Source organism: Tursiops truncatus, chromosome 12, assembly GCF_011762595.2.
Source record: "Tursiops truncatus isolate mTurTru1 chromosome 12, mTurTru1.mat.Y, whole genome shotgun sequence".
NCBI classification, from domain to species: Eukaryota; Metazoa; Chordata; class Mammalia; order Artiodactyla; family Delphinidae; genus Tursiops; species Tursiops truncatus.
Window position 1 is genome coordinate 58,757,156 of NC_047045.1, and position 144,179 is coordinate 58,901,334.

The 144,179-nt window shown below is 38.5% G+C and overlaps 2 protein-coding genes across 3 annotated transcripts; one reads left to right on the forward strand and one right to left on the reverse strand.

Moving 5' to 3' along the window:
• The first annotated feature begins 3,436 nt into the window (after positions 1-3,436).
• On the forward strand, positions 3,437-70,147 carry ENPP1 (ectonucleotide pyrophosphatase/phosphodiesterase 1). Of its 2 annotated transcripts, XM_004313331.4 has the most exons (25): positions 3,437-3,699; positions 34,942-35,014; positions 37,242-37,358; positions 38,090-38,215; positions 39,120-39,180; positions 41,328-41,425; positions 43,303-43,382; positions 44,284-44,403; positions 45,936-46,045; positions 47,423-47,488; positions 47,796-47,868; positions 49,020-49,128; positions 50,108-50,239; positions 52,356-52,387; positions 53,145-53,272; positions 54,527-54,596; positions 55,465-55,552; positions 57,023-57,192; positions 58,032-58,083; positions 59,452-59,606; positions 61,150-61,279; positions 62,365-62,445; positions 63,284-63,416; positions 65,013-65,175; positions 66,764-70,147. In XM_004313331.4, exons 1-25 carry the CDS (start codon positions 3,460-3,462, stop codon positions 66,932-66,934), a joined length of 2,778 nt encoding a protein of 925 aa, XP_004313379.1. In that variant the 5' UTR covers positions 3,437-3,459; the 3' UTR covers positions 66,935-70,147. The 2 variants fall into 2 exon arrangements, with proteins under 2 accessions (XP_004313379.1, XP_073645705.1); XM_073789604.1 differs by lacking the exon at positions 61,150-61,279 and having other exon boundaries at positions 59,452-59,610.
• A 41,566-nt stretch (positions 70,148-111,713) lies between these two features.
• Positions 111,714-114,926, reverse strand: CCN2 (cellular communication network factor 2). The gene is made up of 5 exons (XM_019951924.3): positions 114,643-114,926; positions 114,312-114,534; positions 113,802-114,053; positions 113,459-113,670; positions 111,714-113,061 (listed from the first exon to the last, which is right to left on the reverse strand). Exons 1-5 carry the CDS (start codon positions 114,706-114,708, stop codon positions 112,765-112,767), a joined length of 1,050 nt encoding a protein of 349 aa, XP_019807483.1. The 5' UTR covers positions 114,709-114,926; the 3' UTR covers positions 111,714-112,764.
• Positions 114,927-144,179: the final 29,253 nt, after the last annotated feature.

Here is a 144,179-nt window from a genome sequence, read left to right on the forward strand (position 1 = left end):
ATGCATATTATAACCTCTAGAGCAACTACTAAGAAAGTAACTCTTTAGAAAAGGTAAAATTCAACAGAGGAATTAACATGGTATAATAAAACATATTTGAAATACAATTTTAAAGAAGTGAAGGAGAAACAGAAGGACAAAAAAAACCCCATGAGGCATAGAGAAAACAAATAGTAAAATGGCAGGCATGAATTCAGATTACTTGGTAACCCCAGGTTTTGCTTGACATGAGGTATAAAAGAGACAATGTGGGGTGGCAGAGGCCGTGGACAACCAAAAAGTGAAGACTGGACAGCAGTTCCCTTTAGATGGGGTCTGCATTTGCCATTTTTCCACAGTTTCTATGACTCAATTGCATTCACTTTCTGCGCTCACTTCACTGACTTTGTTACTTGACAACGAGGTGTGTTTTCTCCATCACAGACGGGTCAGTATCCCTTCCTGATCCCATGGGCTCTCCCTTTGCAGATGCATATATCCAATGGGAGCTCTCAAACCTTCCCAGAAGTTATATTTAAATCATTTATAGTTATATTTAAATATTTAAATCATGCATAATTTATGTAAAAATTAAATCATTTTATTCTCTTTCTTAGGGGTAGGGATTGAGTGATTTAAATATGGAACGATCTATTTAAATTTTTATGTAAAGTTAGGAAAATTTTGTTGACATTTAGAGATACTAGTGTAATTTTATGTTATTATTTGTAACACCAGTTTATAAATGAGGCAACCAAGGCTCAGAGAGTTCTCGAACTCTGTACATGGTCAAATTGCAATCCAAGCTTCTTCCAGGGGAAGTATTTTTGCACTTACAAAAAAGAAAGAGAAATCAGGAAGTCAGGCAAAGTCTTAAAAATAAATTAATGCCATGGAAACAAAATTTTTTTTCTAGATCTCATAAAAATGAAAGAAACTTGTTTTTTCATTTTAGACTGGGCTAGATGTCTTCCATGTTCCACTGGAGAATTGGAGGGATTTCAGCTGGAGAAGCTCTGGAGCCGGTGCTAAAATAATTACTCTATAGTATATTTCATTTTTTAAAAGCTGAGAAGAGAGTTGTTTCTCAACTTCGAGAAGTCATAGTTCAAACATAGATAACAAGTTGGTTGTGTTTGCTGTTTTGGCCTTACTCATATCCAAAGTTTCAGGCACCGAGGGGCAAGTGTTTACATATTTTTGTACAGTACAACTTAAGGAATCATAAAATCTTCCACCCTTATCTTTTCTGCTGTACTAGATTACAGTTCTTAATCATTGAATGACACATTCATTGTTCACCTTTACACTAACCGGAGAAGTTTTGTTGCAGTTTCTGTCTCTTGACCTTATTGTGCTTTGGAGTGTGAAGCTGTCCCTCAGATCATTTTGAATATAAACAAGATGGAGACAAGACTTGTCTATAGCTCAGCGTGTGGCTAAACAACATGAGTGGCCCACTTGATCCACTTTTATTCTAATTTTAGGGTTTCAACTGGATTTTTATAGTTACCCATAAAAGTCCCGGTTGGGTGCTTCCCTGGTGGCGCAGCGGTTGAGAGTCCACCTGCCAATGCAGGGGACACGGGTTCGTGCCTCCGTCTGGGAAGATCCCACATTCCTTGGAGCGGCTGGGCCCGTGAGCCATGGCCGCTGAGCCTGCGCGTCCGGAGCCTGTGCTCCGCAACGGGAGAGGCCACAACAGTGAGAGGCCCGCGTACCGCAAAAAAATGATTTTTTGACTTGGGATGCAGACAATACACTTATTTCATTTGTTTTCTCAAGTTCAAAGCCACTTTGGAATGACTCTGTTGAGTTGCTTTTAGAAGTTTTTACACTCATTTGACCAGTCTCCGTAAATCTTTGTCCTTGACTCTGATTTTTGGAAACAGTCAAAGGAAAATTTAGAGCCACGTTTGGGGTAAAAAATTGTGTGACTATGTGGTAGTGAAAAACTGTTTCTCTTGGGTGGTTTGGTTTGAAAGCTGACTCAAAGGTAATTAAAAAAAAAAAAGAGCTCAATAGTGCTTTGAGGGATGGCCTTTATTTCTTCCAGATGTCAGTTACCCTTTCCACTAAGCTCTCATAATATACTATGTGTGATTCTATCATGCATATATAATTTGGGTTTTAGTTTTTTGTTTACTGCCTTCACCCTGTTTGATCAGCCTGAGAGCCACTTGGGAAAGATATACTTCTGTGCATCTTTGATATTGTTGGAGACCACTGACATTGTTGGAAGCCAAGAGATTGAACTGAAGGATTCATTATTAGAATGAATGAATCAATCAAGCAGTATAAATGGAAAGCATCCCAAGTTAACTATTTTAAAGGGGACAACACACACCTTATGTGTTAAGCATCCATTCTCATTAAAAAAAATATTTGTATATATTCCTGAAATCAAAATGAATTGAAAATTAATTGATATTGGATGGTATAACTTTCCTTGGTCACTAAAGTCAGTTCCGGGTATGGAAAGTCATTGTCTTCCGCTTGACAACCAAGACTCACGTCACTACACACTTGTGGTTTTTCTAATTGATGAGCAAGGAAATGTAAAATTTGTAGAATCAAAGGTGAAGCAAAACCCACCAAGAATTATAGCCTACTGTTCTTGTCCTAGTTCAAAAACAAAGTATCAAAGTATTCCAGACTGTTGAAATTTTTGACGGTGCTAACAAGTACTGGCGGCAATCTCAGGAGAGTGCAGCGCGGACACTTTGAAGCTTTCGATGTATAAGGTCTAAAAGAACCAATAAACAAATAAAGCAAGAGCAGCCCTCGCCCCCAGCACAGAAACCACAGAAAATTATCTCTCTTTTATGTGTGCATTTGTAAATTCAGGTATTTTAAAGTTGGATAATCCTGAGTAGGTAGGTAGTGGATAGCAGGGCTTTGAGCGAATTCTTGTCTGTTTCTACGTAGGAGACAAAGGTCGCTTCCCCCAACGCTTGACCCCATAGCGTCTCTGCTTGTCCATCCAGAAACACACAGGTCTGTCCTGACTGCACTCTCCCGCCTTTGAGAAGCTGCACTGGCCCGGAGGCCGGATCCTTCCTCTCCTACGCTCTATTTTGAGGCCCCATGATCTCATGCCCTCTGCAGACCACGCTCTGCAGTTCCAGTCCAGCCCGCGCCGCGAGACCATGCAGGGCGATTCCTCCAAGTGTTCGGCTGGTGGCCGGGGCGCGAGGCGGGTAAGGCTGGGGGGTGGGAGGTGGGGAGTTAAAGACGCGTCCACGTAAACGACCCAAAATAACCCACACGCAGAGCGACCGCCATCAGACAGGAAGCCAAATAATCCGGGGCGTTGAGCTGCTTTCCCCTCATTCGCAGCGCCGGGCTGCGGGGGCCGAGCCAAGGGTCTGGCGGCCAGGGGCGGGCGCGGCGGTCGGGGCGGGGCGGGGTGAGGCGGGGCTCGTGCGGAGCCTATTAAAGGCGCGGCGGGGCAGTGAGAGCCGAGTGCCCAGCGCTACGATGGAGCGTGACGGCTGCGTTGGGGTTGGGAACCGCGGCGGCGAGGGCGGGCGCGGCTCCCGGGAGGGCCCTGCGGGGAACGGCCGCCACCTGGGCCGTGGCTCTACAGCCGAGGCGCCCGGGGAGCCGCTGGCGGCCTCGTCCCTGCTGGCCCCCATGGACCTGGGGGAGGAGCCGCTGGAGAAGGCGGCGCGCGCCCGCACGGCCAAGGACCCCAACACCTATAAAGTGCTCTCGCTGGTAGGTCCCGGCCGGCCCGGCGCGCGGGAGGGCGGGGAGGGCGGCACCCGCTCCTGCGCTCCGAGCGGGCGCGGTCAGCACCCGGGGCCCGGAGAGAGACAGCTTTTGTGCCGCTCCTCTTCGCCTTCTCGCTCTCCTCTACCGGCTTTATCGGTGCTCATCACCGCCGAGCCTTCTCTTCCCCCCGGGGGAATAGTTCACTCTCACTTGTATTACTGATGCTCAGAAGGGCCTGTTTATGAAACCAGGCTGTTAAAAATCGAGATCTTTAGAAATCCCATCTCTCCCCCGCCCCAAGAGAGCACAAGGTTTTTCGTGGGGAAAACTGACCAGCCCGAAAATTGTTGGTCTTAGGAAGGACGGACAAGGTGTTTTTGTTTCGTTTTGTTTTTTTAATTTTATTTTTTAATTTAATTTTTTACCTCTTTTGGGGGAATCTGGGTGCAGTATTGATGACTTTCCTTGCATTAACCGATTCCACTTGAAAAGATTTAACAGAGCTCTTTAAGTTGTATCAGGAACTCTAGAAAATACTTTTTCTCTTGGCTCTGTGTAGGAATTTCCATGCAGCTGTTCAGAAATTCCGTCAATATTCATGTTATGTGAATGTGAAGAAAAGTTAATGATTCTTCGTCTACTCTTTCAATCATAGGTTACACGGTTTTCGTTGCTAAAAGAAGTACTCACTCTCCCTCTGCTATTTTGTCGTGACAGTTGCAGGATCCACAGTCAATTTTATGAAGTGTGGGGTGGCTTTTCATTCTACATGTATGGTAGGAAGTGCTGGGCTGAGAGTCAGAAGCCTGGGTTCTTGCTTTCATGGCCGCTATTAATTGCTGGGGCCTCCTATAACTCTCCCCAAACCTCAATTTCTTCTATGTTAAAATGAGGACAACATCACTTCTATGTGCATCAGATAAGATTATTGTGAGGGTCACTGTGCAACATTGCATGTGGAGGAGTAAATTCGAAAACTACAAGGAGATACAATCATTTTACTGTATTATATGCAAGTGACAGTTCTATGTATAGTGTACCTTAAAGCATATAATCACTTACATATTATGATTAAACAATGCAGTGTAGAGGATATCTTTTCTGATTTTTGAAATCTTTCCTTTCATAAGCATTTCCATTTTCACTACGTCTTGGGTATCGTGGAGATGATACAGTGCTCTGAGGAACCAACATTCCTAGACTAAAGAGATGGTGTCATAAAATTAGTACTTAAAAATAAGCCTAAGATTCAAAGGGTAAGTGTCCCAAAACACATACTGTTTGTATCTCAAGATACATTTCTGCATCATATATCACTGTTTAAGAACACCTGATATTGATGAGAACTTAGTTTTAGTCTTTTGAGTCACGTTTTTTGTTTTTGTCAATGGAAGACCTTAGCTTTTGCAACACTATCACTTAACTTAGTATCAGTACTTTTCAGTGTTTGGCAGGCATTCAATAATTGTACGTCGAATCTGTAACTCCCGTGTGAAATCACTTCAACGTGCCAATCTACAGTCTTGAAAGTTTGGTAAATTGCCAGTTGCTAAATTCCATTTTAAAATCTTTCCTATTCATTTACCCATAAATCCACAATAGGTATCAGCAGAGATCTGCCTTTGGAACATGCATTTCAGTCTTTGACACCTGCAGTCAGCTGGTCAAAAAGCATTTCTTTATGCTCTGATGATGCAACTCTGGGCTTTGACATGGAAGTGTCTTTAGTATTTTTACAAGTAGGACAATCATGAATATTTTTTATGCCATTAGGAGGGGGTCTCTTGCTGTAACACACGTTGAGTTGGACAGAATTCTTACTTCATGACTTTTGATGAAATACAGTGGGCCATTAATGTACACCAAAACTCATTGCTGTATTTTTGAAACTCTTAATTAATGGTTTCAGGTGAAAGTGAAACCTCTTACCCATTCTTCTTTCCCTTCCCTACTTCAATACCCTTCTTCCCTCTAGACTTTCCCAAATGATGCATTTCTAAAGGGAAACGTCTCCAAGAGGAGCCTGACAGTTGTCATCAAAGAGCTCTGGGACATGTCTTCTAGAGAGAAGCTGTAATTATGGGATTCCTTTTTCAGGTGAAACATCAGCACACTTTTCATAAACCTGAAGAAATGGGTTGACTAGTTGCATCTGGGATTGGGATTACAAGAGCCCAACCACTGAGGTGGTCCTCAGCCACACGGTTGTTATCTAGTAGGATAAACACAAGAGTTGCCTTCTGGAGAGATAGGCAGTAGTGACACGACTGTTGCATTTTTCTGAAAATGTTTCGGATAAACTTAAATGCCGGAGGTATGTGAGAGTAGATGCAGACGGGACGATCCCGCCCTACGCTGGCTTCTCCCCATTTGATCCCTAGGAAGACCACAGGCTCTGCTCTGGAGGCTTTGGCCCTGGGCTCTGGAAGTACTCATGCCTAGGCACTAAGCCAGACTGTGGAAAACCCCAGAAGGGCAAATAAGTACATGCTTCAGTAGATATGTTAGATCTGGATGCCTTTACTGGTTCCAAGTTAAGTTTTGAACTGAAATGTCAGCTTCCACTGAGGTTGGCCACGGACATTTATTTGAAATAACTTTCCTGTTCCCTGGCAGGTATTTTCAACCACGTTGCAGTACACTTCTCCACTGTACAGTAAGCTCTTCCACGGCATAATTTTGTGTTTGTGACCTTCTGCTGTCCTTATGAATACATATACCTGTGTGTGTGTTCACAAGGGGCCTTGTGTGTGGGTGGCTGTGAGTGAAGACAACTTTCACCTTTTGATGAAACAGTTCTTTGTAAGTGGCAGAAGTTGCCTTGTTTATTAGAAATTTGAGTGTGAAAGTTATTAATTCTGTTAGCTTTTCTCTCCCTCTTGCATCGTATCATCTTATTTCTAGAATACAGCATGGAGAATATTCAAGACAGTCCTCTGCTCTTAATCTGACTCAGAATTGACATTGCTTTTTGGTTTGTAAAATTTTATATCTGTCCAGCTATAGTTGAGCATTTTATTTCAAAAATGACCAGAACATCTTAGGGGCCAGAGACATCTCCTGTTTTTCCTTATGGTGTTTGTTGCACGTGTTCTAATAAAATGTACCCAAGGTTTTTAGGAACCCAGCAAGACTGTTGTGTTTACTTCTGGGCCTAAGATGGTACCTCACACTCAGTGTCAGCTTTTGGTCGAATGAATGAAGTGCACTTTTACTTAGACTGAGTAACACTTTGACTTGGAAAAGGACAAGATGGGAAGACTAAATACACAACCACATACCCATATGGCCAGTTGAAAGTCAGGAATCCAAATACAGATGCATTAATAGAGATGACATTGGGTATCAATTCAGGGATAAGATCAACCTGAAATATCATTTGTTTAGCACATAGGGAGACGGAAGAGGCAGTGAATGAATGATAAACAAAAGTTCCCAACGAAGGCCAGCATACTGAAGAGGCCAGCAGGGCCTCCACGATAACTTGGATTCAGAATCAAGATCTAGCTACTGGGCACGCCCTCAGAAAGAAACAAGGCAGGTGCAGCCGTTTGGCAGTACAAATAAGGCCATCCTTCAGGTACAAATGGGTCTCCCTTGCTTATACCAAGGCATCTTCTGTTTTGGTGACTTTGCTGTCACACCCCAAATGCAGTCCTTGTGGCTCTTGTAGGGAACTGTTTTCTTCAGCATTGCTTTCTGTGACTTCCTTTCTTCTGCTTTGAGTCATATTCCGGTGTTTCTCTCTCTCACCATTTATATTTCAGCGGTTTCTACTTCATGCAGCCTCTTAGGAATACACAGGCACCCTTTCAACCCCCTTTTTTTTTTCCATTCTATTCCACTTTTTCAGTTACCTCTGGGCACTCAGTTTTGCTGTCTCCTGCCCCATCATATCCTAATCATGACTGTGACTCATGACTTTCGCTAGAGCCATGTTGAGAGACCTTATGCATTTTGTATAATAAAGATCTTGGGACCATTAGCCTTTTTAGAATATTTATAGAAATTTTTTTATCAGCTTCTTATCTTCCTCCAGGCAACTCTTCTTCTCAGATATCAGCATTAAAGGCAAATGAAAATAGTTTTAAATTCAGTTTTGTTTTTGATCATTTCCATTGCAAAATATCTGTGTTACTCTTAAGACATAGCAAATGTATTTCATCTCTATTATGGACATTTTAGACAAGCCAAAGAACTTAATCATGATTCATAACTTTTTGGGAGGGTAGGTAGGGGGAAAGCCACTTCAAGTTTCAAACAACATAGGAACAAAAACCTTTTGGAATACAACTTGTAATTAGAGATCTGCCTCTGGTTAAAATAAACATGCCTCCATCAACCATGAAATATCCCCCAAACAACAAAAATAAACAAGAAACCTTTTAGCAGATGAGCCCAAGGCCGAACATAGGTTACTCTTCTAAGTTGTGTGCAACAAGAACTGATACTCAGAGTGCTGACCCAATATGAAAACCCTTTGGCATCAAACGAGAGCTAAGTTATGTATTTACCAAGGAAAGAAGGTATAATAATATATTTAAAAGGGCTTCTCAAAAGAATGACCCGAATGTTCAGCTAAATATTAACTGGAACATTCTGTTTCCTGAGTGTTTTAATTGTATGAGGTTTGATTACAAGAATTAAGATATTATCGCTATCGTTATAGAAATCAAATAATGTGACATTTGTCTAAACTATGAAGTATACTAGAAGAAGTAACTTAATAGTGAAAGAATACCACTATTAAAATCTAACATTTCTCTTTTTTTAAATTTCATCTCATAAGGTGAGATACTAATTTTACCTTGATCTTGAGCAAATTCAGAGACGAGAAAAATGTTATTATCAAGCTGCGCATCCGTAGGTAGGGGAGCGAGGGAAGATGGAAACATCTCATTATGAAGCAAGTATAAGATCAGTGACGTAGAAATCAGTTCTGAAAATCCTTTCTAGTTCCATGTAAGTCAGTCTGTCTTGTGCTGGGCCCCCTCCCACCTCCCTGAGAATCTTCATTAACAAATAAACAAACAAAAATATAGTATCGATAGTATTTTTCATTTTATCCTCCCACTTTTGGGTTTTAGAATAACGTTTGGTGGAAAAGTAGGCGGTAAAAGTTCAGATGATTATTACATAGCACTTTGCACTTTCAGAAGCATTTTCTCATATATTTTTAATTGATCCTTGGCATATCAGCAACTCTGAAATAGGAAAGTATGGTGACAGTCAATCCTAGTTTACAGATAAGGAAACTGAGGCTCGCAGAGGTGTTTCTTAAACATTAGGGTGCATAGGAACCAGCTGGGAACTGTTAAAAGACCATAGATTCCAGGGCTCCAATCCCAGAGACTGTGATTTAGAAGATCTGAAATTCTTATGGACTGAAGGGTTGTGTCCCTCCCAAATTCATATGTTGAAGTCCCAACCCACCAATGTGATGATATATGGCAGTGGGGCCTTTCAGAGGTAATTAGATTCAGATGAGATCATGAGGATGGAACTCTCGTGATGGGATTTGTGGCCTTGTAAAAAGGGGAAGAGAGAGAGGAGATCTGAGCACACACACCCACCCATAGAGGAAAGACCATGTGAAGACATAGTGAGAAGGCAGCCATCTGCCAGCCAGGGCAAGAGCCCTCACCAGGAAGCAAATTGGTCAATTCCTTCATCTTGGACTTCTGAGCCTCTAGAACTGTGAGAAATACATTTCTGTTATTTAAGCCACCCAGTCTATGGCGTTTTGTTATAGCAACTTGAGCAGACTAAGGTAGGAATGGATCTAAAGAATCTGTATTTTTTAAACAAGTACCTCAAGTTGTTCAGATGTAGTTGGTTCAGTTATTCCACTTCTAGAAACGGTGGGTTAAATTTATAGGCATAAGTCACATCATTTGTAAGTAGTGAACTGTGATAACTGAAAGGACTTTTAACTACAGACTTTTATTCTGGACTAATGGCTAACCCCCCCTCCCCCATTTATTTCCCTTTTATCAATGTGAAGTCAATAATCATGTTATCGTGAGCTTCCAAAGTATACAGATTTGGGGAAAAGTGACTTCCTTCTTAATCTGAGTTTCCTTCTTAATATATCTTTAGATGTACTACAACAGGAAAATAGAGTCATGATAGTCGTTTTGGAGTGAGTGAATTTTCGCAAGCATATCTCATTTGTGGGTCAGTCATTTTCTCACCATACCTTAGGACTTTACACAGATTTAGGTGGCAAATATCCTATCACTGATGTGGTTTGAGACCCTTAAAGATCACTCTATCTTGGTTTTCAGGGAATAGTCCTGAGAAAGTATTGGGCTGGCCAAAAAGTTTGTTCGGTTAATGAATATGTTGTTCAATAAAGTTCTTGGTGAAAATGAAAAATGTCTTTTATGTTTACTTAAAACCGAAGAAACTTTTTGGCCAACCCAATAGTTTATTCCTAGAGCTGACTTCTTTCCCTTGATAAGTTTTTTGGCATTAGCAAGCATCTGGAGCCTTTGGTCTCTCATGGAGAGAGAGAACTGAAAAACTCAACAGTTTTTTTATGATGCTATTATACAATAAAATAAATTTAGCTATTATTATGTGATTTTTTTTTTTTTCCAAATAGAGTTTCATATTACTCCAGAGTACCTGTAAGTGATTTTGGATAAATATGAACAAAGCTTCAGCCAGAGTATTTCAAGCAACAGTTCTCAAAGTGTGGTCTGTAAATCCCTGAGGGGTCCCTAAGAGCCTTCCAAGGGGACTGTGAAGTCTAAACCATTTGAACATTGATAGACATTATTCACCCTTCTCACTGTGCTGCCGTTTACACTGCCGGAGAACTGCTTGCCCCTCAGCAGGAATCAGGGCAGTGGCACCAGTTGTACAGGTCCTCATGCATCTGCAGTTAAAACCAAAAAAGCCAGTTTCACTTAATGAAGAAGTAAAAATGTCCTCAATGAAGCAGATTTTATTAAATTTGAACCTAAATTACCTTCCTTTTTAATATTCTGTGCGACGACATTGGAAGTCTGCCTTTAGCACGTCTGCTGCAGCCTGAAGTACTGTTGTTTTCTGGAGGGAAAGCAGTTGAGCTGCTGTTTGAGTTGTGAGCTGAACTAGCTGCCTTTTTCATGGAACACCATTTTTATTGGAAAGAGCAACTGACAAACCAGTGATTCAGACTTGGGTATTCGGCACATACTTTCGCAAAAATGAAAAGCATTAGCTTGTCACTTCCAGGAAAACAAAATGAGGTACCTGCTGCCTGTGATAAAATTCGATCTTTTAGGTAAAAATTGAAATTTTGGAGAACTTGTTTCTGTCACTGTAAGCTTGACAGCGTCCCAATCCTTAAAGATTTTTCGGACGAAATAGATGGAGATAGTAAGGAATGTGATTTTTTTCATCTGGTACAATGACATGTGTCAACATTTGAAAGAAATACGTAGCTCAGTGAACCAATATTTTCCAAAGGACCAATGGATGATTTACAAAATTATGCATGGGTGTAAGTTCCAATCAAACTGCAAGATAGACTAATGAATTTTAATATAATGGTATGAAAAGTTCATTAATATTGTTTCAAGTTTCATGTTGCATTTCACCTTTAAGAAATTATAACTAAGAATTTTAGTCTAGTTTTCAATAAGAATGTACACAATTATCTGAAAAGGCTTCTTAGGGTCCTCAGTAATTTTTAAGAGTATAAAGGGATTTTGAAACCAACAGTTTTGAGAATATCTGCTTTAAGGAAAGGTGTGTTCATTCAATACTATTTTTAGTACTAGGGAGAGAGGGAAAGGAAATTAAGACATATAAAAAGAATCAGCTATTTACAACAGTTGTATCTTTATTTAGGTAAGGTCCTTTATGGATTTCAAAATACTTTTACATCTACCACCTGGTTTGGTCCAAACCACAGTTCTGCCATTATCTCCATGTTAGAGATGAAAAAATCATGCTCAGAGAAATTAAGGGGGCTTTCCAAGATCACAAGACTAGTATAGTTATTCTCTTAATCTCATTGCCGTAGCTTATTGAGAAATGAAGTCAGACAGAATTGGATTTAAATCCTGGTACTGTTCTTTTTGAAGGTAGGCAAATAACTTAAATTTCCTGAATATCAGCTTCCACAACCATAAGATAGGCTTGATAAAACCCTGTTAGGTGTTGTTAGGAGAATTAAGTTAGATAAAGTATACAAAGTGGCCCATAGTGTGCCCCGAATAAGTGGTCATTTTTCTTGTTATTTTTGATAAGCTTCAGTGTTACTGAATTTTTAAATTTTTCCTTATTCAGAAGACACTTTACATCTTTGCTACCCAAAGTGTGGTCTGTAGACTAGCATATCAGCATCATCTCCTTGGAACTTTCACAGAATGCAGACTCTTGGGCCCCACCCCAGACCTACTGTACCAGAATCTATATTTTCACAATCCCCAGGGATGTGTCTGCACGTTGAATTTTGAGGAACAGCACACTCCATAGGGCTATGAGGAGGCACAGAAGGTGCCCCAACCTGGAATTCTTTAGCTGGGGGTTCCAATCAACCCTTATCCTGCCATTGACTTCATACATGTTGCTATGATTTAAAAAAGAAATTACTGAATGTTCCTTATTGACCTCAACTGTGTTAGCGTTGTGTGGAAGTGGTGCTGCGGCTGGTTGCATTTGCCCCTTTCCTACCTTGAACTTAAGAGGCACATTGATTAAAGTAGCCCCACTGCTTTTGTGTCTACAGGACATTTCATACACAGTCTGTTTCTTTAATTGCCTTTCCTTACCCTGCCTTGGCTTGTCCTTTAATTGCTCTTTATTGCTGTCCACTGTGCCAGTCTTCTGCCTTTGCTGTTATCTGATAACACTCCAATGTTCTTTCCAATTCAACCATCCATCTATCAGAATGTCAAGTAGATTTCACTTTACATTGCTCCATCAATAGAACTCTTCAATTCAAAGTTTCCACTTCAGTACATTCTCAACAATCTACAATATGCTTGACATAATACCAAAACAAAGGAGTCTTAGACCGGGGCTTTTTCAAGTGGTGTTGATGTATTGAGTCAGGTTTGATGTGTTTGGCACAGAGTTTACTCCATAATACTTCATCGTCCAAACACACTGGCTTCCTGTAAAGTGCCACCCCGCACCATTTAGATTAGAAACTTCCGAGACCAGGAGAAATAGGTGAATGCAGTATATCAGGTGGGAAGGGTGTAGGTTAGGAGCACTGTGAATAGACTGTTGATCTTATCTCCTTTTGGATTAACCAGAGAAGCAGTACAGAACAGCTCTGCTTGTACACTAATTAAATACCTTACTGATCAGCTCACAGGAAGTAAATGTGAAGAATGTTGACATAGGAAAGTATTTATGCCTTTGTCATTTCTTGGAAACTTTCAAAGGAAAAGAGAACATTGATTTTTCTGGGAAGCTTCAAAGATCTTGAGAGACGGGTCATGTGAAGGGTACTAAACCTGGAGTCACAAGAATTGTTTGCTGTGTGACCTTTGAGCAGTTGTTTCACTTTCTGTGACCATAATATGAGAGTTTTGGATTAGGTGGATTTCTTCTAGGTTTTAAATCTTTGTATAGAGAGCTTATAATATTTCTCCCTTATTATAAAGATACTACGTATTGCAGAAATTACAGAAAGTATAAAGGAGAAAATAAAGATTGTGTACTTGTTATTATCTGTTATTAATATTTTGGTTTTTTCTCTCAGGACTTTTCTATGTGCATGTATCACTTTTTTTTTTTTAACAAAAATGGGATCATGCTGCATATACTGTTCTATTTTCTTTTTTAACTTATATTTCCATTATGAGATTTTCCCATTGCTAGATGGCTTTTTTTTTTTTTTAATTTTTGGCTGTGTCGGATCTTAGTTGTGGCACGCAGGATCTTCGTTGATGCTCGTGGGATCTTTCATTGCAGCGTGTGTGCTCTTCCTTGCGGTGCGCAGGCTTCTCTAGTTGTGGCGTGCAGGTTTTCTCTTCTCTATTTGTGGCGCATGGCTCCAGAGTGCCTGAGCTCTGTAGTTTGTGGCACGCAGTTTCTCTAGTTGAGGCGCATGGGTTCAGTATTTGTGGCACTCGGGCTTAGTTGTCCTGCGGCATGGGGGATCTTAGTTCCCCGATCAGGGATTGAACCCGCGTCCCCTGCATTGGAAGGCGGATTCTTTACCACTGGACCACCAGGGAAGTCCTGCTAGACAGCTTTTTAATGCACCTTTCATGAATGGGATTTTGAGACTTTTATCAACTTTAGTTCATGGGGTAATCTTTGAAAGCATCTCTACTCATACCTCAGACATAATCATTCCCCAAGAATTTAAATATTTTTTAGGACACAGTTTTTGTTTTATTCATCCCTCAACTCCATCTCCATTGCCTATGTCTCTTCTTATGGTTCAATTATTAGTTTTCTGAAAATAATTACTTCCCTGCACTTTGTTTCCGCTCAGAATTTCTCAGAGACTGCCACAACACATGTGGGAAATTGTGTACTCCTAAATGCACTCTTCTTTTCAGCCTTATTTCTCATCACTCAGGTAACAGTGTTACCACTGAGGGCTTCACACTTACAGCTTCATCCATTCATAGCAATCCTGCAGGCCTGGGACGTATGTGTGTAGCCATTTATTAGTCCATATTTGTTAAGCACTCAGAGCAGACCCATCACATAGTAAGTGCTGTGTGTTTGTTGAATTCCCATATGCCTCTATTGAGTTTACTATATGTCAGACCCTATGTTAAGCCCTTCATCTGCTTAATTGGCACAGTTGTGTGAGGCAGAAGGGAGCAAACGTGTTGGCTGGTGAGTCTGGTTTGGAGCCCACACCTCAGGGGACTCTATGTCCCATATGTTATAGGGGACCCACACATGTTATATGCGTAACTTGGATTTAGAAGTTCAAAGGGTTCAGGTTATTTTTCAGCTTCTGCTCTGGTGGTACTTTCCAATTTAGAGGGTCAGAAAGTGTCTCAAGATGCCTATCTCACGAAAGTTCCAGCTGTGTTGAAACACACCTTCCATTACAGCTCAGATTTTTACTGTTCCCCAGATACACTTTACAGGGACCATTTCTTTTCTCTACCCCAGAAGTGGTCTTTCACCTCCTTTTTTCTCACCCAACACCAGGTACCCCCTGGAATCCAACTGAATTTATCCTCCCAAAGGAAACACTCCTTTACTGCTCTTTGGCTTGTATCCCCTGTCCCTGGATCACTTAACTGCAGGTGCCACTTAATCATATAAAGGCCGTAGAGCTTAGAGGTTAAGGGCCAGACTGCTGGAGTTGAATCCTGTCTCTGCCCATAACTGTTGTGTGTCCTTGGGCAAGTCCCTTAACTTCTCTATGCCTCAGTCTCCTCACCTATGAAATGGAGATAATAATAGTAGCTACCTCGCAGGTTTGTGGGTTTTTTTTGTGGTTTTTTTTGCGGTACGTGGGCCTCTCACTGTTGTGGCCTCTCCCATTGCGGAGCACAGGCTCCGGACGCGCAGGCTCAGCGGCCATGGCTCACGGGCCCAGCCGCTCCGCGGCATGTGGGATCTTCCCGGACCGGGGCACGAACCCGTGTCCCCTGCATCGGCAGGCGGACTCTCAACCACTGCGCCACCAGGGAAGCCCTCACAGGTTTGTTTTGAGGGTTATATGAATTAATCTATGTAAACTAATTAGAAAAGTGCCTGAAAGATAGTAGAGGCTAGATTAGGGGTTATTGTTATTATTATGGTTATGGTTAGTAACTTTTTCAACAAATATTTAGAGTTCCTATTGTGTGGGCAGTAATGGTTAAGAGGCTGGGGGCTAAATGGTGGTGAGGGGAGAGGAAAGACTTACTCCATGTTCTCATGGTCCATCCCCACAGGACTGGCTGTTTATGAAAAAATCCTGCAAGAGTGTCTCTCACTGCAGCTGTGATTGGTGTTGCCTAGAAATTATACGCAGGGCTGTGAGAGAGGGTAGTGAGGGGGAGTTGGCTTAGTCAGAGAGGTCTAAGAAGGTGTCCAGGAGGAAGTGACAGGCGAGCAGAAGAGGGTTCTGAAGGGAGGCAGCAGCACATACAAAGGGCCTGGGGTAGCAGTTAGCATGGTGTGACCCAGAATTGGGAGATGACCAGGTAGCTGGTAGGCAGAGAGATGTGTGATGGGTGATGAGGCAGGAAAGGTAGTCAGGGGCCAGGTCCAGGCGGGGCCTTGCAGACCATCTTAGGGCTTTTGGGTTTTGTTTTAAGAGCAATTGAAAATCACTGACATATTTTTCTGTTTGCTTGGTTTTGTTTCCACTTTTGTTCATAGTGACAAAGTCTCATTTACATTTTGGAAAGGTCATTTTAGCTTTAGCGGCAAGAACAAATTAAAGAGAGCATGTTGGGTGTAGAAAGAGCACCGTCTTATTTTTTAACCTGGCTATTTCATAACTACTTTCTCTTTTCTACTAGATTTTTAAGTTTCACATGTGACTATGCAAATTAAAATTTGCATGAATTAAAGTTCAAAAGCGTGAAAAGGAATTCAGTTCCTCCTCATGCTGGCCACTTTTCAAGTGCTCAGCAGTGATGTGCTGGTACCACCCTGTAGGGCAGCACAGACAGAGGGAACATCTTATCATCTTAAAAACTTGAATTGAATCATGCCAAAGATGGTGATATCATAGGGTTTTTTACTTTTATGTTTTTTTCCAGCAAGTAATAATGAAAATGTGCATAAAACAAATGTTGTTTGTTGAAGAAAAGAAGTTGCTTAAGAGAGCTAAGTTGTGAATGCTTTTACAAATATGATTTTAAGATTCCTTATCCAAATGAATGCATGTAATTTTGTTGACTTAAGCCTAAATGTACACATTAAATGGTGACACTTTTCTAAAATTATGGTTCCCTCCTAAATTATAAACCTCTGTATCCATTACCAGATTTTAAGTTCTGTCTTTAAGTTGTGACTGTAATTGTGATTGAGTGTAATTGTGATTGAGTACCTAACCACTGGATCTTTGAAGAAAGTAAATGGTCATTTTAATCTCCCTGTTAATCCCCTTCTGTCCTCAGGGAGAATACCAAAAATCCTCTGGAAGTTTTTTTTTTTTTTTTTAAAGTGAATCATGCTGTATGGACACAGCAGGGTTTTGTTTGTTTGTTTTTAAGAAGATGTTGGGGGTAGGAGTTTATTTATTTATTTATTTTTGCTGTGTTGGGTCTTCGTTTCTGTGTGAGGGCTTTCTCTAGTTGTGGCAAATGGGGACCACTCTTCATCACGGTGCGTGGGCCTCTCACCATCGCGGCCTCTCTTGCTGCGGAGCACACGCTCCAGACGCGCAGGTTCAGTAGTTGTGGCTCACGGACCCAGTTGCTCCGCGGCATGTGGGGTCCTCCCAGACCAGGGCTCGAACCCGTGTCCCCTGCATCGGCAGGCGGACTCTCAACCACTGCGCCACCAGGGAAGCCCCTGGAAGTTATCTTTTTGTTGTCTATTTCCACTGAGCTCATTTTTCAAGAATAAATGCAAGGTCATTATGTTCCAGAAATTGTTTCAGAAAAAACTAGAAATCAATCACATAAACTTAACTGAATATGATGTTCTTTCTCTTTTTGTGTTTCTTCGTCTCTGACGTACCACCTGCATAGGCAGGAAACCTGCCTAGGCAAGAAAAACAATGTCGTTTAGACAAAGCCCATAGCCCTTTACCTCTTAGTCCATCTGTTTCATCCTCCGCGTGAGGGTGGCAAGGGCTGTCCTGTACCATTAATAAAGTGGTTTCCTCTCTTTCCTGTCTTATGAGCTAAAACAAAACTTAAAACATTTTTTCCTAAAATGACTTAATACTCCTTTTATTTAGTGAGTCATGTCTTTCTTGATTGTAGCTTCTAATGAAACAAACTGTTTTCAGGATTATTTTGGCAGTGCTTTTGTTGTTTCCCCTTGAGATCCAACTGAAGCAAGATCTAATTAAAATATGTTTTGCATCTAGGAGACTGAGAATTAAAAACAAGTAAACTCTCAGAATGAAAAGTTCTTTGCCTATATTTAATTTAGCTTCGTTTATGCCTTGGGGTATGTGTATGTGTATATCTGATGTCTGATCATTTGCTGTACGGCCAATTAGAAAAAGAAAAGTCCATACCTGGTAATTTAATCAAGAGAATTTAATATAAGAAACCAGTTACAAAGGTGTTGGAAGAGCTGAAAGTCAAATATTGGAAGAGCCGAAAGCCAAACGGGATGGTATGGCAATGTGGCAACCCAGGGAATAGTACCAGAAAGAAGCTTGTACTACCTTGAGGGCAGGAAAGGCAAAGGGAAAAGCTGATGAAACCCAGAGCTGGCAGCCAGGACTTCCCTGTAGGAGCTGGGACTCTGGAGAGATGCAGCCCCTGCCAGGGGTCCTGTCTGAGGCTAGAACAGGGAAGATGTATTCTGACTTCTCCCACTTCCTCCCACCCTCCGATCTTCTGTCAGTGTTTCCCATTGGCTTATCCTGGTCTGATGCTGGAGCCAGGGAGCCTGGGCCATATACTGATATTTACTAAGAGGTCCTTTCTCTGAGATAGAAGCTCAGGAGAAAGACAGTGTCAGAGTTTGGGTTTCTCAGGAAACTGACTCTGAGATGGAGACTGGCATCCCAGGGGTTTTATCAGGCGTGCCCTTGAGATCAGCTCCTATGGAAGGAAAAGGACTGCGGGGAGGGTGAGGTGAGCTGTGAGGCAGTCTCTCAGTGGAGGCCTCCCCCCCGACTCTGTGAACTCTTCCTCCTAGCGTGACCATTTAGAGCTGTCCAGGAGGGAGCTGGCTTTCCTGGGAAGGGGTGTGGCATTGGGCAAGTGCTCTCTTCAGTTTGAGGCAGGCCCTGCCGGCTGGCACCCCCAGCAGCCAGGGGAGTAAGTCCTTCCTTCCCGAAGGCAAATCCAGGCAGCTTATCACAGTCTCCATCACTGATGGCAGCAGATGTGAAAGCAGCATCTGCACATTGTTTAGTTTTAAAAATCATAAAGGACTGAAATATATAAAGCGGAGGTTCAGCTTTTTCACTGAACAATACCATGTATTGTTTAAATGGGTCCATATCCCAACCTATGGCTCTACCTAAATTTAATAATATATATATATTTTAAAGAGTTTATTGATAAAATAAGAAATGCTTATGAAATAGTATTACATGCAAAAAAGAAACAAAATTATGTATAGAATAATTTCTTGATTAAAAAATGCATATAGAAAAACTTGTGTACATTTACGTGTATGCATTTTTTTAAAAATTAAAAGTAGCCAACGTTTTTAAATAGTGGACATTTTGTGGTGGAATAATATGGATTCATGCCTATTTCTTTTTTTCCTTCCCTTTTTAAATAAACTTTTTATTTATAGAATGGTTTTAGATTTACTGAAAAGTTGCAAATCTAGTAGAGAGAGTGTCGATATACCACACACCCAGTTTCCCTGTCACTAACATCTTATATTAGTATAGTACATTTGTCACAGCTAATGAACCAATGCTGGTACAGCCTTATTAACTAACGTCCAAACTTCATTCATATTGCCTTAATTTTTTCCTGAGTCCTTTCTGTTTGTTGTTCTGGTATCCAACCCAGGAATACCATGTTACATTTCAGTGTCACGTCTCGTTAGGTTCCTCTTGGCTGCCTTTCTCAGACATTCTCAGACTTTCCTTGTTTTTGGTGACCTGGACAGTTTTGAGGAGGCCTGGTCATGTATATTTGTGGAATGTCTGATGTTTTCCTCATGCTGAGACGGGTATCATGTGCTTTTGGGAGACAGACCACAGAGGTAAAGTGTCGTTCTCAACATACCATATCAAGAGTCTATGCTATTAAGGTGACTTAATCATCGATGATGTTAACTTTAATTACCTGGCTGAGGTAGTGTTTATCAGGATTCTCCACCTCAAAGATATTGTCTTTTGTGCCTTTCCATTCTGTACTCTTTGGCAGGAAGTCACTGTGTTCAGCCCACACTTAAAGAGGAGAGAGTTCTGTTTCACCTTGAGAGTGGGGTATCTACATAGATTGTTTGGAATTCTTCTGTACTGGAGAGTTGTCTACTCTTATTAATTTATTCAATCATTTATTTATATCAGTATTAACTCATTGATATTTATTTTACACTTTGGATTATAACCTAATAATATGTTGTTCATATTTTTGCTCAAAATTATTCCAGCTTTGGCCATTGGGAGTTGGCTCCTGTGTCCCTTTGACATACCCCCATCATTGTGTATATGTGTTTAGTACTCCCTTACTTTCTGGTGCTAGAAGATGAATCTGAAAGTCTAAAATGTCATCACACATGGTTACAGTTTTTTGTCTTGTGATGAAAAATTTTAAGTTCTACTCTCTTAGCAACTTTCAAATATACACTATAGTATTAGTAATTATAGTCACGATACTGTATATTACATCTCCAGCACTTTATCACTTATTTATTATATAACTGGGAGTTTATACCTTTTGACATACCCCATCATTGTGTGGGCCTGTGTGTGTGTCTGTGTGTGAGTGTATGTGTGCCTCCCCTTATTTTCTGGGATAGGATTTTTAGGCTCCTCTTGTCCTATTTTTTCTCCCCTAAATGTTTACTAACATTCTTGCTGCTATAAAGCTAGTGAGTGTAACCAAAAGTCCACTTCTCCACCTGAAAATTAGAAGTGGACTTATGTAAACATATACGCCTAAACTCTCTGTGCATTTACCAAAGGGAGAAAAGTACACATCACACCACTCACATCCCTTTATCACTCTGTGGAATAGTTTCCAGACATTTCCGTTCTCTGTGAAGTGATGAAGAACCAGGTGGTTACCTCTGAATGAAGCTGGCCAGCTGTGCACTTTCAGCAGAATCAGCTATTAGATTCCTTCATTTACCATTTTGCTGTGGAAATGGTTTAGGCATAAAGTCTGGGAGAAAGAAAAGCAAGCATGTTCTCTCATGTGGTCAGGAAGCCATGTTGGTTAGTACTACCAGCTTGATAAATTCATCTCTGTTCAGCATCTGGTCATCAGCTCTGTAGACTCAAAAGCCCCTAGTGGTTTTTGATGGGTCAGGGATTCAGGAAAGGCTTGGCGGGGCAGGTGTGGCTCAGGGTCTGTCCTGCAGTTGCAGTCAGATGGTGGCTGGAGCTGCAACAGGGAATGGAGCATCTAGATGCTGGCCAGGCATCTCTCTCCCACTTCATGTAGTTTCAGGACTTCCCCACTGGTCTCTGTGCCTGGGATAGTCTGGGCTTACTCACAACGTGATGGCCTCAGAGTAGACTGCCAGCAAGGGGGCTGAAGGCTTTAAGAGTAAGTATTTCAGTATGGATTTACATAATTTTAAAGTAATTGGATAGTATTTTATATTGTTTGCGTTTACCATAATGCATTATATTAACTCAGTTGTTTATTAACAGAAATTTAGGTTATTTGCGTGTCTTTGGTATTACAAATAATGCTGCAATAAATAAATATCTCTATGCATATCCTCATCTGCTTATGTGAACCTTTCTATCAGATAAGAGATTTGGAATTGCAAGAGTGGAGGATATGTACATTTTGAATTTAGATAGATTCATCTAAATGACCTTTGAGAAAGACACTTATGCTTCTATGAAGACAGTGTGAAGGTGCCTGTCTCTCCTTATATCCTTGCCAGCACTTGTAATTATCAATCTTTTTAACATTTGTCAATTTCATTGGGTAAAAAAGGGACTCTTTGATTTATACTTCTTTGATTTTTAATGAAGGCGTATGACATATTTTTATTAGCTGTTTTATTTCCTGAAATGTCTGGTTTATTACTTCTGGTATTTTAAAATTGTGAGTTATCTTTTTCTACTTAACTTTTATACACTCATAATCTATCATGGAAATTAACTTTTTGTCATATGTTGGAAAGTTTTACCTTAGTTTCTCCCACCCTGATTTTTCTTGTGTTAGGGGTTCTTTTTTTTTTGGAATTTTTACAGAAATTCCTAATTTTTATGAAATCAAATATATCAGCTTTTCCATTATAATTTTTGGATTTTGTGCCATGCTTGTAAAGGTATTTATCACCCTAAAAAAATAAAAATATTTGCCTATATTTTCTTCTAGTGATTTCATGTTATACCTTTAAATACTTATTTCAGATGTTATTTTGTTGTAAGGCAAGAGATAGAAATCCAGTTTACTATATACGTCCCTCAAGATCTCTTTTCTCAATAGATTGCTTTTCTTAAAAAGCTAAGGTAATTCTGAAGATTAGATAAAGAGAGGCCACAAAAATGTATTTTTCAATACTAACAGTCCTGTTGAAGACAGAAGACGGTTAAATAAGCCATCAGACTAAGAACAGTGTTGGTATTTAATAATTCTGTGATCCCTTGTGGGCATTACCCATTGGTGGATGTAAATAGAAATTCTAGGGGCAGGAGGCTATATCTGAGGAGTTACCCACCAGCTTTTTAAGAGGATCCTGCTTTGTGTCGAGGTGTTTGCTGTTACTGATCTTGTTGATTAGGTGCTTGCATCTCGGGATTCAGTGAGGGTGTGGGAGTCATGGAAGGAAGCTTGCCATCAGAGCTGAATCTCTGCAGAGACCATTACTTTAAACTACCAAATGGACTTTTATCGTTTGACCTTTAACTTCAGAGGGAAACAGAGGGAAAAGTCTGAAGGAAAGTCTTCAGAGGGAAATGTCTGTGAAAGCAGTCACTGCGATCTGGGAGAAGTGATTTGCTCACTCAAGCAGAAGTTATAAGTACTGGATGTTTTTTCCTTTGAAAACGTTTGGTACTTTTGGAAACAAAAATAAATGATCATGTTTTTCTTTTTATTGTACCTGTATGAGATGATGAATGTTAGCTGAGCCTGTTGTGGTAATCATTTCACTATATATTTAAATCAAACCATCATACTGTGCGCCTGAAACTTATACAGTGATATATGTTAATTATTTCTTAATAAAACTGGGGGGAAAAAATGAACACTATAGGAAAGGAGAATTACTGGCCTAGATAAAGCAGTTCTGTGGAGGCCTTGCAGGGTCCCCAGGAAAAGTTCTGATACGGAGGATATGGCTCAGGTAAGTTTCTGACCCCCTTTCTGCTTCACCTGGGAAAGTAAGGCTTGCAGGCTAGTGTTTCAGGTACTTCTCATGACAGGCCTAATAGTTTATTCCAATGGCCTGTGTTCAACAAGAAATCTTAATACATGTATATATTTGGGGTAATATTCCTTAAGAGAGGAATGTGGGGTTAGGGGTGATCCAAATAAAGGTAAGATCAAATGTCAGGGGAAAGTAGATTCATAGATATTTTAGATTTATTAGGGAGAAGAGAAAATACCCAGTCCAACCCAATAAAGGGGCTACAGATAACGTGCTTTTCTCAGTATCACAAAGCTCCAGAAGTAACTCACATCTTAATTTGGACATAAAGGCATGAGAGTTATTGGTCTCTTTGAGATTAGGGCTACAATTCTGCCAGACATATTTTTAATCAAAAATGGATAGAATTTAAATAATTTACTTACAGTTTATGGTAAAGTTCTAACATTGTTTCTGTTTTCTTAAGCTAGAGTTTTAATTTGATATTCCATTTTAACCTGTTCTCCTAAAAAAATATTTTCCAATTATCATTACTAGCACCCATGGGCCACTAATTTGAGCTTTCTTTGAGACTTTTCTTCAGATGCTTATTTTACCAGGATAATTCATTGAAAATTAGGGAAATGATGACATGACTATTTGCTTGAATATTAGAAGTGCCAAAACCCTTCTCTGGACTATTAAGAGTTTAGACAAGACCCTCATAGTTTTATCTGCCCGGGAGACTGGTTCAACCAAGTGTGTACAGCACTGTGCTTATTCAAGATAATTGTTTTGAACTGCACTTTCTATTATCAGCGACTCCTAACAGATTTATGTTTGATTGAGGGCATTATCTTCTCTATCTTTCATGTACATAGTGTCATATCTGAATGGTAAAAAATATGTCTGCCATTATCTTTCTTTCTCACTTAGGAAAGGGTTAAAAGCTCAGAGCTGCTCAGTGACAGATGGGGGGAGCCTTTAAGAGCCAGTGTTAAAAATAATAATAATATAAATATTACATTAAATATTTAAATATTAATTTAATGATATTTTGTACCTCATAAAACTGCTCTACTGCCTTCTAAGTTTATTTCTCCTGTGTTCTTTTTTAAAAGGATATGAGAAAAAAGAATACCAAGGAAGAGTGTGTAGTTTCTCGATGTGAATATATTTCTTTTTACTCATGACTAGAATTCACTTTGGTAAAGTCTATTAAACTCAGCCTGCTACTGATTTCCCCCATTCACTAAATATGAGAAGTAGTTTGTATCTTAAGAAATGTGCCAGATTTCATGGCAATATTTCTGACATAAATTGGAAGAAGTACTGTTGGAAATGATGGTATACATCCAGCAATTCTGTTAATCATTATTGTAAAAAATTGTGTCAATTTTTTGACACTATTTGACAATTATTTGACACTATTTGAAGAGATGACAATTTTCTAGAACTGATGAAAGACATCAGTCCTTAGATTCAAGTAGCTCATTGAATCGTAAGCAGAATAAATAAAAGAAATATATGTCAAAAAACAACAGAATAACATTGCAGAATACAAAGGTAAAAATAAAAATCATTGGAGGCATAGGAGAAAAATGACAAATTTTCTTCAAGTGTGATGGACTGACAGCTGAATTCTCATAGTATAATGAGATCTTCACTGTGCTGAAAGAAAACAATTGCCAGACTGGAATTGTATCCCCTGCAGAAATACCATTCAAGAACGAGAATAAAATAAAGACATGTATATACTAACACACACTGACAGAATCTGCCATGAGGAAAATTTTTAAAGATTTCTTTATGCAGAAGGAAGCTGATTCCAGATGTTTCCAGATGAAAAGTGTAAAGGAAAAAATGCATTAAAATGCATAAACTTGTAAATATTTGGGTAAACCTAAATGTACTTATAAAACAACAATGTCTTAGGGGTTTAAAAGTTAGAATAAAAGTAATATTAAAAGAGAATAAAGTCTAAAAAAGCTAAAACCTAAGCGTCCATATCAACAACTTAATAAAAGAAAACCCAGAAGATTAGACCTGGGATATGGAAGGAAAGAAAAAAATAAAGGTAAGACCAGAAATCAGTAAAATAAAAAAGAGACTGACAAAGTAAAAAGCAGATTCTTTGAAAAGGTATGATCCCCCATGGTGAGCCTGATTACCCCAAAAAAGAGAGAAGGCACAAATTACATCAGGAATGAAAAAAAGGAACACAAATTCAGTGCTACAGACACTGAAAAAATAACAAGTGATTATTGTAAATCACTTTATACCAATGTAGTTGAAAATGCAGGTGAAGTGAAAAATTCCAAGAAAAACTGAGTCAAGAAAAATGAGAGAATCTAAGTAATTCTATAATCAATGAAGAGATTGAACCAGAAGTCAATAAACTTCTTGCACAGACCTTTCTAGGCCCAGAGAGCTTCCACAGTTAGTTCTATCCTTCAAGGAAAAACTAACTCTGATCTTATACTTCTTTACTGCTTATTGTGAAGTGAAGTTGGCATAGCCTTTCACTTGAAGATCTTTTTATTGTTAGTGTTCTGGTATTTTATAGTGATGTGAATAAATATGAGCCTTTGATTTATTATTCTGGTTACTTGATATTCGTAGTATGAGCCTTTTGATTTCAAGATTTGTATGTAACTTCTTGAATCCTATTGAGAATACTATTTAGATGGGTTTGTTTTAAATGTTTATCTCTCTTCTCCTTCCTGTTTTTCCTTTGTGTTGATCTTAGGCCTTTTCTTTTTGTTGATCTCATATTGTAGGCTTACCTCAAATGACTGGTGAATCATGGTGATTCATTGATATTTAAGAATGAGGGATTAGGTAGGTTAAATGGAGGCAGAATTTGTTGATTAGAGTTTGCTTAGAGTAAGTGGGCAGGGAGGACTTCTTGTTATGCTGAAGATCACTAAAATGCCAGAATGAGGTAAACTTTACTCTGGGTCATTAGTATCCATGCTAGCCCCCTGGGTTCTCCAGTATACTGATTCTAAAAGTATATGGGTTCATTGTGGAAACTGGAAAATAAAGGTAAGTACCAAGAATCACTGTGAGCCCATCAGCCAGAGATAAGACTATTTGTAAACTATGTATTATGTGTAACATAAAATTAGCACCATATTGCCTATTCTGTTTTATAGTTTGCAGTTCATACTCAACGGTGTCTTTCCCCAGGTCATTAAATATTCTTCTAAATCATAACTGTTAATGGCTGTATAATACTCATATACATAGTCCATATTTTCTTTAGCCATTTTCCTATTATTAGACATTGTACATATGTCTATGTTTGTTATAAATAGTACTGCATGTATATATTTGTATCTAAATATTTGTACATAATTTTTTTGCCTTAGGATGAAGTGTAGGAAGTGTAGTTTTTGAGAAGTATGTATACTTTAAGGTGTTTGTTTCAGACTTTTTCTAGAGATTTTTATATGCACAGTGCTTGGATCAATCCACAGCTAATCTTTGTTAAGTGTGCAGATATGAATCTGTAGTAATCTCTAATACACAAATTGGTGTTTACACGGATCCCTTTTTCAGTGGCAGGGGTTGGAGAGCTGCTGTATAGGTACAACTGAAGTTACCAGTACAGCCATTCCCTGCAAAATAATAATTTGCTTTTCTTCTCTATTACACCTTTTTGACATATTTTCTTTACCAGTGCATGGTCTTCAACCACTGTTAAACAGATTACTGCAGAATTAACCACCCCCCCAAGAAAAAGGGAAATATTAGTATACTAGTTTATGGCATTTCTTTTAACAGCAAATAAGAAAGAATGCCCTGAAGTTCGGTTAAACATTGATAAGGTTATATCGTTCCTGTGGAAGAATCTGTAATGTCTCAGTGCTCTAAGTGAGTTGGATATTCTTAGTAGGAATTGTCATTTATGGAGTACCTCAGTGCCCCAGTCACCAATCTGGGTACTTTCTGTAAATTATGTCCAAGGCTTGTGCCAATTTTTTGAGGTGGGTATTATCACCACTTCATAGATAAAAAATAATGTTTAGCAAGGATATGAAACATTTCTAAGTCACATAGTTGGTGGTTGTCTATAAGTCACAAGAAGGTAAGCTCCATGAAAACACTGAAATGTTTCCATTTCCTGGTGTATACCCAGCACGAGACTCTTCTTTTTTTTTTTTTTTTGGTACGTGGGCCTCTCACTGCTGTGGCCTCTCCCGTCGCGGAGCACAGGCTCCGGACGCGCAGACCCAGCGGCCATGGCTCACGGGCCCAGCCGCTCCACGGCATGCGGGATCCTCCCGGACCGGGGCACGAACCCGTGACCCCTGCATCGGCAGGCGGACTCCCAACCACTGCGCCACCAGGGAAGCCCACGAGACTCTTCTTAACACGTGGTAGCCTCTCAGGAAATATTTGTTGAATGCTGAAAAAAAGGAATGAACAGAGGTGGGATTTGAACCCTCACCATTTTGAAACAGAACCCCTTTCTGTCAGGTAGATGTCAACTTCTTCAGCGTGTTCAGGTTTCACGGAGAGGTTGAGCGTGAGGTTTGCCTCTAAGTGATGTGCTTGTCCAGTGCGTAGTATCTCCTTCCCCCTTTTCATTTGACCAGTTATATAAATTGCTTCACATAAAATTTCACTGCCGTTTGGGAGAATCTTCAGTTAAGTCAAATGTAACTAAAACGATACTAAGTATATAAGAGGCCAAGCAAAAGTTAGAACCTTGTCTTTAAAAAACTTCTCAATACACTCAAGCAGTTGTTCTAACTTCTACACTGAACTTTGTAACACTTCAAAGTTCTTCAAAAACAAGACATTATCTTTGAGTGTGACATCCCTCTGAGCCGCCGGTGGGAGTTTCTTGGCACTGGGCTCGTTGCATTAGGATCTAATCCTTATCCTCTAGGAAAGGAAATCCCCCGAAGACCCCAGCAACGCATAGGTCTGAGTTCCCACAGAGTCGTTTCCAGAAAGCATGCTGCTTGAGTAAAAGGTCAGAGGACTGACTGATAGGCCATGTGGTCAGCTAATTCATCTTCAGATTGGAGAGGCATCTGTCACATTTGAATACCAAATCCAGCAGTTGTCCATTTCCTGAAAAAAATGCTTTTCCCCTATATTTATTATAGGCACCCTCTATATAAAGGCACTTAACAAACTGATTGACTTTGTCAACTCAGATGAAGAAAAGGGGGAGATTTATAGTTTTCCCCCAAGTTGTTTAATTAAATCAGTTTACTGATTTTTCAGGCCAACAGTTATTTTGAATGTCTATGCGCTAGGCGCTCTGCTAGACCTAGAAAATACAGAGATGAGTCAATAAATCCACACCTCCCTGGAGCTCACAGTCCAGTCAAAGACAGACAGATAAACAAATCTCCCAGAGCATGGTCAGGGCTGCAGTAATTGGAAAGACCCAGAGGAGGACAGAGCATCTCCTGAGAGAAGACAGGCAGGTGAGTGGCTTACGGCACAGCCCTTCACAGTGTCACCAAAGGATCTTTCTAGAATTTATAAATCCAGTCATGTCACTTTCATGTTTAAATCCGCAGCAGCTCCACACTGACTGCCCCGGAAGGCCACAGCCACCTTTCAGCCACTCCCGTGTCCACCCTCCTGCCCCACTCCCTTTACAATCTGACTGCTTAAGTCCTAATCTTGCCCATGTCGCTTATCAACTCTGTGATCCTTGGCAAGCTGCTAACCTCTCTGCGGCTAAGTTTCCTTAAACTGGGTAAATACAATAATCTGTGTCACAGTGTTATTGTGAGGATTAAATGATTTGATAGAAAACTCTTAGAAAAGTGCCTAGCACATAGGAAGTACTACAGAAGGGATGGTTGCTGTTGTTCTGTAGAAGTGATGGCTACTACTCTAATCACTGTTATTCTGTCTTTCCCAGACTGGTGTTATTTTCTGTACTTCCCTGGCTTTGCACAAAGCACCACTGCATAGATTTGTTACTGAATTAGACACCAGGCCCCTCTCTTGGGGCGCTAGCTGAACTGAGGCCCCCTGGCTGGATCAGGGAGTTCTTTCCCGCGCTCAGGTTCACGCTGCCAATAACGAAACTGAGTTTGGTGCAAGCAAGACAGGCTTTTATTCAATGGCCAGAGAATGGAGAAGGGGAGCTCATGCTCTAAAGGCACCATCTCCTCTAAGGGAGGGGAGTGAGGGAATCTTAAGGGTCAGGAGGCAGACAGGTCATCAGGGCACTAGGAAAGGGGTGGAGATTTCCAGGGGCAGCCCGGGCATGTGCGGTCTTCCACACTCCTTTGCACACGGCACCAGTTGTGCGAGCAGAGTACCAATCCCCCTATTGGGCAAAGATCTTAGCATGGTGATGAAGCAAAGGTAACTCTTGGACTCCTCCAGGTTTCATCTGCACAGATGCGGTCCTGTGGTCAAGTCAGGGCCGGGTTCTGAGCGGTTGACCACTGTGTATCTCTCAAAGCATGTATCTCTCCCAGTAGAGCTGCAAACCATCGGCCCAACACCAGGTACTTTTGAAACAAACACAGAGATAAATCAGGGCAAGTGTCCTTCAGCTCTCAGGTGTTGATATGGAAACAGAGATAAATCAACTCAAGGAAAATGGTGACCATTAGCATACTTTGTCTGCCATCTTGGATCTAGCTGGTTCAGTCTGGTTTTGCCGCAGGCCTTTGTGGCATCTTGTTGATAAAACACAGCTAGCCTGTACAGTTAAAAAATAGTTTCTGTACCTATGCATGGGTGCACGGGTAACACATTGTCACTATGTAGTTTAATTCTTAGGTTACTTCTCACTGTCTCATGTCTTTATCATCAACAAATTCTAGAGTTGTTGCCCTGAGTAGATTATCAACTCAGATTAGGGATTTCACCACAAATTCTTTTTGTTTTAATTTTGTGCTTCTCCACAGAGTCGAAGTCCAGTGCATATTGCAGGCACTCCAACATTTGTTTATTGATTGAAGGGGAAATTCCTTATTTCCCCCTTTCTCTTTGTGAAGCCTTTTGTAACCATTCTCTCCTTTTCTTCTCTCCACTGTGCTGGTAGCATGTTAACATTTTTTACATATTTCAACTGTAGCTCTTTTCCAGTTCCATTGTAATCATTCATTTTAATGTCCACACGCTTTCTCTGTCAGGGGAGGAATTGCTTTCATTTGCATCTCTGGCCTTTAGCAAAGGCCAGTAGACACATTTGTATGAATACTTGATAAAGAAAGAATAATATTATGTTAACGCCACTGTGTTTGACGGAATTTGTGAGAAGAAAAATTGAGTGATTTCTTTATATCTGTTTTGGTTCACTAAATGTCCAAGAAATGATTCAGGGACTCTAACGAAACAAGCAGGAAACTCCAAATAAATATTGTTCTAACATAGAGGCAAAACATTCCAACAACTTTACTTTTGCTTATATGTCTCCAAGCTTCATGTTTTCTAAGATAAAATATTTTGTCTATAGCTTCTAAGAAAATATCAAAACTTGAAAACTACCTAAATTGTTATAGAGATATGAAAGGATGGTGGATTTTGACATTGTTGGATTAAACTACTTTGAGAAGAAAATTCAAATTGAATTAGATTTCACAGCTCTGATAATCGTTGGAGAGAAATTTCCTACTAAAAACTATTCTGATTGGGTGTTGTGTAACAAAGTAGTAGGTAATTTAAATTTCATCTTTTTTTTTTTTTTTTTTTTTTTTTGCGGTACGTGGGCCTCTCACCGCTGTGGCCTCTCCTGCTGCGGAGCACAGGCTCCGGACGCGCAGGCTCAGCGGCCATGGCCCACGGGCCCAGCCGCTCCGTGGCATGTGGGATCCTCCCGGACCGGGGCACGAACCCGTGTCCCCTGCATCGGCAGGCGGACTCTCAACCACTGTGCCACCAGGGAAGCCCTAAATTTCATCTTTTACAGAGGTGAAATGATTGTTTCTATGGTCATACTTCAGTTTCAGTTTCATGCTATGCATTATCTAAAAGGTAAATCTAAATAATATATTTTAGTAACAAAGAGGTGATTAAAAAAATCAGCATGCCTCTTCTGTAGCTTAACAAGAGGGCAAAGATTTTCATATATCATGTATGCTTTAAACTCATGGTTGCAATTTAAATGCTTGCTTACCACTAAATCTTTTCATAGTTTTTTTCAAGATGAGACTTATTTGTAGCAGAACTGTTCACAAGTTTTGTTTTATATTTAGTTAGAACAGTAAGGTTATTGGTAATACATCTTCATGACTGAATTTCTTCAGCAGTGAGGGAATATGTATTGTAAGTCAATAAATTTGAGAATATAAATAACTTCTCTTATCATGATTTTCATTCATTGTCAAAAGGTTAACTCCGATTACTAGTAAAAGTAGTAGAACTTTTTCGTCTTCTTACTTCCACCGAGTACCTTACGCCAATTTCAGGTTTGTACTTTTGGGTTCACCTCCACTCCAAACCGTCCCACTTCTGAGAACTCAGACTCTGAAATTCTCTTCAGAGTCCATAACTTCTGTTCTTCTTCCTTCCTCACTCCCTCCCTCATTCCCACTCCTTCATTCGCTCGATCCTTCACTTCTCACGGTTCTCCAGGCAAATACCCATGTTCACATGGTCCTAACCCTCCCTGTTCAGCTGTTGCAGTCACACCTTGACTCTCTTGTTCCCTTTTCTGTTTCCCCTCCCTTCCTATCTCCCCATGCCATGTTATCTTTTTACCCCACTCCCCCACTCCCACTCCTGGAATTCCAGGCCTCTGGGTCTTATTACAAACAATTCATAATCTCAGTTAAGCTGGGCCCCCAGAGCTGGAGGGTCTGTTCACTCTTCCATTATTGACTCCATCTCTGTTGTCCCTACTGATTTGCTGCCATCCTTCACGTGGGGTCTCCTAAGCCCCCTTCATCACTTCAGAGCCCCACCTTGGCTTCCTCACTCTCCACAGATGCTTCTTACTTACAGAGAAGGATTGAAGGGCTGCTTCCAACTTCCTATGGCTACCCCTCAGCTTTTTTTGGTTTTTGTATCTTTAAGCCTTCTTTTCACCCACCTATCTCTGAGGCTAATCCCCTGAGAGTATTTTATTGTATGATTAACCTGACTGTTTAAACCAGTTTCTTATAATGAACCTAGGTTGTTTCTGGTTGTTTTTTTTTTTCAAATACAAACAGTTCTGAATTAAACATCCTTGGATATATATATTATTATGTTACATACTATATTACTGCCCACTTATGAGAGTACAGGCAGTGCTAGCTTTGCATGGTTCTCTGACATGTACAATTTCAGTTCCCACAGTTTAATTAAATAACACCAGTCTCCCAACAACATGGTTCAAATTTCAGCAACTAAGATTTATTGACCATGAGTAATTGCAAAGTACAATCTTTGCTACTAGCTTTTTCAGTCCACAAAACACTATGCAAATAGCAGATGCATATCATGGTCAGTGACCAATGTCACTTCTTTTAAAGTGTGTCAGTGATTGGTTACTATGCATCTGTTGGTCAGTTCAGCACAGACAGAAAAACAAGTACTTGTGTTGCTTTTTTATCTGCCAGTGGTAGACCTACATCACATTTTATAGAAATGAGTAATTGAAAGAGGGAATTGGCTGATAAAGTGCAGTTAAAAAAAGAAAAGTGATGGGCTTCCCTGGTGGCGCAGTGGTTGAGAGTCTGCCTGCCGATGCGGGGGACACAGGTTCGTGCCCCGGTCCAGGAAGATCCCACATGCCGCGGAGTGGCTGGGCCCGTGAGCCATGGCCGCTGAGCCTGCGCGTCCGGAGCCTGTGCTCCGCAACGGGAGAGGCCACAGCAGAGAGGCCCACACACCACAAAAAAAAAAAAAAAAGAAAAGAAAAGTGATAACGCTGGAAATGAAATTCAGATCAAATGTGGATGGGGTTACGGAAGAGATAGCTGACTGTGGGTAGGCTAACACTGCCGCTGTTCAACAGACTCTACATATGCAGCCAAAGGAACGTAGTGACAGCGAATTTATTGACATGAGAAGCATGGTTGTGATGGAAAGGATGAAGATGTCCCAGAGGAAGCGACAGTGATACAAAGGTTCATATTAATGGAATTTTTGGAGCTATTTCATGATATTAAAAGTACAAAGGTTAAAACGTTGGAAACTTACCTAAACTTAGAAAGGAATGTGACAATTTGCCAAGGCATATAAAAGATTCTCACTCTGTATTGTGAGAAGTGGATAAAACACTGTTCAAACTATTCTTGATAGGTTTATTACAAAGAAATAAAACTTTAATTTTCCATGGTTTAAATTACAGGATAGTAAATACAGATTAGTTTTACTATTTTTTCATTTCCCTATATATTTATAATTGACAGTAAGAGAGTTTTTATTGTTTTTGATAGATTCTTTAGAATTACTCTTCCATAAGTTTGTGTTAGTTTACACCACCATTAAAGGCTTAGGAGAATCCATTAGTACTCTTACGACATTGTTCTATTTGCCATTCTTTACTTATTTGTTCAAGCTCTTCTTCTGATGCCTCTTTATTTTAATGGACATAGATACATTTGGGTTTTTGATTTCCTAAAAAAAGAACCTGACCTAGACCCTGTTGTATTTTAGACCCACTGTACTTTCACTCCTTTTTCCTTTACCTTCGTTTTCGTTTGAAATGAGTTAGACCTGCTTCCTCAGTTTATTTGCCATTCACTTCCTCTTTAGTTCTGCAGTCCCTTGACAGTAGGCATGCTGAGGACAGAGGTCATGTCTCTTTTATTACTGAGTACCCAGTACCTAAACTACAGATCAGCATACAGTCAATACTCAGTATGTTTTATTGGAGGGAATGAGTTCAGAAAACATAAAAACGCCTCTACCCACCACCCACCCTGTCCCATTCACCCATCCCTCCTGTCTTTAGTATCTCTTCATCTTGGCTTTGGGGAAATGCCACGCCACCTTTCCGTACTGTGTCCATTCCCCTTTTTCATATTCTGGGTTCCAGCCAAAGTAGGCTGTTCATCATTCATCTGCCACCTCCCATATGCCTTCCTTCCTGCAAGCCTTTCCTTATACCGGCTTTTCTCTGCTCTGCCCTCTCTTCCCTTCCATCAGCTCTGCCTGGCAATATCATGCCATCATTTCCCCTCTTCAGAGTCCAGCCCAGAGGCTTCCTCTATGAAGTCTTTTCTGATCTCTTTCTCACCGGCCACCGCAGCCTTTCTTCTTTAAACAGCGATAGAACTCTGCAACTAGAGTCTACCAAATATGAACCATTTGTGCTGTTGCTTTTGCCTTTTCCCAAAAAGTAGAAGCTCCTTGGGGGGTCTCTTATTCTTTCCTTCAATGCATAATATAGTCTTTACACATAGTTGGTGCTCAATGAATATTTTATTGAATTGTCCTGAAATGTGACATTCCAGAGAGCCGCTCCATTCCACTGAAAAATATTGAGGACTATTTTGTAGATTATTCTGCCTTTTTTTTTTCAAACTCATAAATAAACTTCTGTCATTGTTCTTGGGAGTTGTATGGTGTAATCGCTTACACCATATTCACCAAATGATCTAGTTAAAGTCAAATGTCAAAGTCCAGAATAGTGGAGAATGAGGAAGTTGCAAAATGTTAGAGCTGGAAAGATTTTTAGGGATCCAAGGAGTCCAGCCCTTTAATTTTATAAGTGAGTAAATTGATGTCTGGAATGTTAAAGTGACCTGCTCCAAATCTCTACACACCCAGTTTGTGGTAACATTTGGGTCCGGGATGTAGTCGTCCAACCCTGTCTGTTGCTCATTCCCACAAGCTGTCACAGTGAATATGAGAATAGTGTTTAGGTTTGTGTAATTAAACTGTTAAAAGAGGCATCTGATATTCTCATATTGCCTTTTATGGATTAACAAGTAGAGAATTGTTAGGTTTTCTTTTCTCCCTACCTTAATTATTATAAGTTTTTGGACTGGATTCATTTACATCAACTGGGAAATTTCTGGCAACATTAACCTAGGAAGGCATAGATTTGTTTGCTAATATTTAAGTAAACTTTGTTGAAGTATGACGTACATACAGAAAAGTACCTGAAGCAAAAATGTGGTTTGAATTTTTCCAAGGTGCACACATCACGTGACCAGCACCAGATCAGGAAACAGAGCAGCACCAACAAGTTTAGAAGTATTTAAAGAAATAAAACATTTGAAGAAATAAAAGGGCTTGGAAACTACATCATTATTTTTTTTCTCTCCACAGGTATTGTCAGTCTGTGTGTTAACGACAATCCTTGGTTGTATATTTGGGTTGAAACCAAGCTGTGCCAAAGAAGGTAATTAGTACAATAATTTGTGTGTGTGTGTGTGTGTGTGTGTGTGTTTGTAGGGGTACTAGTCAGCCTTTTTCAAAATATGATTGAGATAAGCGTTATGTCCTAATCCCTTGAGGACTCCATAGATAGTGCAAATTTGATGCTGGTTTGAGCCTTTTTCTTGAAGCTCTTTTATTATTTTAGCCATATACTATTTTATTTACTTGCAGAACTTCATCCCATAATGATGAAGAGGGGCTATGACCAAAAAACCAACCAACCAATCAAACAAACAGAAAAACCTCAAAACAGCAAAAAATAAAGAACAAAGACACAAACAAGCAGCTGGCTGACAGGTTCTGGTGCTGTGTTCCTGGAGCCTGTCTCCCTGACTTCCTCCAGTGACTCCCAAACACTTTTTCTCCCTAAGGAGTTAGCCCTGGAGGTTACTAGGTAACCAGTTAGCATCCCTGGGCAACCAGAAACTTATCCTTACATGCTTTTAAGTCTTTTAAAATTGCAGACATTTCAAAGCAACAGTGATATTTTTAAGCTAATATATATATATATATATATATATATATATATATATATATATTTTATTGAGTGCAGAAATCTAGCCAACACTGATAAGATTACTATGAATAATAAAACTATGAATCACAGTACACTGTAGCAGTCATTATTTTGGCTCTGAGGTAGTTTTTATTTTTTCCCCATTAAAATCACTGATGGTCTTCCTAGGGAATTTGGTTTTGAAAATTGAACAAATCTTTCTGTTCAACTATTCTGTAATTGTAATATTAGTCATTTAAAAAATTTTAGTGATTGTTAAGCTGTCATTTATTGTTGAAATGAATGAAATGTAATTTTATATATTTAGTCAGCAACTATTCAGAGCAAACTGTCAATGTTTAATAAAATTAAAAAACTATAGACTTTAGTGTTCAACTGTGTAGCCTTTAGACACAAAGTAATTCCCCTTGAGTTCAGTTTGGCATGTAAAAATAAAACCGAATGATTGAAAACAGTAATTTTAATCTAAACTCAACATGGAATGCATATTATTTTTTAAATGACTAGGAACATATTAGTGAGCTCCAAGTAATAGCTATTATTATAATAGCTTTTTCCCCTTGGGTCAGGAAAGTTAATATTTTTGACCCTAGAAATTATTATTGTCATTTCATGTCCTTAAAATTGCCTAGTTTCCCGGTGTTAAATGAGAGTTAAACTCTGTGGCAGTGACTTCTTGGGTCAGGAGACCATTGCAGTCAAGAGCTAGGATTATTCATTTTTTTCTTTTGGACTTCCATTATTTTATAAGTGGATTTTTTTTCTTACCACCCTGATTTTTTAGTAATCCAATAAAAACCTAGCTTATTCTAGGTAACTAGTAAAGAGTTACAATGTAAAATTGTTTTTAATGAAAAGTATTTTCCTTCCATATCTGCCGTTTATCCATTTAACAAAAACTTATTAGTACCAGCTATAGTCAAGGCTCTTGCTAGGCACCAGGGATACAGTGTAGTGGGTAACTTCCAGATGTGGTCTTTGTTCTTAAGAAGTTTGTGCTCTAGGGTGAGACTGGGATATTAACCAAATGATCTAGTTACAAATGGAAGTAAGTGACTGAGATGAAGGGTAAGGTTTTATACAAACTTAAGAAAAGGAAAAAGGACCTAGACTGGGAGTTTGGGAAAGTTTCTCAAAGGGAGCAGGCTGGATCTGAAGGTGCAATGGATGTTTTAGGTGACGGTGGGAGATGGGTCCCGCAGAACATGTTCTGTACAAACACATTACTTCTCCTTTACACCAGACTGAGAGTGATGTAAGTCAGGTATTCTCTGTCTTTCTGAAATATTCATAGATTATCACTTTTTAGAGAACTCTGCATAAAATCTTCAGAACAAGCTCTTCTTATTTTTCTTTTCTTTATTATTCAAAAGTATTTAAGTTTTATTACCCCCAGTAGGGTTTATAACATATAAAAGAAAAAAGTCATCTTTTTTTCCTATGGCAAGAGATAAAATTGCAAATTCTGTAAGGTTACTGCCTAATATACTGCCTTACTGTGTCACTTTCTACATGTATTTGTGAAAAGATTCTTGGTTAACTTTATTGCCCACCCCATCTGTGTTTTCTAAAACAATATTTGAACCTGACTATAACTAACTTAGGTGTATTAATTGATGTTTGCTTTGTCATTATATAATGATTAGAAACATCTTTCAATATTTTCAAATAGTTAAAAGTTGCAAAGGTCGCTGTTTTGAGAGAACATTTGGGAACTGTCGCTGTGATGTTGCCTGCGTTGACCTTGGAAACTGCTGTCTAGATTACCAGGAGACGTGTATAGAACCAGGTAAAAATATGCAGGGGAAAAGATGGAGTCATGGGCCTTGGTAAAAGAGCAAAGAAAAGTTCTGCATCTTTTAGGTATGTGATTTACCTAACCCATTTGAGATTTTTAAAAATTTGGCCTTTATATTTTCTGAGAGAAAAAATTTACATATTTTGCCTTGTTAAAAGTTTTATGGATAGCAAAACTGCCTGTTTTTAATATATGCTGACAGCCTATGTAGTCTAATTTGCATTTCACCTAAGTTCAAAAAGGCTGCTTAAAATGTATGAATATTTCTATGGGCTTATTAAAGCAAGAGTTCTTAAGATGTCCACTTAAACTTCAAAGTAAAACCATCAGACTATGGAAATTTTCTGTTTGATTTGGTCTTCTCTACGTATGACATGGAATAACATTTAAATAGGAGCGAGCCAGGTTTAGATTAAATTTTGAGAACTCTGACGATGACTGGTGGAGGAAGCCAAGATGGACATGGGAGTTGTATAAGAAGAATTATGTTTGTTTACATTTTTAAATGATGAGATTCTGGCTTTTTAGTGAATAATAATTACTGCCTGAATATTTTCTCTCAGTTCAGATTGACCACTGTGGTGGCAGGTTCTGTGACTGACTAAGGGTTAGAAAATGGTCCATTGTCTCTTCATGGATCATGTTCCAGAGACATTTCTGTATTCACTTTGGACATGTTGAATTTGGACCATGAAATGTATTATGTTGATATTTGTTTCTAGAACGGATATGGACTTGCAGCAAATTCAGGTGTGGTGAGAAAAGGTTGTCCCGAAGCCTCTGCTCCTGTTCGGATGACTGCAAGGACAAGGGCGACTGCTGCATCAACCATGGCTCCGTGTGCCGAGGTCAGGAGGTCATGCCCTCGCCGGGTTCAGAGGCAGGCTTACATGTTCCTAGGTCCTAGCGGGGTTTAGCACAGATGTATTTTTTACATTAGAAGTCATAGTTATTGACCCACCATATTAGCTGAAAAAATATTTAAAAAACATTGTATGAAGGAAAATTTCAAACATATATACCTGAATAGAGAGAATATGTGATGAAGCTTGCATCACCCAGCTTAATAATTACCATTATCTAACATGGCCAGTGTTGTTTTATCTGTAGTCACTCACTCTTCTGCTACAACCCCCTCATGTTATTTTGATATTAGCTGCATATTTAACGCTGTACTTGTGGAAAGATCACTTTTGCGGTCCTGGCTGACTATATAACAGGTTCCTTTATAGTAAGTGAGGGCGATGTCTGCTGTGCATTGAGAGAATGGACGTGAAGTTAGGGCATAAGATTCTGTGTAAACTGATGTTATGATGATGTCTCGTCTAGGTGTTACAGGGTTCCTTGAAATTCTTTGACAGAACCTGGCTCTGTATGAGAGGAACTAAGACATCAAGGATTTAATACCAGAAGATTTTGTTGGGTGGATAGAAGGAGGGTTGTAAATTTTGGCTGAAAATATTAACAATTTGAAAATGGAAAAGGTGCCTTCAAGTTCTCCCAAATACAGTAGTATGTTTTCGTCTTGCAATTATACATTCATTTTTTAATTCCTGATATCAGCTAACTTCTATTTTGAAACAGAATAACTCCCTTTATTTGTTTTGTTTCCCTAGAATCACGTCCCATATTATCTATGTATCTGTTAACATATTTTGTTTTTGGAATCTGTCCTCATGTGTCTCACAGGCATCACAATCATTGTTTCTATTGAGTATGTTTAACTCATTGTACTTCTTGAAAATGTTTTAGGTGAGAAAAGTTGGGCAGAAGAAACATGTGAGAGCATTAATGGTCCACAGTGTCCAGCAGGGTAAGATTATATTCTGAGATACTAATTTTTTTTAGGAGTACCATTTTTTTCTCTTTCCAAATAAAAATAATAATTATTCATTGCTTCAGTAAATATTATTTTTAGTTAAGCCTTCTTTTGGCACTGGTGGTATAGAGATGATTATGGCATGACTCCCCACTGTGGAAGCTAGTGGAAAAAAGAGAGGTCATAAATATTTTGTATTCATGAGTGTTGGGTGAAAGTATTTGTGTTTTCCTTCTTAGGAAGGAAGGATCTTTACATTCATTTGAAGTTTTTCAAGTTGAACTTACAGCAAATTACAGCTTCTTCTTATTTTTTTTGTGTGTTTTGGTTCATTTATATATTTTTGGGATAACATGTCTGTGAGAAGATGTTACATAATTTTTATAATTTATACTTGTTATTTTTGTATTTAGAGTATTTTTATAATACCTTATGTTTACAAGGTCATCAAAAAAAATTTGTGTGGAATTCAGAAGGTAGAAATTTGGTGACAGTATTAAACATAATCATCTTTGCTTCACTTGAACAAAGATATATGAATTCAAATTCATATAATTTGAATTATTAATCTTCAGAAATATATTTTTATGTCTTTAAATTAATGATTTTTCCAGACTGTTAAACATTTTAAAGCTGTATTTTAGCTTACTTATGTATATAATTTATTTTTGTTTTTTAAATATGTATTTTTGTTTTCTGTTGGATGGAAGAGTTCTTTTCTGTTTAAAACAACAGTAATAGCAGCAAAAACTAAACCCAAAAAATTCCAACAGAAGAGACTTTTTTCAAAGAGGACTTCTCATATATCCTAAGATGTCTGTTAAGTCCAAGGTATATTGGAAATTTTACACTTAATGAATTTTGAATCTTCCTTTTCCTTCTAAACATTGACTATTATTTTCCAATTGTAATGTTGACTCTGTTAGTGGAAAATATAAGTCCTTCTTTCTTTACAAGAAGACCATAATTTAGGACACATTTTATTATACAGGAAATTATTATACCCGTATATTTACCTGGAGGCCCAGCAAACTGTTTTTATGTTTTCTGTTGATTGAATAGAAATAATTTTATACAGACATGGACCATTGAGACTATATGCAGCTGATTCTGCAGTCTCCCAACAGAACTCTGGTACAAATACTAGTTAGTGGAAATTATACACAAATTTCCTCCTTTTTCCATTTGTGTTTGGGTATGAGAGTAAGCTGGGGAGGCAGTAGGGTTGGAAAAGGCAAGGTAAGGTAAATCTTTGTGCTCAGATTTTTAAATTACTGAGTAAACTTTCAGTAGAAAGTTTTTTCATGGTTATCCAATGATATACGACTTTCCTACTGTCTGTCTATCAGATGTCATTAGAAGCTGCAAAATTTCTGAACCATGCCTGTTTTGCTGTAGCCATGGAATGGTTGTCCATAGTTATTCTCTTTTGTTGGGAATATCATTATACATTTTTTTTTTGCTTCCCTCTTTGGATTTCCATACCACACATGTAAATCTGTGTGTGTGTGTGTGTGTGTGTGTGTGTGTGTGTGTGTGTGTATGTGTACCTTCATTGTTTGTTCATTTCTAGCTTTGGATCATTTCTTTGTTGTTTATATATTTAAATGTAGTAAATACCTCACCAACTTCTCTATTAAATATTAATATCTTTTAAATATGGTAAACTTAAAAGCTAAATATTGTATATAATTTATGTGATATGAGATACTATCTACTAGTTTCAAGTAGAGACAATATCAGAAAATGCTTTTACAGAAAAAAAATAGTGGAAACAAGAAACATAATTTAGAACATGCTATTTGTTAACATTTATTCTCTTGCAAGTTGGGAAAATATGATTACATTTTAGTTGCCTTTGGTCTAGCTTTTGGAATAGCAGGAATCATAAATGATGGTCTCTGTGTGGTGGCTCAGAATGGTATGAGTGCTTAATCAGTACTATTTGATGATATATATGATAAAATATAAAAGCATATATGTGAATATAGATGCTGACAAAATATTCTTTATGAGGATGTTTGCTGAGCTTGTTAGTTTACCTAAGATTACATACCAACCTCAGTGGAAAATCTTCACTGAATCTGTGTCTTCTTTCTTCTTCTTTAAACAATTTTTTTTCTTTCTTTCTCATTATCCAGGTTTGAAATGCCTCCTACCCTCTTATTTTCTTTGGATGGTTTCAGGGCAGAATATTTACACACTTGGGGTGGACTTCTTCCTGTTATTAGCAAGCTGAGTGAGTAACTTCAGAGTTTACTATTGGAGTGCCACAGTTTCAGTGAGATAGACTAAGGAAGGAGTCTTTTTTTCGAAAAATACTGGCAGAATCTGTTTTACTAAACTCCTCTATTGAAAAAGAGTTAAACCTAATGATAAGGAACTAGTGTTTAATATTGTAATTGTTCTGAAACTGCCTTTTAAATAATTCTGAGATAATAGTAGTTATTTTAGGATTTTTATGCCTTGGTGATAGATGTAGATATAAGGATGAGATAAGATATACTTTTTTTTTTTTAGACTTGGATTCCTTTTATGGACAAATTATTTATATATTTATCTAATATGTATTACATCTTAAAATAGCATTTCAAAAACTGAAGATATTTCTGCTATGTTTCTAGTAGGGTAGATATAGAATATTTGTTATTTATCTTATAGTATCATGTAGCATCCTTCCAACTTCTTTATCTCAATAAAGCCTTAATTGAATGATTATTGTATAAGTTACTAATGCAATAGTAAAATTGTCTTTTCTTAGTATTAATGCCAAAGTTTTAAATCACATTAACCACCAATAATATGGGCATCACTTGTATCATCATGGTTACTGAAAAAAGAAAAAATTAAATATGGGTATAAAAACTGTAGAACATTGCTTATCAGTGATCAGTATTTAAGTAGCCACAGTGTAATGCTGGACTGAACTAGAAGTAAGTAAATACACTGTTTTGGTGTTCTTCTGGAGTTCTGAAACATTATTTACTAGACTTGAGTATATGAAGTTGGTTTAAACATCAAAGTCACTCTCAGTAAATACATAGGTACATTTATTGTACTTCTTTTATGACAAACCAAAATAATATTTGGAGAACTTTTAAAAACTTCAGTTTCCAATTTCTCCTGGGAAGAAAATAGTTTTTATAAATAATCATTTGACATAAAAAAGTCTTTAGCAGAGAGCTTGCATGGGCAAGGAAGGCTCTGTTCTTACCAGCCAGGCTCATGAGCTTTGAGGTTTGAATATGGCCCTTTGTTATCATCAGGAGGAAAGTTTGTTTCCATAGCACCAAATATGAGTTCAGAACCTGAGTTCAGAATTAAGGAGCTGTAGGTACCTATACATGAAGTTGAAAGGAAATCAATACACAGTTAGACTAAGTCCTCTCTTTGGGTAGTTGGGGAATGTAGCTTGTAATTCTGAACTATTTGGAAGGCAGTGAGATAGACAGACACATGCCAATCTGAGGAATATTTTCAGGCAATGGGGTATTGATATGCTAGAATCATTAGTTATGTATTCCCTCTTCAGTGGTAGAGGCAGAAGACGAATGTGACACTAGGGCTAAATCAGCAACAGTTTGACTTCTGTCCTTTCTTGTACTTGAAGCCAGAAGATGCTTTTTATCTTTAGAGCAGTGTTGAACTTGTCTAGAGTTAGCTAGATTGGATTTTTGGGGTGGGACACTGTCATCCCAGCTACTGCTTCATTCTTGTTTTAATTTTGCAGATTTAGCTACTAGTGCAGTTTTTTGTTGTTAAAATATAACTACTTCCTATAATTTGGTATGTTACCACCAAGTAGTAGCAGACAAAGATCTAGCAAGAATCATTATGGTCCATCTGGAACTTAATGTTATTGATAAGCATGGGATAATTATTTCATTGGCTTAATATTTTGTTTAATGATTTTCTAAGTAAGAGAAAACTAATTCTTAACATTGAATTCGAATCCAAAATGTTGCTTTGTAATTCACCCTGAATTTTTATATGGTTGTAAATCCCTTCTAGGTTCACTTTTTAGTACTATTTAGAAGTCTGTGGTATCAAAGCTAAATGAGGGAAACAGATTGTTAGTTGTATTTAATAACAATATTTAATTTTTTTCCCTTGTAGAAACCTGTGGAACATATGCTAAAAACCTGAGACCAGTATATCCAACAAAAACTTTCCCCAATCACTACAGCATTGTCACAGTAAGCTCTGCATTTCAACTGTTATATGTTCACAGAAGTGAGATGTAAATGTAATATTTTTCAAGAGAATAAGTAGATTTCAGATCAGAAAAAAATAACTTCTTTTTCATTGTGTAGTTAAGCAAGGAAACCTAGGATCTGGTCTTAGCTTTTCTACTAACTAGTTGTGGCCTTGGGCAGGTCACTTTACTTTCTGGGTCTCCATTTCCCATCTGTGAAAAGAGGTGACTAAAGACTCCAAGAAATGATTTCTTGGTTCCCTTTCAATTTAAGAGTCTCTGATTCTTGGGTCCTGTTTTTTCTCATTAGTTTTTATCTTACTTTATTTGAGCCCCAGACTGTCTGCACTCACATGTTCTCAGCTGTCTTTCCAGTCATCTTGATGTATGAGTTCTAAGCAAGCCACTTTGCCTGACTTTAGGTAGGATTACAGCTCTGTTTTTGTTTCACTCAAAGTTTGGAGATTTAATTTGAATCCAGAAAAAAAAAAGTAGAATTCATTAGGCCTTAGGGTTGAAGCCAGAGAATTAATACTTTAGCTTGTGTTGGTACAAGCTATTCTTGGACCCAACCAAAAAGGAGTTTGTTCTGAAGAAATGTTTCACTGAGCAATGCAAAAGGACAACACAGTACATTTTTCAAAATTAGGCTGCTTCTTTATATAGAACTTCATCCATATCATTCCTAATTTATTTTCTCCTATTACATAAATTAAAACACAAATACTCCATAAAATCTCGAGTGGTTGGTTGTGTTTTAACAATACCCATTGTTTTTTTCTCCTCTCCTTAAGCTGGATTAAGTTCTGTGTAGCTAAAGTTGTCTATTTCTCTTTGATGATTTTGTTCTGTAACTTTAAAAACTTAAAACTTGCATAAAACTTCTATTTTATATTTTTTAGGGACTTTATCCAGAATCCCATGGCCTCATTGACAATAAAATGTATGATCCCCAAAGGAATGCTTACTTTGCACTTAAAAGTAAAGAGAAATTTAATCCTGAGTGGTACAAAGGAGAACCAGTGAGTTGTTTGTTTTATCTATTAAAATTATTTTTATTATTCTCATCTGTTTCTATCAGAGTAAAATCCCAGATTCCCTGGAGCTTTTAATAACTCATTTCATTTACTATGTTTTTTGCCATCCTTATGCAAACAGAGATGAATTCAGGTAACTCTAAATATAGCTTGTATCATTATGTAGTTTATTCCAGAGTGGGGTTTGGGTTATGCTGAGCCAGTTCTCTTTTCTGCTTGATCTTACCTTTTTGTCCTAGTAGCGAAGAGCAGTAGTCTGGGGGTAATATTTTGATCTACACAAAGCTAACTGTTTCTACAGGTGTAAACTTTGACTTTGTTTGCATTTGCTAACTTAGAAGATTCTCTCTGATTGTGATTTAGATGTGCTCTCCTTTTGAGTTTTTATAAATTGCCATGACAATTCTATAAGGTCTATTTGGATAGTCTTGCTATTCCTCTTGGAAGGAGAAGAGCATTTGCAAGTTATAAATTCAGATTTTAGCTCTGACATTTAAAGCTGTGTGACTGTGGGTAAATTATTCTTCCTGTGCCTCAATTTTCTCATATCTGTACTGTAAATAATACTGTAAATACTGTTAACTACCTCATAGAGTTATTGTGATGATTAGTTGAATTGATAATCTAGGATGCTATTAGTTGAATTAATTCATTGATTAGTTGAATTAATAATCTAGAATACTATTTAGAACTGTAATTGGCAATAATAAGTGCTTAATAAATGTTAGTTACATAAGCGAAAATGTCAATAAGTTAAAGATATGTATATTTGTAAATTTTTCTTTTCTTTTTCCTTTCATGAATTTTTCTTCTTTTAAGAAGGAACCTATTCTAGTGGGAAGCAGCCGCATAGCACAGGGATATCAGCTCGGTGCTTTGTGACCACCGGGAGGGTGGGAGGGAGGGAGATGCAAGAGGGAAGAGATATGGGAACATATGTATATGTTTAACAGATTCACTTTGTTATAAAGCAGAAACTAACACACCATTGTAAAGCAATTATACCCCAATAAAGATGCTAAAAAAAAAAAAAAGGGGGCTTCCCTGGTGGCGCAGTGGTTGAGAGTCCGCCTGCCGATGCAGGGGACACGGGTTCGTGCCCCGGTCAGGGAAGATCCTGCGTGCCGCGGAGCGGCTGGGCCCGTGAGCCGTGGCCGCTGAGCCTGCGCGTCCGGAGCCTGTGCTCCGCAACGGGAGGGGCCACAGCAGTGAGCGGCCCGCGTACCAAAAAAAAAAAAAAAAAAAAAAGGAACCTATTAAGTAGAAGTATGACTATAAAAGTTGCAGGAGTTATCAACTGTTCATATTTTTTAGGTTAATTTCTGATTATTTAATTTCTCTTTGCTGCTGTTCACAGTCATATTACATTGTTAGTTTGTAGTCTAACTGCTGGAGCTTATTAACGTCAAAAACACTCTAGCATTTGGGAGGAAAGCATTGGGGTTGCGTGAACAGATGTTTTCCTAAGAAATGAATGCTTGCATAATTTCCTAACTTTCCTTCACTGGCTTCCCCAGATTTGGCTTACAGCTAAATATCAAGGCCTGAAGACGGGCACATTTTTTTGGCCAGGATCAGATGTGAAAATTAATGGAATTTTCCCAGACATCTATAAGGTGTATAATGGGTATGTATAGCTGTACTTTTTCTAGGACCTATAACATAGAATTTTTTATTTTCTTACCATAGCCTGAGTTCTCGCATTTGAATGATATGTTGTTTGAAAAATGAGACCTGTCAGAATAAGAACTCTGTCTCAAAGAGTTTTAGATGGATGATAGATAGACAGTAAAACTATGACGAGTTTTTTCCTGGAGGTTTTCTAGAAAGCACTGGTAACATGTTAGAGTTTGCATTCAGATCTTTGGGCAGGAATAAGATAAGTCCTGGTGAAAGTAGAGGTCCTGCACATTTTCACTCTAGGGAGAAAGAACGAGGAGAAGGAGGTGAAAGTATTAAAGGGACACAGGTAGGAGTGACTCTCTGGTATCTGGAAATATTATTTAAAAGAAGATATTAATGGTACCCCTGGATTTGCATTTTCAAATTACTTTGTTAAACGTTCCATTTAATGTGAGAAGTGATTGAAGTAACCTCCCTGTGATATTCAAAATCCATGAGGTACCACGAAAAAACCAGAAACTTCTTTTCTGGAAAACTCTCTTTGGATCATTTTAGGGAGACTAGCAAAATAGTTTCGTCTCTCACTTGGGAAATTATGTCATAAAATCAATACGATAATGTATTTGAGGGACGAAAGGAAAAGTTCATAAATTCCAAACAAGAAATGCATAATGATTTTCTATGGTGACCTTATGCTGTTGTTTATTCCTTAGGGAACACACGGGCACCTTGTTATTTGCCGTTAGTTTCATTCCATAGATGGTTATTGAGATTCTATGTGACAGGCACTGTCCTAGGCCTGGGGGATTTGAAGAGTAGTGATATATGTTCTCTGGCTTCTCAAGGTCTGATAGAGACCTTCTCAAGGTACAACTAAGTGTACTTGAGGTTGGGCAAGCACTCTGATGGAGACGTGTAAGCAAAATCCTGTGCCCACAGGAAGGTGTCGTTAATTCTGCCCAGAAATTGTTGCCTGGAGAACTGTCTGCTCATTAGGTGTCCACTTCCCAATTTTACTAAGAGTCGTCAATGAGTGAGTTCTTCGTGAGGTCCTCTTTGAAGAGTGTATTGACGCATGGGTTATTCATGCCATAGCAATTGCTATTCTCAGGTCCAGGAGTAAGATCCTGAGGTAGAGTATAGGAAGCAAATCTTTTAAACCTGGCTACAACTTCCATATGTGTAAAATTTAATGTTCGTTTCTTTGTCGAGAAAACAATTTTAAGTTTTCAGATGAAACTCTTACATTGCTTGGAACACATTTGATGCCTTGAATTGTTTTAGTCTCTCTGAATGCAATTTTCAGTGAGACACACATTTATACCTTAAACCCAAACAGTTGTCACAGATTTGTTTTCATTTTGTTTATCTTTCATATTAGTTCAGTACCATTTGAAGAAAGAATTTTAGCTGTTCTTAAGTGGCTGCAGCTTCCTAAAGATGAAAGGTATGTAGACGATTAATTTCTGTCATAAAATACTCCTTTGTTTTATAAAAACGTCAGAATATTTTAAACAGATGACAGGAAAACTTTGCTATTGGCTATGATGTTTTATATCCAAATTAACTCTTTAGTGTCCTATTACAGCCACCTTTTGAAGAACTCTAAACATGTAAATCATTTCTCAGCAATTTTAGAAATGTTACCCCAGTGTTGTATTAACTTTTATTCACTATCAGTTGTTGAATTATTCTTTCTATTCTGTTTTACAATGTGTTCGTAAAATATTACATTTTGATACTGTTTGATTTAGACCACACTTTTACACTCTGTATTTAGAAGAACCAGATTCTTCAGGTCACTCTTATGGACCAGTCAGCAGTGAAGTAAGTACATTTTTATCAGTGATTACTTCATTAAACCTGGTAATATCTAACTGAACCTTGCTTTGAAGCAGGTTTCTAGACCATTCTATAAGAATCCATGATTTCTGGAAAGAGTGAGTATTAAGCACATTTTTATTAAACCAAAAGATGCACTTTAATCAAAAAGAGTTGGGAGCATTGTTTTACGTTATCTACAGTGTTAAATGGAACCAGTGATGAGTTAAATTCTATATTTTCAATTTCAAATGAGACTTGTCACACTCCACCCTTTGTACTCTTTCCATCAAAACCTATCTCCAGTAATTTCAGTGTAGTTAACAACCCACATGCCCTTGCTTTGATTCTGTCCTTCAGCTAAGTAGAAATGCTCCTTCTTAGGGGTGGGAGATGTGTGGCCGTCAGTGCGGCCATGTCATAATTAGACAAATGGAAGTTTCCTGTAGTTCTTATCTTGGTTCGAACAGTTGGCCAGATGCTAGTATAATTTTTATTCTTTCACTATTAAGACCTGTGTCTAGGTCAGTTTGGCTATAAGAAGTCTAAGGATCATTTTGTAATTGATTATCAGATCACATAAGTTTTAAGACCAGTGCTATTTTTTCTATTCACTAAAGATTTCCCAAAGTACCTGCTTTTCTGTTTCATCTTCAGTCAAGGTCGAGCCCATCGCTTTTCAAATCATGTTCATCAATTTATAAACTCAGTTAAACGCTAGTATTATTGGCTCATCGAAACCCACTTTATCTTCATACTTAAAAATTCCAGTCCATGTTGCTTGGATATCTTTGAGTGAAAGAAAGACCATGTTGAAAGAGGTTGTTTCATAATACAGTGAAATACACAGACTATAGATAAAGGTTAGACTGTTTTGATACAGTACCGAAGACACAGGCAAAACTGCACAAGAATTTGCCTCCCGTGGTTTTGCCCGGAGAGAGGAGGAGAGAAGAGCCAGAGGTAATTTGCCAAAATCATACACCATTCTGTGTCCTTGTGATATTCATATGCAAAATAATACAGTTTGTATGGAAACAATGGGCTGTATTCCTAGAATTTTAATTTTAATTTTAAAAAATTAAGTACATAGAACTATAAGAAGCATTTCATGAATACTTTTAACTGCATGACATGAGGTTATTTCCCTTTCTTAGGTCATCAGAGCTTTGCAGAGGGTTGACAACATGGTTGGCATGCTGATGGATGGTCTAAAAGAGTTGAACTTGCATAGATGTTTGAACCTCATCCTTATCTCAGATCACGGTAACCTGAATTTGCATCATTTTTCCTTCAGGTTAAATGGTGCCCCCAGAAGTTTACTTGATTGATTATTGTTTTATTATTTCCTCTGACTTTTGTAGTTAATTCTTTCTTTTAAATGTGATTTCTTGTAGAAAGCCTTTAGAAAATACTACATTAAATATAAATCACAAGTGAAACGTAGAATTCACAGAAACCTAAGAGCCTATTAACCACAATGCACTCATCTCCTGATTTGGGGTGGGATTACACCAGGAACTTGGAGAGTTAAAACAATTTTTTTAATATTAAATTTTGGTAAATCTACTCTAAAAATTTTAGGTGTAATTTGAATAGATTATTATGTGCTGCTTCTGTTTTCTCTAGCATGATAAAGCTGACTTTTAAAAGCAGTATGTATTAATTTTGGCAATATTTTAAGTTAACTTTTACTTACTGTGACCTTTAGAACATGTATGTGTTTAGCCTTGGGACTGTAAAAGCAATGTATATACAAGAAAATAGGAAAGACGTTCTTTTTGTTTGTTTGTTTTTGTTGTTATTATTGTTTACTTCAGAAATAATTACTGAAAACTATTTCTAGAAACAGTCCTAAGAAGCTGTATCCTAAAGAAGCCCCCAGTCCTGGAATGAGGTTGAGAGTTTTATACTCATAGTTAATATGCTAGGTGATTCTGAGAAAGTAACTACGCTTTCATATTCAGTCTAAAACTGTGATATTCCTCATCACTCACATAAAGATACTGTAATATATAAATAAGAAGAAACACTAATTTTGGATGAAGGAAAGGGAAAATTTTTTTTTTAAGTGACGTGGTAGATATACATGAAATTCTGTGTCTTACCTATTAGATGTTCAGCTGTCATGAGTGCTGACCTCATGTTTATTGATTTAAATTCTGGAAGGGAAAGAAATTCTGTCCTACATGTTAAATGTTTTTTATTAAAGTTGTAACATGTTTGGGGATTTTTTTTCTCCTAGGCATGGAACAAGGCAGTTGTAAGAAATATGTGTATCTGAGTAAATATCTGGGGGATATTAAAAATGTTAAAGTTATATATGGACCTGCAGCTCGATTGAGACCCTCTGATGTACCAGATAAATACTATTCATGTAAGTATATCTCTATGATAATTTTGAATATGATTATATTCACAATACATTCCTCAGAATCATTATGTCTCTAAATTAAAGAGGATCAGTTAATTTCCTTTTCATGATTAAATCTCCAGGGCTGATCTTCTGGGATTTTATGGAACTAGATGTGAGGGCACAAGTCTAACCACTTATCTGTTATTCATGGCTAAGAATATTATTTGATGAACTTGGTACAATTTTATGTTATCGTTGTATCTTTTGCTTGTGTTGGGTTCAAGATTACTTGTACTAGAAAAATAAAAACTTAAGAGAAAAGTTCGACTACATTTATTCAACTTTAATTAATGTCATTTCATTAAAATAATTTACCGATGTTATAGGATAATATTCCATTATGAGGAGGAATGCTGGCAGAGATGATTAATTCTATAAGCAACTAATTTCTATTCTCAGAAATGACTTTCTTAAAGTGTTCCAAAAAACAATGAGAATGTGTTTTTTGAATAGAGAAGAAGAAATTTCACATTCTCTCTTGACCCCATGTTGTACTCAAACTAAACTACCAAGAAATTTTAAATATTCATTCTTTTGAAAGTCAAGCCTATTTCAGAACTGATTGCACCTCTATTATACCCCTCTTTTTGATTACCATCCTTGGTAATTCGCAAATACTAAGGGCAGTTTTGTTTATCTTTTTGTTACAATTACCTTTGAAATGGAAAGAGAAAAGAGCTTTTCTGGCAGTCGTCAGCATTGGATTAGGTTTGGGTATATGCAGTGCTATATGTTTCAGTAGATACTGTTGAATATTCATGAGAAGAAGTAGATTTCCCTGCAGGAAAATAGTTATGCAAATATATTAACATAGTAACCCAAAGCACAGACACTAACTTGTACAATAACAAGTTTTAATTAGTGTTTAAAAAATTTATTAAAGTAGTACATGATTGTTAGAAAACCTGTTATAAAACTATACGGGCAATGGCAGTCCCCAGAGATGTTTAGGATAGAATGGCTAAGCTTAGCCACACCCTTATCTCAATTAGGCCCCTAAGTTTCCCAATTTCAAGTAAAAATTACATATCTCTGTGTCTACATTCACACATTAAAATATATATACAGTACATATTCTTTTATCTGGATAATTTTCTCAAACTTATGTAAAGTATAGCTAAAAGAATCGTAGGGAGCTGGGCAGTTACTGTTTACATCACAGAATACACTAAGTAAGTACACTGTGGGCTTGCTGTGAAAATTCAGTTTCAGAGCTCTTCTACCTGCCCTCACTTCTAAATCCCCCTATGTCCTTATTTGGAAATTCTGGAATTATCCTTGAATATCAAGGTATGTAAAAAGTAACAGTTTTCCACCCTAGATCCCCCTAATTCACAGCTCATTTCCTCTCTCTAGAGATAAATACTTAGATTTGGGATGTATCTTCCCAGGTATTTGCTATGTATATGTAAAACACATTCATTTTAATTTTTACAAAGTGACATTATACAGGATCTAGATGGGTGGATGGAAGGATGGATAGATATTTGGATGCATGGACAGATAGATGGATGGATGGATAGGCAGATGGACAGGCAGATGGATGAATGGACACACATATGAATGACAGATGGGTGAACTGATGTTCTATAACTTGCCTTTTCACTTAACAATAGGACATAATTTCACAGGCATGGTGGTAGTGGAGGTTGGGTGGTTCCTAAAGATCTGTCTTATTCCTGTCAATGGCTAATATATAATAATTGAAATCAGTGGTCCCCAACCTTTTTGGCACCAGGGACTGGTTTCGTGGAAGAAAATTTTTCCACGGATGGGGAGGGGGGATAGTTCAGGCAGTAATGCGAGCAGTGGGGAGCGATGGGGAGCGGCAGATGAAGCTTTGTTCACTAGTCCGCTGCTCACCTCTTGCTGTGTGGCCCAGTTTCTAACAGACCGCAGACCGGTACCGGTACGTGGCCTGGGGGTTGGGGACCCCTGATTTAAATGATGGGTTTGAAACCAGCTTTGGTATTTAAATATAGGGTTTGAGTCTGACATTATATATTTTTTGTATTATTTTTATTTCTAATGGTAGCATACCATTCAACTATTAATTCTTACCTTTGCCCCCCTTCAGTTAATTATGAAGGCATTGCCAAAAACCTTTCTGTGAGTATCTTTTTTCCCCCATTACTTTGTTATTACTAGTTTTGTATAAAATATATTTAGAAGAAAGTTTCAGTATTTGTTCTTGGGATTGTAGAATTTAATCTAATTTTTTGAGTATCTGGGCCAACATTTAAATGCTCTGTAGTTTTTAAAGATCTTTAAGGACATACCCCAATAATGTAGGTTTCTAAAATTTTACGAATTTATTTATTGACATTGTTAAATTTATATGACAGTACAAGAAATAACTGAAAACAATAGAAGGGAAAACCCTAGAGCTGTACTACCATAAACACTGTTAGCATTATGAGGTATTTTCTACCAGTCTTTCTTATGCCTATTTTTTAAAATAAGCTTTTGTCCTAGTGCTGATTTATCTATACTACATGTTTTTACTTGATAGAAAATTCTTAAGATTTTAAAGAAAATTCTTAAAATTGTTATAAGAGTGTTTGAAAATATGATCATCAGTAATAACACAAAGGTAAATGAGTGACTCAATCTAAGCATCCTGGGACTCTTATGTAATAATTATGATTTTTCTAGAAAAATAAGAATATTCAATAGTTGGGAATATTCAACTTGTACTTTATATCGCTAGTAAGAACTCAGGTTATTTGCATCTGTGACTTGTTGGGCATACTGATTAAATGTTTGTGAGAAAAAATTCATATGGAGTTAGGAAGCAATTTCAAGGGAAGTTTACACTTATGAAAATATGGAAATAATGGTTTTTCTTTGCCTTCTACAATTTCAGTGCCAGGAACCAAACCAGCACTTCAAACCTTACCTGAAACATTTCTTACCCAAGCGTTTGCACTTTGCCAAAAGTGACAGGATTGAGCCCTTGACATTCTATTTGGACCCTCAGTGGCAACTTGCATTGTAAGTTCTGACAATCTCCCAGGTAAACTTAGCTTGATCTTGTAGTAATTCAAGGTAACGATTAGGCCCTTTCCAATGATGTCGTTATATGAAAACTACAAATATGATTCTCTTCACTCTATCCCAGGGTCTCTCAACCTTGGCCTATTGACATTTTGGATCAGATAATTCTTTGTGGTTGGGGAGTTGTCCTGTCTGTTGTGGGATATTTGAAAACATCCCTGGCTTCTACTCACTAGATGAAAAAACACCTTTTCTGTAGTTGTGACAACCAAAAATATCTGCAGACATTGCCTGAAGTCCCCTGGGGAGGGGAGTCACCTCCAGCTGAGAACCACTGCTCTGTCCCCTCACATCCGTCTTGATTATTTCTTATGCTCCACATTTGTGTAACCACTTGCCATTGTATCTCTTCTGCATGTTACAGTTGTGCCTAATAATACCTTCAGAGTCTGACAAATAATTGGCAAAACTCTTTATAATAATGAGCCATTACCTTCTTCATTAGACAAAGCTGTTTTTTCATTCTTGTTATACTAGTCCATTAATAAACCTCAGTTTATTGGTGTGTTCAGCAAATTATTTGGATGGTTCGTATTGTTAATATCTCAAAACTTGATCATTAACTCTGTATGGTTGCCAGGAAGCCAGGGATGATAAATACCCCTGTCCAGCAAAACCTAAGCAGGGAACCAGAATTCAGTCAACAGAACTGCACTGTCTCTGCTTTATTAGAGAGCTGTGCTTTCAGTGTTTAGAAAAAGAATATGAAAGAAGAGGAGGTCCTTACCTTCATGGGAGAACTAATATTAGTGAGCATCTACTGTGTTCTAAGCACTTCTTTAGTACAAACCGTTTAATTTTTATAAACCCAGCATGACAAATTGAAACCACGAGAAGATAATTAAATCGCCAAAGTCACAGCTGAGTAAATAGTACGGTTAGGGTTCAAAACCATGCTAATGGTTTTCTCCTTTATACCATATTGCTTATAATTGATTCGTCTACAAAATGAAAGATAAAGGTGGCTGTCCCTTAATGCTTTTCAAAGACAAGTGGTTTTACTTACTTTTTTTTTGATTCGCTTAACAATAGTTACTTATTTTTTATCAAAGAATATTAAAAAATGTACAAAAATATTAAAGAAATATATTAAAGAATAGTTACTCTTTATTAATGGAAATAATGTCATGATTGTCAGTTTTGCTTTATGAATGGACTTTACATTGTTAATTTATATTATGTGAAAATTAGGAATACTTCAGAAAGGAAATATTGTGGAGGTGGATTTCACGGCTCTGACAATGCATTTTCAAATATGCAAGTGAGTAAACCTATTATACAGTAAAAATTATAGTTTACATCTGAAGAAAAAAACTGATATATAAAGTTTTAGACTTAAAATCATAGACTGTCATTATATGTCTTGAATGAGAATTAATGAAGCTTATAATTTCATGTAGCTGTTTTACTTTGGACATTAAATAAATTAATAGAATTTTGTTAAATATTTATATTCATGTTTTATGAATGTGACTTATACCTCATACTAAATTTCTAGTAATTATTTTGTATGTATTTGTGCTTCATTAAGAATGTTGCTCCACAGTAAATGAAAGCCAGTAATTTAATAGGTGAAAAGATATCATAGTTATGTTTCAAATAAAGATAATGCTGGGAATTCCCTGATGGTCCAGTGGTTAGGACTCCGTGCTCTCACTGTTGAGGGCCTGGGTTCAGTCTCTGGTCAGGAAAGTAAAATCCCACAAGCTACGCAGCACGGCCGCCCCCAAGATAATAATGCCTTCCATTTACCTGGCACTTTAAAAATTTCAAAATATACTCATAATAATTTTCTGATTTGATCCCTACGGCACTGTGTGTGGTGGGAAGAATGAGATTTAGATCCCATTTCACCATTGAAAAAAGATTTCATCATCATTCTGTTCTGATTGTCACGTTAGGAATTATAATGCAGTTAAGAAAAATAACCTAGATGTCCTTGGATTAAAAGTGCAACAGGGGTTAAAATAATATCCTAGAAAGTCCACTGGGCACAGTATTTTTCCACTTACCGTAATATAACCAGTTTATATATGTACAATGGGGAAGATATAAAATACCTCTTTGGTGACCAACTCCATACATAACTGAAATGAGTAGATAAACTGTTTCTTTTCTGGCCAACGTAGGCCCTCTTTATTGGCTACGGACCTGGATTCAAGCATGGCATTGAAGTTGACTCCTTTGAAAATATTGAAGTCTATAACTTAATGTGTGGTAAGTGTGAACAGGCATCTTTTCTCCCTTCTGAACACAGAGCTGGAATAGGATTATCAAAAGTAGGTCACATGTTGGGCACCTTTCTGGAAGTGATGATACGGCAAGACAGACCCTTATATTTCCACCTTTCTTCTTCCTGACCTAGAGTCATTGAAAAAATGTGCAGAACATAATCATCTGATGACTGACCTGTTCCTTGCACTAGACTGCACAGTGGTAAAGTACAGCACTCAGAGTAGGGAGGTCTGTACATCCCAAGCGCCCAGTACTTTGCCAGGCCCTGGACTTCATTAAATGACAGTTGAACCAGATCAGGGTGGAAGCCAGAGAAAAGAGTTTGGGGTTGTGAAAGGTAGACAAAACAGGTGGATCCTCTGGTAGCAATAATAGTTGAATGGATGGCAATGTCAAGGTTATAGAAATGGAGGAGGACATATTGAATATGTTCTTAGTTGACTCTGTACCTTCCAAATTAGTACTTTTATGGTTGAGTATTGCATTTTAAATATTACTTCCTTTTTCTGATAACAATACTGGGCATTTGTAAAACCTTAAATATGTTCTAAGTATAATTATTTTAGTGAGAGCCTGTGTACTTAAATGAGTTAGTATATCCTAAAGCACTTAAACAGTGCCTGGCATATAATAAGCGCTTTAGTGTATAAGTGTTTGCCATCATTATTTTCAAGAGCGTGAGTCTTAGACTTGGACAGAGCTGGTTTTGAATCCTAGGTCTACTACATTAGTAGCTTGAAATCTTGAGCTAAGCACTCTGGTTACAGGCACACCTTAGAGAAATCGCAGGTTCAGTTCTACACCACCGCAGTAAAGTGAATACTGTAATAAAGCAAGTCACGTGATTTTTTTGGCTTCCCAGTGCATATAAAAGTTACATTTATATTATACTGTAGTCTATTAAGTGTGCAATAGCTTCTGTCTAAAGAAACAATGTACATACCTTAATTAAAAAGTACTTTATTATTAAAACATGCTAACCATCATCTGACAATGTGGGGTTGCCACAAACCAATTTGTAAAAAATGCAGTGTCTCTGAAGTGCAGTAAAATGAAGTACAGTGAAATGAGGTCTGCCTGTACTCATCTACCAGGTATTGACAATCACTTATTAAATTGTTTTGAGGATTAAGTAAGAAAAATATATTAGCATACTGATCGGCATATAATAAGCATTCAACAGGAGATAACTATATTTATTGTATACACTAAAATTTAGAAATTTTTATAGAGAAGTACAGCATGCGTATCAGTATTTCCATTGAGAATAGCATGGTCATAAATACTCTACAACCTAAGAGAGAGAGAGTTATAGTTTTATTTTAGGTAAAGAGTTAAGGACTCTTAAATAGATTTGGCTTTAAAAGATAAAATTCATAGTGCAAGTCTACTATTTATTTCGTTTGGAAATTTCTAAGTAAATCTTTATTTACCATTCTTGAAATTATGCAGATTTACTGAATTTGACACCAGCTCCTAATAATGGAACTCATGGAAGCCTTAACCACCTTCTAAAGAATCCTGTTTATACCCCAAAGCATCCCAAAGAATTCCGCTCCTTGGTCCAGTGCCCCTTCACAGGAGCCCCCAGGGAGAGCCTTGATTGCTCGTGTGATCCCTCGGTAAGTAGTCCCAAGAAGTTTAGCCCAGTGGGTATGATTTTTTAACACCCTCTGCATAGCATATGTTGTAGAAATACATAATGATTAAGTTAAAATTTATGAGTGGGAGTAAACATATATTTATTTTCAATTCCAGTGACACGTGCCGACCTTCTTATTATTTATTTTTCCTGCTCCGGGTGTTTGCACTCTCCCTCTATTTTTATCCCCCTGTGTCGAGACTTGAATTGGCTGCAGGCTGGGAGAGGTCTAGCCGAGTCATGAAATGTCCTGAATCCCAGAATCCGTGCTGATATCCTAGCAGTGAGGTCTTTTATGAACCAATCACAATATTCCTTTTCTAAAATACATCCCAACCTATTTTAAATTTAGAGGGAAAATATCAGTTTTTGGCACGAAATGGATTTATGACACTTTTCCTTTTTTACTCCTATCATAATATACAGTTGTTGTAAGGAGATGAAAATATATGACAAGTTATGAACAAAATTGATAGTGTCCATAAAAATAGACATTTGAGTAGTTCATCTTATGCTTTCCATTTTGTTTTAGGTTTAATTTTAGGTTTAATTATAAAGACTGTTAGAGTAGAGATAAGAATTATAAAGCAGCAAGTACATTCTTGTTTTCGATGACTTGTGTTATGCTATGCTAACAATTTTGTCTTTTTGCAACTGTTATCCCTATTCTTTTATCTCTTCTTCAAAAAAAATAACTTTCACTTGCACAAAATGATTTTAAATTTATCTTTGTTCTATGGTGGAATACTGTAAAATTCATTTATTACAAAATGAAAGCATGTTTCTCAGTCCTTAAAAATTGTATCATTAATTTTTTAGATTTTGCCAATTGTGGATTTTCAGACACAGTTGAATCTGACGATGGCAGAAGGTAAGGCATGCTTAGTCTTGAGCCTGGGATGTGGAAGCAAGCTTTTTCTCAACACTGTGAACCACAGAATTAGTTTTGGGTCATTGTTTGGGAATAACCAACAAAATAAGGTGGTAATGGAGGACCACCTGATGAACCGGAGAGATTTCTTTGCTTGATAGTCTAGACTATTAGTCATAAGGAAAGAAGGCGTGTTTACAGTGGAAACAGCATGTAATATAATTAGTGGAAGCTGAATCACTCTTTATGAACTTAGTGGAGTGTTTTGAGATTTTGAAGATATTTATAGGTTTATACACTATTATAATAATAGATCCTCAGATTTCCATTTAAAATACCCATTAGCTTTCTATCTTACCTAATTCTTAGTTAATTATAAGGGAGTATAAATTGATTTATTTATCTAAAGTTATTTCTTCATAACTTTTGAATGAAAGTTAAGAATATGCAGGCAGCTGATGAAATGTGGATATTAAGTATCACTTTGACACAGTCTCTGACCCTTAAGTTACTTGGCTCACAGCTTTTTCTTGCTGGAATAAAAAGGTGAATTATGCATTCATATATGCAGAATGAATGAAGTTCTGCATTCATTTATATGAATGAAGTTCTGTTCATATAGAACTTCTCTATATAAAATCTCTGTAAATGTTCAGATTAGAGAAATCTCTGATGGCCCCATGGTGGCAAAGTTTTGTGGTGAAAAGTGACACCTTGGAACTGAGCAGATATGGGTTTGAATATGAGCTTAGGAACCGTATGTCCATTGAAAAAGCATTTACTCCCTATAAATTGCTGTTTTCTCATCTATAAAATGGGCATATAACCTTAATTCTTAGGGCTCTATAAGAATTAAATTCAATGATGTATACAATGAACTCTAAAAAAGCATCTGATGCTTGGAAAAAGGGGCAGTAAACGGTATACATACTACTGTTGTTTCATTCAGTGTAGTCTCATCATTTCAGTTTTGAACTTTTGCTTTCCAGGTACACACATCATCCAGAAAATTTTCCTTCTGTAGTGTATCCTGGAAAATAAGTAATAAAGACAATGTTAAAGTATTTTAGTAATATAATTTAAGTCCTAATTGCTGAAATTCCTAGCAATTTCATGTAGTGTCTTGTGATATCTTAGTATTACATTGATCTTTCAGAATCTTCATAGGCAAAAACTGCAGTGAACTCCTTTTATCGTAAATTGTTTATAGTTCTGCTCTTTGTAATTAGTTTAATTTTATAGTTACAAATAATTTTTCAATAGGGTTAAGTAGAGGAAAGAATTAGATCAGTGTATCATTATGTATTATCATATCAGGCACACTAAGTATATTTGAATGGTGGTTTCATTTTCCCCCTGTGACCCAAGAGAAGGCCATTAAGCGTGGCACTCTACCTTATGGAAGACCCAGAGTTCTCTGGAAGAACAGCACTGTCTGTCTGCTTTACCAGCACCAGTTTGTGAGTGGTTACAGCCATGACATCCTGATGCCCCTTTGGACAGCCTACACCGTCGACAGAAATGCAAGTATTTGTCACCTCTTTATCTCTGTGTGGTTATTTTGTATTATCATTAAGCAAAACATTGAAAGCATAGTTTCTCACTGTCAATCTTGGCTCTGTAATCAGTTCCCAAATTAGAAGATCACTGAACTGAGAGTCAGAAAAATTAGATTCTGGTTCTAGCTCTGCTGCTAACTAGCTACGTGACTTTGACACTCAGAGCAAACTTCTTTTGTGAAATGAGGGTGTGCAGTGAAGATTTCTCCCTTGCTTTTGTTTTTTCTCAGTTTTAATATTTGATGATTCTAATTTCTAATTTAATGAACTCAGTTTTACAATCAATTTATCTCAAAATACATAGCTGTGTAAGTACAAGGATCTCCCTTGGCTGCCCAAATCGTAGGGGGTCCTCAGTGATGGAGAAGGCCATTAAAGTTCACTTACCTCACTGTGTATACCACCTATAGGAAGACACCCACACCAAACCAGGGAAAGGTCAGGGATCCTGTCTACCACCCAGACTAGAAGAGTTTGGCTTTGAAAGAAGTAGGGGAAAATATCCCAGAATAAGACCACCATTCCCCCTCACTCTCATCCCTTGGGTGCAGTGGTAGAAAGATAAATGATGAAGGAAATAGGCCTTGAGAAAGAGAATGGGGGGAGGAGATGAGATTTAGATCTTATCCGGAAGTGAAGTTTTAAACTAGGCTGACCAGATTTTCAAAAACTGAAAATGTCTGGCAAGCTATAGGATGCCCTTAAGGGATGGAAAGGGGATTTGAGAGAGCTTAGTTGACTGTAGCAGTTAGATTTTAAAAACAGAGCTTTTGTTACTACTCACTAAGACTGCTAAATAAAAAGATAGGGAGACGTGTATATATATGTAATTTCGGTGTATTGAATACACACAGACATTTCACATATTAACATGTTTTTACCTTAATTTGATTTTTAATTTTTAAAGAGCATCTTCAAACACTTTAAACACATTTTACTTGACTTTGTAGTATATAGCAGTTTACCCAGTGTTTTGTAGGTCCCCATCCTATTTATTGTTGTTTAATACCTTAATTATGGTGTTCTTGGACTCTGAATTTTCAGTCTTCTTATATAATGAAAGCTGCAAAAATTCAGAGTCATCACTACTCCTGAGATTTTCATATCGAATTGCTGTTCAGTGGCTTTTCTCCACCCCCTAAGCCCCACTACTTTTGTTGTTGTGGCTGTGTTGGATATGAAAGAGTCTGATCTCTAAAAATCAGCAATTCACTACACAAAAGTTTGAAACTGAGCAGACAAAAACATTATAAACAAAATTAGCACAACATAGTAGGAAAATATTTGCACATATATGATTAATACCCTAATATTTTAAAGAGTTCTTACACTTCGGTTAGAAGCAAGATGAATACTCTCGCAGAAAAATGGAAAATGGTGAAGGACATGAAGCGACAGCCAGAACTCCATGATTTTATGTTGTGGTTCACCTTTAACTATTTATAAAACTCTCTCTTTTTCTTCCGTATGCCTGATCCCTGATGGTCCTTTTCATTTTGTTCTTCAGGCTAGTTTCTCTACAGAAGACTTTTCCAATTGTCTTTACCAGGATCTCCGAATTCCTCTTAGACCTGTCCATAAATGTTCGTTTTATAAAAATAACACTAAACTGAGTTATGGGTTCCTTTCCCCACCACGTAAGTCTCTTCCTCTTTGGCCTTCCCTTTCCCTTATCTTCTCTCTCTCTTGCATTTCCTTTTCTTTCTTATGGGGCAGTGTACGTCTTGTTTATTTATTGGTGAAAACTGTGAATGGGAGATAGAACTATTAGGGAAAATTGTCAAGTGTCTAAAACTTGAGTTTTGGAAACCTTTTTACTTTTGTTTGGAGGGTGATGGATTTAGTGCAGGCCCTGTAGGTAGAACATTCTTCACTTTTCCGCATTTCTTTTCTGCATTTCTTTTCGACAGAATTTGGGAAAACTCAGGTCAGAAGGCTGCATCAGGGTTCTTAGGAAGGAGATATCATTTTGTTGTTTGAAAAGAAGAATGTGACTTGTCAAAGAATTAGGTAAAGGGAGAGCCTAAGTGTGCTTGTTCTTTCACTGATACAAGGCCCCCAGGGAATGGCTTTTTTGGAAGTTAAGTGTTCTGTGTTTTCAAGTGGCAGACTTGTATGTGAATGAGAAGACAATTTGAATCTGTCCTAAAAAGGCAAAACTCAGAAGCCTCCAGGTGCTCAAATACACTCAATATCCAATCGAGTCCCCAGAGCAAGCTTCCGAAGTCAGAACTTGGCTATTGCATTATAAAAATAGACAGGTCTAAGCCAGAAGTCCATACAAAGAAGCCTTGTACGGCATTTTGGGGCAGACATCCTGTGATGTTTTTTCTAGTTAGTAGGTGTTGTTCTGAAGCCAGATATTCTCTTTTTTTCTTTTCACTCTGAGAGAGTTTAAGGAAAGAAGATTGTTAACACTATATACTTTAGTCGAAATAAGGCAAATGAGGTAAAATTTGAATATGTTTAATTTGGGAGCTTCATGTTAAAGATTCTGTTTCATTGATAAATTCATCTTGAAGAAGAAAAGATCCAAATATTTTGTTTTTTTTAAGGGACTTGACCAAACACATTGCATTTCCCCTTGACCCAGTACCTGGGAAAGTTTTACAAGTTTAAGATGATACTCAGCTGATGTTTTTAAATGCCTCCCATGAGAAAGTATAATTCCTGGTGTTATTTGTGAAGAATGAAATAGTTGACCTTGTTATTTTCTTTGTAGAATTAAATAAAGGTTCAAGTCAAGTATATTCTGAAGCATTGCTTACTACTAATACAGTGCCCATGTACCAGAGCTTTCAAGGTAAAAAATTTTAATCTTATATCTCATAATTTCAATGAATTTCCCTAAATTATAGGTATGATTTATATGTAATAAGACTGATGCTGTAAATTAAATGACTAAACATCAGATATGTTCTTATAGGTTTGTTTAACTTTGAGAATACCAGTACATAAAAAATTCTACAAGTATTAGAATTATGATATATTCCTATAGTTATTATTATGCTTTGTACTTAAGTGTTTACAAGCATTTCTGGTGGAAAAAGTATGTAATGTTCTTCCTAAGTTATGTAGCTAATACGGTCTACTAACATATATTAAATTTCAGTCTATTGTACTATTTAACTATTTGGAAGTTCTTGATAGTTGTTTTTTATTTTAAAAGGAATAGATTTTACATCATTATTAATTATTGCAATACTTGACTCTTATAAGAATAAGTACACATTTATACTTTGTGACATACAGAATTTCAAAATATAGAGCATACGAGGAAATTTTTACTCTAATTTACATCTAGAATGCTTTTGAATATTTCAGAAAAATTCAGATATTAACAATAAATTTGAATAACCTGCCTTGTTTGTGTTCATGATTTTTTTTTTATGCTTAATGATGATGTGTGATCACAGCTTCATGATAATGCACATGTTTAAGGATGGCTGAAATAGAGTTGAATTCAGCATTTGCTGGTTAGTCCTTCCAAGGGCCAAAGCTGAACAATGTATTTTTGGCCAAACTTGACTTTATCCCTAATTATGACAGATGCTAATTTGGAATCATGGTGTTGATTTATTTCACATGACAACATGGCGCCTTGTTCTTTTGAAACTATACTGTCCTCCTCCTTGTTTCAGTTACATGGCACTACTTTCATGGCACCCTACTGCAAAGGTATGCTGAAGAAAGAAATGGTCTCAATGTTGTCAGTGGTCCCGTCTTTGATTTTGATTATGACGGACATTATGATTCCCTGGAGACTCTGAAACAGTAAGAACGTATTTCATTTCCTCTTAAAAACAGCTCTCAAGTGAGATTACCATCCAGCTGAGTCAGCAGAACCTTTTCTATCTGATACTGTTCATATTTATGTACATGACATTCCTGATTACGCTGGAAGCCCCTTGAAATATCTGATTAATTTTGATGTTTTGCTCAGTGTTAAATATTTTTTAGATGAAAGTAGTGTTTATCGCCCACTCAGCTCAGATGAATAATTCTGTAGTTCCTATTAAATACTGAACTCTGCCTTTGTTAAGAAGATAACATCAGTGTTGAAAATCTCTCTGTGTGGCTGTTGTTAAGATACTGTCTCAACTTGCATACTGCCAATTAGAAGATGAAGAATGATATAGTGTGGCTGGAGGCACCCCGAGTCAAGGAAGCAGAAGGCTTATAAAGCGGTAGTGCCCCAGGGTTGCCCCTGGTCTAATGTCACAGCTTTTACCCAACTCTGCCGGGAGGGGAATGATACAGTGACCTTCTTGAGAAGCCATCAGTGGTGCTGTTTTTATAAAGGAGAGGGGCAGAACATTTTAGAGACTAGTTAATCTTTATTAAAACAATAATTAACAATATTTTTGGGAGCAATTTTGTTGCTATTCAGACTGTAAGAAAAAGAGAGTGAAACATCCACTGAGATTCAGCCCCTTTCTGAGAACCACTCTCTCAGGCAGATTTAGGGATTACTGTTACACACATACACCTGTGACCACTTTAGTTTGTAAAATTACATTTTTCTTGTTGTTGTTTTTACTATATCCCTTGAGGCATAAGGGTCCCACGTAAATGCCTCAGAGATGACAGCAGTAGAACGGGTAAAGAAGAGAACTTATACCTTTCCCATTCACAGCTTCAACCAACGCGCTGTTTCCATCTATTTTATGTATCATGGTTCCACATACGATTATGTTTAAAAACAATGATACCACTACCTTAAATTTTGAAAGATGCTAAAATACCACCCAAACAAATCTAGGTTGTCTTTTTTTAAAATTTCAAACAAGTCTAGTTTTGAGACCAAAGGAAATGGCAGAATTAAGATGAGGTAAAAGTGTCACTTGGGACACCTTTGAGAATATGCTTCAATTTAAAAAAAAAAAAGTTATGGGATAGGAAAGAAGATCCAGGTAAAACATAGGAGAATTCATAGGTTCTCTGAAGGATCTAGAATAAAAAAGTCCCAGACCAGTTCTCTTTCACTCTCTGTTCATAACTGCCTAGAATATAAAAGACTATCAGTAATGCTTTAGAGTCTTGGTTGTACATATTCAAAATTGATATTTTTCTCTTTAGTGTCTCAATTTCAGTTTGTTAATGTAGAATTACCTCCCCAAAAATCCAAAGTTTAATAAATTTCTATAGAAATCACATTATTTGGATTGTGTTTAGCTGTCTTCTAATTCTTATTCTTTCTCTATCTGGCAGAAAATGTTGAGGTATTATGATAACTAGCTTCTTACAGTATGTTTAATTATTTGACTGAATTTTATTTTGGGATGTATTATATTAACAATATACTTGAGTGAAATATTCAATAAGAGGAAGATAGTTCTTTCTTAAAGTGAATATCACCATATTTTACAGAAACAGCAGAATCATCCGTAATCAAGAAATTCTGATTCCAACTCACTTCTTCATTGTGCTCACAAGTTGTAAAGATACATCTCAGACTCCATCACAGTGTGAAAATCTAGATACCTTGGCTTTCATTTTGCCTCACAGGACCGATAACAGTGAGAGCTGTGCTGTAAGTAACCTTTTTCAATTTACCTTAAACATTGATACATAAATATGTTTGTGTGTGTCATATCTAACATAACTGGTACATACATGTACTTCGAAATTATAGGGTGGTTTTAAATTTGACCCTCTAAGATGACATATCTTCAGAGAAGATCATTCTTGTCTCTTAAAAGCACTAACAGTAAGATCAAAATGTCAAAACTTAGTGACTTCGTATGGCTTAGCCATTAAATCCATGTATGAATTCTGGGCCCTTCCCTGCAAAAAAAGGCAGCAATAGACTTATGCTTACATTTCACTGACCACAGTGATGTTAAGTGCCATGAATTAGTCACTGCGTTTCTTTTCCATCTGTACATTCCAAAAGCTATGGTACCGATATCTTAAATACAAGCGTTTAACAAATTCTATAACGGCAGTGTAATTAGAAGACACTAAATATTGAACGTGATCCAGAAGGAGGATTATTTGAAGGTGTATCACACATACTTACAGAAATGGTGACTAAGGATTAGCTGGATATTGGCCTGAGAGAACAGATCCCTTGTGTGTACTTTTTATTTATTCCTGTAAATATTGGAACAGATGGCAGATATCTACTGGCCAAGTAGTCTATTGAGTCAGAGAGTGAGGACTGCTGCAGAGGAGGAGACCGAGTGGAGCAGCAGTTTTGGGTAGTGGATGATTGGAGGCTAATGGGAAAGTGGAAATTATTGGTCTGTTCCTCTTTATGTGAAACGTCTATATTTGCCATTTCCAACTAACTATCTTAAGGGTACATGAACCTTTATTGAAGTATGCCTTTAAAGTATAATCATAGCACACCAACCAGTGGATATATTCTTCATCTGACTTTCTCCAGTAGCCATTTTCAGAAAAATGTATACCAACACATGGATGTATGATTTCCATCCCTGTTACCTGCCTTAGCTACCATCTCTGCTTCCAGGTGCCAGAGCCTAAGGCTTTAATTCTTTTTCGATCTCGTATTAGCTAAAACTTCACCACCTCACCAGAAATGAAAGTGCGTTTTACCACTTCCCCTAATCCTTTCTTCATCACAACCACATAGATAACTGAGTCGGATAAGAACTAGCGTTTGTACAGTGCATTTGCACACATCATTACATTTGATCTTCAGAGTAACCCAGTAAGGAGGGTGCAGGTAAGAGAATTAGGATTCAGATGTTAAATAACTTGCCTCAGTTTACCTGGTAGGATAATGGTAGAAACAGGACTTGAATCCAAGTTTCTTTATGGTAATTTCCATATTCTTTCTACATGGCATGTTGCTTCTGTTTTCTAACATTTTTTAACCCCGTACTGTTGACGTTTCTTGCACCAAAGTGATAGAGGAACATCTGTTCCACATATACTTTTCCCAGATTTGATACATCTATTAAACAAGCATGCATGGTACATATTAGATAGCGAGCTACTCAAGAGCAGGGATTATGCCTAACAACTCTCGTGGTATATGCCATTTAAAAGCCAAGGTGTCACGGCTGATTAAAATGGGGGAGATGGAAAGTTCATAGGGAAGGTTAATTGACTGCTCTCCAGTGACTTTTCTTCCTTTCCCACGCTCATAGCATGGGAAGCATGAATCCTCATGGGTTGAAGAGTTGTTGAGGCGACACAGAGCTCGAATCACAGATGTTGAACACATCACTGGACTCAGCTTCTATCAAGAAAGAAAAGAGCCAATTTCAGACATTTTAAAGTTGAAAACACATTTGCCAACCTTTAACCAAGAAGGCTGATGTTTTTTATTCCGGAACCACGCCATAAATCTTTTTGAAAGAACCTTCTATTTTATACATCCTCTATTTACACTATTGCATTGTTTGGAGACTGTTGACCAGAGTTAGAACTGGGAATCCTCTTGTGATACACAACCATCTCAGGGAAACTTGTGGCCTCCGCATAACAGTAGGAAAGTGTTCCTATTGAGTCACGCACGTGTCTGAATGTGTAAGAATTGTTCAGATTTGGGAATAAAGACAGACCATACCTAAAACTGCTCTTCTACTTCTCTTAAGGGCAGAAGTAGCTGTGAACATTCTCTGGACACCAGATGTTTGAATCTTACTATCATTAATAAACTTCTATGTTGCTGGCAAACACTACACTAATGAGTAGGATTGGAATAGGCCATGTTTCATTCGTTTCTTCATAAGAATTGAAAAGTGATTCTGGATTCTTTTTAACTTGGAGTTTATTTTAATTTTAATCATAAAAGTTAATGGAAGCAATGATATTTGAGGCCCTATTTCTATCTTTTCTGTACAGCCCCTCAAAAGCCAAAGTATGTAATCCTGTGTTGTTTTTTAACTGTGACTGGGCTTCTTCAGATTTAATGATTCTTTCAAGTTAAACTTTGAGGGAAGACCTGTATTGAGTACATCTTTTTTATAAAATTTTACTCAACATGTGTACCAAAGAAGAAAAATACTCCCATCCTTCTCACTGGTATTTAACATAGGTTGAAAATAACTCCCCAAATGGTGGTTTTAGACTGTTAAAAGTGTGTCTTGTCTTAGTGAAGCTTCACAGAGCTTGTCAACTCATGCAAGGTGGCATTTTTCATCCAGATAGTAGGAATGTTTTCCTCTGTGCACAAAAAACGATGCTACCAGCAGCAGAGCTATACTGTTCTGAGCTGTTCAGTTTGAAGTTCCATTGATTTGAAGAGAATGTGTTACCATCATTTTATATCTTCTCGGTAGTCATGATAAATGAACTTGATTTCTCTGCTTCGTAGACTATACCCTTTAGTACCAACCTGTGGACTTTCAAAAGCTACATTCACTTTTAGGCTACTTGGGTCTGATATAAGTGCTATATTAATTCAACAAAGATCTGTATTTGTCCTTCATATGATACTTGTTCTTCAAAAGCATAGGGGCCACAAAGACCTAATTTAGATAATACAATTTGCATCTGAAAATTATTTACTAATTTAGAAAGTCTCATTGGTTTTGTTTTAGTCCCACAGATCCCTGAGGTTCTGTACATTTTTTTTCCCCAGTCTGTTTTTTTCTTTGTTGTTCAGATTGGGTAATTTCTATTTTTCTATCTACAAGTTCACGGATTCTTTCCTCTGTCTAATCCATTCTGCTGTTGAGCCCACCCACTGATTTTTATATTTCAGCTATTGTGTTTTTTTATTTCTAAAATTTCCGTTTGATTCTTCTTTGTAGCTTTTATTTCTTTGCTGAGAAATTTTATCTCTTTGCTGAGACTTTCCATTTTTGCATTTATTTCAAACATGTTCATAATTGCTTCCTGAAGATTTTTATGATGGCTGTTGTAAAATCCTTGTCAGATAATTTCTACGTGTGTCATCTTTGTGTTCGCATCTATTGTCTTTTTTCATTCAAAAAGATTTTTCTGGTTCTTGTAGTGAATGATTTTCAGCTGAAACCTGGATATTTTAGGGATTATGTATGAAACTAGGGATCTTATTTAAACCTTCTGTTTTAGCTGACTTTCTCTGTCATCACCCTAGCAGGGGAATTGGGGGCACTGTTTCATTATTGCCAGGTTCCTTACTCAGCCTCTATTGACATGGGGTAAGAGGGGACCCTTGTTACTAGGCAGGGTGAGAATTCAGCTTCCCACTGGGTCTCCATTGATGCTTCCCTGGCTGAGATGTGCAGGGCACCTTGTTACTGCCCCCATGTGGTCTCCACTGATGTTGTGGACAGGGGTGGCAGGGAAGACTTTATTGTCACTAAGTTGGAATGAAATTGCCAGTTTCCTACTCAGTCTTGTCTGATGCTATCCTGGCAGAGGACTTGGGGCACCTTTTCACAACCTGGCAAACCACTGTCTTTGCTGGCATGGGTGGGATCATGGTCTTTTATGTGGTGTGTAGTTGGAGTGGAGCAGTTACTGTTTTCTCCCTTGCTAGGCCACTCCTCTTCTGGTCCTTTGGCTGGTGAGATAGCAGGCCTTTCTTGGGACTTCTTTTTGTCTGTACTCATTGACATTTCCAGGTTGCCGACTTCTTCAGCAACAAGTCTGGCATATATGAACTAAAAGAAAACCCAGCAGAACTCATTACAGTGTTGTTCCTTGGGTCCCGAGATCCCTAGCCTGTCTGCCTTCTCCTCTCCACCTTTCAGAATCTTCCTATGTTTGTTTTATATATAATAACGAAGATTTTTATCTGCACTTAGCAGAAGGATATCTACTTCTTTATAGAAGTGTCTCATTGATTTTTATATATTTTTCAAAACACATGCAGACACAGTTACCTCTACATAGAGCATCTTAGCAGATCTTAATCAAATGGATAGATGCCTTTCTCCTTTGCCAGACAGCAGGAATACAGAGAAAAGCGAGTTACGATCCTTCCAGTCTTGGTGAGAGAGAGGAGGTAGCAGAAGTGTAAGTGATCCCTAAAAGATGGTAAATGTTACGATGGAGCCATGGGCAGGGTGCCAGGGAGTACAGAGCAGGCACTGGGTGCTGCTTGCCAGTATCAGCAGTGGCTTCCCAGAGGCGGTAATGATTGGGCTAGGACTTGAAGGACGCATTGGAGCTCTGCAGGTGAATAGGTGAAAAAATGGCATTCTAGCCTCCCTTGGGTGGATACATTTGGGGCATTTTTCCCTTGACTGCTACTTCCGATACTTTCTAGAAGTGTCACTGTGACCAACTTACAATATACAACTATTTCATTTTTCTTACTTTGTTAATCTCCCGTTCTTAAAGGAAATGTCAGACTATAAATTCTGTGCTGATTCTTTAAAGGAAAAGGCATCCACATCTGTTCCTGCTTAGCTTTCGGTTGCTCTTATACAATATGCTTTTTTTTCCTCTTGTCTTGAAAGAGACCCTTTCTTGCACTCTTTCATCTACTTAAGACATGTGACTAGTCCCCAGTTTGAATGGTAAATTCACATGATCATATATGGAAATGTATGTATCCTACTTTTTTCAATAAAGGCTATTCTTTCCTTTTCAAATGCACAGCAAAACCTTTATTTATCCCTAATTTTGCTGCCATGCCTCCAGTCAGTACTTCTTAAATGAGGTAAGTAACTCTCATGCATAATTTTCTAGCTGGTTAGTTTATTCATGGCAGAGCAAAAAATCAGGTGAAACCTAAAGATATTTCCAAGAATCAGAGAAAAGAGGGCAAACCTTAGGGGGAAGAAGACGAATGTTCACGTTCTAGCAGGGTAAAGATGTATGCAGAGCATGGTTAGGCCAGTTGGCCTGGTTGGTCCTGTTTAAGGAGATAAGACCCACCGGGATAGAGCTGAACCACTGAGTCCTCCAGGATAGGCTACGGCCACCCCCCCCCCCGACTATTTTCTGCCACTAGCTGCAATAACTGTCCAGCCCGGATCTGTGGGTACGTGTTTATCTGTAATTGAAACTGTTGTTTGAACTTCGAAACTGAATGTGATTATACTTCACGCTGAAGCCTGTCACAGGAATTTGGTGTGTGGGTGCTTTCATAAGCACCAAGTTAAATTTTATCATGGCTGTAGTCCAAGGGCATTTTCCCTGATTTTTTGGCCAGTCTAAATATTGTAAGGTAGGGAAAAAAAAAACAAAACCCAAAAACCAAAAACTTCTATAGAATAAGTGTTTCTAAGCTAAGAAATGTGAATTTACAAATAAAAGTTGTATATACAGAATCTTGGCTGCTTTCCTGCGTGGGTGTGTGTTTGGAGGGTGGGGTCAGGAAGGGCGGGTGGTGGTGTTTCTCCAGGGATTGGTGCTCAGTACAAGGGTTGTAGACAAATAACTCCAGCTGTGTTGTCAGGAGGAGGAAAAAAGATCTGAAGTTCATTTCAGGTTCACAGAGTTAACCGTTTCTGATTTGTGACCTATATCCTTGTTTGTGTTATTTTAATTACATTTAGTCATACTTCTAGGTAACAGCGAGTGACAGGCATATATAAATATCTTTCCAGTATTTCAAATGGTCTGAAACCAGGAGGAAAGTCTCCAACTTGTAACTTCCATAGATTTTTTTTCAACATAAAATTTTTGCATTTATCCTTTCTGTGATAGATAAATAATGAGTGAAAGAAAAGATATTTGCTAGAAATCATATCTGTACCAGAAACCGTAGAGGTATGAAATACGTTTTAGTGTACTAGAAATGAAAGAATCTCTGGAATAGGTATTATACCCATGGGATGGCAGAAGGAAGCAATGTAATCCTACCCCAACGTGGTTGTTTTAAATTTAACTTCATACTTTCACTCAAATCCTCAATTCAAGGGACTATTTGAGGATTTTAATAAAGATATCTAACACATTACTTTAAAAACTCATATCCAATTTCATTATATATCAGAAATTCAGAACTCAGAATCGACTTTGGCTTTCACAGAATAGAGATACAAAACAATTCAATAAACATCCAGGAAATGAGATTTTTACATCTCTTGATAATTTTGTCCCATGATGTCCAGGTATTTTTCACTATCAAAAATCATTTATGCCTACACTTAGATGGCATTGCGCTGGGTTTAAATAAAGGAAGCAAAACAGGTCTCAGAACTGAATGTTGATAAGCTAATAAAAACTTGAAACAATTTTAAATAAATGAGAACAAAATTTTCTCAGTCCAATGAGTAGATCTCATTGCTCAAATTTTCACAATTTAAAAAATCTCAAAATTCTCAATCATAAACTATTCTATACCTTGACACAATTTCACTCTTTTGAAGAGTTACTCACTTTTATTAAGGTCAAAACAGAAACAGGCTGGTAGATCTATGGGGCTTTTATTTGTGGACTTGTTTGTTTTTAAGATAACGCCACTTTTTAACTTAATAGCACACTTTAAGACACTGCAACTAGATTAGATTCAATTAGATCAAGATTGACAATAAATTTCAAAGCTGTGCTTACTCTGTGTCAAGGAATTAGGCATTAGAGATAAATTGGGGAATAGGACAGATGGGATGCCTGCACCCCTGGTACTTACTTATCAACCTCTTAAGTTCTAGCCCAATGCACATGTCCTTTTGAAACCTCGTCTCTATCCCACTAAGGGATCGATCATGGGATCATACCCTCCTAGACTTTGGAGATTATAAATAGCACATGCCCTCAAGGCTAGACATTCTTAGGTAGTTGCACCCAACTTCGCATGTTCCATAACCTGGGCACAGTGTTGCTAGACGGCATTGAGACCTACTAAGAGATTGTCCCCAACCCCTCTCTTCCCCCACCGCCCCGCCCCCCCCACCCCATGCTAGGTCTAAATACATGGCTTGCTAAAGGCAACCTGCAACCATAAAAGGAAATAAAATGATTTTAAGGTGATGTGGTTATAGGTATAAGAGGATTGTTGGCTTCTACCTGGGGCTTCTAGGGAGGGACCTGGCAGGATTGTCTCCTAAAGAGAACACATTACCACAAACCATACAAGGAAAATGAGAAGTCCCAAGAAGCTGCATCATCTATACTTTTCCCAGCCTGTGATCTTCTGTTAAATTTGCTAAGACTGTATCCTTTGAGCTTATCTCCAAAAGCTATAACTTTGATGAGATATATGTTGAGTGATGTTGAATGTGCTCTTTCGCCAGGAGTGCAACTCTATACTGTGAGATTTCTTTCCTCCCAGTGGTTGTAACCGTCAAAGAAAATTAATCAGTCAATCTAAGAAAGAATTGGAACATTTTATTGGAGCCAAATTTGAGGATTATAACCCGGGAAGAGCATCTCAGAAAGCTATGAGAACTCTTCTGCCTGTTAAAAGTCAAGACACAGTTTATATAAGTTTTTTGAGACAGATGGCTGTACATTAAATGATGTATTATTGACAGTTTACATAATCCAGATTTAAGTGCCATGATGGTGGGTCATGTGATCCTTTACAAGATTAAGAAGGAGTGTTATCTTCTAAGGACTTGTCTTGTTGATGCTAGGAGAATGTTGCTGTTTATGGTTGAGCAGGTATTCCTGCTGAAGGGGAAGGTTTGGTAAATGCATAATGCTGATACACAATGCACAGTGCGGGGAGAGGGGAGGACAAAGGGCAGAAAAGAATTTTTATGTTTAAATTTTTCCTGTCTTGCCATAAATACGAATTTTATTTCACATAACTCTCATTTGGTATTTAGCATGTTTCTTAAATTGATATATTCCTTTCATGTATTTATTGTCTTGTCTGCAAAGTCATCTGTCACTGAGAACAGAAATAATCTTTGTATCCTCTGTTTCTAGCACAATGCCTGGCACATAGTAGTTGCTCAATTTAAAAAATGCCCAGGTGAATAAAAACCAATGAGATGATCCTAGCAAAATATCCATTTAAGATAGCCAAGGAATCACAGGTTACAGAAATGCAGCTGGAGGACAATCACACTGAAATTAATTATTCTTTGCATCCCTAGTTTTTAAGCACCAGATGGAATTTTCAATGGGATATTTTTTAAAAAGAGTTCATCTATAGGTACGTTTCTAGTGCACAACGCAGATTTTAAAAAAAAATAATAAAAGATCAAGAATGCCTTTCAAGGGTCGTTCACAGTTGTTTCATTGACTACATCCTGTGGAAAGTATGATGTCTGGTGAACTGAAAAACAAAACAAGGAACTCTTCAGAGTTTTGACATGTCAAACGAAAACCTCTTCGTAAAGCACACAGCGTTTCTCCAGTAACAAGCTGCTGTCATAAACATTCAATGGCAAAGGTGAAGGTGCACGGGAGTGTCATCCATGCTATGTAGCCCAGGCCCCAGGAGCAAAAACTGTTTTTTTAACCATACAGGCTAGTTGTGTTTTATCAACAGGCTGCCACAAAGGCCTGGGGCAAACCAGACTGAACTGGCTTGATCCAAGATGGTGGACAAAGTAGGCTAAATGTCACCACTTTCCTTGCCTTGATTTATCTCTGTGTTTCCATACCAACACCTGAAAGCTGAAGGACACTTCCCCTGACTCATCTCTGCTTGTTTCAAAAGTACCTGGTGTTGGGCAGAGGTGCTTTGCAGCTGTACTAGGAGAGATACATGCTTTGAGAGACACACAGCAGTCAGCTGCTCCAGACCTGGCCCTGACTTGACCACAGGACCACACCCGTGAAGATGAAACCTGGAGGAGTCTAAGAGTTACCTTTGCTTCATCCTCATGCTAAGATCTTCGCCCAACGGGGGCATTTGTACTCTGCTTGCACAATTGGTGCCGTGTGCAAAGGAGTGTGGAAGACCGCGCATGCCTGGGGTTCCCCTGGAAATCTCCACCCCTTTCCTAGTGCCTTGATGACCTGTCTGACCCTTAAAATTCCCTTACTCCCCTCCCTTAGAGGAGATGGTGGCTTTAGAGCATGAGCTCCCCTTCTCCATTCTCTGGCCATTGAATAAAAGCCTGTCTTGCTTGCACCAAACTCAGTTTCATTATTGGCAGCACGAACCTGAGTGGGAAAGAAGCCCCTGACCGAGCTCGGGGGTGGCGGTGGGGGGGGGGGGCTTGGTTCAGCTAGGGCCCCAAGAGGGAGCCTCACATCTCATACAGGAGAATATCTTAGTTCTCATGTTCATCAACTCCAGGTAACACCTTCTGCTGTGGGGGAAAGCAAATCAGCCTGGAAGAAATAAGTAGGTGGCAGCAACCACACGAGAGCTTCTGGAACAGACAGACTTCAGGCAACGTCCCTTTACCGAAGAGGAGAGATTTTCCTCTTTCCCACACCTTCCTCCTATCTTTGAAATTTAGGGCAATGGAATCTAGCATTGGCTAAGAGAGTAGTGAACCAAGAAGTGTTAGAAGCGGGTGAAATCATCCCATCCATCTCTGATGGAAGGTTGACAAATGATTAAACTTAAATTTAAGTTTAATTTAAATTCAAATAACCAATGAGTCAGTAATATTATTACGATAACAAAGATCTTGAGATCAATCAAATATGATGTTAATTATAATAAATACCCATTACTGGGTACTTATTTTGTTCCAGACATTGTGCTAAATGATTAACATATATATTTTCAACAATCCTGTAATGTGAAAATACTCATCTAACCATAGCTAGTGGGTTATCCCTGGCAGGGATTTGAACCCAGGTCCTGGCAAAGTTCATACATTTAAGGAGTATGTCATATTGCCTTCTTAATAAACACAATGAAAATGTTCAAGTTCATCAAGTTGTACTCCCTCCATCAGTAATTGAACTCTGAAACAGGTCTTGAAATAAATTTATTAATAGTGTATTAATAGTACGACATATCACCAATTTTAAAAAAAAGCACTTAAAATAAAACAAAGATACGTTAACCCTCAATTGAAAAATGGGCAAAAGTCTGGATTAAGACATGCACAGGAAAGAAATGAAAAGGGCAAACATAAATTCATTAATTAATGTATTTTTGTGCTTACCACGTGGGAAGAAGATTTAAAAGATGCAGATCTCCAGTGTTTCAAAGTTATAGGCAGTCAGACCTTGAGGAGGGCAGCACAACATAAGATGCTATGACTTCTCTGACGGCAATTTGATAACTGTGTTCTGAAAGTCTAAAAATTGTCCACAAACACTTCAGTCTTCGGTATGAAAAACTTTTTAGTTCTTCAAATTTGTTCTGAAGAAGCCATGATTCAACTGCTGGAAGATACAAAGTAATGCTCAGTCTAAATGGTTGACTATTACTAGAGAAACAGTAATGGTGTAGTATATTCATATAATAGAATAAACTCTTAAAAAGTGATGCTTATCTAAATTTACTAAAGTGGAAAACTTCACACCATAGGAATTCAAAATGACAGCTTCTAAAATAGCATATGATAGTTTATCGATTCTGGTGAAAGGAAAAATAAAATCCCTTTTCCTCCTCTTTCCCCTTCTTTCTTCTCTTCCTTTTCTTCTCTTTCTCTCCTCTTCAGTGTCACCCCTCTCATTGTTCCCTCTGGAAGTTAATGCCCTAAAATATTAACAATATTTGTATCTGAGTGGTGGGATTTGGGGTGATCATCAGTTTCTTGTTCCCCTATAATGCATTAATTTTATAATCTGGAAAAAAAACAGTAAAATTCATTTAGGCAAAAAATATTTTGAAAATTCATCAAGTATTTGAAGTGTCTTTACCCATGTCTATATAGGTGGTAATAAATGTCTGAACAGCAGAAAGGATCCGGTACCAAAGGATATTGACTAGGTACAGATTAATAGTGTGTATGTGCCATTCCCTCATTACATTGCTGTCTGCCATGGCGATGCTAATGCAATTCCAAGAGGCCCATTCTGACTTGAATTCTGCCATACTGCACAAGACATGTGTCTTTTATCATCTTCCTTCCTGTTTTCTGTGTGCACACCTGGTCCAACTTCCTTCTAATCCATCATAGAAGAAGTGTGATTCTTTTTTTTTTTTCCCCAGACCTGACTCCTCACTTCCTCCAGGGCTTTGTTTTCTTAATGATTAATTCTTCTTTCTCACACACACATCTGTGATTCCTGCCTCTGAACTGATTCCACATCTCTGTTTTGACTATGCATGTGTCCTTCTTCTATTTTTCTAAAGTATTTACCCTGTGGCATCTGTTCCCTCTGGCTCCCTCAATCTTCTCCTCTCACTGTAGGAAAGGACAGATAAGTGATTGGTTTTTATTTCCTGTTATTTCTTCACCAACCTCTCCCCTTTTTTGGAAACTCCAATAAATTGGTTTCAGGCCACCTCTCCAAACTTCACTACTTCTTATAACCTCTCTTAAAAAAAATAACAATTTCCTAATTGACAGATTTTATTTTTATTTTGGCAATTTAAAAAATATATTGTAAAGTATAAGGAGGAAAATAACAATCATCCAATGCAGCCACGCACTGTTAACATCCTTTCTAGTTTATTATTGATAATTGCATTAATCTTTTTGTTTTATATTTTCAAACACTATGATTATCTTAAGCCTCCTTACATGGCCCAGATTCCATTTTTTCAGTAATGTTTATTTTCTTCTTTCTTATTTGTAATTTATTATTTCTATATTATTACTTCTTTGAGCCTACTATCCCCTCTTTTAAAATCTCCTCCTATTGTTTTATTATACCTTCCTTAAGTTTATTTTTATTTTTTGGATTCACATTTCTGTTAACCTGTTCTGTAATGGGAAACATTTCTTTTGACCTATGTGTTTTTCTTCTAGATGGGATTGATGTAATGAGCTCTTCCTTTCTTCCCTCCTTCCTTCCTTCGTTCCTTCCTTCCTCCCTCCCTCCCTTCTTTCCTTCCTCTCTCCCACCCTTCCTTCCAGCCTTCCACCTTTTATATCCCGTAGTAATTTGCTGAGCTTAATGCCATTTCTTTTCATATTACTCATCCTATTTTGTTCTGAGATGAAGCAATCATCTTCCAGTGGTATCTGAGAGTTGTTTGTGTTTTCCTTTAAACTGTGTCAGGGAGGAATATTTTATGTCCTATCCAATTTTCTGAAGTCCAAGGGGAGTGTAGGGATGGGAGGAAAGATGGACTGAGGTTGTCTTAGACTTTCTAGGATATTTGAGATCTTTCCTTCTTCAGAGATTGTGTCTCAGAGAAAGGTACAATGCACCTTAGGTTAAAAAATCCTATGTTGGATAATTTTAGACTTTGACTTATTTCTCCAATTTAGTGCATACCAAAGAGATTTCACATATCTGTCAACCGTATTTTCTCTTTCTCTGTTTCACTGGTTTTCCTCCCATTATGTCCCTATTTAACCATTATAATAGATGGTTGGCTCTTTCCATTCCGAATGCCTCTTTGCTATGTGACTTTGCTGCTCCATCCCTTGAATGTGGGTTAGCCTTGTGACTTACTTTGACCAACAGAATGTGGCAGAAGTGACACTTCTCCACTGATGAGGTTGTCCACCAATGAGGTCACCTTGCCACTTATGCTTCTGGCTCTGAAAATGCTCCTACTACCATGTAAGGAAGTCAGTGCTTAACTACTGAATGATGAGTAACTATGTAGGAAAGAGGCTCAGCTCACAGTCTGTTCCAAGGGCCCAAATGAGAGGATGGCCTCTAGCCCCAGTGGAGCTGCCAGATGACTGCAGGTGTATGAGTGGCCCCAAAGGAAACCATCAGAAGAACCACCCAGCTGATCACAGTCACAGAATCATGAGAAATATTAAATCATTATTTTAAGCTACTATGTCTTAGGGAGGTTTTTATGCAAAAATATATAATTGATACCTGAACATGGATGGTATCATAAGGCCAACTTGAGACATGTGACATTGGCTTTGGGACCAGGCAGTGGGCAGAGGCTGGAAATGGTAGAGACTGTTGAAGGTAGAAGAAAGGACTACTTGTGTTATACGATGTTGCTGTTCTTCAAAATCTGTCTCCAGTTGTTTGTGAAACACTCTGAAGGGGACAAGGCTGAGTGAAAATTGAGACATAAGGCATTTGTGTGCGAGTGTTGATTCCATATTTGAAAGGACACATTGCTGCACATCAGTGTTCATTGAAGCATTATTCACGATAGCTGAGAGCAGCCCCAATGTCCATGGACAGATGAATAGATAAGCAAAATGTTGTCGATACATACAATAAAATATTACTCAGCCTTAAAAGGAAAGAAAATCTGTTACATGCTCCAACATATAGGAACCTGGAGGACATAGGCGAATAAGTCAGTCAACAAAAGACAGTATTGTATGGTTCCACTTATACGGGGCTTCTAAAGTGTCAAATTCACAGAAACAGAAAGTAGAATGGTGGTTACCAGGGGTGTGTAGGTGGGGGAAATAGGGAAATGTTAAATGGGCATCTGTTTTGCAAGACAAAAAAGTTCTGGAGATCTGTTGCACAACAGTGCAAATATATTCACCACTACTGAACTGTACACTTAAAAATGGTTAACACGGTATTTTTTCTTTTTTTTGTGGTATGCGGGCCTCTCACTGTTGTGGCCTCTCCCGTTGCGGAGCACAGGCTCCGAACGCGCAGGCCCAGCGGCCATGGCTCACGGGTCCAGCCGCTCCGCGGCATGTGGGATCTTCCCGGACCGGGGCACGAACCCGTGTCCCCTGCATCGGCAGGCGGACTCTCAACCACTGCGCCACCAGGGAAGCCCAACACAGTATATTTTAAGTAAGGTGGTTTTTGTTTGTTTGACCACATTTTTTTTTTTTTTTTTCAATCGAGGGGTGAGGAAGGACATGGTGACAAGATAGGTGGTAAACCCTGATTGTAGATGGGGAATTTGCAAGTTTACAGTTATGCTTCACAGCAAAAATAAATATAGCAGGAGCAAAAATAACAAAAAAATTTGTCATTTTAGAAACATTGTTAGCTCTGTAAATGTAAACATGGGATAAAACTGAATATAGGAAACTCCTGTAGCCACGGTACTTGGTAGATTTCAGCACTAAACTAAGGAGCAGTTCGCCTCCTGCTGGCCATCTTGGAATTGTTCCATTTTAGGAAATAACCAGGACTGATGGAATAAGCATGTTCCCTGTAAGATTAGGTGCTTTCATTTACCAAAATATTTCCGGTGGAGACTCTAAACTCCCATAGCTGTTATCTGCAATTATTCACTCATTCATTCTTCCATTTTTTAAAAATGAACGTACAGTTCATTTGGATATAGCTCACTCATTCACCAACCTTTATTTAACCCCTAATAGGTGCCAGGAGCTGTGCTATACTCAGGTTTCAAAGATGACACTGGTGTAGAACTGAATTTGGCATCTAACAGAGTGACATTGACACGTAAATCATTAAATTCAGTAAAGAGTTATAAATGTGATAGAATTTGTCTGTGTATTAGAGAATAAAAATTGGGGCATAAAGCGACTCAGCAGAAGTATAATTAGTAAATGGGATCCCTGCCCTTAGAATTCACTAAGAAGAAGTAATCTGATCATACAAATATTAATACATTAATTGTACATTAATACATTCTCTTTTTTCTCTAGTTGGCTTTTTCAAGAACGGCTCTTTATTTTGAAATAATTATAGATTCACAGGAAGTAGCAGAGGCAGTACAGATAGTCCCACGTATACCTCATCCTGTTTTCCCAGAGACTGCATCTTCAAAACAGAAAGTTGATAATGGTATAAAGTGTGTGCATAGTTCTGTGTCATTTTATCAGATGTTTAGATTTCGTAAGTGCCACTGCAATCAAGATTCGGAAGTATTCCATCACCACAGACCTCCCACAGCTAACCCTGGAGAGTCACACTCACCTCCTCCCTCCATCATCCCTAACTCCTAACAACAGTTCATCTGTAAAAGATGGCATTGGCCCCCAGAGAGAACAACTAATAGAAGGATATAGACAGGTAGATCATGTAAATCAAATTCAGGAGATATATACATATATTAAGGTAGTTTGTCATTTCAGGAATGTTATATAAATGGAATCATATAGTATGTGGCTTTTTGATATTGGCTTTTATCTCTACACAGTACAGTGTCCTTGAGATCCATCCTAGTTGTTACATATATCACTAGTTTGTTCTTTTTTTTTTTTTTAAATTGCAGAGTAGCATTCTTGTTATGGATGCACATGGTCTGTTTAAACATTCATCTATTTTGATTATTTCCAGTTTTTAGCTACTACATGTAAAACTGCTATGAACAATCACGTGCAGGTTTTTGTTTAGACATAAGTCTTCATTTCTCTGGGGTAGATCCAGCAGGACAATTGCTGGGTTGTATAGTGAGTGTATGTTTAGTTTCTCTGAGAAACTGCCGAACTATTTTCCAGAACGACTGTACCATTTTACATCGCCACGTGTCATGTATGAAAGATCCAGTTTTCCCTCATCCTTGCCCACAATCTGGGTGTCAGTATTTCATTTTTGCCATTTTGAGAGGTGTGCAATATCTCATAGAGATCTTAATGTGCTTTTCTTTATTTGCTAATGATGTTGAATGTTTTCATGTCCTATTTGCCATCTGTATATCCTCTAGTGCAATATCTCCTCCTGTCCTTTGCCCATTTTTTAATTGGATGGTTTATTTAATTAATTTTTTTACTGTTGTGTTTTGAGAATTCTTTTAAAAGTCTGTATATGAATTCTTTATCAGATATGGGGCTTGGAAATAGTTTTCTCTTGGTCTGTAGATTGTCTTTTCAACCTCTTAACAGGGCCTTGTGAGGAAGTTTTGATGCACTTACTTAGCAAAATTAAAATGCTTTTAATTTTGATGAAGTCTAATTTATCCTTTTTTTTTTTTTAAATGAATCATGATTTTGGTGTCAGGTCTAAGAACACTTCACCAAGCCTTAGGTCCTGAAGATTCTCTCCTGTGATTTCTTCTAAAGCATTATCATTTTATGTTTTACATATAAATCTATGATCCAAAACCTTGAATTAATTTTTGTACAAAATGTGTGTTTAGTTTATACTTTTGCCTGTGAGTATTCAATTTCTCTAACACTATATGTTGAAAAGTCTATCCTTCTTCCCTTGCATTGCTTTTGTACCTTTGTCAAACACTAATTAGGCATATTTTTGTGGGTCTATTTCTGGGTTCTCTATGTTTTTCCATTGATCTATGTTGTTTACTGAACCTATATAGTAAATGTTGAAATCAGGTAGAGTGAGTCTTCCCATGTGATTCTTTTTTTTGTTTTTCTTCAAAAGTGTTTTAACTATTCTAGTTACTTTACCTTTCCATATATATTTTAAAATAATCTTGTCCTTGCCAACAAAATATCTTCTGGAATTTTGACAGAAATTGCAATAAACCTGTATATCAATTTGAAGAGAATTGACATCTTTTCTATGTTGTTTTCCAGTCCATGACAGCAGTATGTCTCTTCATTTATTTAGATCTTTGATTTCTTTCATTTATATTTTACAGTTTTCATCATGTTTTTATTAGATTTACACCTAAGCATTTTTCTTTTTTTCAGCAGTCGTAAATAGTATTGTATTTAAGATTTTGATCTCCAAGTGTTCATTGCTAGTGTATAGAAATACAATTAGTTTTTGTATATTGATCTTGTATCATGCAATTTTGCTGAACTCTTTTACTAGCTCTAGGATTTTTTTGAATAGATTTCTTGGAATTTTTTATGTAGATAATCATATCATCTGCAAATGAGGACAGTTATATTTCTTCCTTTCCAATCTGTATTCCTTTTATTTCCTTTTTTGCTTTATATCACTGGCTAGAACATACAGTATTATGTTGAATAGCGGTGGTGAATGGGCATCCTTACCTTGTTCCCAGTCCTAGCAAGCAAACATTATTTTTCACCCTTAACAGTAATGTTAACTGTAGGTTTTTTGACAAATGTTGGTTGATAGAAATGCCATTTTATTTAATTTTTCTCAATCAGATTAAATCTGAACGTTAGTTGCTACGTTTTTGATGAGCATCCACTTTTTATGTTTATAAAAACAGTAGGTTTATATAAAACAATTAGAAAAAATAATAAATAATACTGTGTGGAGAAAGAATTTTCCCCTACTCTTCAAAGTTTCTTTCAGCTCATCTAATAATCAAATTGATGTGAAACAGATAAACAGGAGAAAAACAAAGTTTAATTTTGAACATATGAGGACTCCACATACATGAGAGGTTCAAAGACAGAAAGGTAAAATGAAGTCTCTATGCCATTCTGAGCTAAGGAACGGCTTAGGGGCCTGAGCCTTCCAAGGTTAGGGGGGTCATTCACAGGACAGTGAGAAGAAAAGCAGATGTTGGGTAATTAGATGTTTGCCCTGCCACACAGATGGGCCACTCAAATAAAACTGATCTCTGGCAATAACTCTAATTCTGGGAAAAACTCCTAATTTAAATTCTTCCAGGTACTCACAGGAGGGGCAAAAGTTTCTCTTGAATCTACAAGTTCTCCATTGTCTTTAGTGCAAAATAATCCACATACCACAGTGGCACATTTTGGGGAGACTTGTTCTGAACCCCTTCAATACAAAGAAAACTCATACTCCTGGTAGAATTTTTCACCTTGCAGTGATTATATGAAAAGCAGTGATCACATTAATAATTATCTGACCAATTACTTTAAGATATCTTTTGTATTTTCTCTTGGTTATTGTTTTTCTTCTTATAACAAAATCCTCATTATTATGAATTAGATTAAAGTAAGAAAAGAAAAAGTCAGCAACTATAGTTGGCCCTTGCCATTATGTTTATGTAGAATTGATAAGCCGAAATCACTTTGCCAAAAAATTGAGGTGACTCTCATTTTGTTGATAAGATAAAGTGGATAATCAAAACCTTTAAAATATTATTAGATCACAGTGAAATATCACCATAGGATCCCTTCAGTTTGGGAAATATTAAGGGCATATGGTACTCATGAACTAAATATACAGATGCCATGGGAATTCCTTGGGAAGCACTGCCTATTATTTTGAGTATCCGTTAGAGCACTGACCACTGAGAGGAACTGTTTGCAAGAGTGTCATATAGGAGAAGTACCTCCCCTTGTATCTCACAAGTCACTGAAGTCTGGGCCAATCAGCAGAGACCTTCAGCAGGCATGTAGAAGCTCTCAGAACAGCCAACGATGGCTGCAGGTGTCCGTGGAAGATGCCATTTCTCTGAACTGTCTGTACTATCTTTATTCAGCTGGCTTTTGCTTTAACAACAACAGTGACAGAGGACAAACAGCTCAGAAGATATAGCTACTTAAGAGTTCAGTTTGTCCTTGAGATACAATTTGTCCTTGAGCGCTGCTTCTCTTCATCCAGCAGGTGGCGATAAGTGATTATGGGAAGTACTGTAACAAGCATCAGCGTGAAGGACCTGGGAGTTTACTTAGGCTGCTTAGAAGGGGTAATTCTAAGGGCATGGGGACATAATGCTAATCTGAAGGTATCTTTTAACTTGAATATCACCTGAAACCCTGTTTTATTTGGTGCCTCTAGTGAAGTGGTACCTACTGCTTAAGCATAAAACAGATTTAGAGCTGAGCTGCTTTAGTTGAAGAGGGGCATGAAGGCACTCTCCCCCAATACAGCAGACCTGTGGGACTTTGAAGACCCTGCGTTGGCTTAGCTTCTCATTGGAACAGTTGACCTGTAATTCTTACGACTAGGTGACTAACCTCCGTCTAGATGTCTGACAGTCACCTCAAATTCAACATGTTCAGACCAGGCTGTTCTGTGTTGTGTCCAGCCTCAGTAGGCTCATAAAAGCTGATTGATAATTTGTCAGAGATTTTGCAAGTGGGTTGACTTTACATTGGTAGCTTGAAATTGTCTATCACAGAAGCATTTACAATAGAAATTTTCTGTTGTTACAAACCAGTACCTTCCATCTCTTCCAGCTAGTTGTTAAATATTTACCAATATTCTGCTGATCCAAACACACTTGCTTTGTCCCTTAACAATACCTCTTGTCTTGCTCACACATCCTATCAATTCCCAAACCTCTGATTATGTCACTCTCCAAAGCCCAATTTAAATTCACTTCCTCCCATGGTCAACTAATATTTGACAAGGGAGCCGAAAAGACAGTCTCTTCAATATGGTGCTTGGAAAATTGGATATTCACACGCAAAAGAATGAAACTGGGCCCCTATCTTACACCACTCACAAAAATTAACTCGATATGGATTAAAGACTTAAATATAAGGCCTGAAACCATAAAACTCCTAGAAGAAAATATAGGGAAAGAGCTTCTTGACATTGGTCTTCACAATGATTTTATTTTTTGGATATGATACCTAAAGCACAAAGTAACAAAAGCAAAAATAAGCAAGTGGGACTATATAAAACTAAAAAGCTTCTGCACAGCAAGAGAAATGATCAACAAAATAAAAAGATAACCTACAGAATGGGAGAAAATATTTGCAAATCACATATATGATAAGAGGTAAATACTCAAAATATATAAGGAAAGCATACAACTCAATAGCAATAATAATGAATAATAATAATAGTAAATCCAATTTTAAAGTGGGCAAAGGACCTGAATAGATATTTTCCAGTGACCAACAGGTACATGAGAAGGTGCTCAAAATCACTAATCATCAGGGAAATGCAAATCAAAGGCACAATGAGAATGACTTTCATCAAAAAGGCCACTTTTTGATGAGAGTACAGCCACTGTGGAAAAGGTATGCAGGTTCCTCAAAAAATTAACAAGGTACAGCCACTGTGGAAAACAGTATGGAGGTTCCTCAAAAAATTAAAAATAAAGCTACCACATGATCCAGATATTCCACTTCTAGGTATATATGCAAAGGAAATGAATTCACTGTCTGGAAGAGATATCTGCACCCTCATGTTTATTGCAGCATTATCTATAATAGTCAAAACACTGAAACAACCTTAAGTGTTCCAATGGATAAAGAAAGAAATTGTGGTGTAAATGTAGAATGTTATTCGACCAAAAAAAAGGAAATCTTACCATTTACAACAACATGGATGGATATTGTTAAGTGAAATAAGTCAGAGAAAGACAAACACTGTATGTTCTCACTAATATGTTGAATCTAAAAAAACTGAACTTACAGAAACAGAGAACAGATAGGTGGTTGCCAGAGTTGGAGACTAGGGGAAATAGGCGAACAGGGTCAAAAGCTAAAAACAGAAAAAACGAATTCACCTCCTCCTGCAGTGATACTGAACTTGCTTCTCTGACCCCTGCACTTCCCCCCATGCCTCTGGCTTCCTAAGACACTTGGTTTATGCCACAGGGTAAAATACCCTTATTTTATGTTGTGTGTTTCTGAAAAGTCTAGTGAGTAGATGCTAGACTGTAGGTTCCTAGAGGGGACTTTGAGCCCATGCCTGAGACATCATGGTAACCTCAGTGGCTATGGTAGAACTTGGCACATAGTAGCTACTCAAATGGTTGTGGTTTTGGTTGTTGCCACAGAATAACTTTGCAATTCTTTTACGTTGACCATCTGACCCCAACCAGATCATTAACATCACTTTTTACTTCTCATCTTCATTTATCCTGTTGTATTTGTTACATTTTACTCAAACCATGACCCTTGATGTACCCCATGGCCACCTCCGATCGTCTCCATCTTTGTGTGTGCTCTGCCCTGTCCCCATGGAGTATCTTTATCCATTTCCCTCAAGGTCCTGCTCAAATGCCTTATCTTCTGTGGAGCTTTTTTTTTCTCCTTATTCTTTCGATTCTGCCACTCTAAGTAATCTGATCTCTCAACAGCACGTCTTCAAATTTGTCCACTAACTCCTAAAATTCCGTGAAAAGGGGAAACTGAACTAATCCACTGTGGTTGACTGGACCGCAAAGGGGAATGCCAGAGTTCATGAATATTCTGAGAGCCTTGCCAAAGTCACTCCCTTGTCCAGACCAAACAGGAGTGTGAGTGATAGATAGAGATTTTGGATGTGGGGTATAATGAAGGGAAGGAGGGAAGGGCTTGAGTTCTATCTCTTTAAACTGGTTGCCTGTTTGGCAGCCCTCCCTGGAGGTGAGAGGGGCATTTGTGCTCTCACCCGTATCAAAGGTACCGTTAACACCCTCCAGGCCAGGACTGTTAGCCTTCCTCATAAAACCATGTTTGGAGAGATATCTCTGGGGAGGGAATTTGGGGTTGAAACTGGAAAAGGAAAAGAAAGCCTGGAACATAATTGGGAAGTAAGAGATATATCAAGGGGAAAAAGGCAACAATTTTGATGTGGAAAATATCTTATGAGGAATAAAAATAGTAGCTTTTAGGTGGCACATGAGGCAGTTGGGCTGCTAACCCTTCCATTAGCTGACTTCCTGTGTCCCAAGGGGACTGTCCTCTGAAGGCTAATTGCTGCCTTCGGCGCATCTAACCATTTGGTATCACTACCATGGCCATAGAATCTGGGATTCCAGAAAGACAGGTAGATTAGCAAAGAGTTAAAGAGCTTTGTTTTGAAAAAGCTGATCTATCAATCACTTATCAAGAGTTTGTTAGAGGGAGATATACAAAAGCAAATATGTGATTCAAATTTTGTTTGTTTGTTTTTTCCTCTTTGGTGCTTTGGATAAAGTGAATGGTTTTCGTTTGTCTGGCAAGACAGCGTAAAGAATGAAGTGGTTGCTTATGCCCCATCGCTCACTCCTCTCCCTCAGTTCAATTCAGCACACTTTTAGGAAACCCATGCTCTGTGCTAAGTACTTTGATAGGTCCTAGGTATACACATTTGAATGAAACATCATCTATTTTTCCTTTAAGGAGCTCACTGCCTAGTACAGGAGGCAGATCTGTACACTTCTAATATTAGTCCCTGATAAGTTATAATTAATGGATGTACAAAGTGCAGTGGAGACTTGTAGGAGGGAGTAAGTTGGGGGAGGCATTATGGAGGACTGAGAATGCTTCACTGCTATTTTTGTCTCTTTAGTTACATACTTTATTATCTCAAACTACTTGTTAGGCCCTCGGATCCCTGATCCAGAGAGATAAAATAGACAAACAAACTTTTCCAATAAGAAGAGAACACTACATAGGACAATCAGGCTTTTCCACTGAGCCTGGACGCGGCCTCAGAATCCTCTCGACTCAAGAGCTCAGGGGAGCCATTCACAGCCATTGCCATTTGCACAGAGTAGAGACCTATTTCTCACCCCAGGACCCCTCCCGAACTGATATGCTACTCCCCCATTACATTAATTTTTAGGGGTCTAAAATTTCTGTTTTTGTGCCCTAACATTCCCTCATGAAAGATTATTTAATCAAGGTTTTATAATTTTGAATTGTGAACACATATTCCATGGAAATTCTCCACAGCCTGACTTGGGAATATGCCGCTCCAAAATGGTTTCCAGTTTGCTTTAGTCAGGCACACTGAAGATATTAGCATTTTGGGACTAACCTTTATATTAATCTCCTAGCTTGAGGGTTCCCAGACTATATAAGTAGTGCTCCTTCAAACCTCAAACGACTTATGGGAAAGCCCACAACTATTAATGCCAGAAGAGACTTTTTTTTCCTATCCAGTCAGACAAAACTGTTTCTCTTGTGCTAGTAGTTTGATTTTTTTTTTTTTCTAGACCACCCTTTCAAGTGTTCTGGCTTTACTGGGAGAAGAGCTTGGGGTGGTGGTCTTATTTTCATCTCCACCTCCTGGCATCAGAGCTTCATATGCTGTGTTCATGTGAGTGCTAAGACCCCAGACTTACGGTTCCCGGGGCTGGAACCCTCTTCCCTCCCAGGATAACCTCAGTGTTATTTTGCACTCATAGCTTTAGTTTTTAATATCTTATTATTTGAAGGCCCTATAGAATTCCTTCTTTTCTTGAGAGCTCAACCATGCATTTTAAAGATTGTTGGCTGTATTTTACCCAGAATTTCTAGGCTTAGACATGGTTGGAGAATGTTCAAGTTGTCTACTGCCCAGAAACAGAAATCCATCTGGCAAACACTTAAAACCTAACACCATTCAAGCCGTCCTTAGCATGCATAGACATACATGAAAACAGAATGGGACCTGTGACAATGTCTTCCTATCTGATTATTTGGACCTCTACAGGCTTAGATATAGAAGACTGAGTCCTGCCTTCTACTCCTCATGGCAGAAACAATATAGTTCAGACATGAACCAAATCACCAATTTTTAGTGTACAAATACAGTCACATTTCTTTATTTTTCTGTGGAATCACTTTAAATCCAACTGCCTTTATTGAAAAAGTCCAATATCTCTCTTTTGAGGCCTCACCCTCTCAGCAAATTATTCAAGAACTCCTAGGGATTATTTAATGCAAAGGGAGTCAGTCCTCTTCCAGCCCCAGGCGGAGAGAACTGCCCTGTACCTCAACACAGCTATTGTCAGTCATTGCCACATGGTGTCGCTGTTGAGCGTGAGTCCCGCCGGGTCCAGTGACGGTTGTTTACTGCTACAAATTTCTTCCTTGCTGGTAGCCTCATTTGGACGGCAAGGTTACAGCTCTTTTAGTTCACTCTCAGATTTTCAGCAATTGTTTTCTAAAGCTGTGACAGAGTAGCTGGTCCTTAGGGCCTTTTCGCCTCAGCCAACCACTGTGCCAACCGGCTTATGCTCACTCAGATTCTTGCCCTCCTGTTTTGCCGTAGTGTTTAGACTATATTTTTCTCAAGGATATTAAGCTCCCATTCTTTTCACTTCTCACTTATACTAAAAAAGAAAAAAAACTTTTTTAATATGGTGATTACTATTTAGTAATTTACTGATACTCAAAACCCACTCTAGGGAGGCAGCACTGGGACCCAGAAAGAAGTGACTTTCCCAAGAGAATTCTACCAATTACTGTTAAAACTGAAACTCCACTGTTCTCTGCACCAATGTCACGTCTTTCAGACACTAACTCTTGCCACGCAGTAAGCTGTTTGAGTACAAATCAAACATCTCCTGTATATCTTCACACATGTTTGCTTATTTAAGCGCAGTCCCCTCACTAACGGTCTGCTCTAGATTGTCTCCATTGTAGTAGTTACAAACACAACACTAATGATTCTCAAAGCGTGGTCGCTACACTAATAGTATCAACATCACCAGGAAACTTGTTGGAAATACAAATTCTCATATTCTACCCAGACGGGCTGAGTCAAAAACTCTAGGTGCGGGGACCAACAGTCTGTTTCCACTAACTTATGAGAAACCCCGCCTCACAACACATACAGTCTTTTATCTGCTAGATACTCTGATACAGTGCTTGCCCAGGTACATAAGATTGTGAAGGCCTACAAAAACGTTTGTAATTTGAAAAACAAAGTTTCATCTACAAGTCACAAAAAGAAAAGGCCAAACTGTAAATCAAAATTCATAAATAGGTCACTATCTACAACACAAAACAATATGTCAGTCAACCAAACCTCAATTCTTATAATTATCTATATGTTTAATTAGGAATGTGGGTGCATTTTAATACGTTTGATATGATGTGCACCGTCAAAATAAGTGTAACTTTGGTCTTGTTTCATTATTTACTTCTTGAACATAGAGACTCAACTCCTCGTATGGCATCCCTGCAGATGAAGGTTAAATATGCAGACGGACAATCGTCAATTTCCAGACATGTGTTCAGATGACCACAAATATTGGTGTAATTAAAGGAAAGAACAAATGACTATGCTGCAGTAGACTCCCACTAAAATGTCTTTCAAAACTAAATAATTACAGGCAAATGAAACGAGAAAAAAACCCAAACTATATAGCCCTATTTGTCTGTTTTGACAGAGTATCATGCTTGATTTCTATTTTCTTCTTATCTCTGCTCTTTTTCCTGTGTGTTCTCTAATGTAATGACATTAGATGTTTAAGTACCATAAGATGAAAAAGAAAGAATATTTACTGATTTCTTACCTTATAACAGCTACTATGTGCCTGCTACCTAATAGACGATTGAGAGAATTCATTGAATGCAATACTAAATTTGATATTCACATTGACGAAGGAGGCATTTACTATTGTTACTTTTTAAGGATGGGAAAACTGAAGTTTAGAAAGGTTAAAGTACATTCTAAGGCCACACAACCATAAATGTCGATCCAGGAGTTAAATGTCTTAGACACTAGAAACTCATGATTTTTCCACACTACCATGCTACTTCTCTGAGAAGTAGCATTAACAGTGAATGTTGTCTCTGGACAGTTTTTACCGTGCAAGGCATATTGTTGCCATTTACTATTGCTTTGGGATCTGGAAACTTGTGAAGTAACTAAGCCTTTCTATGCCAGTATATGTAGGCATATGTACAAAATAATTATTCTTTATGTATGAGAAGTCCAGATTTGCTATATTTGAATTGAACTTCAAAAGTTGACATAAGGGGAAAGTTTCTTATAGGAAAATCTATTTTGAGACTTTATTATTCCCCATTCTCTTATAAGACTTTAAATGCAGCACGTCCCATCAATCTGTTTTATACTGGTTGCTTAGAGGCAGTCTGTAGCTATTTATGCTTTGTCAACTCTACAGAGTCATCTCGTAAAAATAGTATTATTGCTTGATGATAAGCTTGTACAAGAGAATAGCCCACAGCTACTACTGACAGACAATAGTCTGTTATTGTTACTGCAACTAGGGCAAGTGTAATATGAAAGGTTTAGCTTACAAACACTCCTTTCATCCAAGTCTCTACTCTGTTTCCTAAAAACACATCTCACTGAATGGTCCAGGACTCCCCCACCTACTAGCTCTCTGCCATCAATATTTTAGGAAAAAGTCTAATTAAGGAATGGAGATTCAACTCATAATTTGCTCCGCAATAAGCTCACCCAGCAAACAAGGATCTCATTTATTTTAGTCCTGATGAGGTTGTAGATGAATATCTATTCATATGACAAAATGTTCTTAACGTCGAGAAGTGGAAAAAAGTTATTAAAAAGTTTGCATAGTACTTGGCCATTAAAAATTATGTTTATTTAACAATCTAGAGGATATACATGAATACATAATATAGCAGCACTGTTCAATAGAAATATGAGTCGCATATATAATTTTAAAGTTTCTAGAAGTCACATTTAAAAAGCAAAAAGAAATAGGTGAAATTAATCGGAATGATGTATTAAATGTTCTAAACTATATTAATTTTACATGTATGTATTTATGTAATTATATATTTTACACAATATATAAATGTTATATTTATATTTAAATATGTTAATTTATTCTATTAATAATATATTTTAACAATATATTAATTTATATAATAAAATTATTAATGATATATTGACTGATTTTTTATGTGAAATCAATATAAAATTATATATATAGATATACTTTACATTTTTTCATACTTAGTCTTTGAAATCGGGTGTATATTTACATTTACAACCCATCTTAATTTGGACACTAAATTTGATGTGTTTAGATTTCATAAAATTTATAGCTAAAAATAGGTTCATATACTGAGTTATTCCATTTCATAAGTCATACATAAAAGTTTTCCAATAACTGAGTTGAATGTCAATTTTAAAGTTAAATTAATTAAAATTAAATTTTAGGGCTTCCCTGGTGGCGCAGTGGTTGAGAGTCCGCCTGCCGATGCAGGGGACACGGGTTCGTGCCCCGGTCCGGGAAGAGTCCGCATGCCGCGGAGCGGCTGGGCCCGTGAGCCATGGCCGCTGAGCCTGAGTGTCTGGAGCCTGTGCTCCGCAACGGGAGAGGCCACAACAGTGAGAGGCCCGCGTACCGCAAAAAAAAAAAAAATAATAATAATAATTAAAATTTAAGAATTAGTTCTTCAGTTACACTAGACACACTTCAAGTGCTCAATGGCTACATGTGGCTAGTGGCTGCCTTTCTGGATGGTGCAGTAATAACATTATTTTCATGAAGTCTCTGACTGCATAATCACTTCCAGACCGCAGAGGATGGTCTTCCTGTTCTGAAGCCCAGGACAGCTGAGGCTCTGCCCTCCGCTAGCTTGGCCTGCTCCCAATGCCATTTCTCTCTTAGCAGACACAGTTCCCTTTGTCAGGCCCACAGTATACAGTTACACAGATGGCATGCAGCATAATTCCAGGGGATACCACTCGCCCTGTAGTGCCCTGCTAGTGGACTTTGATGCTGCTGCAGGTCAGTCTCACCTAAAGACCGTCCTGGTGGGCGGGCCATCCAGAGCACCCTCAGGTCCAGGTTTTCCCTCCATCAAATCTCTCTTGTGATGTGCTCTGCTCCAGCTCCTCAACTTTCCTCCAAGTCTGCCCAGAATCCAGGCAGGCAGCCGCGTCTCCTCTGAAGATCTCTTTAACATGAACGGACACCTCCATAATAGCTCTGTGATTAGAAATTGATTGAGACAATGTCCTTATGTTCCATGATGAAGAAGGGATGAGATTAGACCTGGGAGTCAGACTCATAATCTTGGTCCTCATCAATCAAGGTGAAAAAATATTTTTTAAAAAATGTGAAACAGTAATTAGATTCCAGAAGTTCTCTTGCTGGAATTAGGTGAAGAGTCACCTGATTTTATCATTAAAGAGAAGCTATGGAAACAGTTTTACTAATGGTATATCAATCAGCTCTGCTTCAAAATCAAGAGGAAACCTAGTGGTGTTTTCTTCAGACTGGAAACATGAATTCAACGGGAAATGGAAAAAACTAGAGGGCTGAGATGCTCCATCACAGTAAGAGAAATCCATTAATTACTGAGGTCCCATGACTCTAAAAGTAGTAGAGTTAGTTCTGTAGAGTAATAAAGTGAGAGTGGGATGTAGAAATCACTTTGAATCTTGGGAGCAGAAATGCAGCTTTACTTACAGAAGGAATCTGCCTCAACAACTGAACAGTTGCCATTGGACAAGTTAAATCAGGAAGAGGAACTAGGCTTTCCTGGGATCAGAGTCAGTGACCCTTTATTGAAAGTTCAGGACAGCCAAATGCCCGAGGGAGAAACCCTTGGAGCCACTCAGGAAAAGAAGTACCTCCTGAGAGGAGCCCAGAAGGGGGAGCTACAGAGATCTCTTGGAAAGATGGAGAGAGTGAGAATGGTGTCAGTGCAGGAGTTCTGGAGTCTGGGGGAGCAGTCATTTGGGGCCAGAAAGTTCAAGGCACATTTTTGCCCTGGGTCAACCACAAAAATGTGCTGGACTTAAAAGCCAGCTTTTCAGCAGCTCCCACCTCCCCAGAGGCCACGGAGCATCTCACTGCATAGCATCTCTTTCCACGCTTCTCCCATTCACTCATATTCCTCAGGTTCAATCTCAAACTTCTCACTTTTGTCCTGCTGTCTCACACATAGATTCTACTCTTTGATCTTTGGATGATATCTGACTTTTAATTTCTTCTCGAAGCTCTGTCTTTGGGCTCCACGTTTTGAGGATGTGTTTTTCCTCACCCAGAATAGCTCTAGGATAAAGCATTTAACCCACTGGGCGGCGCATGCACAAATCCTGGAGCCTATAAGCATTTTAGAGACCTCTCCCCCACCCCCTGCAAAATATTTGAGTCCTGAAAAAAACACGTATGGCTCCAAATAATATAAGAAGACTGGGAAATTGAAAGTAATAAGTGTTTAACTAAAATCTACAAACATAGCACCATGTCAACTGTATTAATTGTCAAATTTAGTATTTATACCAATTTCATTGCCTTTGAATATAATTTTGGTATTTGGAATTTCTTACTTTGAAATACTTCCTAAGTATACATGGTGATAGCTGACAAATCGTAGTCAACCATCAATCAAATGCTATTTGTAGCCAAATAACTTCAAAGGTAAAATTATAAGCATCCTTTTAAAAAAATTTACAGCTGAAAATTATGTTTAGTGTGGGATGCGGGTTTGTTTTGATATGTTTTCTGTGATGCAGTGTGAAGCCTCCATAATAAAAGAACTCAGGGCCGACCAAGGCCTTAAAATGACCCTGAAGACCCCTCTCCACCCAGCCCATACCCGGCCTTTCCTGTTCCTGGATAAGACAAGTCCACATAGCAGACAGCATGATGTGTTAGAAAGTCCATGAAGTTCACATCCTGGACAAATCAATTTCTAGCAGTGAGAAAGTTGGCAACTTCATAAGCCTCTCAGACCTTTCATTTATTTGAATATTCAGAGATTCCTGGGAGGATTACATAAGATGACAATTGAGTTCAGTATCTAGCAGGTTGGTAGGACAGTCTAGAAAGAGAGAGGATAGGTTAAATCCTTGTATCCCACGGCAGAACAGAAACAGAGGAATACAACTGAACTCGTCATCAAGGACTTAACTAAGGAGTTAAAAACTGCAGGAGGTTTCAGAACCACAAACTTTACAAAATTCAGCATCATTTACTGCGAGAAAGATACACTTAAGATACCTACGTTAATTGACTCTCGTGGTAGTTGCATCACTGTACCCGCGACTCAGTCCCCTTCCCTGTAGGATAATTATGCATTCTCACCCATTGCCACAGGACTTGTAGAGCCACCCTATGGGCTGAATACACTTGGCCCCCATGTCAACTTGGCCATGTGGCTTGTTTCAGCCAATGGAAATGCAAATGCCACATCCAAGTAATAGCTTTAAGGGCAGTTGGGTGGTTTGGCTCTGCATCTTGCCCTTTCCCCTTGGACTCAATAATGATGTAGTGTCCCAAAGAGGGGCTGCTCTTTTAGCCCTGTTCCTGGCATGATAAGGTACATGGAGCAAAGCCACAGCAGCCAAGGCAAAGCTACTAACATGGAACTGTGCGAGAAATAAACATTTGTTGTTACAAGTCACTGAGATTTGGGACTTGTTTGTCGCCACAGGAAAGCTGATTAATATAGGCATTTAGGAGGTAGACACTTCCAAGTAAGAGGATTATTCGCCTTGTTCTTTTATTGATCTAATTTGAAAAAGACGATTTTTGCATTAATAAGCAGTAAAGAACACCAGCATGTTTCACTCTCCCCAGAATAGTGTTGCGCATAATTTATAGTAATTAACACTTTAACAGAATTAGTAAATTAACATTAAAGGTATAATCCCTGTGCCACCTGTCACATGCCACAAGGGTCCATGTCAGGATGGAGTCATAGAGATATTTGAACTCCAATAAAATTACTTATTTGTCCCTAATGACATCTTCTGGGATTTACTGACGTAGGCATTTTAGGTTTTTCAATTATAAGTGTGAAGTATTTTTGTTGCCAATTTTGCTAGTGTTAGGAATTCTTTGCAAGGTTCTTTCTGTACTTAGAAAATCAGCATTAATTAAATCAACTCATTTCCCAAAGGCTTAATTTAGCACACTACTTATTTCTTTATGGTGAAAATCTTGTTTCTTCTCTGAGCTCTAGATAAAGTACCTTGACTCAGAAGAACGTAACCTTTCATTAATTAAAGTAGCAACTGCTAAGATTATTTTTTTGTGGTGGTTGTTTCTGGTTTACTTTTATTTATTGAGTGAATGCTACTTTTAATTTTTCTTAGTGTAGCTCTCGGACCAGACAGTAAAACTTTATACAGAGGGATGGTCTGTCTTCTTGTGGAACCTTGGAATTCTTGCACTAATCTGAACATTTCTGCGTTATCCCATTGTCTCTGTGTCTGCCCTTATTTTTCTCACCACATTTGCCTCATTCATTCATTCAGAAGATATTTATTGACTACATGTCAAGTACTGTTGTATACCCTACCGATATACAAGAGAAACAATATCTTATTCCATTGGACTTAACATTGTTAGAAAATTCGTAGGAAAAGATCTGCCTCAGTAGAGGGAATAGAAAGTCAAAAAGCCATGAGGCATGGTTGAGCTTAGACCATTTAAGGCATAGCCAGAAGATAATGTTGCTGAAATAGAGCTAAAAAGGGGAGAGTGTTAGGAGATGAGGCTGGGAAAGTTGACAAACTCAAGATCATGGGAGCCTTGTGAACTATGTTAAGAAATCCAGATTTTTTTCCAAGCGTAATGGGAAGCCATGGGAGGATTTATATTTTCCAAAGATCACCCCACTGCTGAATAGAGAAAGGAGCGTAGAAGGGCAAGAGGACATAGGGAGACCTCTGGGAAGGTGGTTAGAGAAATCCAGTAGAGGGACCGTGATGATGTGACGTGGACTGGAGTTGTGGCAGTGACAGTAGGAAGAAGGAGTCAGATTCAGAATGTATTTTGGATGTAGATCTTGCTGACTGGCTGACTGTGGGGTGTGAGCAGAAAAATATTCAAGGACGACACCTCAGCTTTAGGTCTGGATGATTGGCTAAAAGGCAGTAGCATTACCTGGCATGGAAAAGACTGGGGAAGAAGCAAATTATTTGGGTGTGGAGCAGTGGGGAGAGATTATATATCTTAGCACATGAAAGTGTTGTATCCAGAGGCATATTATCTGTTGCTGGAACTGGTACTTGTTATCATGAAGGCTGTCACCTTTCTTCCTGGGTTCCAAGTATTTGTAAGAGCCACCTGGACACTCAGTAGACTATTTTAATATGAAGCCAGGTGGACTTAAAGGAAAAGCAGCCTCCTGAAAGTCATCTGTTAAGATTCTCATTACAAAGAGGGGGCAGGGCTGAAGACTCAGAGAAGCAGGTGTACCTATATTGTACTATGCGTGTCGTAGATACCTACTGTTTGTTTTTTTGTTGCCTGACTTCCATCTGATAATTGTATTCAATTTCTCTCTAGTACAGGGCCTGCCTCCTGATTTTGTAAATAAAGGTTTATTGGTATGAGGCCATCCCCATTTGTTGACATAATGTCCATGGCTGCTTCTGAGCTACAAATGACAAAGTTGAATAGACAGAGACTGTATGTTCCTCAAAGGCTAAAATGTTTATTATGGGGCTTTTTACAGAAAAAGTTTGCTGATCCCTGCACTGGTGGAATCATCATCCTCCAGCTTTCAACCCAGGTGCCTTGGGTAACGCTGATTCCACTCATAGACTCCAAGGTCCGCCTGAGTTAAACCACTCTCCACATTCCCTTCCGCTGGCGTGAGTGACCAGTTCAGGAGTGAGCGCTGACCTCAGCTGGTCTAATTTATGAGAGCTCAGAATTTTGCCTGGAATTCTGGGTCAAAGACTACAGCTTTTTGTGAATCCAGAAGGCTGTAGGTCTAGAAGTGCTGGTACCTCTTTTGTTGGCGACAAAAGAATACAAGATGGAAAATAAGAGTTCTGGAGAGAGAGATGGAGAGAGAGAGGAAGAGGGGGTGCAGAAGGAGGTGGGTGGGGGGAGAGAGAGAGAGGGAGAGAGAACCAAACCCTGGTCATGTACTTTGAGTTCTTTCATCCAGTCCTGTCTCAAACCAGTGTACCTAGGACTTTTCTGTTAAACTCCCTTTTTTTTCAATAAATCCCCTTTTTGCTTAAGCCAGGGTAGACTGAGTTTTTGGTCATTTGCCACTGAAAGAAACCTAATAGATGTAAATGGTTATCATGCTGGGTCATAATATATGTGATTTGTCTGATATTGAGATGACATTAAGAAATGTATGCCTTAGACATTTTATCTTTCCTAGAAAACCCAACTCAAATGGTTCCTTTGTCATAAAGTCTCAGCAGAAAGTGAATTTTCATTCCTTTCCTCTCCTGTAGGATTTTTTTCCAGTGCAACACTTGGGAAATTTAACATGTTCTACCTTACTTTGTGATTAATTGAGAAATATTTCTACTCTACACATAGGTTTTAAGGTCTGTGAGAGCAGAAACCACATCTTACTCACCTATGCATCTCCCCTAGAACCTAACACAACGCATAGCACTACCATAGTAAGGACTTAAAAGATGGTAAGCAAATCACTGAGTGCGCCTTGGTAGCAGTTTAATTTGAAGCTACAAATTAAAGATGAGGCAAAATGAAGTAGAGCAAGTTGAGTGAAAGAGAAAACAAGTGCCACCTCCCTCCCCACCACCCCTGCAAACTTTGCTCCCTACTTGGAAGGAGAAGATATTTAAATTAGATGCAGATTATAGTTTTGATTTAGATTGGAATAGATTTTTTTTAAATACCTGAATATAAAAATTGTATAATAGCTAAAAATAAACCAAATCTCTGGGATCTACCTAAAATATAAAGAAATAGGATGAGGATACTTATAAAAAATGTGTAATGGCTAGGGGTTAGGGGGTGGGTGAGAAATTAAACTATTTCCTAAGTGTACTCTACTGAATTCAATCCATTCAATAAGCTATTTACATATATTATGCCTGATTTGTCTTGCATTTCTAGCTTTGGAATTTAAATGCAAATGATCAACTCTTTAAAAAGATATTTAAATTTTTAAAATTATTCACAAATAAACATGAGACCTGATTAATTTAAAGATATGACCCATATATTTATGTACTCACATAATTAAATAACCCATTTAATTTAACCATGTTTATTGAGAATCTTCCATGTCGAAACTGAGTTTCTGAGCTCAAGAACTTTGGAGTTGATAGAGAAAGTAAATCTATGAACAACTAGAATGGTGCTTTCAAGTATAACTTTCTGTGATGATGAAGATGTTTGCGATATCTGCGTTGTCTGATCTGGAAGCCACTGGCTTCTGAGCATTTGAAATAATGCTAATGTGAGAGAGAAGCTGAATTTTACACTTTATTTAATTTTAATTCATTTAAGTTTAATAGCTACATTTGTCTATTGGACAGCAAAGAACTAGAATATGGGTAAAATTGACATAAGTGACATAGTACAGATATAAACAGAATGTTTGCTAGATAGTTTTAAAGAAAAGATGGCTGCTGATAGGTCAAGGGAACCAGGAAAGGATTTGTGCAAGTGACTTCTGGGAAGGGTTTTAAAAGATGTGTAGGGTTGACATATATAAATGTATTTATGCATTTACACACATACACATTATGGAAGAATCAGGGGAAGAATTTTCCAGGCAGAGGGACTAGACTGAATGAAGGCAAAATGTGGAAACTATTTGGAAAATATGGTAAGCCCAGTTTGGTTTTGGCATAAAAAGTATGTACAAGAGTAATATGAACTTGGACTTCCCTGGTGGCACAGTGGTTAAGAATCCGCCTGCCAATGCAGGGGACACGGGTTCGAGCCCAGGTCCAGGAAGATCCCACATGCCGCAGAGCAACTAAGCCCATGTGCCACAACTACTAAGCCTGAGCTCTAGAGCCTGCGAGCCACAACTACTGAGCCCACATGTCGCAACTACTGAAGCCCGCGTGCCTAGTGCCCGTGCTCAGCAATAAGAGAAGCCACCGCAACGAGAAACCTGTGTACCACAACAAAGAGTAGCCCACGCTCGCCGCAACTAGAGAAAGCCCTCATGCAGCAAGGAAGACCCAATGCAATCAAAAAAAAAAAAAAAAAGCAAAAAACAAAATAATATGAACTTATTCTGAGTAGATGCTTTGATGTTATTTTGTAGATCTTGAATACCATCCTGCAAAGATGGTATTTACCTTGATAATAACTTTTGCATCTTTTTCAGAGCACAAAACTTATGTGACCAGAGATGATAATCTGATGGCAGTAATTAAGAAGAATTGTGGAGGAACAGGAACACTAGTTAGCAGACTCATACAAATATTGCTGGCAAAAGTAGTGAAATCTGTAATAAGAATGACAGAAATGGAAAGCTGGAGATGGTTTAGAATTTTCTGAGTTTGGAGGCATGTGAATAGAAATTGGTACCTACCATTTGTCTATAGAGATTTGTGAAGGTAGGCATGCAGTAATAGCTGCCACCATTAAGGTGAGAAGGGATTTTGACACCTGGGAATAAGACGGAGGCAACTGCAACCCAATTAACAGTTTTATGAAGATTTCAGATAGAAGGAAAAGAGGACTTAGTAGTTTCCACTGTTCACTGAAGCATCTGAGAGATTAGAGAAGCGGAAGAAATAGTAGAACTACCCAGTGACTGCTTGGACCCCATTAGGAAGCCCTACTGAGAGAATCATTTAATTCAAAATATTTTAAAATTTCTCTTGAGAGTCCTTCTTTGACCCATGTGTTATTGAAAATCTTTCTGTTCTTGATTTCTAGTTTAATTCCATTGTAGTCTGAGAGCAGACATGATATGATTTCAATTCTTTTAAACTTGTTAAAGAATATTTTATGGCCCTGAATATGGTCTATACTGGTGTATGTTCCACGTGAGCTTGAGAAGAATGTGTAATATGCTGTCGTTGGATGAAGTAGCCTATAGATGTCAATTATATCCAGTTGATTGATGGTGCTGTGGAGTTCAACTATGTCCTTACTGATCTTCTGCTTGCTGGATCTGTCCATTTCTGATAAAGAGATATCAAAGTCTCCAAGTATAATAGTGGATTCATCTATTGCTTTTCATAGTTCTATTAAGTTTTTGCCTCACATATATCAATGCTCTGTTGTTAGGTGCATACACATTAAAGATTTTTATGTCTTCTTGGACTACTGACCTCTTTATCATTACGTAATGCCTCTCTGTATTCCTTATTTTCCTAGTTCTAAAGTCTGCTCTGTCTGAAATTAATATACCTACTCCTGCTTTCGTTTGATTAGTGTTAGCATGGCTTATCTTTCTCCACCTCTTTACTTTTAAGTTACATATATGTTTACAGTTAAAGTAGGTTAATTGTAGACAACTTATAGTTGGGTCTTGTTTTTTGATTCATTCTAATAATCTATGTCTTTTAATAGGTTGGAACACTGATTTTTAACGTGATTATCTATATGATTCCATTTTCACTCCTTTCTTAGCACATCAGTTATACTTCTTTTTAAACTTTTTTTAGTAATTGCCCTAGAGTACACTATACATTTAAAATAATCTAAGTGCATTTTCAAATAACACCATATTACTTCATGGGTAGTACTTTATAATAAAATAATCCTAACTCCTCCCTCCAGTCTCTTGTATCATTGATGTTATTTAGTTCATAAACATAAGCATACATAAGTATATTGTTGACAAATTATTATTTTTAGATCAACTAAAGAAAAGCAAAAGTTTTAATTTTACTTTACTTACTTCTTCTTTGATGCTCTTTCTTATAGATAGCTTCACAAAGTACAGAAGTCTAGGTTTGTGGGCTTTTTGCTGGAAACACATCAATTGTTTCACTCTACTCTCTTCTTGCTTGCATGGTTTCTGGGGAGAAATCAGATGTAATTCTTAACCCTGCTCCTTTATAGGTAAGGTATTTTTTTCCTCTGGCTTCTCCCGAGAATTTTTTTTTATCTTTTATTGTCTGAAGTTTGAATATTATATGCCTAAGTATAGTTTTTGGGTTTTTGTTTGTTTGTTTGTTTGTTTTTGGTATTTATCCTGCTTGGTATTTTCTGAGCTTCCTGGGTCTCTGGTTTAATGTCTGACATTAATTTATGGGAAATTCTCAGTCATTATTGCTTCAAATATCAATTCTGTCCCTTTCTCTCTTTATTCTCTTTGGTATTCCCATTATGTGTATGCTACATCTTTTGTAGTTGTCCTACAATCCTTGGATATTCTGGGTTTTTTTCCAGTCTCTTTTCTCTTTGTCTTTCAGTTTTGGATGTATCTATTTCATATCAAGCTCAGAAACTCTTTCCTCAGCTGTGTCAAGTTTACTGATGAGCATTCTTCATTTCTGTTACAGTGTTTTTTGATCTCTAACATTTAATCTTGATTCTTTATTAGAATTTCCATCTCTCTGCTTACATTGTCCATCTGTTTCTGCATGTTGTCTACTTTTTTCATTAAATTCTTCAGCATATTAATTATAGTTTAAAAACATTTCCTAGTCTGATAATTCCAATATTTCTACCATATCTGACTCTGGTTCTGATGTTTGTTCAGTCTCTTTAAACTGTTTTTCCTTGTTTGTTTGTGTTATTTTTTTTTTTTTGTCTTTCAGTATGTTTTGTAATTTTTTATTGAAAGGTAGACATGATGTACTGAGTGAAAGGAACTTCAGTAAATAGGCCTTTAGTAATGTAGTAGTAAGGTGTTGGGGGAGGGGAAGCATTTTATAGTCCTATGATTGGGCCTCAGTCTTTTGGTGAGCTTGTGCCTCTGTAAACATCAACAGTACTTTCAGTCCCCCCTGTCTTTGGTGTGATCACATAGCTAGAGGGAGCTGAAGTTAAGTATTTTCCTTCCTCCATGTAGGTTAGACTCGAACAAAATCCCAATAGGTAAGGCTCTAGTAAAATAATTTCTCCTTGGGCCTGGCCTTGTTAAGAAGAACAGAGTGCTCTGGTGTATTTTTAAATGGTTACTTTTCCCTTTCCCCTGCATGAAGCAAGAGGGGATTTTCCTCCGATATTCATAGAGCTCCTGGAGGTAAGATTCACAAAAGCATGGGGCTGCCCTTATGACTGGGTCTGGGACTACTTTCTCTATAAATAAATTTCTAAATTGAAGTTAAAATATTTGAGTGTGAGTAAAAGGAAAGTGGAGGATTCCATGATAATGGAGTGTTCCCACCTGGGTAACAAGTAGAGTAATAGTGCTATTAATAGAAATGCAGAGTCACATGGAGAAGTTGATTTTGAGAGAAATTATGATGTTCTCTTAGTGAGGAGCATAATAAGACCAATAGTATTCCTCTTTTTTCCCTAACATCAAGGATGATTCACCTAAGCATATTTACACAAAATGAACAACATCCTCCTCAAAAAGCTCTTCAAGCAGATGATCCCTGGACCCAGCTCTCTATTAAAAACACCCAAGGGTGCTTCCAGTCAACATCTCCCAGGAGAGCCTCTTGGCTGTTGCTCTTGGCAATGACCACTTCTTGGCCACTACTTCCAACAGTGGTCAGCCAGAATTTCCATAGCAGCAGCTTCCAGTGGCCACCCATATGGTCACAGATGCTAACCAGCAGCAACGCATCCCAGCAGGTCTTCCTTCCTTTCTTCCTTCCTTCCTCCAAGAGATTGCCAACAGTTTTACAGTTTATCCTTGGAAGCCCATTAAATTCTAAAAGATTTAATTGTAAAGGATCTCAATCCCATACATCTTCTCAAAGGTCTTCTGGTTTCCCTCAGTGACTAATGGGAGCATTAGACTTCCAGCATCACTCCTCAAGCCCATATCTCAGTAGGCTGTCTATTAAGCCCTTTAGGGGCAGTTAAGATGTCACACTGTTCTTTCAAAGTCCTTTATATCTCCATTGGTTACTCTACATACCTGGTAGGAAAGTCCCATAGACAGAGATGCTGGGCTTCTGGCTTGAAGGACCGATGGGTGTTTACTCATTGTGGGGTCCTCTATGGACTCCAGTTAGCCGAGCAACCTCTGGGTGTAGGAGGTCACTAGACAATCATGTTGGGAGCAGAGAAACAGAAAGACTACCTGGAAAAGATAGTTAGAAAATTGACAAAGACTCAATCCCAAAAGGATGAAAGCCACCAGAAACCAGAAATGAGAGAACTGAGAATATGTATACTATTCTGTATACAGGACACCATTTTCAGTTGTCTTTCCCACTTTCTTTTGCTGTTCACCAAGGCAGAACACATGAACTGACTTCCCCAGACTTCCAGCCAAGCTCCCGTCTTCCTTAAAATGTATCTCCCAATGGTCACATTATAAATCCCATAACTCCCTCCTCAAATCTAGGCAATTTTAGTGTTTGGCTCGTGCCCCACACACGTCCCGTCTCTCACCACATCCCTATTTCAAGGTGTTTATGCAAATGGAGTTCTGGGAATTTCTCAGACTTCTCAGAGCTCCTTAATATAAACATGGAAACTTGCCTAGAGTTACAAATTATCAGTGACATGAAATAGTTTTCATATTGAGATTCATCAGCCCAAATTATAGGTAAAGTTTAAAAACCAGCAAATAAGCAAAATGCAAAAACAAACAAACAAACAAAAAACAGTCATGTAGAAAATATTTCCTAAGCCCTTGGATTTAATGTCATTTTCAGTATTTCATAATAACTCACTAGAGAGGATACAACAAATACTGACTACAGATCAGAAAGAATCCAGGAAGAGAAGAATTGGGGAGAAAAATAAAGAGTTGAGCCTATGCTTAGTTAAAAAAAAAATTCCTCTGGAATGATATAAAAGAACATTTGAAAAAAGAATAAAATAATAATAGTTTGTCTTTTTTTTAATGCTAAGGGTTTCAATTTTAAAGGACTTCAATCTCAAACATAGAATAAATCAATATATATTGGATTGAAAAATGGAGAATATAAACATTGTTAGCAGTTAACATAGAAGTATAAATTTAAATTTTGATCTCAGTTTCCCAATTTGAATTAACCCAATTGTGTTAACTGTGCTGACAAAAACTCTATTAGAATTTGTTGATCTAATGCAAATCTTACATATGTTTTATATTCTTGAGACATAAATTTGAATTAATCAGTGACATTCTACATTTCTTACTATTCTTTGTCTTTTAAATATCTAATATGGAAGAGGATCTCCATGTCTACTGTTTTGGATCCTATATTTAGATTTGGAATGTGACAGTATTTTAAGAATACATTTTACATTGCTTACTTTATTCTTAGTCCTAGCAACAGTCTAAATATAATCAGTATGATTCATGAGATAAAGAATAGTTATTGTAAATTTACAGAAGAAAATCTTCCATGAATTTATTTATGGAATTGGAAAATGAGGTAAGAGAATACACTTAATATACATGAATACATGTAGCCTAGAGGTTATATGTGTGTTGCACATGCTCCTGGGAACCTGGCACATTAAGGAATAGTGACTTGAATGGCTTAGCCATCTGTTTATGTATCGTGAGCTGTTTATCTAAATCTGAAATCATGAAAAACTCTAACACTTTTGGGCATATTCTTGCTATTTTTTTAATGAGGAGTTAAAAGATTTGTTTTTTAAAACTTTTTCTGATTATAAAATAATGCATGTTCATTTTGGAAAATTATAGAAAATTATTTTTAAAGAATATAAAATTACTTTAAATTGAATATCATGAGATGAATACTACTAAGAGATTTATTTCTCTTAAAAGTCATCTCTGGATTATGTCTGGAGTTGGTACAGATTAAACCAATCTCTTCTGAAGCACCATGAGCTGTGTAGAATAACAAAGATGTGAACAAAGATATGAAACCAAAGTCATCATGGAAGTATTACATTTAGTGTATAATGAATAGGTTTCCTAATATTCTCAGGCGGTCAATTAGGCTTTTTCTTTAGCTATCATAATGAGCCAATCAATTTAAGGATAGATGATAGGCTTAATACACTGCAATTCTTATTCTCATAGAAGCTCAAATTGCCCCATCTTTAGTAGGAGTCTCTTCAATTTGCCTCCTGAATCCTTTCAGTATGATCTTAATGGTCCTTGTTAGCTTCATTATTATCCAATATATAAAGGTGTTTCCTGCATAAAAGTATTTATCTTACACATTTACTGCCCCAGTCCTGGAGTCAGCCATTCTCCAAGAAGCCTTAGGTTCTTTTAGTGGAAAATAACAAGAGCACAATCTGGACTTAGGGATGCTCATTGCTTTTTAGTTGTCATTGTAGCTAAGCTTTTTCAGTGAGCAGACGTAGGAAGAAATGTACATACATGTGTGTGTTTTAAAAGATAAAATACATCATAAGTTTACACTGATATTTCTAATTCAAAGTCAGGACTACAGAATCTAACTTAATCACTTTTATATTACATCTGTATTTTCTGACTTCCTCACTAAGAATCCTAGGAACTCACCACTACTTGGGATAATGTTAGAATGTCCATAATGGCTAATTTGCTTGATCTCACTTTACACACCCCACAGTCTAAGAATAACAATACCACCACCACCACCACCACCAATAAAAGGAGTTAAATGTGTGTGCGTGTGGCATATGCTACTTTCATTCTCTCCCCAAACATTTTATGGTTGCACTCCACACTATCAGAGTATATAGCCACTGTATACTATACTTTTTCCTCTTTAGCCTTTATTTAGTCTTAGTTCTAAAGATAAGCTATATTTAATGCTCACCACCAGTCCTTATGTTAACATCTCTCAGACATTTTTGTTTTTTGAGCTTCTTCTCTGGTAGGCTCCTCAGAAAGTGTTCATAGGAACAATATGCCCTGAGGTCTTACATGGTTTTGATGATTTGTCTGTGTCCTTTATTTTTTTTTTTTTTTTTTTTTTTTTTTTTTTTTTTTTTTTTATGTGTCCTTTATTCTTGAATATCAGTTTTGAAGGGTAAAAATTCTTTGGCTCACATTTTCTTTCCTTCAGTATCTTAAACATGTTATTGTAATTTTTCTGATTTGAAGTGTTGCTGTCATTATCAGAATAATGAATTAATTTTCTTTTACTTATAATGTTCATGTTCCTTTTGCCTAGATGTCCCAAAAGTTTTTCCTTTTTCTTTATAGTGAAGCAATTTTACTAGAATATGTCTTAGTGTTGGCTGATTTTATTAGGTATATGGCATACTTTTTCAGTATCACTTTCTTTCTTTCTTTCTTTTTTTCTTTCTTTCTTTCTCTCTTTCTTTTTTTCAGTATCACTTTCAAATCACTTTTTATTTCAGTTTTCTTGATTTATAGTTTTTGGGTTTGTTCTTCTTCAGGAACTCCTACTATTCATATGTTGGACCTTCTTTGCCTATCAGTAATATTTACCACTTTTTCTTGAAACCATTTAATTCTTTTTTTATTTAAAAAAATTTCTCTCCTCATTATCTCTTCTTCTTAAGGAATTAACTGTTGTCTTTGTTCACTCTTGTGTTCCTTCTATTTTTCTAACATTTCTTTAATTTCTAATTCCTTCTTGAGTTTTTATCATCATATTTCCAGGTTTTACTAACTCATTTATGTTGTTACTTTAAGTCATTAGTCATTACCTTTTAATCATTTATGTCCAGTGTTATTTTCTTAATGTTCTTTTGAAATAGTAGGTTATAGTTTTGACATGTTTTCTGGGCATGTATTTCTGGCATGCTTTTACTATCTGTAGATATGTTATTCTGTCCTTTATTATTTTTATCATATAAAGCATTGTATGCATTTGGCTTTTTTTTTTAAACATCTTTATTGGAGTATAATTGCTTTACAATGGTGTGTTACTTTCTGCTGTATAACAAAGTGAATTAGCTATACATATACATATATTCCCATATCTCCTCCCTCTTGCATCTCCCTCACACCCTCCCTATCCCACCCCTCTAGATGGTCACAAAGCACCAAGCTGATCTCCGTGTGCTATGTGGCTGCTTCCCACTAGCTATCTATTTTACATTTGGTAGTGTATATATGTTCATGCCACTCTCTCACTTCGTCCCACCTTACCCTTCCCACTCCCCGTGTCCTCAAGTCCATTCTCTACATATGTGTCTTTATTCCTGTCCTACCCCTAGGTTCTTCAGAACCTTTTTTTTTTTTTTAGATTCCATATATATGTGTTAGCATATGGTGTTTATTTTTCTCTTTCTGACTCACTTCACTCTGTATGACAAACTCTAGGTCCAACCACCTCACTACAAATAACTCAATTTCGTTTCTTTTTATGGCTGAGTAATATTCCATTGTATATATGTGCCACATCTTCTTTATCCATTCATCTGTCAATGGACACTTAGGCTGCTTCCATGTCCTGGCTATTGTAAATAGAGCTGCAGTGAACATTGTGTTACATGACTCTTTTTGAATTCTGGTTTTCTCAGGGTATATGCCCAGTAGTGGGATTGCTGTGTCGTATGGTAGTTCTATTTTTAGTTTTTTAAGGAACATCCATACTGTTCTCCAGAGTGGCTGCATCACTTTACATTCCCACCAACAGTGCAAGAGGGTTCCCTTTTCTCCACACCCACTCCAGCATTTATTGTTTGTAGATTTTTTGGTGATGGCCATTCTGACTGGTGTGAGGTGATACCTCATTGTAGTTTTGATTTGCATTTCTCTAATGATTAGTGATGTTGAGCATCCTTTCATGTGTTTGTTGGCAGTCTGTATATCTTCTTTGGAGAAATGTCTATTTAGGTCTTCTGCCCATTTTTGGATTCGGTTGTTTGTTTTTTTGTTATTGAGCTGCATGAGCTGCTTGTAAATTTTGGAAATTAATCCTTTGTCAGTTGCTTCCTTTGCAAATATTTTCTCCTATTCTGAGGGTTGTCTTTTCATCTTGTTTATGGTTTCCTTTGCTGTGCAAAAGCTTTTAAGTTTCATTAGGTCCCATTTGTTTATTTTTGTTTTTATTTCCATTTCTCTAGGAGGTGGGTCAAAAAGGATCTTGCTGTGATTTATGTCATAGAGTGTCCTGCCTATGTTTTCCTCTAAGAGTTTTATAGTGTCTGGCCTTACATTTAGGTCTTTAATCCATTTTGAGTTTAGTTTTGTGTATGGTGTTAGGGAGTGTTCTAATTTCATTCTTTTACATGTAGCTGTCCAGTTTTCCCAGCACCACTTATTGAAGAGGCTGTCTTTTCTCCACTGTATATTCTTGCCTCCTTTATCAAAAATAAGGTAACCATATGTGCGTGGGTTTATCTCTGGGTTTTCTATCCTGTTCCATTGATCTTTATTTCTGTTTTTGTGCCAGTACCATACCGTCTTGATTACTGTAGGTTTGTAGTATAGTCTGAAGTCTGAGAGCCTGTTTCCTCCAGCTCCATTTTTCTTTCTCAAGATTGCTTTTGCTATTCAGGGTCTTTTGTGTTTCCATACAAATTGTGAAATTTTTTGTTCTAGTTCTGTGAAAAATGCCATTGGTAGTTTGATAGGGACTGCATTGAATCTGTAGGTTGCTTTGGGTAGTAGAGTCATTTTCACAATGTTGATTCTTCCAATCCGAGAACGTGGTATATCTCTCCATCTGTTTGTGTCATCTTTAATTTCTTTTGTCAGTATCTTATAATTTTCTGCATACAGGTCTTTTGTCTCCTTAGGTAGGTTTATTCCTAGGTATGTTATTTTTTTTGTTGCAATGGTAAATGGGAGTGTTTCCTTAAGTTCTCTTTCAGATTTTTCATCATTAGTGTATAGGAATGCAAGAGATTTCTGTGCATTAATTTTGTAGCCTGCTACTTTACCAAATTCATTGATTAGCTCTAGTAGTTTTCTGGTAGCATCTTTAGGATTCTCTATATATAGCATCATGTCATCTGCAAACCGTGACATCTTTACTTCTTCTTTTCCGATTTGGATTCCTTTTCTTTCTTTCTTCTTCTCTGCTGTGGCTAAAACTTGCAAAACTATGTTGAATAATAGTGGTGAAAGTGGGCAATCTTTTCTTGTTCCTGATCTTAAAGGAAATGGTGTCAGTTTTTCACCTTTGAGAATGATGTTGGCTGTGGGTTTGTCATATATGGCCTTTATTATATTGAGGTAAGAGCTCTGTATGCCTACTTTCTGGAGGATTTTTATCATTATGGATTTGGCTTTGATAATTTTGTTTTTCTATTTTTTAGGTAAAGTTAGTTTTCCTGGACTTTATTTAGGAAGGAGGCTTGGTTTAAATAGCTTTTCTGACTTCGTAGAGCTCCCTCTTTGGTTGTTTTCATGCAGCATTAAAAATATGGTCATTTGCTTCCTGAGATTTTGAATCTGTTTCTATTCTCATTTTTACCTGGACCCTCTCTCTCAATGTTTTTGCTGTCTCTGACTTGCTTAATTTTTTTTTTTACTCCCAAGAATGTGGAGTCCTCCCTTGGGAGAGAGCCTTGGTTTCTAAGTTTTGTTGGAATGGGCAAAACTCCTACCAGTTTCATAAGCTATCCTCAGATTGATCTCCTATATTTCACTGTTGGATATTTTGGAGCTCTCCCCTTCTCAGAAGCATCAGATACCCTGCTGCATGCCTTTGCTTTTTCTCACATTTATGCTGACATAGTGTGGGTCTTGTGGTGGTTGATGATTTTCCCCCTCTCTTATCTTGGGGCAAGGGATGCTTTGTCATCTAATTTTGTTGTAAATATGTCTCATGGTGTTTTGATTTTGTAATCTAGTTACTCTGTTTTTATGTAGAGATTTGGAAAATCTAAAATTTATGCTTCTGTTATTACTACTATCTTCCCAGAATTCTCAAATTCCTTTTTAAACAGTTAGGCTCATTTACAATGGCCCTTCATCTTTGCAGCTAGGAGTCAACTGACAGAAAGGAAATGTAAAGCAAACAGTGTGCTCTGTGTGTGTGTGTGTTTGCATGTGGGCTTATTTGGGGAAGTGAAGTGCAGCTACTGATGGCATTGCTGTATACGTATGTAGGTGTATCCTAAAAGTCCAATGTTTTGACCAGAAATACTTTTCACATTTTGAACATGGGAAGCTTTCCCTTTGGTTTGTGGCATGGGTACTGTTTGTAGAACTAGTCTTTATTTTCGGATGTATTTTTGTCTCTTAGAATGACACTGGCACTACAACATTGCTAATTACCCTGTGAGGGCTTTTTCTGCCTGCAACTATTTTTTTCCCCTAGAATCCACAGCTATTCTGATCTAGAAAAAAAAATGGGCTTTTAGTTGTCCCTGGAGTGTTTCTTTTGTTTGCCACTTATGTCAGTTGATTTTTCAGTGGAGACCTGGTGAGGTCCAATGTCATTTCTACACAGGGCTTCTTGAACAATTTCATTTTGTCAAACCATTTGCTAAATTATTGATTTTGAGATCTGATAAAGTGAAAAGCTTGGGGAAATGGAGGAGCTGCTTTTAATTTAAGGCAAATTTCTATGATACAAATGAATGGAAGATTTGCTTATCCTTCTTTTTCTACTTATGCCATCATGTATTTGTGATTTGTTTTCCGGCAACTGAAAGCAGAACTATGCAAAATAAGACTTATTAAGTTGTTCCACTTTAGTGGAGATTTTATACTTTTCCAGACTTAACAGTAAGTTATTAAAGTTCAGAAATAGATCTATAGTAGAGCATACAAATTCAAAAAATAGTTAAAATTTTTCTATGTGCCTTGCACATAGGCTAGTGTGTGATCTACAGTAGAGCATACAAATGCAAAAAATTATTTATGTGCAAGGCACATGGGCTATTGTGTGATGACAGGTTGGAAATTAGATGCCTACAATGGCCAGAGAGGTATTAAATGTAAACAGGACCAAGTGTAATACAACAGGGGTTAGTGGAGACTGAAATAATCTAGAGAGAATTGAAGTGTTTATAAAATACTGTGAAGATAACAAAAAAATGCCTGTGTACTCAATACAGTGTATATGCCTGCAAATTTGTGACACCTGATTCAGTGTGATGCGTATTCATGTAAAAGTTCTATTGAAGGGATTAACCAATTGATTAGATGATTAAAGATATCTAGAAAATTATAAGTGAATTGTTTTAAGACAAACAAAAGCTTTCCATTTTTACTCAAGAAAACTCAGAAATGTTTAGAGAATAAATGAATAACCAAGCCCTTTGTAGAAAAAATATATACTTTATTTTCAACTAGAAAGGTGCAAACATGTAACTTTTGGTCACACTCTCAACAAATAAACTGTCCAAAAAAACAGTCATAGTCGAAGTAGAAACAAATGCTTCCAGGTGGAAAAACCAATCAGCTATACAGAGCCATTCATTTTTTAATAAAGGTCATTTGTACATTAAAAGTGAGCCTACCACATTTCCAACCTACAAATCAGACTTCCAAGGACATTGCTGCCTCACCTTCAGCAAAAATCCTGTTTTGATGGACTGCTGCTCTAACTGAGCAGAATTTCCATTTGAATATCCATTTCATGCTTTGAGTTATCAGACAAGCTTTACGTCCTACCTATGGTGTTCAGAATTGAGGCTAACATTTGAAATATCAAAGCATTAAAAACATAAACAAAAAGGCACAAACAACTTTAAATTAACTTAGATAACTGTACAAATATATATATATTTATATATATATACACACAGTATTTACAATATCAATAAAAAAAAAATCTGGCTTGTTACAGGCAAATTAGCTTGCCACAAGCTGTCCAGTCTAATAGACAGGATTCTGATTCCTGAACACTGTCATCTGAATCAGAAGGTCAGAGCTGAATCTGCTGTTATGACCTAGAGAAGAACTTGACTCATCCTCATGAACGCACATCCTAGCTGTCACTGGAGCTACAGGCAGGTCAGTGAGTCTTCCTTCCCAGTGACACTCCAAGTAGCAGGGACATCACTACTGTAAGATGACAAGGCTTCCTATTGGTCCCCTCCCACTGCTCCTAGCATACATGCTGGTGCTATGCACTAATGCAGTCCCACAGTCAAGTCTTACTTCCTTCAAACCAGTGTCTGGGGTTGACAGACTGTTTGAATGTCATAAGGCACAAGATTTTGAATTTGGTGGGAATTTTTCTTTTCCCCAGTTAGAAAAACAAATTTAAATAACCTGTGCTACTGAAATCATGTTTACACAAAAATGAGATGTGAATCAGTTCAAGTGACAGCCTAAAGAGTTCATGTCTCACACTCTCTCTGGCTTTAGGCCATGTCTCCATACATCTTCCTGTAGTACAGTGACTCAAAGATGTCATTGTCTCCGGGGCAGTTGTAATGGCAGGCACAGGTCTTGATGAACATCATGCTTTTCTTCATGACCTCACCATCAGGACACTTGAACTCCACGGGAAGGGTTGCGGTTCTGTGTGGGGTGCAGCACCGCCCATCGGTGCACACGCCGCAGAATTTAGCCCGGAATGTCTTTACGCTGGTGCAGCCAGAAAGCTCAAACTTGACAGGCTTGGAGATTTTGGGGGTCCGGATGCACTTTTTGCCCTTCTGAGGAAGACAAGGGAGGAGAGAAAAATCAATGACTCTGCAAGGGGTGTGGCTTTCTTCAACCTCTGTGTGTTCTCGCCTTAGGGCTGTCTGACTTCTGTTTATATTTTGAGGATGGGAAGGTTGAGTCTCATTTGCCAGTTTTCCAAAAATAGACATGGCCTCTTCTGGGATGTCTTGAATGAACTAACACTGTGGAGGATTTCCGAGTGGAAAATTGGTGGCTCCTATTACATAACATCTCATTCCATCAAAACAGTTCAATGGTTGGATATTTTTGGAGATGACAGGCCTATAATAACAAGGGTGGTAAGAGACCTAACTTTGGTCCTGTCCTAACTTTGGTCCTGTCCACTCTTGTTCCATGATTATGAGTTAATTGGAGGAGAAAACGTACCTTGATGTTCTCTTCCAGGTCAGCTTCACAAGGCCTGACCATGCAGAGGCGGCTCTGCTTCTCCAGCCTGCAGAAGGCGTTGTCATTGGTAACCCGGGTGGAGATGCCCATCCCGCAGGTCTTGGAACAGGCACTCCACTCTGTGGTCTGGACCAGGCAGTTGGCTCGAATCATGGTTGGGTCTGGGCCAAACGTGTCTTCCAGTCGGTAAGCTGTGAGAGCAGGGAACACAAACACGAGGTAAGACCCCAGGCTAAGACATTTCCCCCTGCCCTTGGCAAAGTCAGGACTCAGCCCCAGGGGGGAGAATCACGAGGCTGGCTTAGAGGAAGACTCAGCTCACCAGCGAGGGCAGGGCCGACCACGGTGTGGTCCTTGGGCTCGTCACACACCCACTCTTCGCAGCATTTCCCGGGCAGCTTGACCCTTCGTGGGAAGGGGCAGTCGGGGCTGGGCAGGCGGACATCCATGCTGCACAGGGGCACGCAGCCCACCGCTCCGTCCAGGCAAGTGCACTGGTATTTGCAGCTGCTCTGGAAGGACTCTCCGCTCCGGTACACCGACCCTCCGAAGACGCAGGGGGCACCATCTTTGGCTGAAGGAGCGGAAGGGAAAAAGGGGACGTGCAGGGGTCAAGCATCGGTTCTCGAGCCTGAACAGGAAGCGCGTCGGGGATGCGAGCTGGGAGCAGGGCTCCAGGGAAACAGCCTGAGGAAAGGACGCAATTCGAGCGGCTTTCTTTTCCGGAGGGACGGTGAGCGTGAGGGAAGAGGTGGTGGGACATCGAGTGTCCCCCGGCGCCCCGGTGGCGGTGGCGGTGGCGCGGGGCGGGGACGGGGGCTGCAGGTCTTACCGGTGCACACGCCAATCTTGCGGTTGGCCGGGGAGCCGAAGTCGCAGAAGAGGCCCTTGTGCGGGTCGCAGGGGTCGCGCTCGGTGCACAGCTCGCCCAGCTGCTTGGCGCACACGCGGCAGCAGCCGCAGCTGTCCAGTACCAGGCTGACGCCAGCGGGGCAGCGCGGCGCCGGGCCGGCAGCGCACTGGCACCGGCCGCCGCAGTCCTGGCCGGAGGTGGGCTGCGGAGGGAGGCGGCTGTCAGCCGGACGCACGCCCTTCGGCGCCGCCGGGGTCCCTCCCGGTCTCCCGCCCGGCCCCGGCCGCCGCGGGGGGTCTCCGGTGCTTACCCGGCTGCAGAGGGCGAGCAGGAGCACGAAGGCGCAGCGGACGGGGCCCAGGCCAGCGGCGGACATGGTCGGGGCGCTATGGGCGGCGGGAGGCGGCGGGGCGGGCGTGGCGCGGCGGGCCGGGCTGGCGGCTCGGGTTCGGGCCGGAGGCGGGGTCGGGACGCGCCGGGCTGCTGTCTCGGGAGCTGTCGGCCTGGGCGGCTGCCGTCGAACTGAAGGCAGTGGGTCGCCGGCGGTGGGAGTCGTACTGGCTGCCTCCTCTCGGCGGGGAAGAGTTGTTGTGTGAGGCCAGGACGGGCGGCCCGAGGCTTTTATACGCTCAGGGCGGCCCCGGCTCGCCAATGAGCTGAATGGAGTCCTACACAAACAGGGACATTCCTCGCATTCCTCCCCACCTTCCTGCCTCATCAACTCACACCGGATTGATCCTGACCCCTTGACACTCAGCATTCCTCCCGTCTGAAAAAGCTGGCACACTCCAGCTCACCAAAAAAAAAAAAAAAAAAAAAAAAGGCTCAGTATTTCCAGCCACCAAATAGGATTTTTTTTTCTCTTGCCTCTTCGCATCACTCCTGATTTATATCATTTAAAAAACACATCGGCAGTGATTATCATTATTTTTATGCCACTCACTTCTGTTTCTAATAGCTGTGCCTGTTCTGCACACTGACATAAATCCTTTGTAGGAGGTAGGTAGCTGAAGAGGCTAATAGCAGGGATTCCTAAAAAATTCGAAAGGGTTTCCTTTTTTATTGGTTTGGTAATGATTTTTAGTTTTAGAGGCTGTCTGCCTTTGAAACTCTTCAGAGAGCAGAAAAGGAGTTCGTTGCTTTTAACTGCTTGAAATCCCCTAGAAGCAGAAGCATACCTGCAAATTCCTGAATCCCACATTGGAGATGCAGGAATTTGATCATTTGTCACTTGGAATAACGGTTTGGATGCCCATGCCAGACGAAAAGGAGAATAAAGCTAGGGGTCTGAGTATGGATGCAGTTTTCTGGGAGGGATTTCCACCACTCTTGCTTTGTTTTCTCTTAATATGTGTAGCAGTTTTATCGTTGGGGCTATAGAGAGAGAAAAGGGATGAGTGGACATCAACACTTCCAGAAAAATCCATCTATTGTTATGTCAGAGCAATAATGTTGGGTAGGTAGAAGCCCTGGGTGTTGGGATGGAAAAAGGGGTGGGAAGACAGGGGAACCATATAGGAGGGGAGCAGCAAGAAGCTTGGGGTTCACTCGGGGAGTTTTAAACACATTGGTGGGTCTTTGAGAAATGAGTGATTTTTCTTACGCTAAAACCTATAATCTTCAAATGTGAAGATTTAGTTGTCTTGCAGTTAAAAAAAAATCTGATTATATAACGAGAACACTGTACCCCCATTATATTTGGTTATAAACTAAGAGTGTCAGTAAGTAATATATTTTAGTGACTCTCCACACATCTGTGAATAGTAATTGTTACTTCTTATTACCCAAGGAGCCTGTAGCCTAATGGAGGGAGATCAGGACAAGGAAAGAATAGGTTTTATTCCCTCTGCTTGTGTGCAGATGTCAAATATGGCCAATAAAGTCTAAACATATGTCCCTTTCCTAATATTGCTATTTAGCTTCAATAAGGAGTCAGTTAATTAACTGTGCTTCCCTCTAGAATCTATAGTTTAGTTTTTTGTTTGTTTGTTTGTTTTTGCGGTATGCGGGCCTCTCACTCTTGTGGCCTCTCCCGTTGCGGAGCACAGGCTCCGCACGCGCAGACTCAGCGGCCATGGCTCACGGGCCCAGCCGCTCCGCGGCATGCGGGATCTTCCCAGACCGGGGCACGAACCCGTGTCCCCTGCATCGCCAGGCGGACTCTCAACCACTGCGCCACCAGGGAAGCCCAGTTTAGCTTTTTTTGTTGTTGTTAATAACTCCAGTTTCCACTTTATGTAAAGAGAATGATTCCAGGGCTATGCCATTTTTTCCTATTGTAATGCCACATCCTTTGATGCTGGTATTACCCATGAGTAGATTCATTTTAGTTGCTGATGCTTCCTTGTATAGGCTGAAATTAACCTATCTGTTTCAGATGCAAAGGCAAGCTTTCAGAAGCATTATAGATTTATAATTTGAAAATAGCCTGTTTAAACTGGCCACATTTTTTCAAGTTTCATTTTATTCTGTTGAAAAAGAGCCAAGAAAAAAAAAACTACTCCAACTTCAGCACAGACCACATCATCTGTGCACAATTACCTTGTTAAGCAGTCCACATGTTGTACAGTGTAGTTGCATGTCAACAGTGGGATTAGCCAGCCAACGATGGGGGTCTCTGAAGCTCAGGAAGAATTTTCATCATTGTTATTTCATGTTCTTTCCAAGCATTCCTCAAAGAGAAGAGGCCTTAAAAGTTCCTATTTAAAGAAGGAGCATTCCGAGTTACGTTAATAGCTACATGTGTATTAAAGGCAACTTGGCCCCCAACTTTTTCTTCCCCTGTGGATGATTTTAAAAGTCCAAAATATGTGGGAAGCCACAGTGAAATCTTTCAAGACCTAACCCCCCAATTATATCTACCACTAATGGTTGGAAAGGTGTGGTGGATGGAGAAGGGGAGGGATGTGAAACTGGGACCTCACCCAAAGTGACATGTGGCCTGGGCCATGAGCTCTTGTGGCTTGCAGGGTGAGGTAGATGGGAGAACTGGTTGGGAATTTTTGAATACTCTGGAGAGTCTAAGAGCCACCACTTCATGCCCAGCAGAGTGGAGACTCTCATTCATGGAGGGGCTAAATTGCTGGACTGGGTTACAGCTGGGTGACCTGGGGTGTATTCTTGGAGCTGCCATTCACAAATCTTAGGGAAGTCACAAGTAGGAGTCATATTCCCGAGTTTCCGTTTATAAAATGATGGTTTAATGATAGTTAATTAGACTACAGTTCTCAGAGAACTGGTGCTTTTTTATTTTAGTTTATTTTTAAATTTAATTTAATTTAATCTTTTTGATCTTTCTTGATTTTCTCTTTCTCCACAAGCATAACAAGTGTATTCCTATTCTGCTGTGTTGTTAAAAATATCGGGAAGTATTATAAAAAGAATTTGGTTTTAATAAAATTCACGTGGTCCCTCAAAGTCTCAAAAGTCCATAGTTAGCTCCAGTTGGATGGTTTTAATATTGGCTAAGAGAAAATAAGCATATTGAAATATACGGAACATGGAATCTCAGAATAGAAAAATATGCCGTGCATGTAAGGTTAGATTGGGACTTTATGATCAAAACTCTTTTGAAAGGTTTAAAATGAAAGATTATTAAGACAGTGACAGAAAGAGGACGGGAGAGAAAGAATGAATACACCCAAGACATTCACAGACTCAAAAGTATGTTTATATTGTGATATGGACCATCAAATGCCAGGAAATTCAAAGGGAAAGGCTGACACTCTGTCCTTCACTCATGCCATGGGGTTTGAATTCTTGCACTATTATAAATGACTCAGCAAATGTTTGTGTGTGCCTGGGCAGTAAAGTGGAGATCGTGGCTTCTTATAACTTCTTCCAGCTCTGACTTATCCCAACCCTTTTGATTGACAGCAGGTCAGAATTGGGAGAAAAAGTCCTTTGAATTTGTGTGTAAAATGGTTAAGATGCACTAATTTTGTCTTGTAAGCAAGTGTGTATCCAGCAAATGCTTTTTAGAGAGCATTTTTTCTTTTTCCTGGTAGAATGAGGAATTCACTGAGCTGGCCACTGAGTCCTATTTACAGAGCTATATAAGGTACGTGTGTGTCTACTCAGGCATCATTTGTACAGGTCGTTTGGTTAAGGCTTGTAAGATGTTCAGCTGCAATGTACTACATTCCTTCTCTTATGTTTTTCGTTGTTTTTTTTTCTCCCTGAAAAAAAGGTTACTTGATCAGGTATCAGACAGAGAGAAAACCTGGCAGGACTACAGGAAAGTGGCCAGACTTGGAGTGTTTGTGTACTTGAAGAAGGAATCTTGCACATTTCAGTTTTCAGTCGTAGACATTTTCTTATACGAGCAAGCAGGAGTCTGTGCCAGCCCTCAAAGCGGAAATCAAAGCTCCCAGGGAATGTGACTCAGAGCCAAGACCCATACGCAATGCATACACTAAGCCATCAGATTTATAGGAAGTCTGGCCGTATAAGGACATCTGGACGGGGAACGATTTGTCGTGATGGTCAGTTGGGAGTGGGCTTCCGATATTTCTGACATGCCTCAAATCCAATCATGTAAATGAATTCCAGCAAAAAACATGGTGTGCCAGAAGGCTTTTTGAAAAATAGTCATAAATATTATCCTAAAATCTTCAGGGACCCTGGCTTGGCTTACATTTCCTTGTATTTGCTTAAAACGAAGGTTAAAGAGAGGGCGTACTCCCTGGGAGTTCAGAGGTGGGAAAGAAGCACGGGTGTTTACTATCTAAATTACATTCATTTCCTTCATGTTTTTCCCTCCTTATAATTAGTTCTCTGACTTTCTTAGGATATTTTCTGATGCAAAGTTATTTGTCAGAAGGTAGTCAAGACTGTTGCATGTGGTCTGTTTCATGTTTGCCTGTTCATTTACTTGCTGGTAAATGGAACTGAGGCTTAGACGAGTGAGGAAGGAAAAGAATTTTTAAAAATATGCTATTTCCTTCAGTTTGCTACTTGTCTCACTTATCCTGTTTGTTTAGTTAGAATCCTGTGTTGCCTGTAGTCTGCTTGCATTAGTCTGAGATGGTGCTGGAGGATACAGATGCTTCTACGTGGAGGCGTCTCTCTAACACTTTTCCTGACAGATTAGCAACTCAAACGTATTACCACAGCAACCAGGAGTATTTACAACCCCTTGTTTTCTCTACCTAAACAGGTAGAGTCCCCTCGGTGATACTTACGGAGATAAGTGAGTAGGAATGAAAAGAATGGAGGTAACCATTCTTTCAAATGTGTGATTTGGGGAAAGCCAATCAAAAGGTTTAAGAGGAAGACAGAATTGAGATGAGAATTTATTTCAAAGAATGGGAGTAAATGAAAGGATAAATATTTTGAAAGCCCCTTCTCACAACTTCAGGGCTTCCTGGAATACTTTTTGAAAATCACTAGGTAGGACCCAGAGAACCGGCTAGGAGGGTGGAGGTGTGAGTTCCACACCTGCCGTTTACCTGCCATGGGAGCTCAGTGTCAGACCTAATCTTCCCTGAGCCCCCAATTTCCCACCTGCTCATAGTTATTTTCCAGCCCAAGGAGACCATGTTTATGAAAGTACTTTTAGATAATGTATGAGGATTTTTTTTGACATCTTTATTGGAGTATAATTGCTTTACAATGGTGTGTTAGTTTCTGCTTTATAACACAGTGAATCAGTTATACATATACACATGTTCCCATATCTCTTCCCTCCTGCGTCTCCCTCCCTCCCACCAGCCCTATCCCACCCCTCTAGGTGGTCACAAAGCACGGAGCTAATCTCCCTGTGCTACGCGGCTGCTTCCCACTAGCTAGCTATTTCACATTTCGTAGTGTATATATGTCCATGCCACTCTCTCACCTTGTTACAGCCTACCCTTCCCACTCCCCGCATCCTCAAGTCCATGCTCTAGTAGGTCTGTGTCTTTATTCCCATCTTACCCCTAGGTTCTTCATGACCTTTTTTTTTTTTTTCTTAGATTCCATCTATATGTGTTAGCATATGGTATTTGTTTTTCTCTTTCTGGCATACTTCACTCTGTATGACAGACTCTAGATCTATCCACCTCATTACAAATAACTCAATTTCGTTTCTTTTTATGGCTGAGTAATATTCCATTATATATATGTGCCACATCTTCTTTATCCATTCATCTGTTGATGGACAATTAGGTTGCTTCCACGTCCTGGCTATTATAAATAGAGCTGCACTGAACATTTTGGTACATGACTCTTTTTGAATTCTGGTTTTCTCAGGGTATATGCCCAGTAGTGGGATTGCTGGGTCGTATGGTAGTTCTATTTGCAGTTTTTGTTTTTTTTTGGCGGTCCACGGGCCTCTCACTGTTGTGGCCTTTCCCGTTGCAGAGCACAGGCTCCGGAAGCGCAGGCTCAGCGGCCATGGCTCACGGGCCTAGCCGCTCCACGGCATGTGGGATCTTCCCGGACCGGGGCACGAACCCGCGTCTCCTGCATCGGCAGGTGGACTCTCAACCACTGCGCCACCAGGGAAGCCCTATTTGTAGTTTTTTAAGGAACCTCCATATTGTTCTCCATAGTGGCTGTATCAATTTGCATTCCCACCAACAGTGCAAGAGGGTTGCCTTTTCTCCACACCCTCTCCAGCATTTATTGTTTCTAGACTTTTTGATGATGTCCTTTCTGACCGGTGTGAGATAATATCTCATTGTAGTTTTGATTTGCATTTCTCTAATGATTAGTGATGTTGAGCATTGTTTCATGTGTTTGTTGGCAATCTGTATATCTTCTTTGGAGAAATGTCTATTTAGGTCTTCTGCCCACTTTTGGATTGGGTTGTTTGTTTTTTTGTTATTGAGCTGCATGAGCTGCTTGTAAATTTTGGAAATTAATACTTTGTCAGTTGCTTCCTTTGCAAATATTTTCTCCCATTCTGAGGGTTGTCTTTTGGTCTTGTTTATGGTTTCCTTTGCTGTGCAAAAGCTTTTAAGTTTCATTAGGTCCCATTTGTTTATTTTTGTTTTTATTTCAATTTCTCTATGAGGTGGGTCAAAAAGGATCTTGCTGTGATTTATGTCATAGAGTGTTCTGCCTATGTTTTCCTCTAAGAGTTTGATAGTGTCTGGCCTTAATTTAGGTCTTTAATCCATTTTGAGTTTAGTTTTGTGTATGGTGTTAGGGAGTGTTCTAAGTTCATACTTTTACATGTAGCTGTCCAGTTTTCCCAGCACCACTTATTGAAGAGGCTGTCTTTTCTCCACTGTATATTCTTGCCTCCTTTATCAAAGATAAGGTGACCATATGTGCGTGGGTTTATCTCTGGGCTTTCTATCCTGTTCCTTTGATCTATATTTCTGTTTTTGTGCCAGTACCATACTGTCTGGATTACTGTAGATTTGTAGTATAGATTGAAGTCAGGGAGCCTGATTCCTCCAGCTCCATTTCTCGTTCTCAAGATTGCTTTGGCTATTCAGGGTCTTTTATGTTTCCATACAAATTGTGAAATCTTTTGTTCTAGTTCTGTAAAAAATGCCAGTGGTAGTTTGATAGGGATTGCATTGAATCTGTAGATTGCTTTGGGTAGTAGGGTCATTTTCACAATGTTGATTCTTCCAATCCAAGAACATAGTTTATCTCTCCACCTATTTGTATCATCTTTAATTTCTTTCATCAGTGTCTTATAATTTTCTGCATATATGTCTTTTGTCTCCTTAGGTAGGTTTATTCCTAGATATTTTATTTTTTTTGTTGCAGTGGTAAATGGGAGTGTTTTCTTAATTTCACTTCCAGATTTTTCATCATTAGTGTATATAAGAATGCCAGAGATTTCTGTGCATTAATTTTGTATCCTGCTACTCTACCAAATTGATTGATTAGCTCTAGTAGTTTTCTGGTAGCATGTTTAGGATTCTCTATGTATAGTATCATGTCATCTGCAAACAGTGAGAGCTTTACTTCTTCTTTTCCGATTTGGATTCCTTTCATTTCTTTTTCTTCTCTGATTGCTGTGGCTAGAACTTCCAAATCTATGTTGAATAAGAGTGGTGAGAGTGGGAAACCTTGTCTTGTTCCTGATCTTAGAGGAAATGGTTTCAGTTTTTCACCATTGAGGATGATGTTGGCTGTGGGTTTGTCATATATGGCCTTTATTATGTTGAGGAAAGTTCCCTCTGTGCCTACTTTCTGCAGAGTTTTTATCATAAATTGGTGTTGAATTTTGTCGAAAGCTTTCTCTGCATCTATTGAGATGATCATATGGTTTTTCTCCTTCAATCTGTTTATATGGTGTATCACATTGATTGATTTGCATATATTGAAGAATCCTTGCATTCCTGGAATAAACCCCACTTGATCATGGTGTATGATCCTTTTAATGTGCTGTTGGATTCTGTTTGCTAGTATTTTGTTGAGGATTTTTGCATCTATGTTCATCAGTGTTATTGGCCTGTAGTTTTCTTTCTTTGTGAAATCTTTGTCTGGTTTTGGTATCAGGGTGATGGTGGCCTTGTAGAATGAGTTTGGGAGTGTTCCTCTCTCTGCTATATTTTGAAAGCGTTTTAGAAGGATAGGTGTTAGCTCTTCTCTAAATGTTTGATAGAATTCGCCTGTGAAGCCATCTGGTCCTGGGCTTTTGTTTGTTGCAAGATTTTAAATTACAGTTTCAATTTCAGTGCTTGTGATTGGTCTTTTCATATTTTCTATTTCTTCCTGGTTCAGTCTCAGAAGGTTGTGCATTTCTGAGAATTTGTCCATTTCTTCTAGGTTGTCCATTTTATTGGCATAGAGTTGCTTGTAGTAATCTCTCATGATCTTTTGTATTTCTGCAGTGTCAGTTGTTACTTCTCCTTTTTCATTTCTAATTTTATTGATCTGAGTCTTCTCCCTTTTTGTCTTGATGAGTCTGGCTAATGGTTTATCAATTTTGTTTATCTTCTCAAAGAACCAGCTCTTAGTTTTATTGATCTTTGCTATTGTTTCCTTCATTTCTTTTTCATTTATTTCTGATCTGATCTTTATGATTTCTTTCCTTCTGCTAACTTTGGGGTTTTGAGGATTTTAAATGTACCCATCTCTTCTGTCTTTCAGTGGCTCTTCCTCCTCTTAAGTCCAACTAAGCCTTGATTTGAGAAAGCCCATCGCAGTCTGACTTGATAACACCATTCATCTTTGCAGGGATTTCTGAGTGTTAAAATTCCGTGAGAGCTTAGAGAACATCAAATCTGACTTCTTCATTTTTTTAGATTAGGTGCTCAGAATTGGTAGAGACATTTAACAAATGAAACTTTTAGGTAAAAATATCATGTGGAAATATTCAAGAGACAACTAAAAATTTATTATTATTGCCTGTTTCAGTGAAGTTTTCTTTAGGTTATTTATTCCTCAGAAACCAAGATGGTATTTTTTTGCTTAACATAATGCCAGAGAGATTTTACACTCTACATTAGACTTTCTTCTTTCATTTACTTTTTTTTTTTTTTTTTTTTTTTTTGCGGTACGCGGGCCTCTCACTGTTGTGGCCTCTCCCGTTGCGGAGCACAAGCTCTGGATGCGCAGGCTCAGCGGCCACGGCTCACGGGCCCAGCCACTCTGCGGCATGTGGGATCTTCCCGGACCGGAGCATGAACCCGTGTCCCCTGCATCGGCAGACGGGCTCTCAACCACTGCGCCACCAGGGAAGCCCTTCATTTACTTTTAAATGTGAACTATGCTACCATGATAGTGACAAGTAAGTTTTCAAATTGAATGGAAACTGGTAGCCACTACATGCTACAGTGTTAAAAACTAAGTTGTTCAGGGCTTCCCTGGTGGCGCAGTGGTTGAGAGTCCGTCTGCCGATGCAGGGGACACGGGTTCGTGCTCCGGTCCGGGAAAATCCCACGTGCCGCGGAGCGGCTGGGCCCATGAGCCATGGCCACTGAGCCTGCGCGTCCGGAGCCTGTCCTCCGCAATGGGAGAGGCCACAACAGCGAGAAGCCCGCATACAGAAAAAAAAAAAACAAAAAAACCCAGAAAAACAAAACTAAGTTGTTCAAATTGTCCAAAGACTTTCGAAAATATTCCTCTATGTGGGAATTTTTAAATAACTATGCCTATGGGAATCATATATTAAAATCTGAACAGATGGATAAGGCTTTTTGTGAAGGCACCAGGCTTCTAGGTCAGAGCTTAACACCATAAAGGAAGAAAAGCCACTCTATTTAAACTCTTGACATCATCAGTTTTGAAGTAAATGTGAACTAATGCATTGTTTAATCTGATGTTAGAACTCACAATGCCAATTTTGTCTGATCAATTTAACAAGAATGCTTCTTAGTGCTCTGTCAGGGTGCCTGAAATGGATACTGTATATGGCTGTCTCACCTTCCGTTTATGTAGAAATTTTAAATTTACAAAAGGCCTTTCACATACACGATCTCACTTCAGCTTCATAACAGTCCTGTGAGAGATTATTCTCCCCATTTTGCAGGTGAGGAAATTGAGGTCCAAGAAGGCTAAGTAATATTACATAAGCTTGGGCAGAGGTGGAGCAGGGACATGTGAGTCTGAATTCGGTTCTAAAGGGAACACTTCTTTTCAAACCCCACTGCTTCTTTTCTTCACGTTCTATATACACTGATCTCTGAACAATATATGTTCTTAAGATAGTTATCTCAGAGCTTCTTAAAACTCTTAAAGCACAAACCCTAGAAGGCATATAAAACACTGTGGGCTAATTAGTATAGTCAGTATTATGCTGCGGTCTGAGATAAGCATGAAGTAGAAAGATAACGTTTACTGATCTGTATTAGGAGAGACTCTTGGGCATAGACAAAGATTCCTGCCCCCGCCCCCACGATTAAGATTTTTGTGATTTTTGCTGTGTAGGCAGATGTGTTGCTTCTTATCCGCTAAGGAACTGATGTAGCTAAAAAAGGAAACATGAATCAAGATGATGGGTATGCTCTGGGAGGCTTAATATCAGGGTGTGTGCCACTATGACATGAGCTGCAGCCCACACTGAAAATGTGCAGTCTCTAACTCAGTGCTGTCTTGTTTAGGCTGAGACTCGGACCAACCACAGGCATCAAAAAAGTCTTCTTGAATAATTGCATCATTCACTGATAAGCGACCCTTGTGCATAAATACCATGGCAGACTCTCAGACAGGCCACTGGCATTGAAGCCGTATCTACCACAGACAGAATTTTTTCACAAGTATCCCTTAATAGGCATGTCTCAGTGTGTTATTAACATAGTGCTTATTTTATGAACTTCATCTTCAGTGAAAAAGCACTTTCCTCATACGGAATACAGTGTGCATTTCAGGCTTACAGCTTTCCCCTTCTTTTGCCATGGGATGATTTGATTTGAATCCTGATGAGTTTCATGTTGTTAATGGAATGAGGTCTATGTCGTCACTACACATGGCAGAGATTGAGAGTGCTGTTGTCTAGGAGAAGCAGGTTTGTAATGTGGGGATATTCGTACGGACCCATGTGTGTGTGTGGAAGTGAACAACTACAGGATAAAGTTTCACGGAACCATGGACTTACTTGCTCATGTCTGGAAATATTTCACCATTAAGCCATTTCTCACATATAGATGATGAAAGCTGATTTTGTCCAAATGAATCTTTTCTGGCATTTTCATCATCTCTGACTGCTCTCTGTTGATTCTTCTTGCTCATGTGTTTTGCCCTGCTGTTTCCAAATGTGGCTGATTCCTGAGACTCCCACTGCTTGCTTTCAACTCTGAAGGTGAGCAGGCAAACTTCTGGCCCAGCTTCAGAGAGACTTTGAACCAACTTTACTTTGCAGTGGGATGAGGCACTGCTAGGTGCTGTGCCCGGTGGGGCACTGTGGTGGGTGCTGTGCTGGGTACTGTGCTGGGTGCTGTGCTGGGTACTGTGCTGGGTACTGTGGTAGGTACTGTGCTGGGTAGTGTGGTGGGTGCTGTGCTGGGTGCTGTGCTGGGTACTGTGTTGGGTACTGTGGTAGGTACTGTGGTGGGTGCTGTGCTGGGTACTGTTGTGGGTACTGTGCTGGGTGCTGTTTTGGGCACTGTGGTGGGCACTGTGCTGGGTATTGTGCTGGGCACTGTGGTGGGTGCTGTGCTGGGTACTGTATTGGGCACTGTGGTGGGTGCTCTGTTGGGCACTGTGGTGGGCAATGTGGTGGGTGCTGTGCTGGGTGCTCTGCTGGGTACTGTGCTGGGTGCTGTGTTGGGTGCTGTGCTGGGTGCTCTGCTGGGTACTGTGCTGGGTGCTGTGCTGGGTGCTGTGTTGGGTACTGTGGTAGGTACTGTGCTGGGTACTGTGCTGGGTGCTGTGTTGGGTGCTGTGCTGGGTGCTATGTTGGGCGCTCTGTTGGGCACTGTGCTGGGTGCTGTGTTGGGCACTCTGCTGGGCACTGTGCTGGGTGCTGTGCTGGGCGCTCTGCTGGGCACTGTGCTGGGTGCTGTGCTGGGTACTGTGTTGGGTACTGTGGTAGGTACTGTGCTGGGTACTGTGCTGGGTGCTGTGCTGGGTGCTGTGCTGGGTGCTATGTTGGGCGCTCTGTTGGGCACTGTGCTGGGTGCTGTGCTGGGCGCTCTGCTGGGCACTGTGCTGGGTGCTGTGCTGGGTGCTCTGCTGGGCACTGTGGTGGGCGCTGTGCTGGGTACTGTGGTGGGCTCTGTGCTAGGCACTGTGCTGGGCGCTGTTGGGCTGGGCACTGTTGTAGTAGAACTGAGCACAAAGCCCTGTTGGCTTTGACTCTATCTGCACAGGCCCTTCCTCACCAGTCCAGCAGATTCCTCCTGGCCAGCTTCTGGAGGAGCTGCCAGTGAGGGGCCCCCATAGCGTGGTGGTACCTCTTCTGCTTCTCTGATGTTCTCTTCTTAATCACGGAAGCCTGGCCTTAATCTAAAGAGGGCTCAGGAACTCCAAACTCCTGTATTGCTCGCGCTTCACATCCGACTTTCCAAGAAGGGAAAATGACCTTATATTGAGCAGAAATGGTGATCTGTAGACTTCTGTCTACAACTGCCAAAGACTAGGGGATTTCTCAGACTCCATGTGTGTTGAGGGCAGGTGACCAAGTGCATTGACAGTGCATCACCTGGCGTCCTTTAGACAAGCACAGCTGAAGGCCATTTGCTTAGGCTCCTTCTTTTTCTTGGCAGTGGTGATGGTAGGGAAATACTACTGTTCTACTATTTCAGGCAGCCCAGTATTCAGTCAAGCCTAGGAAAGCAAAGGAAAAAACAAAGAAACCAATAGATCATGTTTTAAAAAACCTTGGTGTTTACGTTTTAAGATCTCAAGAATAAAGCCTACAAAGTGAACTTGATTCGTATTTAATTAAAGATGATTTTCAACAGTTCTAGTTTGATATTCTAGTAGGAACATTTATTACCTAAAGTAGGTTAATTCTGTATTGGAAAAGCAGTTCCTAAGATTAGCCACCATTTTGGATTTAACCAGGGCAACTTTTGTTATCTTGATTTCAAATGTGCTATTGATAGAGGTAATACAGAAGTGACATGAATATAGAGTTTGCTGGACTTAGTATTTCTCTTTTTGACTATTTCAGGAGAGACCTTTTTTTCTTTTTCTTCTTTACTTCATTAGTCAGCTGTTTTATTAAATGTGTGACATCATGCAAACTACTTAATATATCTGAGCCTCAGCTGGTTCCCCTTAACTTGGAGATATTACTAGTACCCTACCTTGTAAGACTGTTGGGACAATTTGTGAGGATTAAATCCCTCAAATCTTGCAAAGTGCCAAGCACAATGTTTGTCACAGAATAAGCCCTCAGTAAACGTTCGTTAAGGTAAAATTATCCTTTTCATTCATATCTAAATATTTTTACATTAGCACATTGACCAAATATTAGCCCCTTAGCCCAGGAGGTTTCGGGGTCATGCACTATGCAGATTGCATGGAAAGAAAAGAATGTGGTAACAGTTTCTGTTGACAGACTTTTTCTAGCAAAATGCATACTATTGTTATGTCACTTGTGAATGATTTATTACTTGTGATTCTGTCCTTAGGATCCCATCATTTTCTTTTTTTTTTCTTTTTGCCATCAAATTGCCACAGTTGGGAGTATAAGTTCTTGAAAGAAGCAAAGAATACCCTTAAGGAATTTGATACCAATTATTATTGAGTGTGCATATCTAAAACATCTAAGCAGATTATATTACTATCCATGAGAAAGTAGAAATATTTATGATAAAATAATAAATTAGGCTGCTGTTCCATGTTGGATTTAATGACTTTATGATAGTTGCAAAAATAGTGCCTGGAAAATGTCTCTGTAGGACATGGAGAGATGTGTGTGTGTGTGTGTGTGTGTGTGTGTGTGTGTACACATGGGCAATATTGGCACTGCAAGAGAGGGAAGAAAATTTAAGTTTCTAGTTTTTGCCATTAAAATCATGAAATGAAAGAGAGGAAAAGAGAGAAAGGAAGTGCTGATATGTATAACACGAGGATGAGAATGGCGGGGCTATGATAATATGACACAACCTCACATCAGGAATGATACTGAACCTACCCTGTACATATGAGAAAATTTAACTTTATGGAATTCAATTGCTAGAAAAGACAATTCCAAAATAAAGAGAACTGTGCAAGTGGAAAATGAAATATCCCTTTGAATGATACAATTGCATTTAATAGCTACAAAAGACGTGACCTAATTTTATGATACTAACAGTCAGAAATGTGGTATTTCCTCTGTCTCTTTGGAGAAAGTGAGGCACAGTGAAAGTGTTAGGGAAGCTGAATAGAGAAACTTAAAGGTTGGGTAGGGTTGATAATGGTACCAGCGTGACCCTTGCCTGTTGGGAAATAGTCACCTTGGCAGGTGGTTTGTCAACCTTCTTTCTATCTCTCTGCTTCTCGCCTAAAGTCCTCCTTCAGGACCCTGGTATGCCACAGATGAGACCACCTTCCCACGCTGCCTGTCTTTTCCCCCTCTCCAGTTTGGTGTAGCGCTCTGAAGAAACTCTGTCCTAAAGATTCTTATTCTTATAAGCGATCTTCCTGTGTGTCTTATTAGCACACTTACTGATTTTCTGAGCTGTCGAAGGCTTTGTACCTGGCTTCTGTTCTTCCATTGAACCCTAACTCCTGCCACCATCATGGGTTTACCCCAGTATCCACCAGAACTTACTTCTAAGTTCTTGTTGCCAGCATCTTTAAAGCCAACCAAGACTTGCCCCAAACCTTGCCATTACCTAGAAGTGCCCCATCCCCTCAGGCCCTAAACCATCTGCTGTCTCCTGCTCTCTCTCTCTCTCACTTACCCTTTATGTCTATTCTTTGACCTGATTGAGACCGGGATCTCTTGCCCCCTTCCTTTTCTTCTAAACACACGGCTTCCTTCTCTATGACATCACGTTTTAGGTCAACAGTCTCTTGCTAGCACCTCTGGCGTTCAGCCTCCCGATCTTTTTTCCAGCCAACTGCCCTGCCTTAGTTGCTCCTACACTGCCTGCCATATATTTGTGGTCTCCAGTCTCAGCCAGGCCCTCAGTTCTGCTCTGCTGTGCTTTTAGTCTTTCTGGTCAGCCCTTTCCTATCCGCTCCTTGGTGTCGCTTCCAAACCTCCCCGCTTCCCTCAAGGTTCCTACCCTGCCCTCTCCCTCCCAGCACATCAGTCCTCCTTCCTCCACGAGACCATCAGGCATGAGCCACTCAAGCCTTCCTCCCCAGGACTGGTGGGTCCTCAGCCCCATATTCACTCTAGCTTAAAGCTGCAGTGTTCAGTTCTGTAGATTCTGGTTACATATGACCATTTAAATTTAAATTCATCAGAATTTAAAATCCATTTCGTTAGTTGTTCTAGTTGCATTTCAAGTGTTCATATGGCCAGTGGCCACTGAATTGGTTGGAGTGGCGAACCTTAATGTCGTACAGAAAGCTTGATTGGACGGTACTGATTTAGACAGACTTCTGCTTGTGCTTTTGGTCCTTCTCCTGTCTACTGTGGAACGCTTTCACTGTTTCTCATCTTTCAATTTCTTTTTTTTTCTCGCAGCTTCTTCTCGGCCTATAAAGACATGTAAGTTTCTCCCACATAAAAAAGAAAAATCCCTGATTCACTTTGTTATAAAGCAGAAACTAACACACCATTGTAAAGGAATTATACTCTAATAAAGATGTAAAAAAAAAAATACTCAAAAAAAAAAAAGAAAAATCCCCAAACAAAATAAAACAACCTTCCCTTTGTCCTACACATCCCTTTATATAGTGCTTTTTCATACTGTGAAGCTCCTGAAACACACACATACTCATAGCACATGATGACAAACACACACACACACACAAATCCTCTGTATTTACTGTCCCCATATACTCACCAGGCAGCCCACTGCAATAAGGCTTCTGATTCTAGCACTGCAAATTGCCACCAAACAACCTACTCATTGCCAAACCCAATGGATTCTTTGCAGTCCTTATATAACTTGATTTCTCTGTGGCTTTTGTAGTGGAGTTCCGTCCTCTCTCCATCTCTTCGGCCATTTCCTTTGGTCTCCCTTGAAGTCTTATTTCCCTCTGCCTGCCCCTTTGATGAGGATGCCCCATAGTCTTTTGTCCCTGGTCCTCTTTTTACTTACATGTTTTTCCATTGCCACATTGTTGATGGTTCCCTGCTCTCTGGATCTCGACCAGAAACATTTGTGCCATGTACAGGATATTAATCTGAATGTCCTACACAGACCTTAAAGTAAGCATATTCAAAGCTACACTCATTGCCCCCACCCCCAAATCTGCTCCCTTTAATGTTTCCCAGTCTTAGTGATTGGAACCACCATACCACCATATTGAAGCCTGTATGTTGTTTGATATTCTTTTTTCTCTTTCACCTCTTATATTTAATCAGTCCCAAAGCTCTGCAGACTCTACCTTCTCATGATATCTTCCCAACATATCATGCCATTGGCATCTTTTGTCTGAATTACTGCGTTAGTCTTTCTATTATTAACTGGTCTTTGACCTGCCTTATTTGCCCTTTCCAATTTATTCCCTGCACTGCTGCATGAAGAATCTATCACTGCAAAGTATTTACTCACCTGCTTAAAACCTTCACATGGTTTCCATTGCTTCCAAGATAAATCCCTTTGTCTGGTTCCTATCTTCCCCATTCTTATTTATCACTACCCACCACCCCACCCTTATAACTTTTTCATTTCCTATTTTGTTCCAGTCAGTTTCAGTAAAGTAGTTTCATCATGCTAATCATGTCGTTATAATTTACTAATCTTGCATATCCTGCACTTGGAGGAGCTGTAAAGTATGTTTACACCAAATGAACTTTTGACTATAGTAGGAGCTTGTTTTATATTTGTTCCAGTACATATATACTTACAGATACACACACAGTGGAATAAAAAATTTATGGAAACAATATTTATCGTTACTATATGTGATAGCTTTGGTATTTTAAAATCGATTACATTCCACTAAAAAAAATGCTGATCTTGACCTCCATGATACTGTGATTTATAAGAAATATATTTGGTCCTTCAGATGACCAAAATGTATTTCTTATATATACTCAGTCTTTGTGCCATTTCTGGCTCACGGCTTTCAGAACACTTGAAATTTCCTAAGTGTTGAGAGCGATAAAGGTGTCTTTTGTTATATGAATGAGGTGACTTTTGGAAGCACCTAAGCATGGAGCTGGTTGCCATTGGCACCAACCATGAGATTAGAGGGTTGGAACTTTCTGTCCACTTCCCCCCCTCACGCGCCCATTATACCAGACCTCTGGGGAGCTGCGAGGGGTTGGAGGTGGAATCAATTACCAATGGCCCATGATTTAATCAACCATGCCTATGTGATGAAGCCTCCATAAAAACACAAAAGGACAGGGTTCGGAGAGCTTCCGGGTTAGTGAACACATGGAGGTTTGGGAGAGTGGGATGGTGTGCCTGGAGAGGGCATGGAGCTCAGCGTGCCTTCCCGTGTACCTTGCCCTATGTGTCTCTTCCTTCTGGCTGTTAAGTAAAGTATTTCTCTTGAGTTCTGAGAGCTGTTCAAGCAAATTAATAGAAAGCAAGGAGGGGGTCATGGGAACCTTTGATTTATAACCAGTTAGTCAAAAGGACAGGTAACAGCCTGGCCTTGCAACTGATCTCTGAAGTGGAGGACAGTCTTATGAGGCTGAGCCCTTTCACTGTTCAATCTGAATTGTTTGTTAATGTGGGGAAGCCTACACACACACACACACACACACACACACACACACACACACACCACACTCACTGGAATAGGGTCTAAGAACTCTTGCAATCCCTAAGCTTATTTTACTGTCTAAAAGAACCCACACATTAGAAATAAGATATATAGATATAGCGTTGCAATCCCAGTTGATCAGGATAGCCTGCCTGAATAAGCATTGGAGGGAAGTGGAAGGTCATGTGAGGATGTGAGGTTTGGGGATGCTGTAGACATTTGGGAAGCATTAAAAGAGCACCTGTAGTTTCTGGGAGACCAATGTGCGGAGTGCAAGTGAAATACAGAGTAGAGATGCAGAGAAAACCTGGGTTCTCGGTACTTAATCAGTTTTATCAGTTTCATGAGCCATTATGTCCAGCCCCGTTTTTTTTAATGGGTTCTGGGTAGTGTACTCCAAAATGTCCTAGCTGATACAGACTTCACTAATGTGAGAGAGGGAATAGTTTTACTTTCACATTTATATTTTCTAATGTAATTACTTATAACATTTCCTAATTCTTTCATAGTATTAGGATATAACAATGCTTTCTAACCCACCCCTTTTAAAAAAAAGACATAATGGAATACATAGAAAATGATCATATTTTTATGGCATTTTTGGGCAAAGGCTTTCTAAAAGATCTAAAATTTTGGAATGGCAAAGGTATAGAGATTCCTTTGGTTTGAAGATATCAAAGATCATAGGGAAGCTTGCTGGAAAATTGCTACTTAAAAAAAAAAGTTTTTAGGTAATTTAAGGTATTTCTTGGAAGTTGATTTCTGAGTATTTGTGAATAACCTCTCACACAGCATCGAGTACAAACAAATCTGCCATTGAATGAATTCCTTATATAAAGTTTGAGAACTAGCTTGAACTTTAAAATAGCCTATAAATATGCTATATTTAGCTATAAAACTCACAATTACTAAGGTTTTAGGAACTATGGTGATTTATATTATAGCGTACTTCTATCAATTTATTTATTGATCATATAAATAAAATATGAGGCTCTTGTATTCATATCTGGTAAGTTTGTGGTTTTCAGAATACTAGGGAATACAGTGTTTATTTCATTCAAGACATAATTTATTGAAGTAAAAAATTCTCTAAAAAATTGGATACAAGGTATGTAGGAAAAGTTGCTGGTTGGCTGGCTGACACATTTTCTAAAAATTAAGGCAGTTGTCAAAATTGCCTAACCTTAGGCATAAGAAGATATTAGTGGAAAATTCTTCCAAGCTAATAAATTTGTTCAAATGCTCTAAATTAAAACTCAATCAGACATTTGTTATTGTTTCCCTTTCAGTGAAATAAATAATTCACAAATATTTTGAGCATTTGATATATTTCCAACATTGTTTTAAACACAGTGGGATATCAAAAGATATCTGGTTCTTGCTTACAAGGAGGTTATGATCTATTTGCAGAAGCAAGTTACACATGGACTAAGCAGTAAACCCATGATCTTCACAGTTTTCTGACATGGTAACCACACGACACTGAAAACTCTGGAGGATTGGTGTGATGTAATATTTCATGACCCAAAAGTTTATTAGAACTTTTGAAGAACTTTGAGGTATAGATAATGATAGAGCCATTTGCTATGAGGCTTGAGAGCTCTTTCTCAAGTGTCAGTGGGTGAGTGGTGAGTCATTAAGTGGTCATGGAAGGATATAACATTAAGTGTTCTGTAAGTGAAGAGGAAGGAGAAGTAACCAATGTGGAAAACCCAGCGTGACCTTTTAACGGATATAAGCTGGGTTAAAGGATGAGCAAGGGCATTCCAGACCTTAGGAACGGTGTGAACAGTCTTGACTTTGTGAATTTTGTGACATATATGGAAGAGAATCGACGGGCTGTTTGGACGTGAGCCAACATGGGGATAAACTGGAAGGATTAAGGAAGGGACTACAGTGCAGGAACTGCAATCCTAATTTCTTTCTTTTACTCTAATGTTGAATACATTAGTTTTAGTCCTCTAGTCTTTGGAACATATATATTGCTTTATAATAGTTTTTAGGGCTTAGAGAATGTTAAGAATACACTTGCAGAATTATAAGGAATGATTAAGAGAGTCTCAAAACTCAGAGTTAGTAATGCTGAAATTATTGTTATGCTCTGTTTCTCTTCTGGCTTTAAATAGTTGAATTAATGCATCTTTCTTGAGAGCAGACATTATATTTCTTCTTTTTTGTGATTCTCCATGACTCCTATATGGCATCATGCACACAGTGAACATCCCATAACTATAAAGTATTGAAGATGTTTATGTTACCAAGAAACAAACGTGACTGAAACCAGTATTACTTGCTCAAACTGTCTAGAGCATTCTTTCATTCATTCAGCCACTCAGTAATGGATGCATTCACAGGACACTTCACTAAGAACTTTTAGTCTGAGGGTGATTTTATGCCTTTTACAGGCTGGCCAACTCTTACTGATCCTTCAACTCTCAGCGCACATGTCACTTTCTGTTTTAGCATTCCAGACTGGGTTAGGTGCTTATCCTTTCATAACCATGTTCTCTAACTGTATGGCAATTTGCTCCAGACGGTGCTCCACAAGAGCAGAAGTGAGTCATTCACCTCTTGGTCCCTAGTACCAAGCCCAATACCTTGTTTATAGATGTCACTTGATGAGAGTTTGTTGAGTAAATGTTTGTAGAACAAATATAATCTTTAAGGATGGTGCTGTCAGATATATGGCTTTGAATTGGCAATTTGGCTTTGAAGTATCACATTCAGAAAACTAACTGAAAAAACAAAACTGCCACAGTTATAACAGTTTGGAGACAAATGTGAGTCAACAAGAAAGAATAATTAAAAAGTCACAAAAATGTGATATAAAATATAAGATGAAAAGTACCATTAATAAACTATTCATATTATGTGGGTATGTACATTTTTTATTGCGGCAAACTTTTACTGTGTATCTAGTAATTAAAATATAATTGTTAATGAAGGGGTGATGTTTATTCAATGTATGATTTAATAAAGACTGTCTTTTTAAATAACTAACTTAAATAACACTCAAAAATTTATTTTTGACGCTCTCAAATCAAATAAGTAATGATTGTTATCTTTAGGCTACAAGTGGAGACGGATTAGATTTAAAACATTTTTCAAAAACTTAGCAGTGTTGTTTGTAACAAATAAAATGGAATCCACTAGCATGTCCTTATTTATTTGATTGTGAGTTTTCCATCCCCACCAGAACTTTTTGAGAATAAACAGAATCTACGTGTAAAGTAAAATTTGCTTTATAATCAGATGTGCCTTTACGCATTTGGAAGTTAGAGACAACTCACAAGTCTTGGATTGGGTGAAGGCAATGATGCCACTTCATCCTCAGAACGCTATTTGGAAGAGCAGTTAAAACAAATGCAAAATGAGGGGGAAGACTTAGCACAAGTGGATTTTTGTCTCATGAGATTTGCTGAAGTGTATTATTTTCCCTAGAAATGCCTTAGTCCCAGCTTGTGCTTGTCTTAATTTTCTCCACAGCCCTCGCAGGGTACTTTGCATATTAGTAAGTATGAGCTGACTTGAATTGAATTAAGCTTGGTGCGATCCAGCTGCTCTTGAGGCAACTGGCACCCCAAAGGCATGGAGATAGAGCAGTCCTTTTCAATAACTAATCTGTGGAACTATTTCCTACTCTATGTAAGTCCTGGAATTCTTACAGACAGTCACAAAGTGTGGAAAATGGCTGGATATTAAAGCAGGACGTTACAGACCTACTAAGCCAACCTTGTCAGATTTCTCTTCCCTTCACCCAGAAGTAGAGTATCAGGAGTTAAAACTTCAGGAGTTACGCAAAACTCTAAGCCACATCTACTCTTACATTCTTGGGGTTATTTGGGTCAATAGTTTGTCTTTCATGTGGTGTGTTTACATATGGTTGGAAGTGGTGAAGTCATTTTCACTGAGAGCATTACAAAGTAGAGAGTCCGAATGCTACAAAGGGGTGTGATTGTTATTAACAGTCAATCAAGAGAAACACCAATTGAATCAGGAGTTGAATGGGTAAAACAATATAGAATTAGTGTTTTGTGAATTTTGTGTATTTAAAAAAAAGACCTAGGACATTAAACCAAAAGTAAACCAACTGAAAATTGGTAGTTCTTTTTCTTTTTTTTTTTTGCTATACGCGGGCCTCTCACCGCTGTGGCCTCTCCCGCTGCGGAGCACAGGCTCCGGACGCGCAGGCTCAGCGGCCATGGCTCACGGGCCCAGCCGCTCCGCGGCATGTGGGATCCTCCCGGACTGGGGCACGAACCCGCGTCCCCTGCATCGGCAGGCGGACTCTCAACCACTGCGCCACCAGGGAAGCCCGGTAGTTCTTTTAATTTTATACTCATTTAATTTGTGGACTAATTCTTGATGCATATGTTTAGCCAAAAGTTGAAAAGCAAATACAAAGATCAAATTTCCGCCTCCACTCCCCACCCCTAAAGAAGGACGTTAAAAGTACTTAACTTACACATTTTACTGGGTTGATTTATTTAAAGCTCAGTTGACCTAAATGTTATAAAACTTCTACACACAAAGATGTTAGCAGGTATTTTTATATGGGCAAATCCTGAATATGATGGAAATGTAATTTCAACTTGGAACATACAACTAGCAAATTTAAGAATAGGAGTTTTCTTTTTAGCTTGTTGTGGAAATAACACTGTGTCTTTGTTTTCAGGTAACAGGGTGAAGTCACTGCCAGAGCTTGACTTCCTGCTATGAAAAAGGTAAGGTATGAAAGAAAGGAACAATCCCAGTGGAAATTCCACCATAAGATCACATACCGACCAAATCTTACTATTTAGTATTTCCACTTGTAGACTAGATTTTATTTGACATAAATATATCAAAAAATATGTGCTTTTAATTTAAATTTCTTTCTTTCTGAAAAACAAAAGGCAAGGCATCTGTTCTATAAAATGAATAAACTTAAGTAGAGTTTGCTAAGTACCATGTCTTCTAACTGTGGCCTCTCTGGAGTTTATTTAATGTGGTTCATCTTCAGGAAGTTGCAGAGTAATGAAGAGTCTTACAGGAAATAGTGACAGTTTTACTGTTATCTTTAGGAAAAGTCCCACGAAACAAAGGAAACCATTTTTAAACTGTCTTAGAATTTTTTTTTTTAAGCTCAGTTTAGGATTGTATAATAGAGTAAAACATGCCTATTGTTTGCAGTTATTCCTTTAATAATAATAATTATCACACATGTTTTGCTGATTAGTAATACCATTGATATGGCTCCCTAAAAACCTCATGAATTTTAGGTAGGTTAAATTAGATTTGTTTTTTTTTTTTTTTTTTTTTTTCCCTTAAGGCTTGGAATAGATATTTAAAGACTTGTCCAAAGCCACATAGCCAGTTAGTGGCAGAACTGGTGCTAAGGACAGGTTTGCTGACTTTAGCTCCATCTCCATTGTTTTGTTTTTTTCTCATTACTTTATCCTATCTTATTTAATTTACTATGGGGAAATATATCTGAGGAAAATAAAAATAAACGGAAAAGAATAACATGAATTCTAAATTAAGGCTGTTGTTTTAGTAATTTTCAGCATCCTGGTTTATTTCATTCCCAGGATGTTAATGCCCTGCAGTGGCTGCTGACATGCAGCAATGAGGCTCCAGACTTGGGCTCAGGGGTCAGGCACTTGGGTGGGGCTTGTTCTGCCCCTCACTAAGTGTGAGAGCTTGTGTCTCAGCTGCCCCTTTGGAAGATGGAGAGCATAGCAAAACCTACCTTTGGGGGTTGTTGTGAGAATTCAATGAAGTATAGTTTATTTAAAGTATTTATAATAGCGTTGATGTATATACTAAGTGCTCCCCAAATGTTAGAGACTTTATATTTACTTTAATAATTAATATTATCAAGGAAGATGAAAGATTTATTTTCCCCAATTAAAAAACTAAAAAAAATTAGGGATCAAGGGGAAATTCACTTTCTGGAGAGGGGCTTCTCAGTGCTCCAGTGATCTCATAAGCATTGTTAGTTCACAGTAAGGGCCATTGAATGAGAAACAGAAGAATAATGTTTTCAATTAGTAAACATTTTATAAACAAGGTAAATTAGCAACTTAGTTACTAAATTAAATTATCTTGCTTTGAAACTCAGGCTTTCTTCTAAAGAAATATTTGTTAAATAGACTAAGAAGTCCCTTTAGATGTGGCATTACTTAGAATAAGCACTGTCAGGAATTCTGGGTAAATGTATTTAAGACATGGATTAAATATTCACTAAGTATGTGAGTTTAAAAATTATAAAAGTCTTGGGAGTTTGTTTTAGAAAATCTACCAAAAGTAAGCACCCTGAAAGTAGTAGTTTAATTTTTGGTTCTGATTAGAGAAACTGACACTTCTTTTTTTTTTTTTCTCAGCCAGTTAAATATATATAGAATTAGAAACTGGTAAAGTTGGAAGAAAACACTTCTGATCATGCGGTCTTATGCTTTTCAAGCTTCTCACCATGGCACCTAATTACAAAAATGTAACCTATGAAAACCAGGAGGAGCAGCTGTAGTTGTTTCAAGAGAGGGGGTTGGAGCTGGACTCACCGCTTCTGCAGAACTCTGCAAAGCCCGTGAGCGCACCTCCCCTTCAACAGGTGAGGAAACTGACTCCGTAGGCAATGTGCGCCTTACTCAAAGACACACTTTCAGACAGACAGTGGCGGAGCCAGTTCTTGAATAAATACCCTCTCCTCTTTTGATTTTACCCTATATCCTTCCTAGTAAAGGATCTATAAATTAGAGCCCTTTAACAATCCAGATCCTTTTCTCTTCTCCACTTTTATTATAGAGTTGTACTGACAGAAAGTCCATTTAGCTTGATATCAGCATGACGGGCATGTCCTTGGATCAGTGCAAATCCATCCCAATTAATGTTTAATTGATTAACTCATTAATATCTGCTAATCACCTGCTCTGTGCACCTACTGGGCGCCATATTACGCCCTGGGAATATGAAGTTGATGAAAACGCCATCTTTTCCCTCATAGGTAGAAGAGGAATGTAGAGAGAGATGCATAAATAAATACTGTGTCTCTTGTAGTGGCTTAGCTAGAAAGTAAAAATTGTGTGAAAAATATTAATTCTTTAAACATTAAATATTAATCATTATATAATGCTCTGTTCATGGTAAATGCAATACTTATATACTGGAAGGAAAGGCAGGATTTCGATTAATTTTTATTAATTTATATTTTTATTTAGACTTTTTTAAAGCAAAAAAAGTTACTTTATTTTTAATGATTTTTTTTATTAAGTAAGTAATTTAGTTATTGCTGTGAGTCACAAATCCCATGGGCTGGATGCCCCCTGATCTCCGTTGGATGGTTAGGTCACTGATGAAGTTGAATAATGCTGAGGATGGAGGGTTCTTTCTTGTAGTCTAATCCTACACTGGAACCTGAACGGGTGGTAATGGAGTATAGATCTCCTGATAGAAATATATCTCCTTATGTAATTACTGATGGCCAAGGTCGCTGTTTATTCTAACTAGTCAAAGTTGCTTTAAGCCTAGAGTGGTTCCTCTCAATGATTAAGCTTGATTGATTAGCCATGATCAAGACAAAATCAAAGACTTCCTTTGGCAGGGAAAATTAATGGCACCAGAGACCCGTGCAACTATGCTAGGCCTTACTTCGGGATTCCTTGCCTTCTAGAAGCCTTGTTCATATTAAAGTTCAGAATTTTGAGGATCACCTAGCCCCTGTTACAAGTGCTCACCTGACTGTCGCTACCTTGATGTTGAATTGTGCTTATTTTTGATTGTTACAGTAAATCAGAATTTCTCTATTGCTTGCTATCATAGTAGGCTGCCCACCATACAGTGAATCCTCCCTTACTTTATTCTACCATGTCGAACAATGTTTACTGCTCTACCAACCTTAGGGAGGGTATCTGGTTCTCTTTTGTATCCTGATCCATGTATCTGTGCTTGCTTCTACCTGAAAGCTTACCGCACTAAGCGTTCTCTGTAATAACGTTTGTACTGTAGACTTTAGTTTCCATGATGGAGTCATTTGTAATGGACAAACCTTCCTGCAATACATAACTAAAAAAGCTGGACAGAATATGTAAGATAATAGATTGAAGACATTGGAGAGCAACTGACATAGTCGGGACGCAAGTGTGGTTCTGATCCTTGAGAGAAGAGAAGCACATTGGCTGCACTTAAATTCTCCCTGGCTACCCCTATGAGAGCATTGTCTAAATTTTAGCACAGGTAAATGAAGTATAAGAAGAGTGGCGGGCTTCCCTGGTGGCGCAGTGGTTGGGAGTCTGCCTGCCGATGCAGGGGACACGGGTTCGTGCCCCGGTCCGGGAAGATCCCACATGCCGCGGAGCGGCTGGGCCCATGAGCCATGGCCGCTGAGCCTGCGCGTCCGGAGCCTGTGCTCCACAATGGGAGAGGCCACAACAGTGAGAGGCCCGCGTACCGCCAAAAAAAAAAAAAAAAAAAGAAGAAAGTGGCAATTGTTATTGGACTAAGGAGAATGATATCAGACTTTGGGGCAAACAAAGTGGCTAGAACTAGAGGGGAAAATTTCTGGAAGGGAGTAAGCCTCAGAAAAGTAGCCCAAATATCTCCATATAAATTCTGTTCAAGTCAGTTGTCAACTACTAGTCTGTACATAAGCAGGACAAAGACCTCAAGAAATGTAGCACAAAAGGACATCTGAATGGCTAAAAAACAGATCTCTGGGGGTATTTTAGCCTCATGACACCAGGGAGAGAGATAGGAATTCAAGTACAGGGGCATTGGTAAACGACCTCAGGATCTCAGTGGAGACCCTGTCGGTCAAGCCCTAGGAGTAGGGACCTTACCCTAGGAAAAATGAAATACAGCAGAGCTTTAAATCAAGCTTAGACAGGATCAGTTGATCTACCAGCATTTTTTTCCTGAATTTCAGAAAACCATTTAACTCTCTTTTAAGGACCATATCAGAGTCTCTGTGATACTCAGCAGTCAATAAAAAATTACAAGATGTCAGGCTTCCCTGGTGGAGCAGTGGTTGGGAGTCTGCCTGCCGATGCAGGGGACACGGGACACGGGTTCATGCCCCGGTCCAGGAAGATCCCACGTGCCGCGGAGCGGCTAGGCCCATGAGCCATGGCCGCTGGGCCTGCACGTCTGGAGCCTGTGCTCCGCAGCGGGAGAGGCCACAACAGTGAGAGGCCCGTGTACCGCAAAAAAATAATAATAATAAATAAATTACAAGATGTGCTTTAAAGCCAGAAAAAAAATAATGACCAAAACCCAAGAGAAAAAAGACAATAAACCCATACATGATTTAGATATTGCTATTATCAGATAGGGACTTTAAAATAACTATGGTAAATCTGATCAAGAAAATGGAGAAAATGATGTACAAAATAGATGAAAATATAACTTCAACAGAGAATTGGAATCCATATAAATTAATCAAATGGACCTTCTTGAGCTGAAAAATACAATATTTAATATTAAAAACTTTGGATGTTTTGAACAGCCAGGTGAACACATTATTGATGAACTAGAAGACACAGGACTGATGAACTAGAAGACAGGTCAAAATAAGCTAAGAGAGAATGGAAACAGAATAGAACATAAAAGACACATGGTACACAAACTGACTTCTGAACTCACTATTCTCCAGAAAGAGACTTCATACTTGGAAGCTCTATGGATTGCTTTTTTCTAGACTATTGGATGCTACTAGAAACATACTTAGACATATCTAATTCCATTGCTGATTCAAAGCATTTGCATTTTCAAGGGAACTTAGGGAACTGAGAGATGCTTTTGTTAACCTTAATGGAAAATCTATTTCCTTTAAGTTGTATCTTTACCAAAATTTGACAACTTCTGAAAAGAGAACAGAGTACAAGATCTTAGGGAGTAGAAATAATCTATATCAAGTTTTCTTCCTAAAGGAAATAATGCAACGTCTTAAGAGTGTATTTTCATGTTTTAGTTTTTTTTTTTCATTTTTATTCTAGTTTTTATTTCAAAACTATTTGGATCAGTAGCAGATCTCTGTCCCTTTTACTTTATCCTGTTTTCTTTGCTTCCCACTTTTGATCTGTCAGTGCTTGTGTTCTGTGCCTTTTTACTATATTAAAAGTCTATAAGGTTTTCCATTTCTGGAAAATTAGGCAGAGAGCAGAATTTTTGATCCAAGTCTTCATAATTTGCAGCATGAGAACTGTTTCAGTTGGTTGCAATGCATCTTTTATGGGTTTTAAACAATTTTTTCTTGAGACTTTTGTGCATTGCTTGTAGCCCACCCTGACACTGCTGGGGGAAAATAACATACTCTGACAGTAGTCTTACTGGTGTCTTAGAAAAAGACAAAAACGTGGAAGGCAGATTAATGAAGATATTAATGAAAAGTGGATAGTATGTTTTATTTCTTTCTATTCACTGATTCTCAACTAAAAATTAACCAAAAGCCAATGCTTGGTATCATAAAACCTTGGCTATGTTATATATTTGGAAATGGCTTCTGACCTAGAAATAACATTGTGTTCCCTCCCACCCCCTACCTTTTTCACCCAACAGCCTCATCCCTTCCCCTCCCCCACAAATCCTTGATGATAAAGAGATTTCCTCTGTATACCCAATAACACACGAATCCAATTGCAAAGAACTGATTACACCACAACTCTGCCTAATATATTGATACTATGATGACCCAGTTTCTGAGGCTAAGATTTTTTTCTTGATCATAAAATGCTTTCACAGATGTTAAGTCATTTGATTTTCTCAAAAATTGTGTGAGGTATGGAGAGTGAGTATTATTACACCTATTTCACAATAAGGAGACTAAGGTAGATGAAGTGACTCACCCAAGGCAATAGCTAGTAAGCTTTAAAGCCAGGACTCATGCCTTTGCTACTCTTCAGTGTTGACACCCTTACTTAGGAGGCTTGGGTGGAATGGTAGGTGGATGCTAGGAGCATTGTTATTATTGAAATGTTTTCATAGTATAAAGTAGGACTATGCCTACCTTAAATCCATGATAGGTATAGACTATATTTTGACTACTGTTCTAGCGCTAGTGGAAGAGAGATGTTCTACTTTGCAGAAGCCTTTTACAATATGAGTCCCTAAATCCTTTTGGGAAATGGTAAAAAACAATAGTTTTAGAAATTTGTGCTGACCTTAATAAAGAGGAAATGAATACCCATAAGTGGTTTGACAAGCTCAGGAAAATGTTCTTGGGAATGTGCAATAATGGTTTGTTCAGATTAGATGACATCCTGAATCAGAAAGGACTTTGCAGATCCACAGTTATTTAAGGTATGGACCAACAGGACGCCAAGCACTAAGGCATGTTCTGTGACTACTCCTAGTGTCAAGGTCATATTGGGAGACAATTCTTGGAGTGTCTTGGAGTCTCACATTTCTCCCTGTCTTATGAGCAAAGGAAGTAACTAACTTTATTCCACTCTATTATTTCCAGAATGTTTGTGCAGTGAACAGCCTTAGAAGATGTAGATAGTGTCTCCCTTCAGAGCAAAAGGCAGGCATGCTTACTGTCCAGTATAAAAGATTCAGGTTTCCTAAGCTCAGGGTCCTTCTCCTATAATGCTTATTGTATGTACAGGTGTCACCTGACCCTCTTTGTGTTGCCCTATGGGAATTGGCTCTCTGGGAACTAGTGCAAGAAAATAATGATATTCTGGCTACCAGTACTGCTGAGAGGAATAA

Coding starts and splice junctions, on each gene's coding strand:
- ENPP1 (XM_004313331.4), top strand. CDS start 3,460: ATGGAGCGTGACGGCTGCGTTGGGGTTGGGAACCGCGGCGGCGAGGGC. Junction 38,216..39,119: donor CCATGGCTCCGTGTGCCGAG/GTCAGGAGGTCA, acceptor AAAATGTTTTAG/GTGAGAAAAGTTGGGCAGAA. Junction 62,446..63,283: donor CATGTACCAGAGCTTTCAAG/GTAAAAAATTTT, acceptor TCCTTGTTTCAG/TTACATGGCACTACTTTCAT.
- CCN2 (XM_019951924.3), bottom strand. CDS start 114,708: ATGTCCGCCGCTGGCCTGGGCCCCGTCCGCTGCGCCTTCGTGCTCCTG. Junction 114,054..114,311: donor CAAGATTGGCGTGTGCACCG/GTAAGACCTGCA, acceptor CCGCTCCTTCAG/CCAAAGATGGTGCCCCCTGC. Junction 113,671..113,801: donor GGTCGGCCCTGCCCTCGCTG/GTGAGCTGAGTC, acceptor CTGCTCTCACAG/CTTACCGACTGGAAGACACG.